This window comes from Vanessa atalanta, chromosome 3 (genome assembly GCF_905147765.1).
Source record: "Vanessa atalanta chromosome 3, ilVanAtal1.2, whole genome shotgun sequence".
Taxonomy (NCBI): Eukaryota; Metazoa; Arthropoda; class Insecta; order Lepidoptera; family Nymphalidae; genus Vanessa; species Vanessa atalanta.
Genome location: NC_061873.1, coordinates 8,018,907 through 8,163,085, shown reverse-complemented (window position 1 = coordinate 8,163,085; position 144,179 = coordinate 8,018,907). Strand labels below are relative to the sequence as shown.

At 30.6% G+C, this 144,179-nt stretch overlaps 5 protein-coding genes across 17 annotated transcripts; 3 read left to right on the top strand and 2 right to left on the bottom strand.

Annotated features, from left to right (window-relative positions):
• The first annotated feature begins 22,254 nt into the window (after positions 1-22,254).
• LOC125077025 (sodium/hydrogen exchanger 9B2-like) lies at positions 22,255-37,481 on the top strand. Of its 5 annotated transcripts, XM_047688799.1 has the most exons (12): positions 22,255-22,329; positions 22,493-22,755; positions 22,866-22,923; positions 24,294-24,400; positions 24,826-25,063; positions 27,093-27,262; positions 27,586-27,800; positions 29,107-29,278; positions 32,181-32,335; positions 33,988-34,152; positions 36,884-37,073; positions 37,370-37,481. In XM_047688799.1, the coding sequence occupies exons 2-12, from the start codon at positions 22,731-22,733 to the stop codon at positions 37,465-37,467; spliced, it is 1,593 nt and encodes a 530-aa protein (XP_047544755.1). In that variant the 5' UTR covers positions 22,255-22,329; positions 22,493-22,730; the 3' UTR covers positions 37,468-37,481. The 5 variants fall into 5 exon arrangements, with proteins under 5 accessions (XP_047544755.1, XP_047544758.1, XP_047544754.1 ...); XM_047688798.1 differs by having other exon boundaries at positions 22,280-22,755; XM_047688802.1 differs by lacking the exon at positions 33,988-34,152 and having other exon boundaries at positions 22,279-22,755.
• A 4,169-nt stretch (positions 37,482-41,650) lies between these two features.
• On the top strand, positions 41,651-60,042 carry LOC125077026 (sodium/hydrogen exchanger 9B1-like). 2 transcript variants are annotated; one of them, XM_047688803.1, is made up of 11 exons: positions 41,651-41,837; positions 50,469-50,532; positions 50,797-50,924; positions 51,897-52,125; positions 52,411-52,580; positions 55,416-55,627; positions 56,538-56,709; positions 57,110-57,264; positions 57,805-57,963; positions 58,449-58,641; positions 58,947-60,042. In XM_047688803.1, exons 1-11 carry the CDS (start codon positions 41,828-41,830, stop codon positions 58,997-58,999), a joined length of 1,545 nt encoding a protein of 514 aa, XP_047544759.1. In that variant the 5' UTR covers positions 41,651-41,827; the 3' UTR covers positions 59,000-60,042. The 2 variants fall into 2 exon arrangements, with proteins under 2 accessions (XP_047544759.1, XP_047544760.1); XM_047688804.1 differs by lacking the exons at positions 41,651-41,837; positions 50,469-50,532 and adding an exon at positions 50,661-50,714.
• Positions 60,043-69,487: 9,445 nt separating this feature from the next.
• On the top strand, positions 69,488-113,318 carry LOC125076316 (sodium/hydrogen exchanger 9B2-like). Of its 6 annotated transcripts, none has more exons than XM_047688422.1 (13): positions 69,488-69,721; positions 92,115-92,341; positions 102,093-102,184; positions 102,702-102,801; positions 102,946-103,094; positions 103,709-103,940; positions 104,672-104,841; positions 104,923-105,137; positions 105,228-105,399; positions 107,275-107,429; positions 108,364-108,528; positions 109,327-109,531; positions 111,489-113,318. In XM_047688422.1, the coding sequence occupies exons 1-13, from the start codon at positions 69,503-69,505 to the stop codon at positions 111,677-111,679; spliced, it is 2,292 nt and encodes a 763-aa protein (XP_047544378.1). In that variant the 5' UTR covers positions 69,488-69,502; the 3' UTR covers positions 111,680-113,318. The 6 variants fall into 6 exon arrangements, with proteins under 6 accessions (XP_047544378.1, XP_047544409.1, XP_047544398.1 ...); XM_047688453.1 differs by lacking the exon at positions 69,488-69,721 and adding an exon at positions 76,608-76,730; XM_047688442.1 differs by lacking the exon at positions 69,488-69,721 and adding an exon at positions 80,842-80,859.
• Positions 113,319-113,830: 512 nt separating this feature from the next.
• LOC125076843 (probable G-protein coupled receptor Mth-like 3) lies at positions 113,831-131,512 on the bottom strand. 2 transcript variants are annotated; one of them, XM_047688557.1, is made up of 9 exons: positions 130,145-131,512; positions 128,818-129,065; positions 127,411-127,594; positions 124,029-124,107; positions 119,021-119,205; positions 118,191-118,383; positions 116,098-116,288; positions 115,651-115,683; positions 113,831-115,104 (listed from the first exon to the last, which is right to left on the bottom strand). In XM_047688557.1, exons 1-9 carry the CDS (start codon positions 131,118-131,120, stop codon positions 114,968-114,970), a joined length of 2,226 nt encoding a protein of 741 aa, XP_047544513.1. In that variant the 5' UTR covers positions 131,121-131,512; the 3' UTR covers positions 113,831-114,967. The 2 variants fall into 2 exon arrangements, with proteins under 2 accessions (XP_047544513.1, XP_047544514.1); XM_047688558.1 differs by lacking the exon at positions 115,651-115,683.
• A 1,435-nt stretch (positions 131,513-132,947) lies between these two features.
• LOC125076844 (protein 60A) lies at positions 132,948-143,040 on the bottom strand. 2 transcript variants are annotated; one of them, XM_047688559.1, is made up of 7 exons: positions 142,518-143,038; positions 138,129-138,318; positions 137,684-137,838; positions 137,257-137,457; positions 136,561-136,634; positions 135,175-135,309; positions 132,948-134,251 (listed from the first exon to the last, which is right to left on the bottom strand). In XM_047688559.1, the coding sequence occupies exons 1-7, from the start codon at positions 142,891-142,893 to the stop codon at positions 134,126-134,128; spliced, it is 1,257 nt and encodes a 418-aa protein (XP_047544515.1). In that variant the 5' UTR covers positions 142,894-143,038; the 3' UTR covers positions 132,948-134,125. The 2 variants fall into 2 exon arrangements, with proteins under 2 accessions (XP_047544515.1, XP_047544516.1); XM_047688560.1 differs by lacking the exon at positions 132,948-134,251 and having other exon boundaries at positions 135,235-135,309; positions 136,561-136,669; positions 142,518-143,040.
• Between the last annotated feature and the right edge of the window lie 1,139 nt (positions 143,041-144,179).

Sequence of the window (144,179 nt, the reverse complement as noted above, 5' to 3'; positions counted from 1 at the left end):
GCCAAGCTCTTAATTATAATCAACACCAATTAAAGGAGATCATACTTTTTGTTCAAAACGGCATCCAGTCTATTGATGAAGCTCTATTGAGATGGCTATTATAACATCCTAACTAAAATGCGAAACTGAATTTGTTTATTTGTTTGTCTTAACTACTAACGAACCGTCGTGGACACACGTTGCCAGGAGTACGTGTAGTAATGGATATAGAGTAGTTAGCAACAAATTTGTTATACAATAATATCTTACATATCAATTGGAATTCCAAATTGAATAATATATAGTGTATTTTATTACAAGCAAAACCATCAGTAAAACATACTGAAACCCGCGAAAGGTGTTGCCTTCTCTGGTATAAATTATGCGTCTATTGGTTTAGTAGATTAGGTAAAGCAATAAAACGTAACCTCATTTTATTTTATACTATTTTGGAATTAATACTATATTCAAATAAACTAAAAATATACATGCTTGAGGAGTAACCATTTAAAGTCTGCAAATTAACCTATTTTTTCTACATCGAATGTTGCTCGCAGAAGAGCTCTTCCAATATTTTTTTCAATTTTAATTACTTTAGTTAAGGGCTGTCATTTTGCACATTTCGTGTAAATTGAAATGAAGCAGTATCATTGCGGGATTAAATATTATAAGCAAATTATTTATCATTATTGATATTGTAGAAAAAGATTTTAAAATATCTTTATTTTTCTATGCTTTTATATATAAACATGTTTTTTGAATGAATTTAATCGGTTTGCTAATACTAAACATATTAGTTTATTTTTGACGTGATTTGAAGACAAAGAACATTTTAACATTTGAGGAATTAGGTACTTAGTTTAAAACAAAAACTGCCTGCGCCTGAAAATTAACTTGTTTTAAAACGATAAGCAAATTCATTGCTAAGATTTTTTTTACTGAAATAAATCAATTTGTCAAATGGACATTAACGCTGATAGATTTACCGCTTCTAGCGAGACTAACATATCTAACAATAGCGAACTTACTTTTGAAATTCCAAATGTTGCCCCTAGTGAAATTACATTTGTGTGCGTAATAAATATATATATATATATATATTTATGGGTGACAAAACTCAGAAATTACTACGATGTATAATCAGATAAAGTTTTAAATCTGTTCATTATATGTATGTATGTATTATATTCAATGTTTAAAAAGAAGCTTGCTGGAAATATGTTATAAAATAATAAATATAAATATAAATATTAAAAATACAAATTTCTAATATTGATAAGATTCAATGTGTGTCAAATTTTTACTAAATGTTATTTATTTCTCCACAGATTATAACTCCGTTAAATTCCTATTATATATGTTCATGTCATGTCATGTATCGTTTATATCTTTTTGATTTTACTTCTTGTTCGATTGTTATCGTTTTATGTTCTTTTGTAAAAACAATATATAATCGCATTTTATCTTGTGTTTAGCGTTGAATTGAAACATCTTAAGGAAAACTCATGCAGGTTTAGCTTCATATATGTCCACTCAACTGGATCACCGCGGTAGAAATAACTCCAAGATTTTTTCCTTAACAATGAGACCTCAGTCTAGTATAGAGATAAGCAGTAATCAATTTAATTACACATTTAACCAAATATGATACAACACAACAACGTATAATGCAAAGCATTATATTAAAAAAAAATTATACTGATGACCATAAATTAAAATCTATTTCTTGTAAATTAAACTTCTTCACTTTATATATTTATCGATTCTCAGAAACAGCCCGGAGCCTGGAAGTTGGAAGTGTTTACACTACAATGAGTCGGAGAGCACGTAATTGCCTGAACTCTTTCCAGACGCAAGTGCACCTGTCTTTGCGCACACACCTGTGCACGATAATAAGTCCTGCGCAGTTGGCTGGTCTTCCTTCAGATTGGCAGCTGTGGCCGTAATTAGTCAGGACGACATCATATATCAATGTCATGAGAAGCGATATAATCATAGCTCATCTCTCATCATTCTCATATAACGATTTATCGGCGAAAATTTAACTACGAACGAACGTACTAAGTCTAGGAATAGCGAAGGTGTTTAATGTGTATATTATGCGAGTTCAATGAACCGAGGATTAATTTATACACAATCCGATGAGACGGCAAATCTGATAAGACTGGAAAGTTTTGGTGCAGTACCAACAGCTTTAGGTGCTTTCCGAGGCATGGGAGTGCGCATACTTCCAACTTCCAGTCCCGTCAACCTTGTTATTATTTATTTTTAATAGAAAAAACTTTTTTTTATTACGACCAGCGACTTGATCCCAGGGTTCCGCAACCTTATAGCCACTGGACCAACGAAGCAGTCATATATATTCTCAATGGAAATGCTATAATCATGCTTTATTATTATTGAATAATCTTCAGAAATGTAATTGCAAATATTTGAGGAATTCAACAAAGTTGTGTCAGTTTCGTTATAGAAATATCAAAGAACTTAAAATATACGCTATCCTCAATATAAATAATATTAACAATACAACTAATTACTTAAAACTTATAATAATATGTGAATAATTCAACATACATATTGAATTAAATTATTATAAACAGACTATAATGAAATTATTAAGAATAATTAAATAAAATAAATTTCATTAATCACAGATGATTTTATATTTATTAGCTTTTAATTAATAATGGTCGTATAATTGTTATTTATGATGGTTTCGATATTTAACACGAGTATGAAATCTCTTAATTTCACGTCAAACATTTCAACAACTGTTGATTAGTTCATAAAGTTTAATTAAACTAGTGTTAGTGTTTATTTGTAGACTAAGGCATAAAAAAACATCATAAATCCTTGTCGGTGGACGACTTTTTATAGCGACAATCTACTCTTTATAATTAATGAATTTTGATATTTTGAGAGGGATATCCATGTGAGTCGAGAGACTATCTATCTAATATCTTAGATGCCATGGTTAGAATGCTAAAATATCGTGTGCCTAATTATTGTTCACAATTCATTTCATGCTCCGGGATGAAGGAAGATATCATTAAAGTAAGGCGATAAAAATCTACCACATTCAAGCGAAGCAGCACCGAAGCCCAGCTGTAGGACATAAACGGGCTGATACAAAACTTTTTTTAAGATTCTGTACCTTGACCTTGGAAAAAGGAACCCTTATAAGACCACTTCTTTGTCTGTATGTCTGTTGTAAGACTTTTCTCTCAGGAACGCTTCTCTACGCGTATGAAGTTGACTGGATAACAAATAATAATACTCAATGTCGCAATCCCTATATATTCGCAAAGGGAATCAAAACCTATAGGTGACTTCCCGTTGAACTAGAATCATGAAATTTGGCATGTAGCACAAAAATAGGGAAAAATCCAAAAACAATAAATCTTTGGTTACATCACTGTCTCTTTGTGTATCTGTCTAATGATACGGAACCCACAGTGCACGAATCCGAATCTCACTTGCTCTGATTTTTTTATTAATAAGTTAAATATATAAAATGGCTGTGGCAATTAAAAATATATTTTCTTTTTTAAACAGAGAAAATTTAGCTTTCCTCATTCATATCGATAATGAAACCCTATTATTCTCAATACAAATACAAAAATCATTTGATGGATTTAAATAGCACTCGGCAAAATGATAGCTTTTAACCTGAATAAACATATAACGATAGTTTTATACCGGAAATAAAGAGTACTCAGAAAATTGTAGAAAGATAAAACGAAGTCGAGTTTTACCTCGGTGGTCTTAAACAGGAAACATTTTACTCTTTGTACCGACACTCGCTCTATTTTTCTTTAAATATTGAGTTAGAAGTAAATATATAGAACAATCAGCATCGCGTCAAACGATCTCTCCGCTCTTATCCAGCCAGCCGACTCTCTGCGCCAATATTATTGTATCAACGTCTGTCCGTTTTTTCCGCGAGATAACCGTTTTTTTTAGAGCTTAATAGAACTCGAGGATTTAGCCAGATATCTTAAAATTAAATATGTGTAATGAATGATGTGTGTTGTGATTTGCTTAATTTAAGTTTATAATTTTACAATGTGCATCCAAACTGAACTGGACTGCTCCATGGTAGTATCCAAAAGGCTTATCCTGATTCCTGCAGTAGAATTCTCACTGGGATCGAAAATTTTAGGATAGTTTAATTAAAAAGAAAAGTTTATAAAGCTACTATTAAATGTTTTATTCAAGCACTAATATTCTTATAGAGAGTAATTTACTTATAAAGCTTCACCTCTTTATGATTTCGTACATTCATCTATGAAGTGCGTTCAATACCTAGCTATTATTTAAATATCCGAATAAACGTATAACACCTCGCCATATTACCTCCAATGATCACAAGAGGGCTGGTTAATTTTTCCCCCTTAGGATTGGAATTACGATTCAACGGGAAAATGCTGCAAGTATTCTTGCCACCTTTCTACGGTCATGATCTATACAGTAATTATTTTTAAGTCTTATTTGTATATTGTTAAGTTATGTTAATAATTCTTATGTAAATAAAATAAAATTAAAAGCTCAGAGTAAAATTTCTACCGCTAAACAGCTAACACAGCAATAATTAGTATTGTTGTGTTCTGGCTTAAAGAGTGACTAAGCCAGCGCAACATTTACATCTTAGTTTTATGGTTTGAGGCATTGAAGGTGTACGGAATGGGTAATATTTCTTACAACACCAATGTCTACGGGCGGCGATGACCACTAGCCAACAGGTGGCACATTGGCCCGTCCGCCTATACCGTATATATATTTATCTAGTTATGCATTCGTATCAAACTGTTTTTATTTTAAACTAAAAATATTTACTTGTAGAAATGCCATATTTTTTATATCTAATGCTCTACTTACAAATTGTCTGGAAGAGATCGCTTTATTGATAAAGCGGCCTGTTGCCTCTATTACAACTTTGTCCTTTTCTTATATACGTATAGTTTATATATTATTGGAGTGCATTAGGGATTATAAATATAGTACTTGTTTATCCAGCTTAAGTGGTCTTCGAAGAAATTTATTTTAAAATAGTCGACTATTTCAAGAGTTAAGCTGGAAACAAAAAATGTAAATACATTTTTCAATTGCGATATAATATCAGTTACAATAAATCTTTCGCATATACATACGTGTGAAACCAAAAACCATTTTTAAAAGGCATTATTCGGATGGACTCTGTGATATTATTTAAAAGCAAAGGTTGTCTTACATATAGTTTTTTATTACAATTATGACTTTTTTCCAATATTTCACACCAAAACAAGATCTTATAAATTTTTAATCAGGAAAAAGGCGATTGACTAATTTGTTAGTCAAATGAGCCATCGGGTGATTAATGATCGCCATCCCTCGGGCACTGGCTCAGTATTTATGAAAACTATTCCTAAGTCAGACGTCATCAACATTGGGTTTTAACGACTTATTTATAATAGGAATTTAATATAGACTGAAACTATTCTAAAGTCACAGTGATATCTTCTAAACTTTAGAAGATATCACTGTTTTCAAATAATATGCAACGATAAATATTTTTCGCTGTGAAATGGGTTAGACAAATGTCCAAATTTGAACCTGTAAGCCATTGGAAAAGATATATTTTTCACAATAAAATTATTATTTCCCCATCATGACACACTTATATACACTAATAAATATATAAACATTTTCTCACTAAGCGTACTCTATAGTTTCATTATAATAATAAACTGCACCCGTGTGAAGTCGGGGCAGGTCGCGAGTAAATTTACGTAAGATGAAAAGTATATATATGTCTAGTATTTTATGATTCATAAAAATGTCATAAGCAGTTGGTTCAATATCATAAGTTTATATATATATGTATATATATTTGTGTTGCATCATGCATTTAGCGTCACAGCAAACTTGAACGCGCTGATATTGAAGTAGTGTTAATTTCCCTGTCGACGTGCATGTTGCTCGGAAACTGTAATTTTCCCCCATGTCTCTCGCTTTTCCTTTGAGCGATTTGTAAAGTTGTGTCATTTGCGCTAAGTTTCTGCCATAGGTTCAACTAATTAACAAGAGTACTATTAGTTTGGCTTATTAACCATTTGATAACGGAATCATTTGTCATTTATTTATCGAGTTGACTGTGATATTTTAAGTTAGTAAGTTTTATTAATATAACACATAAAACACTTATAATAAATTACTCTGGAGATAAAATCTCTCGCTGAGTTCTGTTTTTTATTTCTAAACTTTTAATTTTACACTTTCATTAGCGAGTTATCTCGGAAAGCTTTTCATCCTTTTTGACGTTTGCCGTTTCCTCTTCTGACGCTTAATCTCCATATTTTTATTCTGACTAATAGTTCAAATACTAGTTTTGTTTCGTTGTATTTTTTCGTTCAATTTGTATATATTTTTTAAACGCTGTTTAAATTCTACGTTCAGTTTTATTCATTGAATCATAAGAACAAATTATACTATTTTATTGTGTAATTAATAATAACATTTATTATCTATTATTTCTATATATATCTCAATTTAAAATATTAAAAAATTTAAAACTTACTACTAAATTTAGAGAAAAAGAAGTTGGTCTTATTTGCGTCAAACAGTGTGTGCCTTAGACTCACTCGGAATTAGCAAATGTAGCACATTTACACATAATAACGAAATACCTATTAGTTGTAATAAATATTTCGGACTAATTTCAGTTCCAAATATCAATCAAAACACCAAGTTATCTGTCCAAAAATAACTACCAAAAATTGTCCAACAAATGTTAAAAGCTATTTTCAGAGAGAAAAATTTAAATGTACGATCTTAAAATCCGATGACATCGAAAATTTATTTCCACGAGCCTGTGAGAGAAACATAATAATTAAATAGAAAATAGTTTGAATTTTAGGTATGCTGTCAATACTTAATTCAAGGAATTAATGTTCAAATTTGGCTGGCTCGATAACTATAACTGGTAAACTATTGAGCGATTGGTGTTAATATTTCCACAAATGGAATGTTCAGCATAACTTGTGTTTATTAAATTCCGAGCACTGTTCGATTTTTATCCTAATTTTGAATTGATTAAATGTGAAAGACTGACATTGGAAATTTTAAAATTCACTAAAAAAATATAACGTACAAATGAAAACCACGTAAAACGGCGACAAGAATGCTAGCAGCATTAACCCGTTGAAGTGCAATTTCGGTTCTCTGTGCGAAAAATGGACTAGTTCTTCTGTCACTAGTAAAGGCAATAGGACAGAGATTTTTAACATTGCACTATTGCGGCAGGGTTCAAGTATTTCAATTGCCAATAAATCAAAGATATAATTTGGAAAAGTTTAATTAAATATCTTATTCGAATCAAAACAAGCAGAGCAAAAATTTACGTCAGTAACGCGTGATTATTGAGTATACGGCCCAATTCTAGAAGAAAGGTAGGATTGAACGACGATTTCGTTAAGTAGAATTGCTGACCTTTATACCGACTTGCGGATGACTGACAATTTAATTAAATCGAGGGCTCTTTTAATGTTCACTTAAACGTAAAAGATACAATAAAATATATAAAACATCCTTTTAAGTTTGTATAACCTTTACATGCGTTCGATACATCCCTATAAACTGAGCTTCTTAAATATATTTTAATATTCAAAATTCACCTTTTAAAGTTGTCTTTTGATATTCAAAAGACTTGAATAAAGGCTACATACTATTCGAAAAGAGTCTTAAGTTGCTATTAACACGTCTGTTTTGTTGAGATAACTTAGTACTTGAAAAGCTTAGTAGAAGTATAGTATAAGTTATTCTTCAGACTTAAAGAAAAGGAAAAACATTAATTTTAATTATAATTGTACTTTAATTTATATATAGAGTAAGCCCAGATCGGCGGATACATACATAGATCTAAGCCGACGATTTTGGGTTCAAATTCGAACCAGCACCAGTTCTCGTTAATATTATCTGTAAGATCAGATTAAGTTTTTGTCCAGAAGTGAAAGTTGTTACATTCAAAATCACAATGTACTTTATTCAAGTAGGCTTTTACAAAGCACTTTTGAATCGCCATTTAACAAAATATTTTAAGAAAACCTCCCACGGGTCGGAATGTACATTCTACCGAGAAGAACCGTCAAGAAACTCAGTAGTTACTCTTTTTCAACATATAAAAATACAGTCATGTTAGTTAAATACAATTATATATGTATGTAATATATTAATTAACCCTTTTTAACATCTATGTAGTCTTGTATCGAATAATATGCCTTCTTTACCAATGCATTTTTTACAAACGATTTTAATTTATGAAACGCCAAAGTTAAATAAATATTTTTGACTTGGGACTAACAGAATTGATTTTTTATACCTAGGATTATGATATCTTCAATACCATTCAATATTAAACATAAATTCCAGGCTCTTTCGTAAAATTTAATAAATGGCTCTCTTTTAATTAATTTCTTAGTCCAATAGACATAATTTGTTACGCTAAGAGTGTCAAAGTACAAATGACTCCTTCCTTAATTATTGTTGTACTTATTTTAACTTGTCTCCCCCATCTGACAGAGAGCGCGAGGTGGAAGAACAATTACATCGTTGAGTCTTCGGTGTGCGAAATTATAAAACTTTGTATCAATACAAGGAGCGATAAAATATATCTATAATTTACTTAAGATTATTTTAACATTGATACAGTTATAATTGTTGCTATTAGTTATCATTGCTATGAGTTTTAGTGGGAAATCAACAACAAAGTCCGTCAAAAATAAAGAAGCATCCGTTCTATATTTTTTGTATCCATTCTGGTCACCATTATCTTCAGGTTATCGGTCTATCTAGGTGGAGGACGTTCTACGCTATGTTACTTGCGGTTTTCATCCGAAGAACTGTGGACGGAAACGATTGCTTCGACGGCCTTTATTCTTTCCAAAACCATGATAAATCACGTTAGTCTGCTAAATTTACGAAATACGTCATTAGATCAGGTTTCTCTCTAGATAATATAATTTCTTACTTTATCGTCAAAGATACTCCAAACATTGCTCGTTTCATATCAAGTTGTTTGAAGGAGCAACTGAGCTGAAAAAAAAAATCTAATGTAAATATATATTTTTTTTATTTTTCGGCAAATACGTGACACTGTTATATATAACTATAGATCAGATATTGAAATTCAAGTAGTAATAGAATCGATTATGTCTACAATTGAATTAATTTGTATTTGATTGTTGCATCTGTTACTGTGATACTAACAACCGTGACAGTTTCTCCAGGAACATTCCCAGACTCAATCAATATGCAAACTTAATGTATGAACAAATGTATTTGGCTTTACGTATGTATTTCTCAAATTTAGTAATAATTTATGCATTTATAACATATTTAGTTAAATAAGTCACGACAAATAGTATTATTGCATAATGGATTAACCAAAGTTCACATTAAATTCTTCGAAAACTCACCGGTGATTTATGTGTAGAGTAAAGTTAGGGAGTTTTTGAATAAGTGGTAGATCGCGCCGAAGCAAACAAAACTGTATTTAATTCTAAATTTTTTTAGGAATAATTTTCAGTTTATTCCACCAACCCGTATTGGAGAAGCGTAGTAGAATAAGCTCTAACATTTCCTGGATTGGATTGGATTCCTGGAAAAAAAGAATGGAGCCCAATTATTGCGAAAACTCAAAATCTGAATTACTCTATGTACTTTTGTATTATTGTCATTTATTTTTTATGAGATTAAAACAATCGTTCGATTTGAATTTCAAAAGCAAAGAAATAATTTTAATATAAAACATAGTCTTCGTTTTCTTATTTTTATAACATATAAATTATACGTAAAACACATTTAATTAATATACGTATAACACGTGTTATTAAGAAAGCTATTTTGCTCAATACGTAATGTTTTTATAAATTCTTTTGACCGTTGCCATTCTAATTAAAGCTGCATAATACGTGTCTTCATAATTATCATAAGATAAGATATAAAATATACACTGTAAAATTAGTTTTTAATAACATTTCTATTTATAAATATTCTTTTCATATTAATATGTGTGTGTGTGTCCTCCTAAATAGTTGGTCCGATTTCAATGTCTGTGTTGCCCTCAGATTAGAACCGGGAGGTGGCGCTGCGGTCGGAAAGTTAATGGAATTCTTATTTCAGCCTGAAAAAGTAGACCAGGACCAACGCCTACTAAAAATTGAAATGCTTGAATAAATAGTTCATTGTATAGCCCGTTAATAAACATCGACATGTAATATTTTTGTTATTCCAATTTAAATTTAGAACATTGCTTTTATAATGCAATCGTAAAATGATACAATTTGTGGGCACCAGCTGTTTAAGACAATATTCTAAGTGGATGCCTATGATCGCCTGAGAACCCCAATACAATTTACACTGAGCAATATGCGATGATTGTCCTCCGACATAGCAATTCTCTCGATTCATTTAATCGTATCTTTAATTGTCACAATGCTGCCCAATGTCATATTTTATAAAAAAAATTAATATATAATGGAATTAGTTGTGCTTATCACGAAATATATTAGAATTCATTAGATTTTTGCAATCTATAAAACACAACAGATTTTGTCTGGAAATGCGATTGGAACTAATGTTATATTGGGATATTCCACTATAGGTCACTATACCTAATTAAAAATACGCCCTCTTATCGGGTCAATGACATACAAATCTATTTCAACCCTCTGGTGAAATAAAAATAACGTTTTTAATCTATATACGGCAAGATTATATTAAAACCGTAATGTTACATTTTGACTCGTGACATTACAGTTTCGCGGAATTATGTAAATTGTCTCCACATCGTACAATATCTCGAATGAATTTGAGTTAAGTACGTGGTATGGTATTGGACACATTCAGTAGTAGTAACGTTCGCTCGGGGGTCGAAATTCGAGCATTATATTTATTGTTGAAAATTCGCGGAAAACTTTTGTATTTTAATTTTACTCTGCTCTTAATTCTTAATTATTGAAGGTCGGATTTTTCTCATAGACTTGAAACTAACAAACAAAACTAACTCCTTAAAATGTGATAGAATACATATTTTTATTTAAGTATCCAAATTATTTTCAAAAAAAAACACTTTTATGTTAATCAACATAAATTCCATACACTTTTATGTAACTTTTTTTTTTAAAAATTATTCAGGAAGGACTATTGGGATCGCATGGGTTTACTTTAACAAATGAAGCGTGCTTGTGTTATGGGTAGTAAAAGCTGGCTATCGCTATGTTCAATTTGTTACAAATGACAGATAATAGAAAAGATAATAAACCATAATACTTTAATACTGCTAGACATTTTTTTGATCTATTAAAGCTCATTATTTATGAGTAGCATCTATTGGCGCACCTTGGGGGTGAGACCGCGACTCCTATAACGAGATGACAAACGGCGTTACGCTCTCTGATGCCGTTTTGCGCCCTCTCCACCGCCTCTACTCCCTTATATAATCCACGTACGCAATACACTTCGTTGCTTATATTAAATATAATTAACGGCCACATTTTTTTAAATAATAGTCACTAAGAATAAACAAAAATTAAATTTTTAATAAAATTTCTGGATAACGACTCTCAAAATTTATTAAGCATCTCGGCGTCTCTTAATTGAAGACTTTTGTTAAATTTTCTTTGTGTAGAAATAAACTAATCTCTCATAAAGAAAGATAAGCCAGTGATAAAAAGTTTTAAGAAGATAACGTATGAGGCTTAAAACAAATCCATACGGCTCTCTTTGTTATTTAACAATAGAATAGAAATTCAAAAAAAATACAGTACAATTCATTTTGCGTACTGTAGAGCGTATTAAAATACTATACTTATGACGAACCTATACGTATAGATCTGTCTATTTTTAAAAGAAAATATTGTCAAAAAGCCGAAATAAACCAGTAGTACTACGTAAATAATGCACTGAATTTTCATGTTCTTCATTTGTATTTATAATTCATCTCGTGTTCGGTGGTGAAGGAAAATATTCTAAGGAAATCTACATGTGTCGGATAAAAATTTACCTCGTGTGTACCAAACCGCCTTTTTTATCTCGCTGGAAATACGTAATTACGCGTTTCCTCCATGAAGTACGAGACCCGCTGGCACTGAATGCACCCACTAAAAACCTAACCGTCCCCACTTCACCTCTTTGATCAGGATCCCTTCATACTACTATACTGCCCTGATGGTTATGCCTCCAAGCTAAAGAGGTGCCCGGAGTACGACATAACTTCCACCTTCACCCTCTACCACCCGGTGAACCTTTATGAAGGTGAGCAAATCCCTGAAGTCCTCCCCATTCAACTTCGTCGAAGCGAGTCAGCGGTGACAAATCCGACACGATCCCGATCCGCGGCCTCCTTCCATGACATGACAAGGTGGAGAGCTCCACCACCTATTGCACCCAAGAAATGCACCCAACAACAGTCATGGAAGGAGTGTGATGCCTCCCACCTTAGTATCCCATGCAGGTACATACTTACCGAAACAGCCATTTCCAGTAAGCCTAAGTCAACCTAAGTTAGCTTGTATGTGAATGTACAACCACTTCACGCTTCCTAGCGAGTCAAATGTGATATTTATTTATAGATTTCAAAAGAACGATTAATTCCCTTTATAAATTTTAATGATCCATTCCAATCTAAAGATACTAACTACATCATACACCCACTACATTTTAGACATAGCAACTTGTATTGAATAATAATATGTAACTTTTATTTTAGTATCTTAAATTTAAAATTCTGTTATTTTTAATTATACTAGCTGGTCTGCGTGGTTTTACCCGCATTAAACGTAGTAACGTTTAATAATTAGTAGTAACGGAGCAGTAGCTGCGCCACGGTCGGTTATAGTGTGTGTTTTCTTATAATTCTTGCTCAATAAATAGGCTATCCAATGCAAAAATATTTTACAAGTCAAACTGTAGATCCTAAGACTAACTCGATCAAATAGCTAAACAAATTCTTTAGCTCTGATCTCAATCGGAAGACTTGCATTGTCGTTCAAAGGATCTCCACAATGGCTGGTCTTGCACTACCCGCATCGAGCGGCTTACCGCAACCTTCACAAGCAGAATAAATACATTAAGTCGAAATGATCCAGATAACTAATTATAATAATAATTAATCTATACATATATTAAATCCTTACATATGAAATTAGCGTTATGTCGTACTGACCACTTTGATCTGAAATATCTCCTCTTTGGTTAAGAATTTATAAATTTATTTAACTGGTACGTTTGAGTTTTAAAATCAGACATTATTTTTTTCCTATTATTTTTTCATTGGCTTCGCTTATTACTATGGAAAAACATGAAATATCGGTATATTTCTACCGTGGCACCAGCGCTGCCGAAACAACTCCAAAGATTAATATGTACCGCACTGGTGCAGTAAAAGAAAGCACGGTACGTTTTTGATTTTAAAGTTTTCTTTCTGGAAATTTCGACCTTCAGAACCAACCTGGCTGGAGACCAAAGTGGAAAATGACGAAAAGGCTATTGTGGAAGCGGATCCATCACAAAGCACTTCAGAGATAGCTTCGGGGTAAGTGATAAAACTGTATTAATCCACTTAAAAGTAAAAAAACTTGAATGATGAACTTGGTACCTCATGAATTGAGTGAATTGAACTTGCAAACACGCGTCAACTACTGTGTTACTTTGCTCAACCGACACAATAATGAAGGGATTTTAAATCGAATCATTACTTGTGATGTAAAGTAGTTACTGTCCGATAATCGAACGAGAAGCGCTCGTCGCAATGGTTGAACCATACCAAATCCTACCCTAAACTGAATTGACTCAGCGCCGCCACTAAGTAAGATGAGCTACAATTGGAATATGTGCGACCTCCGCTATACTCCCCGGACCTTTCTCCAATAGATTACCATTTTTTCCGGAATTTGGACAACTTCTTGCAAGGAAAAAAATTAAACTCCTATGCGGCAGTTCAAACCGCCTTCAAAGAGTTTATTGATTCTCACATTGTTTTTTTTTTGTAAAAGAATCAATGAACTAACTATGAGATGGCAAAAGTGCATAGACAGCAACAGTACTTTCATTAATTAGATACATTTTCCAAAAAAAAAAATGACTAAGGACCTAATAATATAACTACATCGCATGTCCTAACTGACTATGACTAATTTTACGAATTTTACCCTCACCTAATATAACATAAACAACCGTAACCGATCTATCTGGTTCATTTTCAAAGATTTTAGCTGTGCGGATTTCATGATTTCTAGTATTCAATTATAGTATTGCAAGCATACAAAGCAATATTATATAAGCAAGGAAAGAGGCAGGCAAAGAGACAGACTGCATTGGTAAGAAGTGACCACCTTAGGACATTGTACGAATTGTTAACCGAAGACTTGTCCACTTGTGCTAATAATAAGAATGAGCCATTGTTGGCTCACTCATACTTCAAACCGAATCGCAATATAAAATATTGATGTCTAGCGGAAGAATAACTGAGTGGGTGTATTTATTCAGTGGGTATTCTATAAATCTCTTAAAATGTCTTTCATAAAACTATGTCAAGAACCAATAAAGTCGTCATGACCTTGTGTAGAGGCCACTGAATAAGTCGTTACTGTCGACGGCAATATGAAAATATCGACCTCATCTTAAACGGAGCTTTTGACTTATGTACAAACGTAAAAATAATACATGCAATATATATATATATATATATATATATATATATACTTCCGACAAGTAAAAAAAATGCTGCAACCGGAACGCCCGCGGATGTGTAACATTAAATCGATGAAATTGATGGTTATTGAAAGAAACCAATAAATAAATAAATACAGAGTAAAACAAATAAAAACAAAGAGTTTCGTTACTAAAATACACAATACCAAGGTCACGCGAGGCAGTGGATAGTGGTGGCGGCAAAGATGCATAACGGCAAGATCGTCATATCGTTCGCCGTCACGGCATACGAATCGTTTCACACCCAAAACACGCCCATAGATTGTTCACTTCCTGTTTCACGGAAAGCAGTATCATTAATATTAGTTAAAATAATTACATTTAAGCGAATATAAAATTTCGTACCTCTATATTTGCTACGATAAGCTTTACACGATAAAGACATTCAAGATGTACGATAAAGATTTTTTTTTATTCAACGGATCAGTTTTACGACTAGAGGTCACAGCAAAAACCCGTACCGAGGAATCACGTGATCTTAAATATTAGTTACCTAGATATGTCCGTTTTACGACATACACGACAGGTTGGACAAAACCGTAAATTATTCGGCACGAAATCGAAATGTGAAACGTGTTTCATGTTTCGACATCAACTGTAACTAAACAATTTGGATTATTTAATACTCTTTTTACAAGCCTTTATTTTCCGTCGCTACGCCTGTTAGTATATACCTATGTGGGTCATATCTCGCAATTGATTTTGAACCTGTTACACACAAATGACTGATCTGTAATTTAGCACATATCGAATCTCGTATAAATTATAAAAACATGTTATTCGTCAATGAAAGAGTGTCATTTATAATTGCTTTTTAAAAATGTTAAAAGTTCCCGTTTTTTATATATTTTTATGTATTCCCAATGATCGTGTTATATTAAATAATTTTGAATTATATTAATGTGTAATAATTATTTCACAATATTGACTTGGTTGTATTTAAAGGTTTGATACGTCGTAATGTTTATTAAACTTTTTATAACGAATATAGTAGATTTGTATTAAGCTTCGTCTTCCGAACCAGTAAATTTTCTCTTTTGCTCTCCAATATTAAAAATTTCAAAGGTAATAAATTCGACGATAAATATTGCCGTAACACAGGATAATAATATTTACGCCTTCATTTTAATAACTTCAAACTAAAATTAAACTCAAACTGTAGTAAAAAGATATGACCAATAGATTGACTTCCGAGTAAGTATGTATATATCTTTCTCTCTATTTTTAAACAATTTTTATTCTGATGGTCGGATTAAAAATTAAATGATAATCAATTAAGTTCAATTCGAGATTCAATAAAACGAACTCGATGTTTTAAGTGTAAGTTATTGATATTTTCAAACCAATTCGTAATATATTCATGTAAACTAGCAAGAAATAGTACACCGCTACTTGTCGAAATTTGTTAGTAATTAATTCGTCGATGCATATAATTCCGGAAACATACATCTAGCCGTCCGTGTGTTTTCCGGCAGAGTAAAACCCACCGCACCGAACCTAAACAACCTAATTATAACAGAATGATTATGGTTATAACAAATCTATAAAATGTCAAGTGTATGTTCTAAAAAAATGTTATTTTACTGGATTAAAATGATTGCAAAGCTACTAATGGCTCCAAAGGTAGACTCGACCGAGACGAATGATATTTATCCTAAATATTTACACTTTTTATCATATCAATTAATCATATATGAGTCGAGATGGCCCAGTGGTTAGAAAGCGTGCATCTTAACCGATGATTTCGGGTTCAAACCCAGGCAGGCACCACTGAAATTTCATGTGCTTAATTTGTGTTTATAATTCATCTCGTGCTCGGCGGTGAAGGAAAACATCGTGAGGAAACCTGCATGTGTCTAATTTCAACGAAATTCTGCCACATGTGTATTCCGCCAACCCGCATTGGAGCAGCGTGGTGGAATATGCTCCAAAAAACCTTCTCCTCAAAGGAGAGGAGGCCTTTATCCCAGCAGTGGGACATTTACGGGCTGCTAATGCTAATGCTAATGATTAATTATAATTATATTTTTAATTATTATATATATATAATAATTAAAAATATATATATAAATATATATAAGTTACGCTTTTAACTATATTACACAAGAGAATACTTTAACTCATTGGGAAGGCTGAAAACATTTTTCAGAAACAGCACTGAACAGTCACGACTACCTAGATCATCTTCGTCGTGATTGTCTTTGAATTTAAATTATATTTATTTAAAATTATGTGTTATATTTCGATAATATCCTTACTTAAAAAAAAAATTTTACTCGACCCAAGAAAATGAATTCCTGGCTACGGCTATAAAACCTATAAGACGACAGATCCCAATGTTCTAAGTTCAAGCCACATGTCGGGCTGATAAAAACTCATTTGGTTTTTCAGTCGAGAAATTCTCAGTAGCAGCTTGGAATCTACAAGTTGATATTGTATAAAATCCTGAGCCTCGGAAAACACGTAAAGCTGTTGGCACCTGCACTCTTACCGATCGTATCGGATTTGCCGTCCCATCAGATTATAACAGTGAGGAAATAGAGAGTGCGCCTGTGTTTGTGTGCAAACTTGTACTCTACAATATGTCCTGCGCAGTTCTCCTCTGAGATTAATCAGGGCGACATCAGCATCTAGTTAATATTTGCTTCTCGTATTCATACTTAATAGTAAACATAAATAGTAAATAGTAATATGTGTAGTGGAAGTCTACAGTTACGATACATTAGCCATCATTGATATTGACAATCATAATACCATAACAACTAACAACATAGTAGATGATTTAACTACTATTTTTTACAATTTAAGACTTTTTTTTACAAATAAAGCAGTATATACATTAATAAACATACATATAGAATTGGCAAAGACTTCTCGTTTGAACGACAATACTCAAAAAAATGAATAATAATATTATACGGCTTATGAGTGACATAGTATTATATTTGATCGTAATACGTCTCAATACGTCATAATAAATAAATATGTCTATTATACACAAAATTTATTGTATTTAAGTAAGATTAAGATAACATATCTATCAATCCTTTAATTTTTTCCTACGATTATGTCTGGATTATTGAAGCAGTAATTCATTTTTCATAACAACTGCTAAAAATATTCATCGTTGCTGTAGGTGGAGTATATTGATATGATATTAGGTTATCAAATATGCTAAATATAAATTAGATAATAAAATTTATGATTGTTTATGTCATTCATTTAATATTTAGGTACTATATTAGTCTGATGATAGCAACCGATAGGCACTTTTGTTATTTGACTGGAAGGAAGCCTTTTAATTTTATTTAGGGCTTTGGACTAAACATCTTACACAACGCTTAAAAATATTTATATATATATTTTCATTACATCCATATAGCTTTCGCGTGAAATGGTTTATAATTACGTTGATGATTTAACTCTTTAAACGTCAATATTTTTATAATAACAATAATTTTATGTAAAAAAGTAAAATACATATAATTAATTTAATGTCGAAATAATATTTTACATCCGGTTAAACAAATGAATCTGAAACTAATGAAATTACAATAGTAATACAAGCGACCAAACGGACGGAGAAGCGGGTTGAAATTAACTATATTAATTACTCGACTAGGTATATATTATAGTCAAGGCTGAAGCTCCGCTCTTTGCTTTGGCTAGTCAATCCTCAGGTCTGACAAGTCTTAGTCAAAGACCAAACTAATTATTGTAAACTTGTGTTGTCTAAGTTGGACAGTCAGGCGCCTAAACTTAATTATATGAAATCGGGGTTTGACTAGTCAGAACTAAATTAGATATAGGGATATATTTGCACTAAAACCTTAATGGCGATTTATCTTTTATCCATTCAACATTTGATTGACTATTTTGCTTGTAAAATCTTTGATTTACATAACAATTTTTATTTACATTAAGTCCTTAAATATATACATATATGAATTAAAAATAGTTACTGTATAAATCTTGACCGCGAGAAATGGTAGCAAGAATACTAGCAGCATTTCCCCGTTGAAACGCAATTCCGATCCTAAAGAACAAACCAGCCTCCTGTCACCAGCCGAGACAAAGTAGGCGAGGGGTTTTATGAGGTATTTTAAAATGATTCTAAGAAAAAAAATTATTATAATTATCGCAACTATCAAATCTATAGTAATAAATCAGTAATTTTCTTAGTAATAACTAACGGAAAAAATTGTTAAACCAAATTATATAAAACTCATACCAGGAATAGCGTGAATTTCATGTTCTTACGTGCAACACGTGAAAAACTGTCGCAAATACTTTCTCCGTTTACATTGGTATATTATATAAATAATATATCAATTAAAATCGATCATAAGCTTAGAAAAAAAAAAAACACTAGAGAAAAAAGACGTGGGGCGTGAGTTAAGATGTATGAACACAATACAGGCGGATACATCGTATGACACGATACTGTCAGTATTGTAATATTTATTTATATCACATAACTTGAAAAAATGGGGTAAGCAATGTCGGGACGCAGCTACCCGTCCTGTGCTAAATAAGTACATAAAATAATTCGAATCGTATTTAGTCATAGTTCAAACGCGAAATAACATCGGAGAAATATTAAATTGTTATAAATATTTAAATAAGCAACTTTTTAGCGTCACGAAAAATGAATTTGCAAAAAAATATATATCATAATGAAATCGAATGATTTGTGCAAATAGTTTACGCAAATCGGTGCTAATATTTTTAATATAAACACTACACATGTATCGATATTTATTTAAATTCATTATTAGTATCATTAAAATAAATTTTGATGTTGATTCTTTGCTTTTTCCTATTTAGGACCAGGATATTTAATTCAAGAGTTCCGTGAACGAATAACGGTGAATGGTAACACCATTCAAGAAATTATTTTTGACATATATGTCTATAGTTCCAAGTATTAGTGATAACTCGAGATATGCCTCTGTTTAAATCTTTCTTATATATTTCGAATTCTTAAAATTATGAAAATATAAATACTAATAGTATTATTACTATAAAACCCTGTTACGATATTCAAAACACGCTAGATAATAAAATTGTTAAGCTGTAATTTACAATTTTATCATTAATATACATAAATAGTCCGTTATCCGTAAGTAACAAACCAATGGTTTCTCAATTACTCCTCGTCGACAATTTAATTATCTGTAAGCAAAACGAATATTATTAAATATAGTAACCGAACGTACATGTACTTAAGATTAAAATATCAAAGAAAATATAAATTACTAATATTCACTATGTACATAACATAGTTTAAATAAAGTTAGTATTAGTACAATGAACATGTTGGTGGAATTAGAGATATTGGCTACGAATATTATTATTATTCGATGCAAAGGCACATTAAATGCTTAAAATAAATTCCCATAACTTTTCTGTCGCGAGACCTATTTCATATTGGTCGACAAATTGATTCTTAATTATCGTTTACATTGAGAGAGTTTACTAGCTGCTAGCTGAATCAGGCAGTAGTGATGACGACACACCAATTTTCTACTCGTTTTTTTATGTTATAGGTGGCAAACGAGCAGGAGGCTCATCTGATGGAAAGTGACTACTACCGGGGGGCTTGCAGGTGCGTTGCCGTTGTGCATCGTTCTAGCTTTATATCAAAACGACGTCACATTCTAGAAGATTCTAGAATAGGAACTATCTGCTTACTTGTCCCAAACCCTATGATTATACGCGTAGTTGGCAGCGTATTGTCTAGCGCCTAATTATATCAAACACCCCCAAACCGCGTTTAAAGTATCGGGGTATTAAGCTTCATTTAAAATTATTAACAATCTGAAATTTATATAATGCACAGATCGAGCTAACTTGCTAGTAAGTTAATCGGCTTGTAGCTAGTAAACTTGCTCAGTGTAATCGAAGCTTAAACAAGCGAATGAAAAAGGTAAATATTAATTTATAAGATGATTTATTTCTTAGAATACAAATAAGGCAACATGCATGAGGGCTTATATTAAATTATTAACACGTTGTGAATTTGACAAGCCTCACTCCCAACTTTGTTCCCTATCCATCAAAAAATAAATATAATATTATATTTTGAATTCAAAATAATAAGTAATGTAAGTATTCTGGAATAAGTACAAATACAAGTATAAGTACTATACAAACAAGTATAAGTAAAATAAAATGCATATCATGTATCTCTTTTTACTTTATAAAAACTGATAAAGACGGCACCAGTGAAATATAAAAAAATAACGATGCGTAAATTGAATAGTCACGGATATAATTTATCATACCTACAACTTTACAAGTTACCGAAATCACATGATTTACTTTTATAATAATAATAATCTAACGTGGATACATTATAATGTTTGGTAAATATTACACATTAACACTTCGTCAAGACGTCAATAAGGTTTTATTGAAGCTTAACAAGAATTTCAACAGAAATTCATGAAATATTTAAAAAAAATGCTTAACAAACATACAAGCATTCTATGCGCTCATCCGTTGAGATTGAACTTAGCTTGTAGATGGCACTCATGTCGAGCATCGCACCATCAATGTACGTATACCGGGTTCTATCGTTTTTAATGAGAAAGTTAATGCAATACATTTAATTTTATAACATTTTAATTTTCTTATGTTTGTTTATTTAAATATAAGCTACGCCTTGAACATATTTGAATCTATGGAAATATGGTATCTATTAAGCATTACACGTTGCAGCTAAAACCCATTTAAATTTCTGTAGAATGTCTTGCATAGAAATCGTAACTGGTAATAGAAATCTTTTGAACAATAATGCGTTCCCGTTTTCAAGTACACCTTTTTCTGAGCTCTTTCATAGAGCCCGTGGATTTCAACGCGGGTTGCCCTCAGCTTGTCATTCAAAAGTGTACTATAGAGTTCCTTTTATATCTTCCGCTTCAATTTCGCAGCGCAATTTATATGCACTTTGTAGCCGTGTCCGCTCAAAAGCACCTCGCTAGAGCATTTATTCGTGGAGAGTGCTTCTGTTAAATGTGGTTTTTTCTACTGAAGAAGCGTCTTGATGACGGCGTTCATAGTTAATGAGCAGCCAGTATCCGGTAACTGTTATACAGAAAATTGCCCACGCTTTAAAGACCTACAGTTTGCCAACTTAGCTAGAGCCGGTCTCGCGTGCAAAACGCTTCCGACCGTACGTTATTGTTTACTAGCAGAATGACTTTCTTTTAAGAGAACACACAATGTCCACGATTGCACGTTACTCAGCATAAGGCTACGTGTCTTTTTAATAGGATGCAAAGAAGTACCCATCAATGTGGAACGTTGTCGGTTAATAGCTTGTTTTGTGTAGAAAATAGCTTTCAGGCCCTCATGACGCTATTTATTTTTCGTTTGATACACGCGCTTGTAATAAATTTGCTTACGCTTCGCAACGCATCAATTACGTATCCGATTGCATAATACCTTGCTCGACACGAGACATTATTTCAAACAATAATTACAAGGTTTAGCGACACGAAAAACTAAAAATAAAAATCCTATTGAATTTGCGCCAAGTCGGTTGCACAAACATGGACCAGTAATCTACTCGTGTACAATCGCTCTTCACACGTGCTCGTAATTATTAAATATTTTCATTTTACTAATATTATACCGTTTAATAAAAGTGTTTTAATTTAAACAAACGCACAGACGCAACAGTGGTTATGTAGCATTTATTATATGTTTCACATTTAACGATTTTGTTGAATAATACTCAGTAATTATTTTCAAACATCAGGTTATGGATGTATACATTCTTATTCATTATTCGACGTCCAGTGATTAATGTGTTTTCTATTACATCAATTGAGAGCAATGCGCATGCGTGAACTTGTATTATGAAAGATACTGTAACTGAGAACACACGGGTGTATAGTGAAGACTAAATTGCTGATTGTTTACAAAATATGTCGTACTCCCGATAAACGACGCGATCTTTGCGTCGATATAACAAAAAAAAATCATAAGGGCATAAAATGGCTCCTGAATTATCTGAAATTGGTAAGTTCTAATTTAATTACAATTGTACTTTTATTTTTTCAAATGTGTAATTTAATTGATCAGACACATAATTAAAACATTTATAAATGTGTTACGTGTTTTATTTTTAGATATAAACAAAACAAAAAAAAATAGATTAACTGTCACATTCGAAATGAACTCCAAAACGTGAGTAAGTACAAATTCTTTTTTAATGACAATATTTGGAATATCTGTCAGTAGAAGTAAGTTTTGTTTATTAAATTTCATTAAGAAGCTTAACATTGGAACCCAAATAAATTTATTATTTGTAATATTCGGTATGATAATGTATTTATTGAAAAAGTTACACCATCAACTTATCACTAAGCACTTAAAATTAATATCCGATGTGGGTAACATTTAAACTGATACGTCTTTAAATATGTAAACAACATTGAAAATGTATATTATGATTTATGATAAAACGCGATTATGCATTAAAGTTATTGTTAAGGTTGCGACTTGTCTGTAAGGTTGGTACTTATTATTAATAAAATATCGTTAATCGTAAAATACATCGAGCAAATTCATCCAAGTTATTCAATTTTAATAAGACGTTATTAAAGTTTTAAAAAGTAAAAAACCCTATTTGACTATGAACGCCGTCGAACATAATATAACATTTAATTCACATATGCACTTTATAAGTTTGTATCAATTTATTTACAACCTTTTCCTTCAATCAAAGAAATTATAATTATATTTTTCATTACCATGAATAAATAGGAAATTTAACATGAAATTACTCGTATTAAATGGATTATATTTAAAAAAAAAAACAATTTAATTGTTTAAAACTTAATATTAATTTAATGACATATTAATACAATATGATTGATTGAATCCCATTTCTTTATACATCATTATATAAATTTATATTGAAAAATAACGCCTAAATCGCCTATTTTTTCTCTGATCACGCTGAAATCATGTTCCCTTAAATTCAATCGCAACAAAATTTCTGTCTTTCATATTACATTGTAAACGACCACCCTGTAAAGTTTCCACGTCTCTTGGCTACTCCAATTAAAGAAGAAAACAAACAAACCCTACCTCGTTATTAGTATGATTAATTTTATATTTTTAATATCCACATACTACTTTCTCTTAGGAAGCTTCTTCTTTGGTGAGCTAATAAGCCTTGAATTATTATGCCAGGCTTATTTAAAACATTTTTAATATCGTAACGGCTAATTCTGCTCTTTTTAAATGACGCGATAAAGAAACCGGTTACAGGTGTTCAAACTGCTGGCGCTACACTCGCTACCATTACAAACAATAGAATTAATGTGTAACAATTCGCGAATTACAACAAATTTAATTTTATTCGCGCTTATTTCATCTTAACCACGTTTATAATAAAGACAATACATATACAACAAGTAATATATTAGTACTTTATCATTTAATATATTTTATTACACGAATGTCTGGCGCTACCATAAGCATATTGAATTTGTAGGACATGTTGATTCCACGCCAAAAGTGGGTCGATTGAAAATTTAATTTTTTTTCAGAAAACGATTACATAAAAATGAATGGAAAAATACTTGTCTACAAAAAATGTCCTCAACGTTACCTTCAGTTTCTGAAGTTAAGCAATACATATCAGTATTTATATGTGGTAAGTTAATTGTATATATTTATTTATAGAATATATGTCAATGTGAATTTTGGGCTTTCAGCTCTTGGATTTTCTATCTGATGGTCCATTAAAAAAAGTCCACGGCAGAAATGCGGGTAAAATAAAAAAAATGCAATTGTAATTTCAATAAATAATATTTTATGGATTTATATCAGATGTTTAAGCATTATTTAATTAAAAAAAAAAAAGTATTAAGTAATAGAAACTCACAATAATAGTATTGATGTGATTTTTTTAAAAGATTAGTCAGGGTGAATTATGGTAAGGCACTGTTATTAATATTGGACAAAGATAGCGCAGCCAGTATTAATTACGTAATGGACATAAAAATATAATTTAAACTTCATGAATACGTTTATTTATTTTTATTATGTAACGTGTAATTGTCGCTTCGTTTGTTTCAGCGACATTACTATGGGCAACTTCTTGGTTTGTATTCAAAGAAACCGTATTACCCGGATCAGACATTTTTACCATGATAGCTCTTATTGTAATTGGATATGTCTTCGGTCATACCTTAGAAAGATATACAACAATTAACCCTGTTGTTGGAATGACTCTAGTAGGTGCTCTGGGTCGGATCTTCAGTCCCAAAAATTTTTTAGATAATCCTTCAGCAAATGGTATTGATTTTCATCTAAGGTAAAATATTTAAATACGCCACTTATGATATTTATAAAAAAGTTTTTGACTAACCAACTAACCTTCACCGATATGATAAAAACCTCATAAATATACTGCAATGTAACATTCACCTATATGACTTTTAATCAATTACAATTTAGGCTGATAGGCTTCTAATACCGCTCGTATACTAAATTCTTTTTTTTTTTGTTCATCGATAATACAATATCGTTCGAACGTCTACGACAATTTTCCACGCTGAATTACGCCTACTCGAATCCAAACCTAACAATCATATACAAGTTCCTATAAATCAATTTGTTCGTATAAATTATCCGCCTATCAAACAGCGATTGTACAACAACGTATATTGACAGTGAACACACGTTAATGTTGCTACAAGATAGTATTATATCATATACAATGTCTTCCAGACCGAATCTCGATCTCGACCACCAGTCACAATTAATAGTAAGAACTAGGAATATGTACCAGATTGCATTAAATTCTTGCCGAAAAAATCTCGGTGGTACCCTGATGTTAGAAAATAGGTAGTATTGTAGTGGAAAATCACATGTAGCCATTGATTCGGCGGCTATTCTCATTTCATTAATGTCCGTGTCCTTCCTTGAGAGTGAGAAATAATTTGTAAGCAGTCTTTGTGCACATGCTTGTGCACTATTCAACGAGTATCTCCTGCGCGGTTGATAACATTATATTACTACAACTAAGTCGTTCTGACATTAGCATTATTTTATATAAACAAAATCTTTTGAAGTAGAAACTTGAGAATAGTGATATAATATTATAATGTGACACCATAAAACACTGTTTAATTTTAATATGTAGTATGATTCGATATAGTCTGATAAGCAAACGAGTGAGGTAGCGAGTCTCTCTAAAACATTATTGCAAATCACATAAGAGATAGATTGTTATTTATTTTACTTAATAACATTTATAGAAGAATCTATCTATGACTAGATCACACACCTTGCCGATCACGATAGGGACTAAAGTCAAGGTGTGTCAAAGCAAGGTGATGGGCGGCATTAGTGACGTAGTAACTGCCTCTTTGATGTAGTGGCAAGCTTATAAGGTTACAGATCTCGAAAATCACAAGTCTGGGTTAATAAAACTTATCGGATTTTTCTGTTAAAAATCTCTCAGGTGCAGTCGGGTAGTGTTTACACTCCCGTGCATAAAATACGTTCAGCCATTGGTCATTTCCTTTAGAGACAGCATCTGTGTTTGCACACTTGCGAACTACAATATCTTCAACTCAGCTAGCTATTTTCTGTGGGAACGTCTACCGTAAGCGTAATCGATCACATTCAACAGTAACGTCGCAATGCCAGCTTGTCGATAACTTGATACGTAACATTATTTTCCATCAGATTGCTTACGATGTTGAATGATTTATTATTCTAAGTCGGACTTGTTATGGTTATTTTTAATAATTCTTAATGTAGGATAATAATTTAGTTTAATAAAATACTTTATAATCTGTAGAATGCTGCATTTATTAGAAGTAAAAAAATACCAACTTATTTTTGTCTATGAATTGTCATAAACAAAAAAACATGCGGTGGTTACATATGGTATTTTTTTACAACACTTTTAGATTTATAGACAAAAGTTTTCTTTTATAGATGTTTAAATAGCATCACGATCTCTTTGATCATAACATTGGTGCGCTATCGTTAATCCCATTAAAGTTTTGTAGCTTGATCCAAATAAAAGTCATATTAAATAATTATTTCCGTGCTGCGTTTGGGGCTTCCAAACAATCAAAAGAAATAATTTTATGTACCAGCAAGAAATTGTTGCTTTTCTAGGACTTTTTGAAATAAAAGCTCATTCAAATTTCAAAGCTGAGCTTGTACATAACGTGTTTGTAACGTTCATAATTTGCCTTTTCTGATGTTTCGCTTCTGTCTTGCAGTATTACGTCGCCATGAAGTATTTACATCGATAAATATAAAAAATTAAATATAATTAAAAATATTTATAGGTGAATTATCAACAATTACTGGTTTTCTTTCAGGCGAATTTATCCAGTTATAATTTTAACAAAGGGTCCACTTTCATGGAACTGGAAATATATAAAAAACAATTCGGTAAAAGTTTTCACATTGGCAACACTACCCTGGATAATCGAGTGTTTGACGACGGCGTTTCTCACGCACGTATTTTTCGCGTTTCCTTGGTATTGGGGTAAGTTGATGTATACATATAAAGAATATTTATGTTAACCTTGTAATTGTATCAGGAATTAATATGCTTAAAATTTGATTGAATAAGTATTATAGTAATAAATAACGTAAAAAGGCTGTATGAAGATTTTCCTTCAATAAATGCAGATTTCCTTGACATGTTTTCCTTCACTTCCGAACACGGTAAGGTTTGTATTGGTTTGAAGTTTGTATGATTTGGATTTGGTTGAATCACGTATAATCACATAAAACCCACAAAAATTCACGTATTCTATGCATTTCGATTTTTTTAATATCTACCCATAAATATTTATTTATAATTAGGTATACACCTTGGAGCCATATTATCGTCAGTATCACCAGCAGTAGTAGTGCCAACAACCATAGCGCTCGGTTCAAAGGGATTTGGTGTGAAGAACCAAATATCACTATTGGTTGCGAACGCCGGTGGTTTAGATACAGCCTTTACCGAGGGCATGTTTGGAGTTATCAACAGCGCTATATTCTCTCAATCGCCGCCCATATACCGCATAGTTAAGGTAATATTCAATATCGCTCTTAGTTTTAATACTCTTAAGTACTTTGGACGTTGGCCTGGCTTTATGGGCTAAGTAGTAATAGGATGTTATCAGTAGCCAGATAGTCTTTAATGCGTTAAATACAATCTCGTGAAACCAACCTCGATTAAAATTCTCGTCATCCTCGTCTGACGTCGTAAATTAAAATAAATCGAAAAGCTATTTTTCCTATATTTTATTCTCTTATCTACAATACAGTCAGCCTTTAAAAGTTGAAATATTTAGTAAACGGTACCGAAACATATCAAGCAAACAGCTAGTCAATCATGAGTCAAGTAAAACATTATTTAAAATAAAATATCAAGCATTAGCAGCCTGTAAATTTCCCACTGCTTGGCTAAGGCCTCCTCTCCCTTTGAGGAGAAGGTTTGGAGCATATTTCACCGCGCTGCTCCAATGTGGGTTGGTGGAATACACATGTGGCAGAATTTCGTTGAAATTAGACACATGCAGGTTTCCTCACGATGTTTCCCTTCACCGCCGAGCACGAGATGAATTATAAACACAAATGAAAATTCAGTGGTGCATGCCTGGGTTTGAACCCGAAATCATCGGTTAAGGTGCACGTATTCTAACCACTGGGCCATCTCCCTAATATCAAACGAATTATAAAAATATTCTGTAAAAATAAAAAATCATTGTTAATCTTCAACTATACCGACGACGAACGCGAGCATTTCAATGTGATATAATGTATGTCAATCATTGCGCCATCACGTCTCGATATGCATTGTAAAAGCATTTACCTAATAGTCCTGTAAATCACGACATAATGTTACAATTATCGTGTTCTGTATGGTAATCATTAAAGCGAATAGAAAAGATAAATATTTACTTAAAGACTTATGATTGTACGTCACATTTACTAACAGTTTTATTTACTTTTATAAATCACGTTTACGGAAGCTATTCATTTTATCTTTATCTATCTTTTTTTTTAACTATTTAAACAAATTTAAAGACATGGACACATTCATTAGGATTCGGCGTTTTTGATTAATTTTATTATTACCTAATTTTACAAATATAAACCAGTTAAACTATTTACCTATCTATTTTTCAAATTTTTATTTAAATTAAAAGAAACGGAGCCAATTATATTAAATATAACCTAAAACAGAATAAAATATTACAAACTATTTCACGCGAAAATAAGTAATATAAAGTTTCCCAACTTTCCTACAGATATTTTTTTAAAATAAATAATTCCATAAAATACTACGCTGTGTTCGTTAAAATGTTAAATTATGCTACATTATTGTGACAGGCGCTGCTCGCAATTTTCATCGGCATCGGCTTGGGTGTCACGTGGGGAGTGTTGGCAGATTTTCTGCCCGACCACAGTGATTTTTATGCACCAGCAATTCGAAGTCTTCATATTTTTGCTGGAGGTACCTTTATCATGTACGCGGGAGGATACCTCAGTTGGGGCGGTATATGTAAGTTAAAAGGACAAAGTGATAACCGTTGAACAATGAAAGTATTGCAAATGGTATAAATGACATATTAAAAAAATTACTACAGCTAACACTTTTTAATGAACTTAAAGAATTTTATTGAAATAATATCCATAGTACTTTATAGCTTAAAGCTATAAACACTGTCTCATGCAGTAACGCTTCATTGTGGTTATAAGCACTAAAGTCCATATTTATAGCTTGCATTTTGAGCTAAAACAAACAAGCTAAAATACTGAGCTAAATTGCTAGATAATATAATATCCACAATTTTATGGACGAGCTAATGACCAATTTCAAAATTTAATTTAATTTTATTTATAATATTTTTCCTTTAATACTATTCTCAGTTTCGGTATTCTTAACAAGCAATGAATATAGATCGACAAAAACATAGACTTAGAAATGAGTGAAGGTACTTTAACTACGTATAACTCTTATTGTTTTAAGTACACTCAATTGTTTAGGAATACGTACGACACAGTAAAGCAACAGCTTTGTAAGACTACAACGATAATAATATAAATTATTGTGAATCCAACGAATTTTCTCATAAATCATATTAGTCATTTAAACATCGACATATATAATTGTATATAATCTTAGATTTATTTAATTCGATCAAAAATTACTAAAATTGATGATTTGTTGTTTATAAGATTTAATTTTTTTTTAAATCTTTTAACAGACTTAACCATAGAGATAAAAATATAAAACAATTTTTTCTCTGACATTTTCTTACAGATATAAAATAAATAGTTAATTTCGCTTAAGTATATATTGAAAAAATTATTCGTTACATTTTATGCTAACCATACTCCATAAGAGTAAACAACACGTTACATTTGCAAAACGCAGACTATATCAGACAAAAACCTAATTTTCCCTCCTTGGTGAATCCAGGTGTCCGTAGAACAGTCTACGTGTCTAGTTTCTAAACGACCACCTTCTGAACAGAATAGTTTGTGAGAAATAGTTTTACCTTTTCACCAGTCCCAAAAATGAACAGATTATTAAAATTTTAAAACAAATTATATTTTACGTATCAAATTTCCTAGTACGCTCAATAATATTTTCAAATCAATAATATTAAATAACATAAAATGTTAATCCTAGTGCATAAAACTCACCTCGTACAATGTGGATTCAATTTCGCTTATACGTAGTAAATTTACACATTTTACGACATCATTTTAATTTTTAAGTCATCGGTTTTTTCTTTATGTAACTTTTATAATGTTGAATTTAATATAAAAAGTATTTCTGAAACGTGCAATTTTAATTAAAGTATGTCATTAACCTTTGGATATTTCGAGAATTTGCCAGATTTTTGAATAAGCCAGTTGCTTATAATACTACACCATATACTTACCCTATCATTATCATTATCTATAACATTGCATTCATATACATTATATTTTGGATGTAGCTGTATAATATTTTTGTATATTTGTATACTGAAAATTTATTAATTCGCTTACGTTTTATATCCCAAGCAAATTTCGACTTTTACATTTCAGTTTAGGTTAAGTTATTATAATTAGGAGTGTCAGACTGTAACAGTTCTGGTAATATTTGTGAGGTCGTTGCTCGGCTCTACCTTAAGTTATACATTTCGTTACAAATGTACAACGCTGGCGTTTCATTTGTGACACCTCGGAGATGTTCTTTACCCACTCACATTTCAAAATAATATAATTCATCCAATAATTGGCAAGAAGTATGCTAAACATACTGTTATACAACTGTTATACAAAATAACCGAAATAATGAAAAGCTACCTAATTTATTAAAGAAAAAAATAATAATTGTCGTTTATAATCTAACTAGTTTTTGCCAGCGCCTCGGCCCGTAAACTGGGGGCGGTCGTAGCTTTTGGTATAAATAAACAAGGCTATCTTGCTTGTTGTTCAAGCTTGTTTCACACCAAATTCAGCTCATTAGTTTAGTCGTTGAAGCGTAACAGACAGACACAATTACTTTCTCATTTATATAATTAATTCGTGTAATCTAATTAATATGTACGTCATTTTGTAATATTATCTAAATATTATAACAATTAGGACAAGTGTGCTACTTCTTAACACTAATTGTAATATTCCTTAATCGGCCTTCATTTCAATTACACCCAATCAACTGTATTATTTTATGCGCGCGAGTTTCATGCGATTTAATTCCTGAAGTTCCTTTAATTAAACTCGAAATAACTGCTTTGTTCTGAAAACAGCCGTGAACGTTGAGAGGATTAACATTTATTCGATGGAACAATATAACAATTATAATATCCAGTAAATACGTATGAAAAATATATGACGTAGGTATTAAATAGTTTGTAAAATGCAATGCAGACCAAAAGCTTATTTTATGGACAGGGATTCGGATATAATCCACCACAAAACTCCATTCTAGATAATCAGATAAACTCGTTAATACTTAGAATAGTAATCTGTAATACAGACATGCATTTTTTATTTCGTATTTATTAACCGCCAGCTCGAAATAAACCTGAAATAATCCGAGCCTTCTTCCTAAGGAATCCTTTGCAAAGCTGTGGCATATTTACGGACTCCGCAGTTTTATAGTGTCTTTTAAATTTTATAAAATAATTCAATAAAAATAACACACATTTGTCATTATTATTATTAGCTTTGATTGTTCAAGAGGATAAGTAACTCAAATTTCATATTCCCTCATCGAAATATACAAATCGATTCGATAAAATAATTATACAACGATTTTTTGTAAATAATTCCAATAATAAGTCTCCAGCTCAACACTCTTATTCAGTATATTAGTGTTAAGTGTTTAAGGGCTTCCTTTTCAAGATTTGATTCATTGTTATGTATTTCATAATGTTTTCAATATCAAATATTTTTATGTGAAGCTGGCGTTGCAATTATGGTCTGCGCGGGGGCAGCAGCTACACGATGGGCGCGACGCGACTGGCCAATTAACAACAATCCCGTCTCTGAAGTCTACAAATTACTGTGGAGAATTTTTGAACCGATGCTGTTCACACTTAGTGGCTACTTCTTAGAGGTATTTATTTAAATTAATTCTTACACATTAAAATTTAAAACAAATAAAGATTTACGAAACAATAGTGACGCAATTAAAAAGCTGTTATAAAACAAATCACAGAGTCTAAACTAAGCCATAATAAAACAAAAAGGTATAACTCTTCTATGAAAAGTTTTCAGTGTGAGATTATTGAATATATGAATATAGTCTATTATAATTATGTTACGAACGCGTAGATACATAATTGGTTTATGTTACGTTGATGCACTGCGCCGCTTACGGCTATTTCACACGGGCGATTTTATGATTGGCAGATTGGCGCCATCGTATCGAACGTGCAACGAACGATGTGCCATTTGCAAAGCACATAGTTATAAAGATTTTGTCAAGAATTAGCGCTCTTATAGACCCTTACAATAACAGTAACGCTTTAATACCAAAAATTCCGTTCATTTTTATAGGGTTTTCGGTTTTTCAATTATAAACGCCCGTAGCAGTTTCGATGAAGTAAAATGTATATCGAATTATATATCGAATATTATTATTTTGATTACAGAAGAATATTAAAAAGAGAAGAAAGGTTATCTTATTTTATTTCAATAATAATTAATCGATATATTAACTTATTGAAGTTTGTAAATAAAAAACTCATTAAAAATGAATGAAATGATTAAGAGGCTAAAAAGAAAACACACCTTTAATGAATGTTTGTCTTTATTAAAAAAAAAATACTGAAATAGTTTTTTGTGATTTTACGATTTACCTCACACACCCACCAAGAACGAGGTGTTATTTTATTCACTAAATACTCGCTCACATTTCGCTAGTGTGAAACGAACATTATACTAAAATTGATTTACGTAGTGCTTTAAATAAACACTGTGTCAGAGATAGCACAAAGACTAATTTGTCGCAGACGTTGTGTCGGTAACCCGTTTATATACATAATATATAATTTACCGACAGAAACAAATGATGTAACTGAAGTTTAATTACACTAAAACCAACCATTAGATTAATATATTTTAAAAAATAAAGTAATTTGCCCGCTGTTGGTCTATGCCTTCCTATTGATTTGAGCATACATTTATATTATTATTATTATATGCTTATTCTTCTCTGCTGTTTTAAGTGTGCATGTGGCAGATTGAAGCACAAAATAATTCAGTAGTGCATGCCCACGTTTGAACCAGCAATCTTTATTTACGATTCACGTTTCTAACGTCTCAGATTCTCTATTAATTGTAAAAAAAAACGCTTATTGTCTAATAGAAGATAGAATGGAAATATTTAGTACGTACATAGTATAGTATCGTACATTTTATATAGTGTATATCATTTTTTGGAACAAAGTTCTCACGGCTTACAGTAAACTGACAGAACTTCAACAGAATCACTTAAAGAAAAAGCGTTATGCTTCCTCCAGATGACCTTTGCATCTATTTCTATTGTATATGGTTTTATATTGAATAATTTGAAAAATTGTTTTAATTCAGACATGATTCTTAATATCATTTTAATAATTCCCAAGCGTTGTTACTTTATTGTATTGTATCGTTATTGAATTCGTAGTAAATAACAAAAACGACTTCATTCCAATCTCTAATAAACCTCTTTTTTATATCTATATTTATTTATACATATATATAATAAAACTTTTAATTCCGCAGGTATCAGAAATAACACTGAAGGATTTCGGGTTGATAGTGGCCTGCATTTTTTCAGCTCTTATCATAAGAATGCTAACCGCTTTCTTAGTCGCAGTCGTTAATGGATTATCTGTAAAAGAAAGTATTTTTATCGCTATAACTTGGATACCTAAAGCCATTGTCGAGGTACATACATATAAAAAAATTAATAACACAAGCCTTTTGTTTGTATATTCATTTATCATTTATAGTTTATAAACACATATTATAAATGTATTAACTTTATTACTATAAATAGATAGTTTGACGCCCAAGGTTTCCTTAGAAAAATATGATGCATTTTAACTGCGTCTATACGTTTTAGTATTTGTTGCACGCGATGGTAATTAATCATTAAACTAAAGTAACATTTGATAAATATGCCCGCTCGTTTCAAAGAAATATAAATTGTTTACATCACCGATACTAATACAACACTCCAACGGCCTTTTCGTTAACGACTTATAAGTAGTTCGGACTCGCCAGTGGTCTCCAATTTAATTTACTTACGAGCCGCATGCCAGTAATTTGGGAAAGAGCTGCCTCTCAAACATCTGCAGATGCTTAATAATATAAACTCTGTATAAATATACATACATGTTATTAAGTGATCTTATCTTTTACTAAATATCACTATGATTTATTCAGTGATTTTATCAATTCGTTAAATAAATATTTTTAATTTTAGGCCGTATTTAATGAAAACGATTACGATCATTATCATATTTTATCTGTGAGACTCGAACAATCAGTAATACACTCGATTAAATCGATCCACAACTATCAAATCGATTTATTTATAGAATGCTATAATTAAATGTCATTAAGTTGATTATTTTAAAAAGTTACATATATGTTGCTAATTATGATAAGGAACAATGCTATCTACATACGATTTCTTAAAAACACATTTGCTAACAATAAAAACAAAAATACATGGTTTAGAGTGAATCAAAAAGAAATTAGGTAGACTAAAAAATAAGCGATCTATGTTATATAAGAAATATTCACCATTCCTACTTAGCCGATGTGCCACAAACCGCTGGAACTAAGATATTACTTCCAATTTGACTGTAGTTCACTCATCCTTCAAATTAGAACATAACAATAAGTAGTATTATTAAGTGACCAGTACCCAGACGAGCTGCACAAAGCCCTACCACCAATTATATATAAAATATTTCAAGATATATTATCGTATAAAATACAATGACATGCAACGTAATAATTTTATTATCAATATAGATTTATACGGATGAATTTTAACACGAGTTCTAATAAAAAAATCCAGAAAGCAAAATTCAAGAACTAATTAATAACAATTGGTATTAAATTTAATTGCAATCGCGATTATCTAATAAACCCAGCAATTCTTTACAATTTTTATCTAATCATAATCAAAGTTCATTGTATAGAAAAGTTTTTATTAAACCTAATTACTGTTGTTGTATTCATTTAAAAACTCGGCTACATTTAGCTTGTTATCAATTACAGATATGGGGAAGTGACGCGAAGTTACTGCATAGATTTTTATCGCCTGCGATATCACAACAGTGTTTCCATAAATGGCGCACATTTTATCTTAATGTGACGTCACAAATACGAACAATTTATAAACATTGCTCTTTCTTTTGTTTTTAATCACAATTTATGATTGTAGATTTAATATCCAGTAAACACGGGCTTGAGTTTGTAAATTCAGATAATATGTTGCATTGTGTGGATACTTTGAGAACATCTGCTCCCTCAATAAGGCATACACTACAATATAAAGTTTCCAAACTTATATACTAACATTTTGGAATTATTATTATTTTCATTAACAAAGATTTCTTTGAATAAATGTGTATTTTTATGATATTTAAATTTATTCTAGGTATGCATTGCAATGAAAGAAATTGATAATTTATATTAATATTTATATGTCTAATTTATTTCAATATTGTCTTAATAGTTGTACTGTGCTCGTGTATTTCCGATATAAAAAAAGGTTTTAAGTATTAATTACGTCATTTTTACAAACACTACTATATTGATCTATATTTGTTTATATAAGTGAATAAAAGTCGGATACGATTAGTGCTCCATATATTTAACGCTAATAATCCAGAAACCCCTAGTACAAGTGCCAATAAAAACTTTACAAAGTTTCTACTCAATTGGATCCGCATCGCAAGGTTTCCAATACAAAGAAAAACTTACATGTTGGTACCACCCACTCATCAAACATTCTACTGGCAAACATCAATATGAAGAAATTCTAAGTGTATTGTGTTGCTTTCCGATTCGAAGGATAAGTGAACCATTTAAACTGCAGTTTCAATAAACATCTTGTTTGTTGGTGCATTGACGATGATGGATTGTTAATATTTATACAGTGGCAATATCTAAAGGCCCATTTTGCCAGTGAAAACCAACCACTATTTTTATACATATGTATACTTTATAACGTTTGCCTAAGCACTAGTACTACCTGTGTTACAAAATTAAGGCAAGGCTTATTGCTCATAAAACTGTTATCTTTATTCTTGCGTTTGAATCCTTGGAGCTAAAGAGGTTAAATACTAAGAACAAAGTCAGAACGAAGAATATAATGCCCGAATAAACACAAACAGTGCAAAGTAAAAGACAATATTTAAAAGAACTTTTGTTAATAGTACTGCATAATCACTGTTATGGCTTCGCTGGATTTAAGCATATATGTATTACATTGATTAGTTGAACGCGTTCATATTTCATAAACATCTGTTGAATGTTATATTTAATATAAATATATTTATTTTAGTAAAAGTACATAAAGTTTACTTTTCGCCATTTTAAAATAAAATGTAAAGAAAATAAATGAAAGTCACAAATAAAATTATTGTTACATTTACAGGCTGTGTTAGTCCGAGTGGCCGCAGATTCATTGTGGACAGAAGGCACCACAGCTCAAGATAGGTGGATCGCCAGACACCATGCGAATATGATTGTTATTGCCATCCTATTAACGTCGACATTAGGGTCTATATTAACGACCGTTTTGGGACCCATTTTACTTTCGAATGATGCGAAAGTTGTTCCAGAAGGTGAGTTTTATACCAATATAACGCGTATTGGACAATATTAAAAGGGTTTTAATTACAACTTAAGCTTCCGTTAAGAAATTTAACCGGGTTTTTTTTTTAAATATTATAATTTTACAGTCGATTTAAATGTAGATTTCACATAACATCATTATAGTTAAAATGTTTTTGCCCTCAATATATTTAAATTAAAATAAATATTAAACAGTATTTTCTGAAATTATTTTATTTAAAAATACTCTGTATGTAAATTGTAGTTTGTAGTTTAACTAAATAAATATCCTATTTCCTTGTTACAGATCTCTTTCAGCCGCAAACATGCTCTGTGCCGCCACACTCCGATTTTGTTAGAGAAAATAATACCCTAGATACCTTGCAATACATAGACGCGCAATAAAATGTTAAAAATGAGAGACATTTTTATTTTTCTCAGAATAAATTTCATATTTTTTAACAAACAATGTAATACAAAATATATATTTTAAAATATTTCAAAGAATAATATTCTCTCGTAAACTGGAACACTTAATAAACGAGTCAAGTGAGAGGTGCATTCGTATTTTGTTTCTAAGTAGTGAGTAATAAAGATTTTGAAAGGAAATTATTGCCCGATTCATTATTATTGAGTACATTTTTCATTAAATTAAATATGCAGTATTCAATACTTTATAGAATGGTGAAGTAAATACGTAAAACATGAATTAAATCTCTGACTATTGTAATTTAAAAATATATCTACTATGTATAGACCAACGGAGTAAGTTTAGTAGTCATCGGCTGTCAGCATCTTATTTTGCTGATCGACTGGACACAACAACCTTTTGCTTATTAGATGGTATCCATATAATGCGCAAATATCAAAAATTGCAGATTATTCTCAGTGATAACGACGAATAAATTGAAAAAATTAAAAATCTTAGGAGAGGAGTATTTACTGCCATCCGATCGCTTACAATATTAAACAAGTTTCTGCCTACTCCTACTATTATATATGCTGACAAGAGTTAATTGATTGGAGAGCAATTTAATTGCCCTTTTTTTAAATTAAGCATAACTCTTTATTAAATCAAGAATTTATACTTGACAGGTTACAAAATGATATATTCAATGAATATTTTAAAAAATGAACATATTCCTTGATTTCTCAAAATCTGAAAAGAAAATTTGCTCCATATTCGCTTTAAAGAGACAGAACGTGTGTACGACACACACATTCTGCCTTTTCTTTTCTCCGTTTTGTTAAATTCAACAAATAGGTAAAGTATATCTATGATTAAATAATTGATATATTTCGTACATTTATACACTATATAACTACACAGTTATATTATTTATAGTGGCCCATCCTATATATTTACCAATTGGTCCTCTGCCCTAAGGTTGCCTGGAAGAGATCACTACTGTAGCGATAAGACCGCCTACTGCACCTCCTACAACTTTGCACATTCCGACCATTCATTGTTTAAATATCTGTATGTATATAATACGCTTTGTTAATTGGAGTTAAATAAAGAACAAATAAATAATTACGTATTTTCTATTTTAAACGTTACAGCATGAATGACATTTACGGCTCTCTGAATAAATGAATGAATGAATGATATAATATTTCTGTTACAGTATTATTGTTAACTACATACATACATTATATTGCAAAGAAGCTAAATAGATCTCATCAATTTGATGAAATAGCTCTGTAGAAACCAAACTGAAAGACATAGCCGACAAAACAATAACCACGTCCTCTACATATGCATTGTTATTTAAATTTTATTAAAATTCTCATCCTAAATAGTCTTCACGATTTAGCTCAAATAATTACAGTACAAAAGCATTTCTTCCTTACTAATTTACATAAAATATAATGTTATTCATTTAAAAAAATATATCGATCGACGCTATAATTATAAACCCATAACGGTAAAATTTAACCAATTTTAACGTAAAGCGAGGTAAAAATAAGCTAAACCCAGTATGAAATAATGGGTAGAGCCTCACCGTGACATTAAATTAACATATGTTTTTTAATTCATCTCGTGTTCTCTAATATTGAAGGAAAAGTGTATAAGGAAACATGCACATTTCGGAAGTAAGAGTGAGACATGCATTGTATACACAACAAGCAGGATTGTTGATGTGTTACGATTGTCCTTCTTCTTTAAATTTTCATATATAATAAGGATATAGATATATATATATATATCTATATCATTATATATAAATATATAGTTTGTTTACACGTAAAAAGATTAAAAATGATAAAGAACCGTATTTACATTCATTTAAAAAAAGTTTAGTATGTTAGTACTTTTAGCCAAGGATATCATCATACTATGGTAATCTCGACATCGAAACAACGTTAACAGATTAACGAAAATAATTACAAAACCTTATACAAATCGATGTCAAAATATTATATAACAGTTCATGTTTATTCTATACACACTTCTAAAAATACTTTGTATGTCTACGACTAAATATATTAAATAAAACTCGAATGGTTTCAAAAGCTCAATTTAGGTTAATTTTACTGCAGGATAATTTTATTCCAATAAAAATATCATTGATTCAAATAGACCTATAGCACTCGTATAAATCTATACTAATAAATTTGGAGCTGTTTTTTTTTAAAAGTCTAACTGAAAATCTATTACATCGATGCGCATTAAGCATGCAACGCGTTTTGAAAATGTATTAGTACAGGTACAGCTTCCCTGGAGGCGTAAATTTGATGAAACAAAATATCAAACCAGATGTAGACACTGCTATAATATTGTACTTAATAGATCTTAGTATATTATTCGAATAGAATATACCGTTTCTCACATAGTAAAATGGCGCTTATTCAAGTAAACTCAATATAAGATATAAAGAATCAAGGCCAAGGATCGCACTTAATTTTCATTTATTTGACCTTTGACCTTTGTTTCTTGACAGTTTGCAAATTGTCCTTTAGTGTCAATAGCCGTAATCCATATCTTGGACATTTTTTCCTTAAATTTCATTGTGCAGAGTACGAAGGTAAGGTTATCAACAATATCATTTTGATAAAAAACAAACGGTTAATAAAAACGAATTAAAAACTCTACTATTTTTAATCTACATATTATGTACTATCGAAATCCTAACTCTATTTATATCAATGAGCTCTTTGAAGAATAAATATAAGATAAAGCCTAATAAAAGAATAATCATATCTTAATACTTTTAAGAATTAATACAAAAAATTCTATTTTAGTGCAATCGATAAAGATTATAAATAGCTCCCCACCCAATTATGAATCATTAAAATTCTAGTATATTTTACCAATTATAAAGAAATGTTATTATTTATGAATTTAAAAATAATATATTAATTTATTACAATTTTTTTTTTTTTTATGGCATTGGTTGGTGGACCGGCATATGGGCCACCTGATAGTAAGTGGTCACCACCGAACATAGACAAAGGCGCTGTAAGAAGAATTAACCATTCCTTACATCACCTATGCGGAACTAAGATGTTATCTCCTTTGTGCCTGTCATTACACTGGCTCACTCACCCTTCTAACCGGAACACAACAATACAGAGTACTGTTATTTGGCGGTAGAATATCTGATTAATATTAAACATGTAAAATGTTTTTCATCAGGACGATAATTATAGGTTGACTAAAATTTACATGTATTAATATTTATTAATATTTATAATATTATTAATATTTAAGTTTTGTATACTAGACTAATTAATTGGTGATTAATTAGATATATTCTACTACTATTTTAGTATATACTATTTCCTATATTATTATACACCTTCGTTATGTAAACATTCATACCAATTTTAAAAATTTAGTATAATATTATGAAACCACCAAGCACCTACAATATATCTTACATAAAAAAATCTTAATTGCTTGCAAAAGTACAGTTAGCGTATTTATTTTTATTTTGTTCATGAAGATTGAGCCTTTTTTTCTAGGATATTTTAAGCCTTTTTTATGATATAGGTAGCCGATCGGCAAATGGGTCACGTGATGGTAAGTGGTCACCACCATAGACTTTGAAGCTGAAAGAATTATTAACGATTCTTTACATCGTCAATGCAATGCGACTAAGATATTACGTCTTTTAGGCTACATAAATAATATATTTAACATATTTTTATGAATGTAATATTCTTCAAAGAGCTCGATGTATTATTATTATTATAAAATTGCTACTAATATGGTTATCATTTATGCGCAAAACATCATCAACAAACATCTTCAATAAATATTTTTACATTAACAAACATCATTGTAACATTATTTTAACCACTAATAATTTTTTTCTTTAAATGCAGTAATATTTTTAATCATCATATTCTATTTCACTTAATTAAATACTAAATAATTAAAAATATTGTATTTATGCAATATAATTATTGAATTAAGCGAATACATTAAGAGACGTAGTAGCTCTCAGAGGCACAATGATAGTATGCAAAAACTGGTGTATTCAAGCGACAACTACAAAATCTTTCTTCAAGGCAGTTAAGAACCTTAGCGGCAAACGACAATTATTTATTGATTCGGCTCATGACGTGTCCACGGTTGACAGTTCGCTGCGCGGCATCATCTACCCTGCGCACGAGTAGCCGGTAGTCATTTAAATGATTTTTCTCATTTCCTGTGGTCAACTTTTTGTGTCGCTCAAATAATTTACCACTTAAAAATTAATTATTTAATTCAGTGGAAATTTTTGAAAGCTGTTTCCTAAGGATTTAGCATAAGGCGATGCAAGAAAGTGAGTATTTAATTTAAAAATTTAATTTTTTTTCTTTTGATAAAACGAATATAAATAACTAAATTAACTTAAAAAATATGTTAAATTATATCTATGGAATAGTATTACCGCATTTATGATTACCGTATAATATAATTATTTATGGCATTAAAAAATTATTTATTTATAAAATTTATTTTATTTATCAATTAAATATAAATTATTAACCAGTTACATCTAGACTTATACATTGAAGCTCTTTAAAGCAGAAAATGACTATTTAAGTTAACACATCGATAGACTTAAACCGTTAACAGACTCTACTAGTTTCCATGACCTGTTGCAATCCTTTGACCATGTAATAAACTATCATTTTTAATTTTAATATTTAATACATAAAAAATATTAATTACATATATTCAAAGGCATATACATTGTTTGTAAAAATATTTTAACGGAAAATACGTCAACACATAACATTCGAGACAATAAAACATACTTATGGGTAACTTTTAAAATTTTGGTAATGATTTTGACTTATTAAGGCAACTCCGACTGCATGTTTGTTAAGTTCTCCGTCTAAAAATATAAGAGTCAATCTTAGCGTGGCATCTTAATAAATTGAAGACGTTTCTCAGCCTACTTAGACTCTATTGTCTCAATTAAAAATAGCAATCATTGATTGTATTTTTAGTACGTAAATAAACAACGACTTCGACATTACTTAATATAAAAGATTTTTATATACATAAGAAAAAGTACGTTGTATTTTTGCGACTGGGCATAACTTTTGAGTTAGGATTAAGCACTAAAACGAATATCGCATTATATATTACTCTTATCTTAAATGTTACACTTAATAAAAACATAAAAATTACTGATATACGTAAGCTATCTACAGTTTACACATTAATAATGATTTTTAACAAGACTATACAATAAAATTTTAGTACATTATTGTTAGTTACATTGCAAAACAAGTAGACAAACGAATCTCGAGTCACGACTTACTGATATTTTAACGTAAAATGTATTACATTAATATCTTCCATTGCTTATCTAAACCCGTCTTTCCTTACACTACTGGCCTTCATGTCAACCATAATACAATTATAATTATGATTAAATTCATAATATAGATATTATATAATCTAACATTTTGATTATATGAAACGGTTCAAAATTAAACTGATATTAACATATGAATTTTCTAATATTTAAATATATTTCTAGTGTACAAGTTGATACAAATGAAATATATTGTATCAGAGATAATGTTACTCTTTAAAAATTTACAATAAGTATGTAAATTATTTTACAAGGGCTATAATTTGAAAGACATAAGTGTTTTCATTTAGCTTTAAGGTCTACCCAAATGGGTCTACATATATCGGTTCCACACGCTTGCCGACTGTAAGAGAGTAATTCAAAGAGATGAAGCAGCTATCCCACAAGACATGACAGGTTGGATGCTGCTAGACTTCAGATATTATCTAACAATGTGTATTGCTCGCAGTGAATATCAACTACCAGGAGTATTTTAAAACAAACAGTTGATACAAACAATACAAATGATAAAATTTAATTAAACAGACTTAAAAAAATTAAGTCAATACATGTTTATGTTCTACAAATCTATTGACAAATATATAATTATAACGTAACCGTCAAAATCAGTTGCGTTATTGAGGAATTAAAAAAAAACATTTGAAGTTACAATGAAGGCACATTACACGTGTATTTAATTAAATATGGACAATGTCCGAATATCCAGTCGACATCGGCGTATTCGTAGTCGAGTAATCATTAAAGATAAATAAAAAAATAACGTCGAATAACTACAATATATTCAGAGTAGACTAACAAGATTATTTCTAAAATATTTTTATTTTGGGAGCCAGGGTAATCCTGTATATGTATTCAAATTGCGTCACTTAATATTCCCTAATCTATTTGTTATACACGACGAGACGGCCTCGGCTTCTTTTGTTATAATATCTATGATTAAATGATACCTCTGAATACGTCATCCCATTTACATGGGTCGTTTAGTAAACATAGTTTCTTTATTATTTTTAGAAATAACTAGAACGAAGCTAATTTTAATAAAATATAGAAATATGTTTGTTGCTACGATTACTTGAATTGTAAAACAACCATTAACAAAGGAGTCGTGTAGATCATTTAAAGACTTTCTTTTCTTCTCCTATCTACATATATAAATAATAATAATACATACTTCATGTACTCAATATTATTTATTATATATAAGACAGTACCATTATCAGTCTGTTCCGTTCGAAACGCTAAGTAGACAACTTGAATTTTTGATTAAACTTTTCAACATGGCTACCCTAGGGAAAGGAATCTTACTTTTTAAAAACACACCCCTAGAGAGTCGAAATGGAGTGGAAGAGACATACATACAAAACATACAAAAAAATATCATAATATTCAAATTACTAAAAAAGTATTTATACTTGTCAATAAATAATAAAACATACCTATTCATTACATTGCAATAACTTTACCAAAAAATACTACTTATCTAAACATACTATAATAAACAGACCGTATGTAATGTCTGTATATATGTATAATACATTTACAAAAAAAATGTTAGGACGTAATAAATAACAAAAGAGAACGCGTTCAGTTACTTTAAAAAAATCTGTGTGTTTGTAAGTTCGCGCGTCGCATAATACTACAAAATATGCCAATAAAGTTAGCAATCACGTATTCCTTTATATTTACGTAACATTTTTTTCATTCATGGCAATATAATGTATTATGTCATGTCATGTCTTGGTCGTGTTGATATCATCTCTCTTACAATAAGACACAAATATATTTGTTAGGTCGCATAATGTGTGAATAGACGGATGACTCGACGAGGGGATGGTATACGTGGGACGAGGTATAATTAGAAGGGTGGATAGGCGAATGGATGACCGGATGAATGGGTAAATGGGGAAGAAATGTGTACAAAATTACACTCAACTGTCAAACAGCGTCTGTTGCTAATTTATTTATTCCCTAGCTGTGCCCGCAACTTCGTGCGCGTTTGAATTTAACAAAAAAGTTATTGTTTAGGTCAGCTTCACCAGTTCATTAGCCAGCTTTTTAAACGACTTAAAAAAAGGAGGTTATCGGTTCGACGTGTATGTCTGTAACATTGTAAAAATTGAATTATATTTGAGTATGATGATCCATTTAGGCTTTCAAGCGCGTATGCTTAATTTCGTAAGTGTATTATTGTCCATGAATTTCTCGAAAACTAAAAGTCGTATCGAGATGATAATTTTATTGGACCTCAATAAAATTTTCGGCGTATGTACTGAATTAGTCATATCTTAAACGTGACGGCGGCGCGAGGGCTGCGCGCGATATTGGACACTATTTGCACATTGCAGCGTGACTTGATTATGATTTATTATATAATTCTAAAATAAAAGTAGCCTAAGTTATTCCTTATCGCATGAGCTATCTGCCAAAGTCCCGTCAAAATCGGTCCAACCGTTCCAGAGACCAAACAGACAGTGAGATAAAAATTGTAAAAAAAAAATTTCGGTACATGTACCGTTTATTACAAACAGACACTCCATTTTTATTATATGTGTAGAAGTTTGAAGACATTACATTAACTTATACCGTTTCGTATAACAAAACATCCGGACCTGACGAGAAATCACGAAAGTTCGATTTCTTTTGCCAATTTAGGTAATCGCTTAATTTATTCAATAAATTTATTACGATGTTTAAACTTTCGCGACGTATTATATCCATTTCATACATAACATTCGGGCTTTAAACGTGATTATACGTTTTTTATTATTTTGCCCGACGTTTCGTCATAGCTACACCTGCGGTTACGAGCTGACTGGGTGCTGAGGGCGCGTACCTCTGACGTCGAATACACGAGTTTTCTTCTTATATCAATTACACTTTTAATGTCTCTATTTCAGCTATACTACTGCGAATACACTATACTAACTCATACGGATCGCGCGAGGCTCTTTAATTTAATAAAATTTATCTAGATGTATGTATTTACCGGATTCCATAGTATTGACAAATTAAATCTATCGACGTGATATTTTTTTTTATGTTTCTTAAATTTAAATAGTAGTACTAAAGGCAATACTAATTTTAGTCCGCAAAGCAAATCTTTGGACCAAAAACTCGGTCCAGCTTATTCCCGAGTTATGTGTTCTTTGACCCATATTGCTGCGGTACGCTCAGTTCGGTCAATATACGAACTGCTACAGTTACATTTGCTCTTATATATGTAATTAATATCTAAGCATAATTTTTTTATCATAATCATAGCAACAACAATATATTTTTACAGTCAGTGCAAAAAAAGGTGTTATTCTGAAAATGATATGACAATTTTACTCTTGAATATTGAATTTAAATAATCAGTTGGTAATATGTAAACCACTTAACCCAATATGATGGCATTGATTTGGAAAATCACAAAGATAGATACACTATCTCGTTTGTTATTCATTAGATTCCGCAGCGACTTTGCTCACATGTGAGGAAGCATACGTTAATTAAAAAAATACTATGTTCGGTTGAGTATTTAAGACGTAGAGGTTAAAAACAAACAAATAAACCAACACTGACGCGTTAATAATATAAGTTAAATTATCCTTTTTATTCACCACATAGAAACAATCCTAAAATCGCTCAAGACTAATACGTTGTATGACGAGCGGTCTCATACTGATGCCTGTCTTCCATTGTTTATTTATTGTATATTATTAGAAAAATTTATAGAAAATAATACGACTTGGGAAAATCTATCGAATATACACAGATAAATTAAGCAAAATTATACTAAGTGATTCACATGATTTAAAACTTCATTCACTGAATGAGTACAACTTACAACTTTAATCCCTATTTATATTAAAGATATTGTTTAAATGAAGACTTCAACTATCTATATATTATAACGTGAATTATATACTTAATACCTACAGGTGTATTTATAACCATACCTATTATATACAGTAGGGATATTTAAGTAGATATCCCTACTAATATTATAAATGGTACATTTTTAAGCCTCCTTAAGGTGTGAAAGAACACCGCAACTGATAGCACCATTTAATTTAATTTTAAATGAATTATTTTTATATACTTATTGGATCATTGAAATGTATAAGAAGTTAATGAAGTTATTAATATCAATTAAGAAATTGCGACGAGATTCAAATAAAATAATAGACTTATCGAAACTAACTATACTTGTGGTAGGGCTTTGTGCAAGCCCGTCTGGGTAGGTACTACCCACTCATCAGATATTCTACCGCCAAATAACAGTATGCTGTATTGTTGTGTTCCGGCTAGAAGGGTGAGTGAGCCAGTGTAATTACAGGCACAAGGGACATTACATCTTAGTTTCCAAGGTTGGTGGCGCATAGGTGATGTAAGGAATGGTTAATATTTCTTACAGCACCTTTGTCTATGGGCGGTGGTGACCACTTACCATCAGGTGGCCCATAAGCTCGTCTGCCAATCAATGCCATGAAAAAAAAATCAAATAATAAATTTATACAAATAGCGCATAAGTCAATAGTTAACAAGGCTTTCTTTTATCAATATTTGGAAAATATAAGTCAATGACGCTGTTGTACGTTATACTGTATGCACAAAACACATGATAGTAGCCAAATTTAACTCGCAAAGTTTACCTTAATCTCGTGAGTAGAAGGAAGTAAATATTTGAGTTCTATGCGCTATCGTATTCCTCATTAAAACAACTGACACCACGAGTACTTAGTTAAGGACCATACTTGAACTGAATTGATTATTCTTGTTATGAATGCCCTTGCAATTTTGTGTCATAAAAACGTATATTAAATGTATATATAAAACATTTCATACTCCAAGGTTTTACATCAAGGTTCCTTATATCTGTTCACATAATCTGCAATTGTTATAGTAGAGCTGAGAATGACGTATGAGGAACGTGTAAGGTCTTGAAATCGAAGCCTGGCCAGTAAAAAGTTGCTGAGTTCATCTGTCAAAGAAATTTTTCATAGCCCTGGTATAGAGCCATTGCCATTGCACTATGTTGCGCTATTGTGTCTCGTAAAGCACATAAAATCGTAATACTTGTGCCTGATCTTCGTTTATTGTTGATGTCAGATAGCCGTCCCAATACCAAATGACAGTAAGAAAATAGAATACCGTATCTCCTGCACAGTCTCCTTTGCGATTAAATGGCTGTATTGGCTATAATGGCTATAATGGCTTGGTGGTAGGGCTTTGTGCAAGCCCGTCTGGGTAGGTACCACCCACTCATCAGATATTCTACCGCCAAATAACAGTACTCTGTATTGTTGTGTTCCGGTTGGAAGGGTGAGTGAGCCAGTGTAATCACAGGCACAAGGGACATAACATCTTAGTTCCCAAGGTTGGTGGCGCATAAGTGATGTAAGGAATGGTTAATATTTCTTACAGCGCCTTTGTCTATGGGCAGTGGTGATCACTTACCATCAGGTGGTCCATATACTCGTCCACCAACCATTGCCACAAAAAAATATTTATATAAAAAAAAATAACCATGTTAATTTAAAATCTTAAATATTTATATAGTTCAGGAAAACAACATCTAAATTAAATAGATAGAGCATACCGCATCATAAAAGTTAATGTTTAGGATTTCAACAAATTATTAATGAAATTGATATGTGCATATTATTTTTAAATTGAATAACATATAAACGCTTATTTTAGCCTAATTGTCATTGCATATTAAAATTATATTTCGGAAATGGTACAAAGTAGCTGTTATTTATGTTATGACTGTTAAGCCCAGTTAGATTGTTGTTCAATTGCAGTTTACAGTGAAATGATGATCATATTATAGTATCAACATCTCGTAATAATTTTAATAATAGAACTAGATGGACATTGACTAATTTTGATCCTGGGTATAATTCTACTAACAAATTGACACTTTTCGCAACTAAATCGAATCGATTTTTTACAAAAAAAAAAAAAAACGATCCAGTTACGATCGATCGAATTTAGATCGTTATTAATCGATCCCCAGATCGATATTGCAATACAAGTGTATATATCTTCAAACAAAATCAATATGAAAATCTTTTACAACCAGAGTCATACTGTAATGGCATTAAACATTAAACTCTAATTGAATTTATATTGCAGTAATAGAACTGTAAGCCAAGTTATCGATGTTAACAACATGATAAATATATTTTTATTGTTTTAATAGCTATATCATAATTACAAGGTACATCTAGGTCCTGTGGAGGATAATAAATGTGGTTGTAGGTCTCACTTAGTCGGTTCTCGGACATCACGTATTATCTATTACGTATAAAATCGAACGTTGAACGATAACAAGTAATCTTAATAACTACGTAGGTATGTTATGTTATTTTATGACGAACACGAAAAATAATTAATTTATCAGATATCTGTACTATATATATTAAATGCGACGCCAAGCAACAATGCAATAATACTTAATAAATGAAATAAAGCGATTCAAATCACTTTTTTATCTAAAATTATTGTACTGAAAAATTTAAAATAAACGATGAATATTTATTTTTACTCTGACCTTGAATTATTTATTTATCTAACATTCGTAGTATTCATTCAAATATTCGTCTAAATTGCCAAGCATTATATTTATTTATTTTTCAATTACAAATTCACTCAACGCTTATCTGACGTGTTACAAAAACCCAATTTAGCGAACCTTTACTCTTTGCGCTAGGTATTTATTTTAAGATTAATTATATCTACCTAAAATATTATACAAAAATGTCTAGTTTGATGGTTAGGTAGCCCACAAAATTATCCCTTCACACAAAATCCCTTTTTTATTTATATTCAGTGTCACGGAAAAATATCGAAATAATAGATCTTCTTTTCCACACATTTCTTATCGACTGTAACAGCGCTTGTATTACCGCCAAATAATGATGCAATAAAAGGCTAAAAAGTGAAAAATCGAAAAATGTGCTAACAAACCCTGATAACAGTTGTCTTAAATTTTTTATCGTTTGCTTTTCATACCGACCAAGTCATGAAAATGTCGAAGTAGAGCAAAAGGCACCCCTCGCTTTTTTATGGCGAATAAATTTATATCTAAAGATTATTACTTTTTAGCACAATTCAAGCGTAGTATTCTTGTTTTTTATCAACTTTAATTATTATTTTAATGTCTTCCAAATTGTTAATTAAGTACATTTAATTATTGTATGACTACCAAACTTTGAAAACGTTGATTTTTTATTGTATATTCGACTGAATATTCGTACTGTAAAACCAATATTCGGCATTAATAATTTTATGTCAAATGGTTGGACTAAATAGACACAAAAGGTATACCTATCTATAATTCGTTAAAAGGCGATCTTTTTTTAGCTTCGAAATGAATGATCAACCAACATTTAATGATAAATAATGACCAATACCAAGCGTATTGAATGCAATATTAATATAGTGAATATAAACCTGCTCGATATTACGTCGTCGCGTCGCGTCGTGACCGTGAATGATGCCCTCTGAATTGCTATCAATTAAAGCGCGCATCTAAATGTACGCTGAATATTATTTACAAAGCCTTTCTGTTATATCCGACCTGATTTATTTCAGATAAGCAGACCGTGACAGTTATCGATAAAGGTGTCTATCTCGTACACCAGGAGGAAGAGAAAATGTAAGTAGGCGTTTCTATTTAAACGAATAAAATTAGAATCTCATTGCTCTTCATATCTTTATAAGAGCGGTAATTACTGGAGTTTGTTTTATAATAATAAATCAAATTCTCATGAACGAAGACGACAGTTTGCTAGTCAGAATCGCGTGTGTAGGAGGCGAGGGTGACACTATAATGAGTTTGTGAGAATTTTTATACACGTATCAGGATATGTGTAAAGAAAAAAAAATATTAACTTTAAATCGATAATAATTAAAATTGCAGATCGGCACAATCAACGCCTGTAATTAATATCGATAAACTTACCAAAGAAGATGGATTCCCTAAAAAGAAATCATGGATCTCATCAAAAACTCCAACAATTTTTCATTATATCACATTAATTATATTAGGTGAGTAAAGTGCATATTTATTAACTAATACTTATATTTATTATATATTTATTCATACTTTATAAAGTACTTATTAAAATATTATAATTAAAGCGTTACGCTCTTATTTTATAAAAACACAAGCCCTAAATAACTGTTTCACCCTTTATTTAAATATTGGGATTTTGTAATTAGAAGCCATTTCAATAAGATGGTTTCGTATAAATTTGCATAGTATTAAGTATAAATGAACAATATTTGAAGCAACAAATCAGTTTTTAAAATACAAATGCATGATTTATAAGTAACGTCAAACGAAATGTATTCAGAAAAATTTAAAACAAAAATCATCAAATCGATGAATGTCTTACGACATTGTTCACGATGTTTCCTTTTTAGTAATTTATTGATATTTTTTTGAATATATCGGAAACATTTGACTGTTTAAAATTGTTGTTCCCAAACTCTCCCAATTTCATTTCTTTTTTGTTTGACGTTGTAAAACAATCTGATAATTTAATAAATGGTCACCACCATCACCACCATCGCCCATAGACATTGCCACTATAAGAAAAATAATCCATTCCTTACATTACCAATACGCCACCATCTTAAGAAGATGTAACGTCTTTAGTGCCGATAATTATACTGGCTCACTCACCCTTCCGACCGGAACTTAGCAAAACTAAGTATTGCTGCTTCGCATTAAAATATATGATAAGTGGCCATAAGTGACCCAGACAGGCATCAGATACCCAAAGAAGTTAGCTGTATTTAAAAAATACGACTTTGGTTGTAAATATCTATCTGTGTAAGGTGTCTTGAGAAAACAGATAATTATGATACTCAAAACTAATTTAATACTATTATTAATGGAAGCCTGATCAATATGATATCCAATTTAAATGGATATTGTTGCTAGTGTGAGCAACAGTATCAATTTCAGACCAAATCACAACCATACAATTTTGTTAAGTGTTACATCTATTTTAGGAGCGTTAACATGGGGTTATCTTTGGTACACGTGGGGCGACAGCTGGGGAGTAAAGGGACAATGGTTCCGACTGGCAATCGTGGCAATAATAGCATGGGTGAGCGGTCTTATCCTACAAGAGATGACCACACTGCCGCCGGCTCTCGCTGCTTTACTCACGGGTATACTCGCCCGACATCTTGGATTTGTTGATATGCGAGCGTTCCCTCATGTTGATACGTTTTTAAGGTAAGGAAATAATTATAAACTAACTAATTATTTTATATTTAAAAGTTTATAACTAAAGCTCCTAAAATAATCAATCATCTAAAAACGCTATAAAATATTTTTTATTGATTTTGTTTATGCAAAAGGCGAAAAAAAGTGCGCATGCGATCACGTAACATGAACTCATTTATTTCTTTTATATTTTGAAATAAAATTACTGCACAACAATAACATCATTAAGATTTCCTCGGCATTCAATGTCAAGTAAATTCGACCTTTTAATAACAGAATCATTCTTTGTATTAGGAGAATATATCCAGTTATCATTCTGGGCAAAGGTTCTCTGGCTTGGGACGTTAGTTTCATGAAACAAAATTGGAAACAAATATTAGCCTTGGGTGCTTTACCTTGGAGCACAGAAGTTGTGCTGGTGGCAGTGTGCACACATTTCCTTCTTGATTTACCTTGGATTTGGGGTATGTATATAATTAATAACGTAGTAGGTACGAGTAGGTACATAAATACACGAAGACTATTTTTCAAAAATATTATGCATGTTTTAGATCCTTCTTAGTAAGATTTTTTAATGTTCATGACTGCATTGGCATACAAAAATATAGCAACTATATATTATTTTACATTTTACATATATATATGTAAAACACGTCGTTGTACAAGTGATAAAAATGTAAGTCGATTTATATAAGAAAGAATATATTTTATTATATATATAATATATTACAATGTGTTGATAACGTTTACGTTAAAGCGGCATTTTCACAAAAGAAAAAAAATGTTTGTATTGTCTACACGCATTGACAATCATCAACTGTCGAGAAACCCAATTTGCCAACTATCTCTGGTAACCCTATCAAACTCTTTTGTTGTAAATAAAAGTCTATGGAAATTATACATAAAATCGCTGGCATTTCAAAGTAATACTAGCAATTCTGTATTTTCTAGGAATCACTCTAACTTGTGTTTACATATAATATAATAGCGAGAATAGTTCACATTCCTGAAGACTTTAGCATAAGCTCAAGTACTCCTCACTGCAAGCAGCAATCATATATCGTCGAACTATTGATACTTAATATATAATTAAATACCATATGTATTAAACGATGTACTAGATGCTTCGTTCGATTACACGCGCGCTGATACGTTACGGTTTTCGTGTCTCGTACCCTGATGTCACATAATCTAATTCAAACAAACATAAACACAAACTTTCCAATTTCACCTAAAGGTATATAAAAAAATTAGTAAATATACAAACATATTTGCTTAATAACAGATTTAAAACGGGGTGAGAGTCTTAATTCGTCAGTATATACTTTCAAAATAGCTTTAGGGTTAAAGTCGTCATATACTCGTACATTATAATTATGTTAACAGCGTTTAAATTATTCTACATTCTGTAACTCGGAACCCGTTCGCGCTCATAACTTGTCTAATGTACCAAATGTCGCCAGCCAGTATTAATTTCGCTATTGTTTACAGTCCTCTTCTCGACACTTGTTCCGCGTACATTTATGTCTTATTAGACTTTTATGAGGACTAAGTATCAACATTTATTATCACATTCGTAAATAATTAATGAAAAAGATTAAAAAATGTATTGAATATTTTTTTATAATATTTCGAAGTGAATGTTTATGAATGGGATTACTTAATTTAAATATTGAATAAAGGTTTTCTCTACGTGATATTTCTTATCATTAAAACGAATAAATAGAAGTCTTGCCACCATTCGACGCGGTCATGTTTTCTAATGTAACTATTTTTATTTGTATATAATTAAGGCCTTCGTGAAAATATTTCTTATGTAAATTTAAAAAAAAAGAACATAACGTAGTAAATTTTGTATTTATTCTCACTGATAGTATAAAGGCGTATGTTATATTGTATACACGAAATTACAATTAAAATGATTACTGTAAAACTAAATTGTAGTGTAACGCATTAAAAAGATTATTGATTTCTTATATTATGAGATTTTTAATTGAGCCACACATAGAAGTGTTAAGTAAGGAAACGTGTGAAAATTATCAAAGTAAGTGGCTTGTTAGTTACGACAATAACACATTGTCTTCATTGTTTGTCACAACAGAGCTATTCTACTCACTACTAACAGATTTTCCAATACTTTTACCTCAAAAAATATTTTATCCCGGAAATTACTAATACATTTAAGGAGATAATATATTTATATCCTAGGACATATTACCAACATTGAACACATAAAAAATCAAGTCATAATTACTAAGCGCAAAATTACTTAGGTGGCTTCATTGTCAAGAAATTATCTGCTTAAAATAATATATTTCAAATGAGACGGAAAAATCATAAAATAGCTTGTTCAAAAATGTAGTTGATGTCTACCACGTCGATGCGCCGCTGACCGATTTTCATCAACTGTAAAATTTAAATAAAAATAATTTATCACTATTTGTTGATAACATTTTTGAACTATATTAGTTAACCATTTTAATCATTAGTGGTAGCTTTAAAAACTGCAACATGATTCAAAACTGCAACATGACCATTCAAAACGTGCTATTATGAGCCTACTCGAATAAAACATATTTGGAATTTGATTTTGTATGTAGTTGTAAAAAAAAGGTTAGTCTATCAAATTTCCAAACTGCACGCTTAGTAATTAGTTATAGTAATATAACAGGACAGCGACTATTCATAGAATAAAATAAAAACGAAGTTCAATTCGTTTCTCATAATAAACATAGACTTGTCACGATGCAAAACAGAATAGCCGCAATGTGAGGTAGAACCAAATCAATAAATTCTTCTATAGAAATGGTTTTGTAAAAGATTTGAATGGTTTTTCAATACATGGTGTACCTTTATATATCTTCGATACCGCGTTATCGGTATGCGGAAAGCTCCATGCTCCCTTACTTCAAACACGACTCTCGAATTAAAACTAGGTATGATGTGAGAAAATCAATAAATATATTTAAGTCTAGGGAAAAATAACTTTTTTTTTATACTTATTTTAATAAAAAGTTATATTTTAAACAAAAGCAATGTAATAATTTCGAAATATTTTAAATAAAAAATGTAAATTTCCTTGCTAACGTTTAACGTACATTGAATGCTCGTTGAAAAACAAAAAAAGGATTCGTTTATACGTTACATTCATACGCGCAGATATTATGTACATATAGTACATATATTCAGTATAGTTACAAGCTTGAGCGTTTGCCTTTAGAATATTAAAATTTATAAAACTGACATTCACACATTTTTTTACAAGAGAATACCATTTGAACCAGACTTTCTTTTTTCAGGATTTCTTTTGGGTACCATCTATGCATCTGTATCATGTCCTGTGGTGATGCCTCCTGTGTTGAAACATGGAAAGAATGCAGGTGGAAAAGTGAACTGGCCTCAGCTCATATGCACGGCAGGCGGCATAGACACAGCCTTGAGCGTTGGCACGTTTGGCTTGATTTTTAGTTATATGTTTTATGAAACTCACGAAGGCTATCGCTTAGCGAAAGTAAGTAACAAAAACTTTAAATACATTATTTATGATTTATATATTTACTTTATATTCAGAAAGCGAGGCTGGCAGATTTACCTTTAAAGTAGTCTTAAATGGATTTCGTTGAAATTTAACAATATTTCAATACTGTTAATACAATACCACTTTTTTTGTATGTACATAAAAATACTTTGAAATAAATAAAAAGCAATAAAGTGCTATCAATGCTATAGTTTGCTTAAATTATTTCTGGTTTACCAGTAATTTAACCTGAATCAGTTTTTAAGAGACATTACCATGAGAAACAATAAAAGACTGGCATTAAAATACGTTCTTATTGTACATAAAGGATTATTGTGTGAATATCAATCCAGATATATTTTAAATTATCCTAAGACTAAGTTGATATAGCAACTAACGAACCCAAAGCAATGTTATTTTAACGGATAAACTAAACCGTTAAGGTATCTATTCACTCACGAAGGCGCACCGGCCCCCATTATAGTATAGGTGTACATTAGTATGAGTAGAATAGTAAGTGTTCATACTTACAAGATCTGAGAAGTTTTATTGTGCGTGAAATGACTAAGAGCAAGTACACCAAAAAATACGAAATAGATAAATATATTTATCTATATATATTTATATATTTGAGTTTGTTTTATTAAAACGCCGGCAATTTAACGCACCTTCATGAATGAGTAGATCTATAACTGGGTTTGTTAGTCCATATGAAATATTACTAAAGGTAGAGTAGGGTATCTTCTGTAATTGGAGGAAGACCAGTTTTATTTTTTAATTAACGTACTCTTTTTTTAATTAACCTCACTGTAATTCCTTTTAAATACGTAAGAGACAAAAGTTAAAAATAAGAAAGAAATTAATTAAAACTATACTAAATATTTCTATACTAAATCCGTTTTAGGCAATATTAGCACTACCTGTAGGGGTAGCCTTAGGCGTTGCGTTTGGGAGCCTAGCGAAGTACGTGCCAAATTCAAAGGATACCTATGTCACCGAGCTGAGGGTTTTATTCGTTCTCGCCGGAGGACTTTTTGGCAACGTTTTCACCGCTTCTATTGGATGGGGTGGCACTGGTAAGCTGAAGATTTCTATTAACACATGTTTACTTATCATTTCGAAAATTAAACAGAAATACATACATATAATTACCTTAAATCTAACAAGAACAAGTATAAAGTAACAAGATTGTATTTGATTATTAATATTTTATTTTAACTTAATCAACATATAAATACCACAATTTAACGTGACCAGACGACTTCAGATTTATCTAAAGCTCAATAATACAGATAACGTTTCTTTTGAAAGCATTTGGTGTTTTGTTGAATTCATTCCTATTTACCGATCTTTTCAATGAAATGGATAAAATACGCTTACAACTTACAATATATCCGATATAAAAGATGTCGATCACTTTCAATATATTTTATTCCCTATTGTGATACGATATAGCAATTCTTTTATTTTTCATAGGCGGTGTAGCCGTGTTGGCGTGTAATGCAACGGCAGCGACACACTGGTCGAAGAAAGGATGGAAACTGAACCAGAACCCAGCCGCTACTGTGTACCGCGTGCTGTGGTCAGCTTGCGAGCCTGCACTATTCGCGTACACCGGAACATTCTTCGTGGTTAGTATTATTAAAATAAAAGGCAAAGCATGTGTTTATCATTATGACAAGACTTTAAAAAGAAAAATCTTTTTTTATATTTATACTGTTGAATCTCAAATTTTCGCTAGCACTCTTACAATATTTATCCTTCGTTTAAGATCAACTCCTTATATCAACTGAGACTATTCGTACTCGTTGTGTGAACATGGAATTTAACGTCTAGTTATGTTTACGTTGTTGACTTCTTAATAATTATTCTAAGTTTATATTCTAAGATTGTTTATATGATAGGTTATGATATCCGTTATACTGGTGGATTTAAAATATATTTATATTTTTTTATTGAAATACTTAATCTAATTTGAGATTATATTTAGAGATCCGATACAGTTATAACGACTTATGTATTGAAGTATTTTTTTCATAAACTAATATATATTCAAATAATCAGTATACTGTCATAATAATTGAGTTAATATTTAATTAATTAATAATGGAGGTTGCCTTATTTGAGTGCTCTCGACAAATATTAAGCTGGAGTAATTAAATTGATTACAGGTACACAGTTCGATATCCGACACAATGCTAATCGGACTAGGCATCCTACTTATATGTTTGACGGTTAGACTGACAGTTGCGTCGTTAGCGTGTTGGAATCTCACTCTCAAACAGAAGATCTTTGTTTGTTGCGCATGGACACCTAAGACCATTGTCGAGGTATTAAAAATATTCATATACTAACCATATAATAAGACAAACCTTTTAAATGCGAAACTTGTCTGTCTGTTTGTTACTCGAACGAATGAACTGACAATTTCATTGGCTTGGGTATCAAAATGAATTTAACAAAAATATACGTAAATTAAAAAATATATATGTCGAAGGAGTCGCTGGAAACAGCCTGTCATATTACATTTTATCATGGCTGCCCGTGCGGCTTTGCTTGAATGAAAATTACATACATCAGTTCGATGGGTATAAAACTCTTTAGCCGTTTCCATTTCTCATACTATTCGTGTGCCAAATTTCAGTACGATCGTTTGAGGCATTTAGAACATATAAATCAAATGTATCGAATTTTAAAAACAATTTATATCTAGTTTAAATTTCGAATATTAATTAAATTTTCATCATTATGGAACATGAATTTAACTTCTAATATTATTAAAATAAAAATATTCAATTTATAAAGTATTTTTCAGGCTGTATTATGTCCAACAGCCATCAGCGCTGTATTATTGTCTGGTGGACACGAAAGCCCAGACTTGGTTTACGCTGAAGAGCTGATGCGATTGATAGTACAAGCTATACTCGTCACAACGCCTATCGGTTTTCTCCTCACGAATAATTTAGGCCCAATGCTTCTAAATAATACTCAAAGTGACTGTGAGAATAGTAAGTAATAACAATATATTAATAATCGAATAAAGTTATCGCTTCGTTTGAAAAATACACTTTTACTAACACTAGTTTCATTACATGTATCAATGTGTAACACCTGCTTTATTATAGTTCTTTATTTAAAAAATTGCAGTTAATTTAAATACCACTAATCGACTTACTAATAAATACAAAATGTCAGTCTACATTTTTTAGTTATTTTTTATCAGGACATTTCATTATTACGTGTCTATTTTTATTAAGAGATAAATATATCAAATAAGATACAACTGTTAAACTGTAATTTATTTTTTTTGCAGATACATTTACACCGAGAAAATCTAGCGCGTCACCTGAAAACAGCAGGTTATGAGAAAATTCATGTCAATTGTCTATAAATATCAATATTTAAATTTCATAAGATTACGGAAAAGGGAGCATTTGGATCTTCCGAATAGGAAGAACGATTGTTTTCGACTCGTGGCGTGACTTTGGTTAAATAATTTATAACTAATGAGAATTAGATATTGTTAATTAAATCTGACCAAATATATTACAACTACGCCAGGAGTTATGAAAGGAGTGGACGAGTGGATTTTAAAATGATTATTTATACAAATTATTAGTAACAAATTAATCAACATGCTTCAACAACAGCTATGTATAGGTATATATGTATCTATATATCAAGGTTATAATTTGACACAATTTTGTGTTGTGGTTAGTACTCTAATCTATCTAGTATATGATTTCTATTGAAAGAACAAAGTATCTTGTGATTTTACAAAGTGAAATCTTCATTCCGTGTAATTTTATTTATCCCATTAGGCACTGGCTCATGAGGGTCTGTTTATGTATAATGTCCTTGAGAATAGGAATAAGAATCAAGAACAGTGTTGTTAGAATTAAATTAAGCAATAAATCGTGTCACAGACCAAAATGGTTTAGTGAATCAGATGAGTTTTATAAGTACTTAATTACATTTTAAACGAAAACACTAACGAGATTTTGAAATCAGTATTAATATTCCTAAAGGGATTGAGTTTAAATGGATCTTTTATTTTGTTTTTTTTTTTTTAATTACTGGACTAATCTTTCCAGCCTTTGGACAACTTAATTAAAAATACAAAACAATCTTTTACTGACTGTTGTAGAATGCATTTGCTAATCAGATTAATATTGAAAGTCATTTTAGTAATATAATATCTTTCCGCTGGTCGGATGTTAATTATTTAATATTACAAATGGAGGAGACAATCAAAATTAATTTTAAAAAAAAGTTTAATTAGTATGTTCTATTTTAAATAAGATATTTAAATAACCGTTCAGTACACTCAAGCCTAGTCTAGTCGTAATGAGGTTTCCTGTAACAATACCAAAAAACAAAGCTAAAAGTACATAAAAAAATATTTTTGTATTCGATACATTTCTGTTTTTTTTTAAATATTATAGTAAAATAATAAAATAATATTATAATTGTATATTTATTTTCGAAGTTTTCATTTCTTAAATTAACAAACATATTGTTTTAGTTTTGTTAATATTGTATTTGCAATAATTGTATGCTTCTATAAATAATACGAACTGAGGAAAAATGTTATTTTGTAATATATGATAATGGTTACGAATAAAATATAAAAAAAAATGAAACAGTGATATACTAAGATCTTTGAATAAACAAGTTCGAAAATATTTATATTTTAATGAAATCTTTTATGTATATTAATAACATAATTATAAAACTAACATTATATGTACATATTTACCTATCTTAATACTAAGCATTTTATTTGTAGATAAGAGGTTCCTTAACGTGATACGAGAGTCTCTTTTGACAAACAAATATAAATGTTGATACCTTTTGAATTTTCGTTATAAGGTTAATTAAAATTTAAAGACCGGTTACCGGTCCAAAACGCAGATTACATCGGCAAGAAATTACATAGTTAATAAAATTTTTGATTTTCATATATATAAAGTATTATACTTTATATATATGAAAATTATGCCTTAGTTTTATAAAATAGTATTATAAAAGGTTGTTGTTTTGCCAAAAATATATAAAAATAACATGTCATCTTATTTATGCGTTAAAAATACCTATTGTATTATATGATTTGGAAGCTGATTTCGTATTTTGTAAGTAATAAATATGTAATATTAAATATAAACAAATGAACATCTATTCAATTTCATTGTTACAAAGGATCTATTAACCTTTATTAATATAAAATAAATAATTATATCATTTCTTACATTCGGATGGCGAGCTGCTTAATATAATTTCTATTTGAGTATGATACTTAAAAATGTATATTTATGTTAAGTTAGTTTTATTTCTTAAAGAAATTATTTGTTTAAAATCGTTGACAGAATCATGTTACATTATGATTTTTAGAATGATTAGATTTATATTATGAAGATTTTATTATACGTATTTTTAAACTTTAAAAATAACAATTATTTCTAAAAAATGTAAATAATTTGTACTAAAGTATATACTCTAGAACTGTGATGTACAATGATTAGATCTATAAAATGTGTTGCCATATAGATTCTTTTAATACTTTTTTTACTAAAATGTTGATGACGAAATATGCTCGATTTATTGTAATATTTCATGCTCAATTACAATAAACTATTAAATTATATATAAAAAAAAAAACATATCAAATTATAAAAAAGTAAAGAAATTGTATAAAACTTTTAAAGGACAGTATATCAAAAAATCGACTAAGTACCACACTTTTGTCCCTTTTGTAATTACTTAAAATAGAGAGAATCCAAATTGAATTACGATTTTAAATAATAAGAATAAAAATGTTCTTCGTATCTATTAATTGTTGATGTTTATTAAACTTATTGTATCTCTTAATTTTGTTTTTTTTATTTCCTATTTGCAAAGACTTTCTAACAACCGCTACACATTTAAAAAAAGAAATATATTGCATCGTTTATAAAAATATACATATATATGACAAAAATATGTTTTTATTTCAACTTTAAAGGCATAATAACAATATTTTATGGAGGTAAATAAAAAATATTTTAATCTGTTAATTCAACTTCACAAATAACCTAAAATAACAAAAAATATTTATTATCCATTATTATTCTTTCGCCTTTTTCTGTACGCAATTTTGAAATAAGATATCTAATACAATTTTTGGTCAAATTATTGCCGGCCTTGGCGAGAATACGTCCAGACGGTAAAAAACGATTTTTATGTCATCCACATTAACAATTCAGATTATATGTAATAAAATCGTTGATATTAAATATAAATTGTGTTCATCTCGAAACACTAATCTATTATATAAACGTTTATGCGAAATTTCCATATCAATTGGCTTTACAGTTTTTACCTAAACCCGAAAATAAAATTGAAAAATATTTATTTTTTTTCAAAACTTTCATAAAATAAAATCAAAAACAACTTCAACAATTTGTCTGCACTACACTGCAACTAAAAACCGAAAAATATTTTTATTACCTGGATGAAAATTTTGTAAGGGCATTAGGTATGTTCACGTAATAAAATATCATGGGACATTCGTTCACTGGCAACAGTCTTCTATTTCACAACTCAGTTTCAGGGCACAATAAATACTGGCACTACTTTATAAACCTTAAGCGTACTTTAATTAGAACACTATTTAAATGAAATACGATCCAGTATACTCCGAAGTTTCCTTGGTAAAACAAATACTAATTATAACTTTGCACTTTAATCAATAACCGCTAAGGTATATAATAGAGTTTAAATATACGTGTAATTTTAAGTATTTAACATAACTTTTACGCCTTAAAGTATAACATTGCTTATAGTACTTATTATATAAGATGTATCCAAGCGCAACATTTATAATAAAATCGCCAATAGATAGTCGAATCGAATACTTTGGTTTATGGCCCAGGTGTATGAAGGTGTAAGAAAACCTAATTAACCCAGCCTATTAATCAGTAAGCGAAGAAATTCCGTTCATAAACAATAGACTATAAAATTTTGTTTGTTCGCAGATAAACAGCGTCTTGTTCAATGGTGCAGTATGGATAAAAACGTGCTAAAGAAACAGGGCTTGATGAGCTCAAATTTCTATATTTTGGTAACTATTCAGAATAAAAATAAAAAAAGACATCAAATCGGTTCACAATCAGCGAAGATATCACATACGAACGACAGTCGCAGCAGTTTATTGAACTCAGCTAAAACAGTAGCATGATAAATGTTAAATAATGTCTTTTAAAATTAGTAAAAATTAAAAAACTAAAAGCCGTTACGATGTTTAAATAATTGGCTAGACTACACATATATAAGGTTTCAAATCAATGCAATACCTAATGTTAACCTATATTTTTAATTCGTTAGACACTGACATCTATTGGTATCAAGTATAACTAAATTTGTAAACTACTTCAATAAAACGCCAGTAGTTCATTAAATTGTAAATAGTTGAATACTTTTATCAAAGATGTCGCTAGCATTTTATAAATAACTATGTTAACATTCTTAAAAGTACTACTAGCGACCTCTTATGCCACAGACATTAAGCATGTTAGTCGCACAAATAAGTCAGTACATCATTTTATGTTCTTTAAGGCAGTGCCTACTAGATGGCGTTGTTAAACTGAAATATATATACTTTCAAAGTGATATATACTAAAAGATAGATACATTTCAAACATATTACAAATAAATCCATTAGATTAAAATGAGTGGATAAAATAAAAAAGGAAAAAAAACAATTTAGGTTTTTAATTAAATATTTTTATTTACTTACTACAAAACTGTCAGAAGTCGGCACCGAGAGCAAATAATATATTTATATATTTTTCACATTTACATAATATTGTTTTTAAATCGTGGTGCTGCATAACAACATAACAGCAGCAACACTAAAATAAAAAATATATACCAAGGGCAAAGAAGAATATTAAAAAAATGGATGATAAATGTCAACAACGCACACCTCACACTAGTGGATCTAACAGGTTAAAATTTTACATCGGAGTCAATGATATTCTATTGATCGGAATTCTTTACGGAATGTAGATGATCACCAAGGAAACATTTTTCAAAATTCATCTCCTGAGAGGATGAAATTTTTGTGAAAATTCGTTATTTTTGATGAATGTGTTTTTCTAATATAGAAATCGGTATTCAGATTTATGTTAAAAATAGTTGTCAAAGTCTTTAAAAATCTATTGACAGCGCAGAGTACCAAAAAACCCTTTTGTATAATGTTTCCGATGCGACATCCCACACATTTCCGATCGAAAGCCCGCGATTTTTTTAAAAAAATAAAAAGTAAAAACTTTGAAGTATTTCAAACTCATTGTTTGAATATTATCAAGGATTTGCGCCTAAAACATAAGTTTAAAGAAAACATATAATATTAACTTTTTGGTTTGTAAAAGAAGTTACAAGTTAATAATTTTTCCTTTTTGCCAACGCAACAGTATGGACGTTGCGAAAAATATTTTCTTTTGCGTACAGACATACTTTTACCAAAGCGGTATCGGCGACAGCCAATATTTTTAGTTTCTTTAAATTTACGTCTCATGAAACCCTCTGCTGCACAACAGAAATCGTATTAATATCGACAACTTCACGCCAGAGTAGAATGCCATAGGAAATAATTAAAATACAAAAGAAATACGATGAAATAAGAGTTGTACTGACATCGGCCAACAGTCACTTTTTCACGCCGAAGGTTGCAGAGCTAAGTCTTCTCGCAATCTATTAATATGAGGTCGCCATTGAAGCTTAGAATCTATGGTCGTACCACAGCTTAAAATAGGTTAGATACCGTATGTTAGTTAGACAGACAGTAAGCCGACCGTGTCATGCTTTTTATACCTACAATGACGTCATCCCATACTTGAACATCATCACTATAGACATAGTATAAAACAAAGTCGTTTCCCGCTGTCTGTCTGTCCCTGTGTATGCTTAGATCTTTAAAACAATGCAACCAATTTTGATGCGGGTTTCGTAATCGTAAATAGATAGAGTGATTCGAGAGGAAGGTTTATATGTATAACACATGCATAATATAGGAGAGAAACACTGATACGGTGATGTCGTAAATAAATAAAGAAAACGCTGTCTTAACGCTTAACAGTATTGTACATCTTAAAGAGGTCTACAAAAAAATCCGCGATGATATATGTCTATATCTTTGGAATTACCCATAATAACCATTTCTATCCTTTTCATTTTACGAGAAATGATGGCTTATTTAAGAAGTGATTTTAAGCAATACAGCATTAATCCTTATCCAATAAAGTAGCTTAAATACATTGTGTATTTAATACAGATCAATACGGCCCTTTACAGCATGTTATTTAAATGGACATTTTTGAAGATATTACAGATTTAAAATGAAAAAAAAGCTGTGAACGCTCTATATAAAACCATTATGTAGTATATTTAGTATCATCATCGCACCCGTGGGAAGGCGGGTCGATAGTTATAAATGTTTTAAAATTAGTAAGTACTATTTGAGCTATAACGTACTTACCGATTGTAGATGATACCTTCATTGAGTCGATTTACTAGAAGAGATACAGTTTATAACGGCACCATTACACAAACACAAACTAAATTAGTAGCGCGTCAAGTTTAGCATGGCACAAACTTCAGGCACGCTTGGTCGGACAGCTTGCGGAATCTAGATTCTCCAAATCTGTGGATGATACCAAGAAATTCGGTTGTTTCTAAAACGTGTAATCATTTGAAATGTCATTTAAAATTACTTTTGTATAACGAATAAAGAGTGATCTTACTCGTAAGTTAGGAGGAGTAGTGAATTTAATAGAGTTTGTCATTTAACTGTGACAATATGTTAACGAAACTCAACCAGTGAACTATTTCAGAGAGAGCATTGTTCACATCGTTATATATTGATAGACGTGTTATTTTAAAAACTAAAGAAGTGATATCATTGTCAAATAAAGCTATCTCGGGTTTATTAATAAAATATGTTAAATGATTTGCAATACTTGAGAGAAGAAACCCTGTCATTAATTGGAACCCGGTTTGATATCTCTCTATTTACATCGACTCTCTAAATCTAACTGTTCAAACAAATTCGGTGCAATATCTCTAATGCCGTAGTGACCGTATATACCTACGAAAACAAACAGGAGACCAGTGTTTTATATTACACATAATCAATCTTAGATAAATCACAAAATAACATATATATGTACACTAGATATTTCTTTCAGCTTATTAAAGTTACTTAAGTTAATTTTTTGGTACACATGCCGTTCTTAGCATTGTGAAATGTTATTATGTATGTATTGCATTATTTCACCTAGAACGAAGTAAATTACTTAGATAATATTTAATCATAATTATCTTTCCGCCTGTACCAACTGCGCTGTATCTTCTCACTAAAAAATCGTAATATATGTATAAGAGGTGGTTATTTGTATATTTATACTAACAGCATTAACAAAATTAGCAATCCGATCCGCTTCGCGTATTCTTTTCTTGGTCTTTTTTTTATATTTTAGTACAAGCTATAAAGTGTTAACGGTTTTCTCTTTAACTTAAAACGTTTAAAATTAATATATTATATTTTTTCTATATATACTTTTTTATATTAAATAGATAGGCGGACGAGCAAATGGGCAACTCCATGGTCACCTCCGTCCATAGATATTGGCGTCGTAAGCGTCACACCTGTGATGCGCTGACTAGAAGACCGAGTTTCCTCCAGGTTATCCGCTATAAAATATTATAATTTCATATATATATATATATATATATCGGAGCGTGGTTACTTTAGTTGTTAATTTGGATAATTAATGAATCGAGTAGTTGGCAATAATGTTTGATGGCTGATTTACTTATAAGAGCGGGTCACCCCGAATGGAGTTGTAAGCGTCATGGCAACGCGAGTCGTTATGTTTTGACAAGCTTCTCGAATGCGATGGTTGCTTGCAAACCCATTTGCTCTTAATCGAGATGAATTATTGTAATCCTTTGATATTATTGCGGTGTACGATTATTGTATCAATTAATACAGTGATTAGACGATATTAAATACGTTTTATTTTATGAATATCTCCATTGCACGCCCACATAGTCTTACAAATGTCGGATCAATCCCCGAACCCAACTGTTCGGCATCCTGCTTCTCCGACATCAGAAGTGGGATCAGAACACATATCAGACCACGCAGGCGCACGCAGCAGGTTAACAACGCCAAAGCTCAAGCAAGCAAGAAATACAATGGACGTCTCGAAGAAAACATCCCCGCTGACGTGTTTTTCCTGCGGCGGTGAAGCCACATATCGACGCGTTGTCCGAAGAAGGAAATACAAAACAAGCGAGTCGGTTGTGGAACGTCGAGTGGATGTCTGCACGATGAAGCCAACTGTAGGCTTATTCTTTATTGATAACGGTGGGCAGTTTTCATTTTGTTTTGATTTCGGTGTTAACAAATTACTTGGTAAGAGAAAGCATAGCGTAGTGACCCTACTAGAGATTGACTTGGTGACAAAATTGGCCTTGGTGGCAAATGATGGCCTTGGTGGCAAGTGATTGACTTGGTGACAAAATTGGCCTTGGTGGCAAATGACAGCCTTGGTGGCAAGAGATTGACTAAGTGGCGTAAATAGACCTTAGTGGTCTTGCTGGTCGCTTACCTTGTAAAGTTATGCTGCTAGAGAATATTATGCTATTGAGATAGCATGGACGGTTATAATATTCATCGTGTGGTGGTCAGAATGGCCAAGCGTGTTATGATGTGTACATTTGTTGTTTCATTGTTTACAGACGAGGAGGTTTACAGCAACGAGACACACGAGGACGTGTGATAGTTCAGGATGGCCGTATCGGAGCGTGGTTACTTTAGTTGTTAATTTGGATAATTAATGAATCGAGTAGTTGGCAATAATGTTTGATGGCTGATTTACTTATAAGAGCGGGTCACCCCGAATGGAGTTGTAAGCGTCATGGCAACGCGAGTCGTTATGTTTTGACAAGCTTCTCGAATGCGATGGTTGCTTGCAAACCCATTTGCTCTTAATCGAGATGAATTATTGTAATCCTTTGATATTATTGCGGTGTACGATTATTGTATCAATTAATACAGTGATTAGACGATATTAAATACGTTTTATTTTATGAATATCTCCATTGCACGCCCACATAGTCTTACAAATGTCGGATCAATCCCCGAACCCAACTGTTCGGCATCCTGCTTCTCCGACATATATATATATAATTGGCCAACTAACTGCGGTATTTGTGAAACTAATAAATCTCATATTGCAATTTGAATTCATCTTCCTTAGCGCAAGTATCATTTGTTCGACGGCTTTCACGGTTGCATTAAAATAGATCGAAAGATAAGAAAAAATTATTTATACTTTGGATGATACGAAAACAATTTTCGATATTGAGGAGATTTTTTCTTCTTCTCATCCTAAATCCTAGTGCCTCGAGCTATTCTAGCACCGAATGCTAGAAAAGCTCGCTACTGTAAATCCAGCTCTAAGCATACTCATTAAATCATTCCTATAAAATAATCCATAAGATAATTTAATAATTTTATTTTATTTTATTAATAAGAAGTAACGGACTCAAAAAATATTTGATGTCAAAATATATTTATTAATTCAATCAAATATATAGTAGAAGAAGAAAACCTACATTGAAAACGTTTAGTATTACCCCGCGGATTTACTCGCGTAATTTTGTATTATAGCATAAAAATAATAAAACCTAACAATATTACTGAAAGCAAAAGAACACGTTTTATAAAGTATGTAAATTATATGTTTTGATTGTAATTTTAAAAACCTAAGGTTAATATTTAGGTATAGTTTAATATTTAGGTATAGTATTTACCTACCCAAACCTTAAATTGATATAGATATGATACATCCATCTGATTTTCTGATTACATAAGTGGTGCCTTATATTTCCATAATAAATAGATTTTTATATTTTTAACTTTTACCCCTTTCAAATATTACCTCGAACGAACAAACATATAGACAAAAATAAAAATAATAGTTTAGTTTTGTTTTGAGTTGACAGGACAATTAAGTTGAATTATTTATATTTTTGACACAAAAATCATATCATCTTTGGCTAATTTAATAAATTCATCTTTAGGATGTTTGCCTTTTTAAGTGCGATATCATATTATATTAGCATTGGTTTAATAAATGAATGCAAATAACATTTATTGATAAGATAGAGAGAAGAAATAATAGAAAAATTCCAAAAGTAATAAATTTGCGCTCGGTTACTTATATATATCAGAACGCTTTAAAAAACAATCAGAGTGAAATAGAATTTGTATCATTGTTAATAGTAATATGCATTAGCTTTAACGATCTTCAAATAGCGCTCGGTTAGTAGTGTCACAAGATCCCTTAATTAATTTGAGACAACATCAAGAGAGGCGTAGTGCGCGGCGCGCTCCGACCGGACTCTGGCGTCTGTGTATACACATTGTCCACGACAATTATTACGGCAATCGTTTGTGTGCAAACATACTAAGTGTTCGTGTAAATCCTGAAACTGACCAGACCACGGCATCGTCGCAGCTGCGGTTCAAGGCTTCACTGAGCTACGTGATCGCGTCGAGGTGCTAACACAAAAGACCTCCACGATCACGTAGTCGAGACAGCTGACTGCTGTATTATTTTTTATCAGTACTCTTTCCACTTCACCTTCGACAAATATCTTATCAATTCCTGTCAACAGTTAGTTCAAAATACTTCCGATCAAATTTGCTTTATCTATCAACGTTAGCGATTTGGCTGCTTTAAAACTTAAAGATACACACCTGATATCATTATGAGGTTTTATGTTCAATACGCCTGAGATATATGTTCTAGAAACAAAATGAAAACTCGAGACCCCAAAGAGCAGAAGCCTAAAATAAGACCAGATAAGGTTGTGAATAAACGAGACAAAAAAGGAGTAAAACAAGACAGTCGAAGTGGAAAACGTTCACCGGCATCGCCACCTCAGAATCGAACGAAGCGATCCGGCGTGGATGCTGTAAAGCTTCACCTAGAGACTACTGGTGGCACAGGCAGGACATCCAGATCAGCAACGGCGGTAACCATTATGTTTTTATATCAATAGTTTTATAGGTTAACCTACAGATTATATATTTAAAAATTGGTTAAATAAAAAAAACTTTAATATTTACCTTCTAACAATTTGATAACACGTCTTTATAGTATAAAAAATAACAAATAAAAACAGAAAAAATTACTATAATATAGGTCACATGTAAAGTATTTGTTTTTATTGCCTTTTATAGCATTTAAAGATCTTGTAAAGATATAAAAAGTCCTTAAAAACAAGTTTAAATTATTACGACAATACAATTTGAGAAGCCAAGAATGGTGTTGAATACTAAATAATAACGAATATTCTCCGCGACTGCGTCAATACCTACACTTCGGCCGTGAAGCGAAACCATGTGATTCGTTTATCACATTACCGAGATCGTGACAAACTAAGATTATCGACCTGTAAAAATATTATCACCTTGGGGATAACACCTTATAATCAGTGAAATAACTACAGTAATATTTTATTTAAATCGCACTGTATTTAACAAATGGCGTTTGCATTTCATTGTATTGGTCACAAGACCTATTAAAGCGATAAGTAGCAGTTCTCATATTTACATTCATCATTTATATTCAGGAGCCGAAAATATTTATGTAATTTTCTATTTATATTGTTACATATCTATTTTTAATACAAAATGTATGTAATTGTAACTCATATTATACACATTGAACGTACTATCGTTTATCGTTCATACCAGGGATACTATGGAGCTTCATAACTGTAAACAAAACCATAGAAAAATAAATATTTTTAAGATAAAAATTTATTTTTATAATTTTATTTTTGCATAGTGTTATACTTAAAAAGAGTAGCTAAGTGTTTTTAAGACTATTTTATTTCTATGATTATATAATAATTAATCAAATTTTTATCTAATTTTCCCTTTTATATTTTCTTAATATTCGTAACTGAAACGAATCCGAAGCAACCGAACAATTCAAAATAATTTCGTATTCGTATCTCCAACCGGTAAAATATTATTCATATATCCGTATCCAAATCCATAACATTCCTAGTTTATAATATATATAGCTATAATAGATTCCAATCGAAGAAAGTATATAACAAACCTTAGATTACAATTTGCTAATAGCTCAGCTATAGTGTAGACTATTTAACAGTTCTTATATATATTTATTCATGATACAACACTATTTCACTTAACTACCTAAATCCACTTTAGTTTTGCATATTTACCAAAGTTCCGATAGCAACTTGGTCGGCGCTCAAAACGCCATTTTTTCACAAATCCATAATTAATATCATAGATTATTTATTCAAGTTTACCAATGATATTGCGTCAATTCGATATTATATATAAATAAATACTCCTTACACATATTACTTAGTATAATTACACTGATGGTCTATTAATTAGCAGACGCTACTATTATTAAAAGTAAATATGTACATGTGATCAATATAACACACAATCTTGACTCAATATATTATACATCTCTTCATTAGACAGTTGAAGACAAACTGTAAGCTAATATTTAGTACTTAATTAATATGAAACACCTAACTAAGAGCATATACACTAAGACAAATATTTAACATTATTACTATTTATTAGTAGAAGATTATATTACTATATATATATATATATGGATATGGTAGCATTTTCTAAATTATATATTTGCAAAATGATAAAAAACTATTACAAACTTATATTAGTTCAATTTGTGCTTTAAATTAATCTTTAGCTTGTCCGAAAAAGGAGAGGAGGTCTTAGCCCGACAGTGGAATATTTTTATTTGTTTTTCATAAAATAAGGAAACAACAATCTATCAACACAATTATCATTATAAAGAATTCGTCTTTTGTCTTTTTATCTCCAATCATGTGACAACCTCTCGATTTTATTTCGTTTTTGTTTACAAAATATTCGTGTGATAATATTCATAAAATTTTCAACTTGTTTGTTTAAGGCTTAATACAAATAATTTTACAGCTTGTATAAACTAAGATTTCGTTTTTTCCCATTGATATGGGTATTATATTTTGTGACAAACAACATTTCAAGTAATGTTGTCTTAGATTTTCGCGATTATTACACATTGAAATAAAACTAGTTTTTTAACGGATTTAATCGCGTATATTAATTATTTTATTTTAACATCCCGACGTTTCGAGCACTTTGCAGTGTTCGTGGTCACGGGCAGACCCGTCTGCCTGTCTGCCCGTGACCACGAACACTGCAAAGTGCTCGAAACGTCGGGATGTTAAAATAAAATAATTAATATACGCGATTAAATCCGTTAAAAAACTAGTTTTATTTCAACATTTCAAGTACCTTACTAATAAATAATAGAGGTAGTCGGTGAATAGTTACTAAACAATAGGCTGTCTTTAATTGCATATAATATGTAAATTAAAATATAATTAATGTACATATGCAAATAATGACAGCACCTCTAAGTAACTATATCCGTTCTAATATTAAGATAGCAAAGTTACTCTATCTGTTACCTCTTCTCGCTTAAACAGCCGAACGGATTTAGATGAAATTTAGTTCCGAGGAATGACGTAGGCTACTTTTATTTTGCCCCTAGAGGAAAAATGTCGGTGAAGGTTTGTATAGTTTTTTAAAATTTTATAAGTTTCACGCGGGTAAAGCCTTAGATTCAGCTAGTACTTACATAATGTAGGTGTATATCTAACTATTCTTGTGCATATCTATGCTATTCTGCGTGCGTCGTCCAAGCTTGCACGCTTTTTTTTTAGTTCATTTAGGCAGACAGGCAAGTAGGCCACCTGTTGTTTGTTGTAAGTAATGTTGTTAGGCGGTAGAATACCTGATAAATGGGTGGTACACCCCAGGCGGGCTTGCTCAAAGCTAGGTAGACTTCCATGTAAATACTGAGTATTTTATTATTTTGTTATTACGGTATCCAAATATTATACTTTTTTAAATTTTATAAGCAGGAAAGTTTTGTTTGATAGGGGTTCCCGGTTTCACATAAAATTGATCCGATTAATATGCAACTAACATATTATTTTGGAATATATTATATTTAATATGTTGCATAATTTTTGTTACTTTTGATTTTCCAAAGATTTTTTAACTAATGAGATATTAAGATTCGCGTAATGTTGGTTTGCATAACAGAACACAGTAACAGCCTATAAATTTCCCACTGCTGATGTAAGGACTCCTCTCTCTTCGAGCAGAAGGTTTGGAGCATATTATACCCTACTTCTCGTTGGTGGATAAATATGTGACAAAATTTCATTGAAATTAGATACATGCAGGTTTCTCTTCACCATAAATGAATTATAACACAAATTAAGTACATGAAAATTCAATGGTGCTTGCCTGGGTCTTGACCCGCAATCATCGGTTAAGATCGCCATCTTGGCTCTTACCACAGACCCAACTCGGCTCTTGGCTCATTATTACTGCCCTGCATTACATTTCATCACGCGTTTATTTAAATACATCATAATAGTTCTAAAACTACCGATTCAAATTGCAAAGTGTAAGAGGCAACATTCATCAACATAAAGCGCTTAAAATTAATATGTTCTTTATTCTGAAAAGGATTAGCATAGAATTACTTTATGACAATTAAACTAAACTACATCCGTTATAATTATTTCCCCTTTTTTATAAAAATGCATAGTTCATGGTTAAAGACTAAAAGCAAAGATTTACTTACCCACGCAAAGTCGAGAAACTTAGTTATTACTTAGTAGAGAAACTTGTTATAAATACGTTATTTATTTTTAAAATAAATCTACACACATAATGTTACCGTTTAATTCATTATAATGTAAGAAAACTCTATGTTTCAATGACAAAAACATTTTTCATTGTGAGAGGCGCCGTGTTAAATTTTAGGAATTCGTTTGTATTATAAATACGTATATATATATAATTTGTGTCTTATAATAATTTAACTTGAAAGGGTTTTTTGTAAAACCCCCTTATCTAATATAACGTCAACGTAATTGTCAGAATTAAAGCGACCGCAGACTAAAGCCTATATCGACAGAGATTAAATCTCAAAAACAATTTAATAGATTGCTCGATTGCATGCATGTCAAGCATGCATGTCAAGCTAATTTCGACTGAATTTCAGGCATAATAACGCTTAGTCTGTTATAAGCCTGGCTACTTGATGTCTCTTAGTCTTTAGATTTTAATCACAATCACATATTCTTCTCCCACTTTTCAAATTCTGATTATTTAGAGTATATTATCTAAATATAAAATTTTGAAATTATATATTTTGAATTCGAGTGAACAAACGCCGTATACCAATACCGTATAAATAATGATGATTAATAATGCGGCGACATCCAAAAACTTCTCGTCTTTATAGATCTATAATATAAAATAAATAATTTTAAAACATTTCAATATCGAACAATCGCTTGCGAAATATTCGCATCTAAAATTGTTTGATGATTTTTGCAATTATCATATCAGATTTTGCTTCACAATAGTAATTCTGCAGTTTCTGCAAAATGCAATGCAAGCACAGCTTTCAAAATGATTATTATAAATAATATCATCGCTTAGTTATTATGATTAACACGAGTGCCTGTTGTAAAGTTCTTAACATGGTACTCCTCTATTGATAATCCATCTCACTTCATGTTAATCTCAGACAGATAACAAATATCGCGAGAGAAATCTAAATTTTATAAGATTAAACATGTTGTTTTTTTAGAATTCTTTATCAAGTACCTAATAAAGGGCCACGGCCACATCATCACCTAAATTGATATATGATCATATTCTCGTCTCTGAGGAAATTTAATTATTACACGAATTATAATATTGACATTTACAAGAACAGATTCCCAGACTGACTTCGTACGGTTAAAGGCTTAGTAAACGTGTTTATTTATTGTATAAACTTATGTTAGCAAACGTTACAAATCAATTAGTATCAGCCATTATCGAGCCAATCTTTCCATTCGTACAAGTCAGGTTAAATACATCATAATGCACGCCCTCAGCAATCTCGTCTATGTTTTTTTTTAAATTGCATTAGTGAATTTACAGAATCTTTGATAGTAATGACAAATATTTTAAGTGGCATGTACTTTATTTAAAAAAAAAAATGTTTTATATTATGGTAATATATTTTATTGTACATCAGAGAATAAAATTGCAGACGGTCTTATCACAACAAGAGCTATCTGTTCCAGACATACCTTTAGATAGAGATGAGGTGTAAATATGTTAAAATTATTTTTTATTGCGTAGTGGGCAAAACGAGCACATGGCTCTGCTGATGGAAAGTGATAGATTGTACAATTATGTACCTTTAAGACAATTTGGAAATCAACGAAAGCTCTTCTTCTCACCAATACGTTTATACGACTACGTTATTAGGGACCGCTTGGCTGTACCAAAGACAGCGTCGTCCTTTCTATTAGAAACTGGCTCCTAATACAAACAGTCCCAATATGTATTGTACACATTAATTTATCTGTGTATTAGACTATTATTTCCTAAACATATATTGAATATATTTTGTTTAAAATTAAAACGTAATTCTTTAAAAAAAAAAAAGAAATATCAATGTATTATTTTAAATCGTTTTATTACTTCGTTATTTATAATTGAAAGCAATTTTCAAGCTGTCTTCGCAAATCAAATTTCACCAATATATGTCGCAGCCAACTGGTTAAATTTGCCATCCAATTAAACGCCTAGCCACTTTACTATACATTGCTGTTCAACCAGCGGCCTGAATGACAATCAGCCAATTCATCTTCTCATCATCTGATCATTCATAGGGAATCTCGTGTAAATAAAAATATTTTTATTGATAGTTTAGGTTGGAACAAACTTATTTGGTTAAATGCTTAGTTTAATGCTTATTTTAATGGTTACATATCACCTGTAAAAGCGCAGGCCAATAATCGCGAAGTATGCGGGTCCACTCCATCCATCTCTAACATCCTCTTAGACCAACTTACCTTAAATAGCGGTTTACCTTTCTCGATATCCTCCTCTTTTACGATCTCAGAGAAATTTCAATTTCAAATGATTCATACTTGTGAGTCGTGCTCAAAAATATAGTAAATCTTTTACAATAAAATAAACAATACATAGACATATTTAAAAGTCGCTTGCATAAATTTTATTTATCAATAATATATTTCATAGGACATTTAATTTGTGCAAAATTGTTGCATTTTTATATTACTATTTGTCGGCCGCGGCTTCGTTCGCGATTTAAGGTACGTCTGATGTTAGCTATAAAAATTATTAACAGATTATTAAAATTAAGGTAGAAAAACAACCAATCGCATCTTTCTTTAACATGTTAGTTATAAAGGTTTAATTAAAGCCGTCCTTTTATTTTAAAAAAATCATAATCGTTGATTGTAATATAAAAGTATTTTTTTCAAAATCAAACCTACATTTAATACTTTATATCAAACTAACCGTAATTTAATCGGATCTCGCTTTATCTCATCAAAAGTGTGTCTCAAACTGTCAGGAACTATCAGTTAACCATCAGTCTTAAAACAATCCTTAGAAGAAATAAAGTTTCTATATCTGTCATATGATCTGAATCAATGATAGAAATCTTTCGACGGAATATCACAATACCTACTTATACACATTAGTTTACCGTTTAACGAATAACGTAGACCTTGTTTTCCATAAAAAAACACCGTAAAAAAGTGAAATACCTATGACGATATAGAATGTCTCGCTTATTGTTGCCACGTAGGTCACTCTGAGTTCTCTCGTTGCTGTCGCCGCTGACAGTACTTCGCTGGTCATTTCAGTGTCGTGCCTCATCTCGCCCTTATCCCTTATCTTAGGCACTTGAGCCTCGTGACTCGAGGACCGCACTTACACCTGTCTTTATTATTTGTTTCATACGTTATCGACATCAGCGACCGAATTAACGCATAAAGTGCAATATATTCTACATAGTTTACTAATGTTGACGAATTAAACCATTAGTATTACGTAGTGATCAGTGCCGCTGAATATTTATTTACGGTTCGTATCTTTAATGTTCATTATTAATAAGAATTCAACTAGCTAAAGTAAGTTTAACTAAATTCATTATTAACACTATAACTAGTTTTATAAATTTGAGGTTATATTTAAATAATTAAATCAGTTAATTGCTTAATAACCAATTTGATTAAAGGTTACTTTATTATAACTTAATTTACTAGTTTTTTTAATACTAAATATAAAGATATTAAACGTAACAACTATATTTTAAATTTTAATATTAAAAGTTTCATTACATCTAATATCCCGTTACCGATTCTCTGGAAGATAAATTTACAATCCCCTTGTCACCAGTGGAACGTTTCACGACGGGGTTTGAAATAATATATTCTTATATATATTTTATAAGTGTTTTAATTGCAAACGAAACATATTTTCATACTTTTTTTATCATTGACGACTATTTATGTCGTCAATACAAAATATTGGATATGAATATATACTTATTTTATTTTTTTAATTTATTTTTTAACCAACAAATAATCACATCATCGCATTAAATATGTATTCACTGATTTGCCAAGATTGCCAGTAAATAAAATGTACAACATTATAGAAAATGTATCCTGTTATAGATTATTTATTTGTCATTGTATTGTAAATTTTATATAATACGAATACATCCGAAGTTTCAATTTGTTATCAACTAAAACTTCATGTCATTATTATAAAAGTAATTGTAATAGATTTAGATCCTTAAAATATTGTATTCTTTGCCCAGCAGTGCAGCAATAAAATTTAATATTAAAAAAGTAAAAACCTTACTCGAATCAAAAAATAATATTTTTAATATAGTTGATATTCTTATGTCATAAAGTTGCTTCTAAATATATTTATTTTATATCTCCAAAGATATTTATGTGAAATAATATTTGTAACAGAAACCAGTAAAAAATGACTATCGTTAAATACAACAGTGTTATTAGCGGGGCAGATAGAGTACTTTATAGCGCACGCCGCGCCGTCGACTTTATGAGATACCGTTTTTGTTCTGACTAAACATTTTTTTTCGTTTAATTTTTACAAGATAAAGAAACATGAAATATTTAAAAACTGTATTCGGTATTCAGTTATTTCGAAATACCTGTATGGAAGATGAAGTATTTACAATAACGATTTTGCGAGTTGGTTCCTCGCCTCTATACGGTGGGATACGGTTACGTATTCTCTGAAGCTCTTAACATATTCCCTAGTCAATTCTAACGATACCAACGCGAGGCGATGGGGGGTAGCTCTATCTATATAAAGTATATGATAAAAATAAATTTTTAACATAAAACTCTTTATTTTGCGGTTATCCTGTAATTTTTTTTCGAAACACAGTACTTATATATTACCGACGTTGGGTAAAAAAATTACAGTTAAAAAAATAAAAAGTCGAATAAATAGCGATTTTTATTTTTTGACAATAATAGGGTACTAAAACGCCGCTTCGCATTCGAGCTGTATGTTCATCCGTAACGCAGTAAAAAGTATAAAATAATATCATTTAAACATTATTATCTTCATTGCATATTAAACGCAAAAGATATATCTTTGTATTCAATACCTCATAAACTTGTCGCTCGTTTATGTTCAATAACTAACTCAAATACCATGGAACGGTTGGTTTAGATTTATTAAAAATAACAGATTTTTAAAGAATCGTAAACACAAAGCAAAAGCTGATTTGTTTTATGTCTTTCCATGTTATTAATTTTAATATATAGCATTCATCAAAACAAAACAAGTGAACCCTTCATTATGAGATCGATCGGATTATACCACGCTATTATACTGACATACTTGCATAGTTCAATCTGTAATTATATTTATACAATGGAAATAGATTCATTGGACCTGTAGTAGGACTTTTCTCTTAATTATTAGTGGTGATGACTTAATATAAGCCTTGGGTAGCCAGTGTATTAAATCTGATCCCTTTATTTAAGTATTGAATTGTTTGAGTGTGAAAGCAATTGTAAATTAATAAAGAAATTTTTAAAAATAAAATAATGTTTGAAGGTACTTTTGTAAATATCAGAAATCCTTTTAAACATTTAATGAAATCTTATAAAAATATTATATATTATCTTACAAAATTTCTTATATATCTTATATATAATCTTAAAAAAAATATATTGCAAATATAACACAGAGCATTCAAAAAGTAACAATACTTTAGGGCTTGAACTGCAATCTTGAGTTCGATGGCAAACTTCTATAGATAACCTACCTATACTTACCTAGAGACAAGTTTATTTACTTGTTGTCGAAACTTAAACTATATCTTTACACTATTTTGATCAGTGTTGCACTATTTTTACTTACGTGTTGTAATATTTAAAATATTTACCAAAATTAAAAGAAAATAAATAACACAATTATTATAATGACGTGTAATTTTCTAAAATAGCCAATAATAATAATACCTCATTCCATGTTTTTTGTTTTATCAGATTTTTCTAATGGCTAAAGATTAAGACTAAAGAGTTTAATAGCGTTATTGAAAGCAATTATCGGTTCACATTTTTTCTTTTTACGAATCCGACTCAATTTATTTATAACCTTAATTCTTGCGGGATGATGGTAAAGTGGAGATAACATATTAGTTTCAAGCAGTATTGGTCCACAGATGATATTTTGACACGCGGCCCTCAAATGTATACGCTAACATCATAACTATTAAACAAACATCATCGTTTGTAAAAAAACGGCACCTAAATATTAATTTTACTGTTATATATATGTAGTATTGATAATTTATATTTATTAGTAATATAATACTAGTTATCTTCCGCGGCTTCGCTCACGTCTTAGGGGTTGGTCGTCAAGTGTTAGGCTTAGAGTTAAAACTTACTTCATACCAAATTTTATCAAATTTTGGGTGTGTGGTTTGGCCTTGAAAGAGTAACAGACGGAAAGATACACTTACATATAAATAACAACAACAACATTTACTTAGATACAAGTTACTTTAGCATTTATAATACATATTAATATAGATAAGTAATTATATAAAAATAATTGAAAACTCACGGGAAATCTCCCACGCAAGGAATTTTTCAAATCGTTTCATATATGATGGAGTTCTGAATTAACTCCTCGATGGCGCTGTCAACTTCCATACCGATCCGAATAGCCGATAGCAATGACAATTGCTATCACAACAGACACATACCAAAGCAGGACAACTGCCGGGTTTATGTTAGTTATAATATAAAAATATTTAACAGACCGTTCTTAGTCAACATTAACTATTTCTCAATACATTACCTTCAAATACTATTTGTCACGCAAAGATGTAACTCGGAACAAGTTCTGAATGCTAATTACCAAGGAAATTAATAGTAATGATAAACTGATACCATTTTCCTATGTATATTTCATATTCGATGTATTCAATCAACTATTCATGAATTACTTTAAAAATTAAATCAGATAATTGATTAAAAAATCTTTATCAATATACTTTTTGGTTCTTAAACCTTTGCCTAAATCATTTGTTATTGACGCGGTTTCATTAACTCACGCTATGACTTGACGGTCCTTAAAGATGCATTTTACAATATTCATGAGTTTTTATAGTTTATTTGACAAATAAAAGAAAGTAATTGAGGAAAAAAAATGTGTAGTTACGCCTAGGATGAAATAAATTTGGATAAGTATTATCATTTGCTTTCAAAATATTTAAGGTGAAAGACACACACAAACAATCATCCTTATAAGCACATAAACTTTGTGATAACCCGAGTCGAAAGACCTTCTTAAAAAATCTATTGTATTGCATTACATTTAAACGCGAAACTGTATGTGAAAAACTGCTCTTTTTTAAAATTATGTTTTACAAATTTAGAAAATATCAAGTGTTAATATTGTAAAAGATAGCGCTTACCTTTGAAACTCGATTATTTTCAATAACATATCAATTGGGATAATTGACAGGGACAAGGCAAGCGTCATAACAATGAGCATCAGTGTGAAGCGCACATAACATTGTCATGTATTGAAAGCGCTGGACGGGATCTTCCGTGCGTTCCCTTAATAAAAATTTAATAAAAAAATTATTTCGGAGTGCATTGCAAACGGAACAGTGTAAAGTGTTACTGACTCAGAAGCATATAAGATGGTTTGTTTTTAAACGTTTAACTATTACTGACCCGCATGCTGTATTATAGCCCTGTATTTGTACTTAAGCTTTAAAATTTACATTAAAATATTCTAACAAGTAAAGTGACTGCATCAAATATTGTGGTATTTTGACATAATACAATAATTGTGTATTCAATTAGAACTTTTTTGACGAATGAAATTTTTCCTTATAATGTTAAAATTTGTTAACTTGTGTTAATATTTTGATCGTGACCACGCGGTAAAGCTGTGCATACGGATTGAGGTGCGAAGCGATAGATAAACAAAATAGGCATAAACTTTATTTACGATTTTAGTAACGTCTGGATCAGATCAACCTCGCTATTGATTGACGATCCTCGTGTTCACACATCACTTGCTTGAACCATGCCATATTTAATTACTGGAACGGGTTACGAGACAAAGGCGTCGGTATACAATTGCTAATTTAATCGTAGCTCTGCATGCCCCATCTTCATATGATTGAATGAACCAAAGATTCATCGTCAATTTACGTTTTACGAATGTGTATTACATCATTACAACAAAACCTACAGGAACATTTATATTTACATTTATTGAAAAAAATACTGTTGCTATTGCAGTAAATATAATTTAGTCTTCTAGTATCTTAGTCTTAGAACTTAGATTCAAAACAAACTACATTTAGTTTGTTTTGAATCTAAGTTCTACGAGCCCTTTGATTTTTGGCTCATTAGCCAAAAATCAAAGGGCTCGTTTATAGCTATTAGAGTATTCCTTGTGTCACCTGAAGAGTACCAACATTTTTCGTAAAATTTCAGCTGAATAGGTTTGTGAGGAAATGGAATTAAAATATTTTTCTCTCGACATTCGATAATAACAAACCCGTCTAAAAATATTACAATACAAACTCTATATATATTCGCGTTTTGATCATTTTTTTTTATTATTAAGAAGTATATAAAGTTGTAATGATACCCTATTTTCTAATATATATTTTAAAAGCAGTGTTTTTCTAAGCAAATTACCCTATTTGGTATCGAAGAATAAAATGTACCTACGTTACTTTGAAGTCTGATATTTTATTTAAGGGTCGTTTACGTTTTTTGTAATTTGTATTTTACATGCGATTTCCGCTGGGTTTTTTATCCCACGTGGATAAAAACCTAACATTTATTCCTTAACAATGAAATCGTTTCAAAGTCATTTAATGCGTTTGGGTTTTTTTTATGTAAAACACTATTAACGATTCTTTTGTCTTAGAAAACAACGTGTTTTTTTTTTACTGTTTTCGCTTTAACTTTGTAAATGACAAAACATTCTTTATTATTCAGAAACGTGTATTAAATTTAACATGTACATCACAAATCCTATGTGAGCCTATCAATTAATGCGTCAGCTTACGTTAATTATTGGACCTAATAAGATATCAATTATTTACCATCAAATAAAAAGACAACTCCTACATTTTAGTTTAATATAAATATATTCACTTTATTCAATATATTCAATTACTCGGGGTATAGCTGTGGTCGCATACTTGCTCTAATAAAATCCTTATAAATAGCAGACGATCAAGACGCATCCAATAATTGTATCATTGTTTAGTTATTTGTCGAATTATGATAGATAGTTAAGAAGATACGCTCGAATGAATGAATAGCCTAATGAAATCATATACCCTCCGTAGTCGCATAATAAATTCGATATGATCGTATTCTTACAAATGAATAGATTTGACTTTGAACAAAAAAAATCTGGCCTGTTATTTATACATTCATGCATAATTAAATACTATAAAAAATAAAGGATACATACAGTTACTCAATAGTATAGTTATATATATGTTTTGTTTACCTTGCGAAAATCAAAATTATTTTTTAAACAAAGATTAATTAAACAAAAAAAGAAATTCTTAAAACGACCTCGTTACAGTTATTTTATATTTATTATAATTTAAAATAAAATTGTAGAAGCTTAATTTTTATCAGCTATTCTATTTGGTTACACTTAACATTGAAATATTGTTCAAGAATAATAATAATAAACTGAAGGACTTACTTGTGTCAAGTGCACAAGTACACAAGAACTCGTTCAGGTAATATTTTATATAATTTATTATATACCTAGAGGAAAAAATAGTATACGTGTCTTTTTAAAGAATTTTAAATAATAAAATGAGTATGCAATGCATACTTTTTACATTATAATTAGTGATCTGTATAGTAAACTTAGTAGTTTTTTTTATATTTATTTAGTGCCAACCGTAGGCGTTATTAAAAATTAGTACATGTTATTTGGTGGCCTTATTTATATAGCTATTTAATAAAAGGACTCCAAGCGGTTTAAAAATATCATCAAAATCCACAGATTTTCATTCACCGTTTTTTGTCAATTTAGAAGATTTTTTCGAACGGGTATCCCTTTTTATTTTCTTTACCATGTGTCTTTATTAATTATAGAAGACATTCTTTAAATATTTCAACTTTTATTTTGGCAATACATCTTATATATAATGCCACTCTTAACGTCACTAGTCACCACGTCATCTATAAGATGAACAAAAGCATTAGCTTTTGTATAGTATAGTAATAGTAGGTTCTTGCTTAGCCTTCAGTATGCGCAAAATTAGATCATCTTCGATTAATTTATTACTGACATCACTTCTTACATAAGAGGTATCTATTAATATAATTTTCCATAATAATCATATTAAAAATCAAAACAATTGTTATCAAGAGTAACAAGTTATAATTCTACAATTAATATTGTTTCAATTACATAACATTATGACAATCGGTTTTTGTAAGCACAATAATACTTCATTATGAAAACCACGTTATATTACACTTGTTAAAACAACTGTGTATATAATGCTAGAAAGTGTTTTATAAAAACACCATCCGTCACTGAAACTTTGGCTGTAAAATTCTTACATTGAGATTTTCCCAGGCACTTAAGATTTGTAATTTCAATTACTTATACGCGTATAATAAACAAACTAATTATGTTTAATTATTTTGTTATACAAGTTTATTTATTATACATAAATATTCATATGATTTATTGAGAGATACCTCACACGAGTTTAGATTTTTTTTCATTAACTTGTAGAATCCGTATGTCGCAGTTTTATACATCACACCATACTGACGGTGTTAGTTTCGAATACTATGCCGATAATAAGCTGGTGTTCCCATCGAGGGAGAACTTTGAAAGGACGATAGAGCTCGCCGAGATGTGGTAGATAATAAAATTTTCACTACGTTCTGCAAGCTGACAATTTTCATTGTACCCTCAAAAACCAAAGCAAGGGTTCACAAACTGCTGAGCAGGAAACCGATAATCTCGCACGTTCGTAATGAGTGCAACGCCTAGAGTTTCGTGTACCTGAGTACATTTCATGTAACTGAAACTCTTGGGGAAACAAAAAGAAAAAGACATCCTTCAAAAAAAAAGATATGAAGCGGCCCTAGGATGACCTAACATGTTTTCTGCCTTAGGAAATTCTGTCAGACAAAAGCCAAAGTATTGGCGCGGTGGGAACACTGGAGGACTATAACGACGCGACCGTCTCCGCGAAAAAGGATACACGCATAAACTCTTCTTTGATGTTGTCCTGCCCGCCGTCGATAAAATTAAAGAAACGAGACAAGTATTTCTTGTTCCACGGTTGTTTTGACGAGTTACGAGACTGGTGTTAGATCGGAAGTTGAAATTTACGATAATTCCGACACCACGACTCACAGAATCTGAGAATCTGTGCTCAGTTCACGCTACGAACTGAGAACAGATTCTCAGTATAGTTCATACTCTGAAAATATGCCTCAGACAGAACGTGGAGATGTAAGTCCTGGTCCGAGAAGGCGAATAAAGCATTTCCTGCGTATAGTTGTCGGCAAAATTAGCTCGAAGTCTCTCTGGTCATTATTGTCGTTCTATTATAAAGTTGCACCGTTCCTTGAACACATACTTGAGTGTTAATATTTTTTAGTAAGCAATATTATGAAACTGTTTTTTACACACAATAATACATTTTAAAATATCTTATAATTCCGTTACCTTGGCTACGTACGAGACTTACGACACTAGCAATGAGTTGAGTAAAGAGATTACTTTATTTGAACATCCTTTATTCGCCGAAAATATTTAAGGTTCTTTTTTCAAATTTGAAAAGTTCAAGGATGTATAAATTAACTGGATTGATTTATTTTAATAAATTTAAGGAAAATATTGTTACTTTATATTTTTGATAAATTATTTGGCAATGCGACTCTTTAAACGTCTCTGTTATATAATAGTAGATTCCTTCCCGATTTCGTACCCCGTAGGATTCCCTTTTTCACCCCATGTCATTTAATTTTATGATAAACCTATTTTAGTGAGCGTCTTCATCGATAAGGAAGAACTTTGCTAAATTTAAAGTCAATCGAGACTATAGGCAGTTTTGGGGAACTCATGATAGTGGTATTTCGCTTATGTATATACACAAGCGTGATCGAATCTATATATTTAATTAAATTTACCAACAGGAAAAATCTTACAACGTTAAGATTTCCCAATTTAACAATTGCCCTATACATTTATATATATATATATATATTTAAAAATAAATCTCCTATACGTCGTAAATTGATGTAAATTGTTTGCCAATTAATTTAAATCACACTGAAATTATAGTCCTATATTTTTTGTCTTCCAATTTAATTCAAAAAAATCGAATTCGTTTGATAAGAACCTTTAACGTTATATAATAGTTCGCCTCATTCGTTCTAGTTTCATTCAAACTGTCTACAGAACAGTCGGACAACGACATAGGCTTTCATAAAAATACAACAGAGTAACAATTTTTATGTTTAAAACATAAGAAAATAAATGATAACCTAAGTTTAAGAAAATTGTCTCACTCAGTTATAAAATTTTCACTTTTACCGTTTTTAGAATAATAATAAAAATACGTTAAACAAGTTGGAATATTTATTAGCACAGTCAAATTGATAGGTCACTTAGATATTTAATATTTGTTATTATTTAAGAAGTAATAAAGTATATAAGTATTATTATTAACTTTATTCGTCAAGTGAGCTAGTGACATTATGCCCTGACTGACCAGCAACGCACAGCGTTAACTTTATTGCTACCAGTATATATTATATATTTCCTTATCGCTTATGTTATTTAATAATATATATATATATATATAATATATATATTAACAATTTTTAACATGAAAGTTTTACTTATATACAAATAAAAATAAAAACAGTTACTGTAAACTGTACAAAACACTGGACGAACATAGAACACCTCTCCTATCGTAATTTTTTATAATTAAAAATAAAATGAAATGTATTTTTAATACATATTTTGGGAATAGACACACGCGTCCCGTTCAAAAGGAATAGACCAATAGAGAAATATAATTTTTATTTTTATACATATAAATTCTTGTGGGCGAATCAAGGCCAGGTAGTGGTCATAACATGGTACGAGTCCTTGATCTCTACCCAAATTATAGAGCGCTAAGTATTATCAGTAAAGTCGTATGTTTTTACTTTGCTATTAAGTTAGACCCTTTTTTTTAGGCTATATTGCCTACTAGTACGAGAACTTAGTACGAATATCAGGGTTTTTTTCGCAAGAAACCAACGAACAGATAAAGAATCACCTACAAACCATGCTTTCAACCGCTTATGGTGAGTGGCAATTATTTAAGCGCGTAAATAATTGCCGTTTGCGACGAATATTTTTCTCGTCTTCTTATACATATCTGCATTTGTCTCAATTGTATTTATACGGAACATTAATTTTCTTTACGCTTATTATCAATATGTAAAGCAACACCCATTTACATTTACAGACAATAATCGCATAGATCTATTCACTCACTAAGATGCGCCCCTCTACGTTTAATTTAGGCCGTTATCATATAGATCTTTATAGCGATCAAAATTCAAAACTATTCATTATTTTTACTTCTTCACAATTATTGTTATCCAAATATCACCTTTATAAGACCAATACCATGCAGTACATGCTTGAGCTGATTATTTCTTATTCTTAACTGTACTTTAATTATTCCTCCAACAAAACGCTCGGATCGAAATGTGGATTTAAAAAAAACACCTGGTTCCTCATCTAGCGTGAGCTCCTGTTATTATATTTTTTTACTGACCAATACTATACACATACATTTATTCGTTTCTAATAATAATATACATATGACTAACGATTTTCTGCATGAGATGCATAAACTCATTCAGTTTTATCAGATAATATTGGTTGCTCGCGGATTTGCGATAAATTTGAATTTTACATGCAGTTATATAATATGTTTATTATACAAACACATGACGAATACGTGTCCTTAATATGCCAAAATAGTACACGTTTATGGCTAATGAAGTCATATAATCTTCCTTAATATATAAAATAAAGCAAAAAATAAATCATTCAAATCCTCCGTTTTGATTATGACTACTCCGATTAGCAGTTTTCGAGATTAATGCGTTCAACAATACGTAACTATCTTTACTATATTCTAACTATAACAGGAAAAAAGTCAAATAAACAACTTTTGACAACATATTGACGCGATATCATTGGCGAGAGCTTGGTTATTCTATGATATTAACTATGGATTTGCGACAAAATACGTCGACGAAACTGTTATTAGAATTTTGGAAGTAAAATTAAAGTGGAAATAAGTAGTTAAGTGTAATAATGTTGTGTTATAAATAAAGATATATTAATCATACAGTCTTAGTAGTGCTCAATATAGCCGAGTTATTAGCAAAATAAGTAAATCTAAGGTTTGTTTATCTTTTTTCCAACTTCCATTGGAATAGGCTATAAATATAATCTTATACAGGGTAATAAAATTCAAAAAAGGAACAATATGGAATTAGTTTATGGAGATTAAAGTATAGATGCATTACGGAATTTTATTTGCCAGAAAAGAATTACAACCAAAAAATTTGATAACTTAAATAATATGTATAATTAAAGCATCAAATCGTGCCTAGAAAATATAATACTCCTTACTGAATACTATACTTACTTAATTTGTAAGTAAAACTGCGAAAGAGCTAATTTCAATAAATATTGTATTGCAACATGCAGTTAAGAAATAGTTTCTTTGTAAACTTTCCTTTGAATACAATATTAACAATCGTTGAAAAGACATTGTTACATCGCGTTTATCCTTTCTTGCGCAATTTTCCATTGATGCTAACTCAATAACGCTGTTTTCAATTATAATTATCTATGCAGTCACTAAATAATGGTAAATATTACATAATTATATTTACAATAAAATTTGTAAGTAGACACATTTAGGTATGAATGCGGAAAAATGAAGAGAAATAGAGAATATATACCCTATGTAATATAGCTGACGAGGTATCTATTAAGTAGGTAGTCGACGAGTGCATCTGAAAACCAGCATTTATAAAGTATATTATAATGAATATAGTCTTTAAACTGACATTTACTGGTTACTAGCGATCCGCCCCGGCTTCGCACGGTTGCAATGCTGATACCAATATCTTCGAAAATATCAATTAAATGACATGTTGTAAAGGGTCATATTGATCTTTACTAAATGCATAATGTATTTAAGGTAAGTACCTTAAATTGGATAAGGATTAATGCTGTATTGGTTAAAATCGCTTCGAAAGTAAGCCATTATTTCTCATAAAAAGTAAAGGATAAAAAATGGATATTGTGGGTTATCCATAAGAGATAGACACATACCATCTCGGAATTTTTTAAAGACCTTTTTACGGTGTAAGATACTGTAGTATATTATTTTAAACTATCTCGGAGGTTTCAACCAGCGTTCGCAATGTAAGCGCAAAATGTATTTATTTACGACAATAACTTTATCTTTATCGATTATGATACGATTCCCATTATATTCCGATCCAGCTTCGACCCAACCATAGCTGGATCGTTGTGTTAGTAGAATTGGAAAACGGCTAAACAGCAACGAAAACATTTCGATTCGATGGCGATAATGTGAAAATTTGTTAATGTAAATATTACTTTATCGGAGCAGTCACGGTGTATTTTTTTATTTATTCATACTTTATTTCACTCAAATTAACAAAATATTAATAAACAAACAGTTACACAATAAATTATGTATGAATGCAGGGCCGGACCGTAAGTTTAGAGGGCCCTGGGCTAACACTACTTAGGGGCTCACCTAAGACATATCTGAAGGTAGAATTGAAACCATACGACTTGTTTAATATAATAAAGTTATGGATTCTTTCGCATTATCGTCTATTTTTGACTTTGACTTGACTTAGCTGGAGACCCCTTAAATCCACGGGGACTGTCTTTCTGGGCTGAAGCCCAAAAAGCCATATGCTACATCCGGCCCTGTATGAATGTATAAAGTTGCATTAGAAATTGTTTCATAGGCATAAAGTTACATGCAGCCTTATCGCTACAACAGCGATCTCTTCTAGGTAGCCTTTGGGCAGAGGACCAATTGTAAAAAATATATAAGTATGTATGTAGTGTTTTTTAGTGTGCCCTTTCCCGTATATGTATATGGGAAAGGGCACACTAAAAACGTTACTTATAAATTAAAATACCTCTAAATGCTATATTTATACATGTGTGTAGGCACCTAATACACGTATTATGTAAAATTATAAATACATATATAATATATAGGTACATGTTTATTTTTTTTTTAAATATAATATAATACTTATTTGAATTAAATAGGTAGGCATAAGAAATTTATAGAGATACTTACTAAATTCAAATCGATTTTAGATTTTAATCAATTCCAACTCATTATGTCCTTTTCGACGAGTATAATTTGTAAGGACATCGTCCTTTATCTATTAAAATTATATTTCACAATAATCTAACATTGAACAATTGAATTAATTGTGTTGGGAAGCGATAAGCGCATAGCGTCAGTGCGGCGGCGTCGCGGACGCACGGCGCGGTATGGTGTACGCTGTACGGTCTCTGTAAACTACCACGAATTACGTTCTCGCTTCATTATTGGGAACTCGTGGCCGGCTCCTCGTGAGTGATCATGTGATTGTGATGAGACCACTTAAGCAAATAAATAGCCGGCTGCTACCCGCAAACAACTATTGTCAACATTTGGTTTGTTATTACTTACAATTTATTGGAGCGTTATAGTTATGTGAAGTGAAGAATCGAGTGTTTATTCTGTTATATAGGTGCGAAAACAATTTAGATATCATTACTAAAACGTCTCAATAAATTGAATAATGTCAATTTATTGCCATTAATTTACAAGTGCAAAAAATATGTACCTGAGTAATTTATTCCTTTGTGACAATTTCCTTTTATCTATTTATTTTTTGTCGTATATGATTTATTGTACACTTTTATTTTTTATATAAAAAAAATAATCATGCAATATTTATATATATAAGCTAGAAAATTTTGCACATTTACTGTTGATTTATCTTAGGTTACTCCTTATATAAATAATTACGCTGTCAAGAATAAATTACATACTGACAAAAGGCAGATTATCCACCCGTACACTACAAAAGATAAAGCTTTGTTAAAAAAAGTGTTGTCTATATCTTCTTAGCAATAAAGTATGAATCGTTGAAAATTATTGTACTTTAAGCTTAATCTTAAGAAAATAATTTCGACTTTTATAAATAAACAAAATCAATAAGTATACTATTTATAAAATATTTTGAAACGCCACAACGCATAAACTTAGCGAAAATAAGCAATTAAGCATAACACAAAACTGTACTAAAAATGACCTAGGCGCTAGAACAAACAATAATTTGATATTCGTTTTATTCATTCATATTTAATTTCTAATTATATTTGAATTACAAATTTATATCGCTAATACTTTAAAGTAACCGATAATAACGGATACATTTTAAAACAATTATAGCTTTTAAACAATAGCAACAAAATGACGCCATCAAGTCATGACTAAATAATTCACATTTACATATATATTTGTGCGAATTTGAAATCATATAGTGTATATCTTCACAAGTTATTAACGAATTGACGTTTCATTGTTTTTCATTATCGTTACGAACGGACACCTTAACTTAGTATATAGTATCCGAGACACTAGAGGCTCTGCGGTGGAAATAACGAACCTGAAACAGATAGACATTATTTCAGTATTCAGTCTGCAATAGAGAAGTGCGCGCGCGAATTGTACATTAAAAAAACTTAGCTTAAAAATACAAAACAAAATATCTCGTGTTCGATTAAAATGTGCAAAGCTAAAACCCTAAGGTGCGTTAAATTATTTTTTTTAATTTCCTTTATAAAAACAAATTTTAAGGATAAAATTTCAAAAAAAATGTAGTCCTTTAAGTTTTTAGTTGCTTAATCAATGTTATTAAAGATAAATACATATTTTTCTAAAATATTTTTAATATTTTACTTTTTATTTTAATATTTTTATTTTGTTTTATTTATTCCAGCCTGACTTGTTTTATCTATCTTATCATAAGTTTAATCTGTAATATTTTTTAGTAATTTTATTTTTAGAATTATTTTAATCTAACATTTTAAAGGAATTTTAATAAGTAACCTATAATAATATAAATGCGTACCGGTTAATAATTGCATTATTATTGTTTAAAGATGAAATTATCTTTATAGGAACATCTTATTCTTATTTAAATCTAAACCCAAATATATAAAAAATATAAAAACCTCTTAGGCACAACATCATATAAATAGATATAAATAATAAAATAAAACGCCTTATAAAATATAATAGCTTTGATTGTTTAAGCACATGCCGTTTTAATTGCTAATGCTTTAAATTACCATCAAATTTTAAACTTTTTATTCAAATACATTATGTATGAAGTACAACTAATCACTACAAAAAAACAATAAAATAAATACATTAGTAATACAGTATATTTTTTTACTCATCAATTTTGTTAACTTCATGGCACGGATCAATTTAAATTTGTCTTATAATCACTACACAATCATTGCACATGATATTTCATAAACACATCTTGGCGTCCGTCCAATTTGTAAAAAGTGATATGTGTTCTCTTAATTCGACTTATAAAAACTTAAGTCATATTATTGTTTTTTTAAAAAGTCTATGGTATAAATTAAATGACAAAATGTTTGTGCGGTTTTATTATTTTAATAAAACTTAGTGGACAAATTTTTAAATAATATCACAATTTCAATTTCACAATTACGAATACCGAATATACATTAATTATCATAAAAGTTTCTATGTTGCAATTTCAGGTTCGCAAAACAAGCGTCCGAATGACTGCGATAAAGGAATACCCTTTCGACCTGAGTGATTTAAAAAATCAAAACAGCGATACACGCATATCGAGACCAACCGACCAACTATCATCTAATCAAGTATTTACAATCACCCCGAGTACTCCCTCTAACGACGGTAAAAGAAAAGTTTCCATAATGGCCGACGAAGGAAGCAAAGATCGAGAAAACCTGCCTTCGGAACGGTAAGATTTGTAACATATACATTGACTTATTACTTGACATAATTATAAATATATATAAGACCATGTATTGACAGCAACCCTTAAATAACATTTAGGAAATTCCGATAATCAATAAATATTCAATTTAAAATTATAATATCAAATATCAACTATGAATCTATTAAATCTTTTATGCCTATGCAGGACATTACACAACGTTTTTTCTAGAAATATCAATATCATTTTATTGCGTAAAATTAGGACGTTTATTAACATTTTAATAAAACGTATATCAAATATTATTTTTAGTTACTTAACAAATTATATTATGAAAAAACTGAAAATAATTTTATATTATTGCTGTGTGAAATCATTTGATTTCAACATATACTTGAAATAAAGACATATTATTTTAGTTTTATCCGATTTTTTTACGATTTATTATAATTATGGTATTTGTTTATCAAACCTTATTATGGATCAAAATATATTCTTTTAAAGTATTTCATAGTCATTTTACAAGATTGAACTGTAATTAGCTTTATAAGCGTTTTGAATTGTAGATTCCACCGACTCAGAAATATAGAGGAAATTTTATTAACATTTATTCCATATTCTATTACATATTCTAACACATACGTGTTTAATGTCCTGATTCTTATGGGCTTGGAAAATATCTATACGTCTTTACTTAATTAAAATAAAACGTTTGCAATTGCCCGATATATTGTTAGTTAATCATCACTACTCAAAAAATTACTTATTCAGGCGCGGCAAAAAATGACAAATTGTACCGAAATTATATTTAATATTCACAATATTGTATAAATATTACAATTAGTGTAGTATGAATACGAGAAGGCTTAATTACACTTATAATCTACTGAAATATATGTATTTTTCTTATCTATATAAACGTTATCTATATAAATATGTGTATATTAGTATATTGCGTTTATTTCATAAAATTAGATTCTAAGCAATATAGTTTTTTTATATACAATTTGTTATAAATAAAATTTGACGGTAAGTTATTTCGTGTACTATATTATTATTATCTCAGAGTAAAAGATTTCAACGCTCATACTGATATATTAACCTAAATAATGCATTAAATTATATGGAATTTTTTTAAATGAACGATTTTATGGCGAATATAAATCATTGAAATTTAACATATGCAAGAACATTTTAAGTGAAAAATGTAAATAATGAGCTTAGATAATTTTAGAGATCATCATCATTAAACTCTACGTTAGTATAGAACTATTAACTCCCTTTTATTATTAAAATTATATTTGTTTTTAAATCTTCTACGTCTCATTTCTTAAGCGACTTGTACGATGTTGTTCTTTTACCAGACTGATCGATTTGTATGCTCAACGTACTTTATATTAACTTGAATGCGTACCCACTCATTGCTATAACACAATAACGTTTAACTTATATAATTTACATCCTTCTCTTACAACCATCACGTGACTGTATTTTATGAAAGGCAGTATTTATGTCCAATATAGTATGACCCGCACAGACAAACCGCACCTTTAAGGTTCTGCTTGAGTTATTACTTTAGCAAGCTGGGAGAGGAGGTCTATTTATTTGGACGTTCCAATATTCGTTCACGTTCGAAACAAAACGTCATGACTCACCGAACAAGGCTGTCGTAATGTATATACATGCTTAAGTCACGTGCTTGTTCGGCTCGTTATATATCATTAAAATTATTCTATGAATTATGACTGTCTATGTTTTGAAAGCCTCAATCCGATTTGTTTCAATCATGATCCAAACACATTTCAAATTAAAAAGTCTAATTAGTAGGATAATTAATAGTTTCCAATTAAAAGAGCACAGATAAATAATTATATTTTTTAACATTATGTAATTATTATTATTTTTGTATTTTTTCTTTAATTGTTATTTAAAAATTGAGAGTAAAGACATTTAAATCGCAATTTATTTTTTCATATATATAGCAAATTATTTTAAGTAGGCGCTTTTTTATATGTTTACTGATACTTTTATTTTTAGAAAAAAACTTAATATTTGTTCACCTTTCCTTATTATAAAAGTTTTGTTTTTTGTTTTGCTTGTGACCGTTAATCATATTGCTACTAACTGTTCCCTACGGCTTCAGCCGAATCAAATTTATTTACCCTCTTATTGTTCAGTCCAGGTGCTATGTTACCTTTATGCCAAATTTAATTACGTCGCCTCAGTTCGGTACGAATCCAAATGACAAAAAGACAGGGAATTAATTATTTAGCGTTTATTATATATTTTTCTTAATTTGTATGGGTATATAATGTCTTTAAAATAAGCAAAGGTCAATTGTGTACAAATTCAAAAACAATTGAAATACGTTATAATTCCATACATCTCTTTTATCCTATTTATTTACTTTGCGTATCTCGGCAAGAAAAACTATGATAATAAACATTGATAAGTTGATTCACTTCAATAGTATTATATTTCTATATTCGTATATGTAAAAGGCGCTGTTCCGACTAACTGTCAGCACAGTGCTTTAAATAAGTATATGTCATAGAGACTTGAATTAAAAAAAATTTTTTGGAAGCGCCGTACACTGTCTTGTCATCATCGCCATGTTCAATTTGATCCAATTGTAAAGATAAATATCTGTCACACAAAGTTAAATATTAAGACACAAAAAAACTACAATCGTATTATGCGTTTTTAAGAAAGATAAAAATTAAAGATAAATGTATCGTAATATAAACGTACTAATATTTAGTTTTAATTTTTCGCGTGCGAATTCACAATGTTTGGTGGTAGTCGTTTATAAATTTTCTAACTGTATATTACTTTTCGCACACAAACATACATTTAGTTTTTTTTTTTTTAATTAAAACAAGCGTATAATTTCTGTAACAAAAAAAAAGTTACTATATGTAGTCAAGTAACAGGCATAACGAGTTTTATAACTCATGTTGCTATTTATTGTATTACAAGTCCTAGCAATATAATCAATGTTACGTTACATGCTCCTATATGTTTAAAGCGACAGTTTATTTCTCCTTGTTAGCATGTGGCTACGGTATCAATTTTGCTATTATAAATAGACATACTGTCACTATCACATACCCATAACAATCCTATTTCTTAACACATATTTTTCCTTTCCTCATTTAAACATATTTTCTAATATTTATTAGTTATTTTACAAATTGAAACGAGCTTCAGACAATTAAATTATCTAATTAGACCTATTAAGTATAATATTCAAAAGTTTTTTTTTCTGCAATAGTTATTATTACTTCTTATTAATATAAGTAACTATCTAACTGGTTCGAGGTTCTGGGTCCGATCTGTGAGTGGAGTCAATAATAAATAGTCTTTAGTGATAAGGAATTTAGGGAAGCAGCTACGAGTTAGGAAGTTAGTAGTGTTACACTCCCTTGCCTCGTAAAGCACGTCTGCAGAGTTTTTATGATCGATAGCAATGACTGAAATTCAGTGAGGAAAACATTATTGTCAATAGTGGAGGATATGCTCAATCTTCATTATTATTATTCTATCGGCCGTGTAGGACAGGGCCGATAGAATAATTAAATTCTGCGATGAATCAGAATATTTTTCGATGACGAGAATATGTCTAGATAAAACTATATTACAATATTCACTCGAAGATAGGTTATTGTTTCGTTTCTTTTTCATTTTTGCTATCAAAATAAGTAGTGTAGCTGATGATGTTGATGATGACGGGTTGGCTATCTAATAACGACTGTGCCATGATACCATACTTGCCAAAAATTTACGGCCTCATAAAGGTTACTTAACGGGTGTTTAGTTAGACACTGATTTGATATTCGAAACAATATTTCTACGTGAATCCGATATATTATAATCAAGTTTTAATATTCGAAACTCACTTTACAATAAAAAATGACAAAAATCGCGTCTATTAAAATCTACATTTAAATTTTTTTATAAAAAAAAAAACGAAAAAACGCCTCGCAACAAGACATATGTTGACCTCCCACCATATTGGATTTCTGATGACGTCACATGACATAATGATGTAACATAGAACCTATGACAGTCCAGACATTTTCGACAATGACAATTACAACTACTCCTTCATCGTTTATATACTATAATATAAATGTTATATTTATTTTTATATACAATACCTAGGTATATACGGTGAAGTAGCTCAAAATAAGCCTTTTGATCAAATGGCGACGAAGCCTTCGTCCAGAAATTACTTTTAGAAAAAAAAAAACCGGGAATAATATTTCCACAAACTCCACCACGCGTTAAGATGATAAACAAGTATAGCTTCGGGGGACAAGAATTAAATTTTATAATAATAAATAGTAATTTTAAAGATCGAGAGATTGAAGACAAAATTAGAAATTAAATTCGAAAAAAAAACTCAATAGATCTAAATAACATATTTGAATATTGTTATGTTTCAACCGTAATAGGTGGTAACCTAACAATATTTTCGTATTGTTTCAAATCTAAAAAGAAAATAACTTCGATTTGTGATACATTTTTTATAAACGTTTTTTATTACTATAAACTACAAACCTTGTTCGTGTTTTCTTGTTTTCCAATTTAATATTGTTGAAAATAACTGTTTCTGCTGCTCTTTTTAATTTAATTATTTATATATTATAATAAATATTTAAAAGGCGAAATTCATAAATTATACTGAGTTATTGTGAACGTTAAATAATAATTCAAAGTTACTTCCAAATAATATTTTTACAAATAAGCAATACATATGTATACGTTTCCGTACATTAAAATTAAAGTGATTATTTAAATCAGAATACAGAATACATTTATTTTTACATACTTTGTAAATAAATTATTATGTTCATACTTTAATTATTACATGAATTCGTAATAGTAATACTATATACATATGTATTTTCATAATACTATGCTACAAAAGTCTATAATATTATTTAGAGAATCCAAAAATCTATAAAATAGGTTTTTTTTAAAAAAGATAGATGTTAGCACAAAGCCCTACCACCAGGCAGCAACACGTAACCAAGTGATTATAAGTTTGTGTATGTACATATGTGAAAAATCGTCCGTCTACTTTTATAATTATATACATGCGTGTATATAAAATGTATGTAAAATACAATGAGAAGATGATAACGTCATGGCTTGCCACAGACTGATTTTATAATTTTTATTATACAGTCGGCAAAAACACTTATTAACCCTGTTTTAAGCTGATCCTATGAATATGTTTTGTAAACTTAGATCTCATTGATAAACAACACTCTATTCCATATTATTTATTTGAAAATCGGACGTGACCAATCGTGTCGTTTATTAGCATGGAATTCTTATAAACCGAGAATAAATATATTTTCTTTACACATACTTTCAGGTAATTTGTATGGTAATGTTTTTTGTCTTTTCAAAGTTGTCAATTCAAATGATCTATCCAAGCAATTCCGAGTATTTGCGCCAGTGTATTGAATTGGTGCTCCAGGATTGATTTCTGGGTTCATTATAATTAAAATAATGTTTTAATTTTTATTTAGTTGATATTTTTGCTTTATCTTAAAGTAAAAAGTTATTGACAGTTCGTAAATGGCTAGCGTTTTTTTTAAAAGAGAAAATTTAGAGCTTATTCTTCACATTAATACTTACGTGGAACTATTTCCCCTGATTGCTTCCTGCCTGTACTTACCTTCATCACCGAACAGAAAAAGTACGTTTACAATTCACGTATTCACTTCGACACACCTTACCAATTTAATGGGAAATTAAAGGAAAAATATTTAACGTGCCATCAATCGTGCGCATTAATAAATGAATTATTATCAAAAGATGAAAATCAAACAAACACTGAAAGTCTACCAGTACAAATGCGTGCTAGCATTGTTATCGGTATATGTACCAGACGGTAAATAATACTGCTATTTAAATACCTACCTTGCTCACCTACCAACTATGTCCTATTACTCCTATCGCAAAATACCACATTACGCATGCATCTAAACAATATAAAGTATCTGAATTTTATATGAATTATAATTATAAATGAGAAACATGACTGAAATGAATGAAACATGAATTTATTATTTATTTTAACATTACTGGATATAACTATAATTAAAATAAAATGAAAATGATGACAGTGTTTTCATTGTAATTAATTGAAGAATCAACTTTATAAGTAGAGGAAACATCTTATTTATAAATACGATGCCAATTAAGCCCTACCTCAATCTTACCTCGACTGCGGTAGACATGTTTCGTGCTATAAATAAATAATGGTTATGAGTTCCAATTCATAGTAGTATTCTAATCTGAATACAACTGTAATAATGATTACTCATATTTTCTAAGTATGCATATGAAAGCTTTTAAAGCGTTATTTTTTATTTTATTAAATTAAATTTTGTATGAAAGTGAACTGAGTGTGAGAGTGAGATTGAGTAGGTACCTACATAACTGAACCCTATAGGTATTTGTTATCATAATATACTTACACGGTGTCTCTGTTATATTTCAGTTTCAAGGCCATTCGACATGGAAAGGTTCCTATTTGTTCTATGGCTTACGCAGCTACGTACACATGCTAAAATCAATGAGTGTTTCAGTCGGCTCTTCCTTATAAAATTTAAACATTCTCAATAACAATTTTCAGTTGAAATTAATATAACGTATTAATACAACGTAACGCTTAGCGTGTTTGAATAAATAAAGTTTTACATTTACAATAGACTCTTACCAAAATGGCGAATGATATAAAATAAGCGAATAGTCCAAACTTCGAAGTTTTTAAACGTGTGTTAGTGTGTGTAGATAAGCAAAGTGGCGGTGGTTGCGCGTATAGTGTCACACGAGTCGTATTACAAATGTTTAAAGAGGAATTTTAAACAGTGAGCTCGTAGTCAGTGCGTTCATTCAGTCTGTGTTCACTGTTCAGTAGCTCGACACTTCAGCAAGATAGAGGCGCCTTCATGGCGGTGCTTAAGTATGGCTTCCTATATCTGAGGGTTTACATTTGTGGTTAAGCCATTTTTTTGCACGGCCAATGACCGAGGAGCCGGCCGGCGAAACTGAGCGCACCGAAGCAGTCACGTGTCCGGGGTGAGGCGCGGCGGGCGGCTTGACTCGCAGCCGAACCTTCTCTTATAAGATGCACACTCGCCGCGGCATAGGTGTGGAGCGTGCTGACTCGTACGGCATGCCCCCGCGCAAGCTTCTTGTAACACACGCACGTTAATATCCTAGTTTATTAAATAAGACTCACTGAGTGCCATGTAGGATGTCTCACAGCAGCTTAAGTTGTCACTATGACAGCTATCTTCCATCAGACTCATCGCTCGAAACAGACGCACTAACTAACCGACATTGGTAAGTTTTAAATATAACGTTTATCCTGTTGCAATTATCCACAAAAGAAGCATAAAAAATAAAATTTATTTTTTTTGGTATTATAAATACATATTTTAGCTAAGTTGTGACCAACAGCAATTATTAAATGAAGATCATTTTTGTGAATAAGTAATATCATATTGAACTAAAGTGTAAAAAAAAAACAAAGTAAAATTTTTATTCCACTGGAGACAAGGTAACGACCATAGATTTTTTTTTCAAATAACAAAAAATGTAACTATAAAAGCGAGTGAAAACATGACAAAACAATCGCTTCACAATAGATTTGGGCCAGTACCTCATTTAACCTTTACATCATTGAATAACCCTACGTTTAATTTCCATTGATATAAATTTAATAAAGCGATCGCAACCGTGACATTTAGAATCGTTCACATGTCGGCACGTATTGCTGTACCGGCCACATAACGTACGTACTGGAACGCATAATATCTCCAATGTGACCCACATATGATTAGTAGGTACCTATTTCTTTCCATTGACATGACGGTGTGGTGACTCGACATGTTGCCAGCCTATCGCTTATCAACAATCCTTCCGTCACACAGACAGTAGCCGATAAACTTCAGTAAACCGCATTCGCCATGACATTCGCCACATAAAACAATTATTATTATCAACATTGACCCATAATAGCGCACAGTTTTTAGCGATAAAACTTTTAGTCATGCATCACCTTGTATTACAGGTTGGCCAATAACATTTACAGTTATAACATTGACCATGTAATAATAAACTACAAATAGTTTTTATATTAATAGTAAATAATGATAATTTTAATTATCAAAGAAACTTTAATTATTATTCCTTATTTTTAACCTCTAAATGATAATTTTAACGTGTTTTCCTATTGATTTATACTTAATAAAATGCTAATATAATTAACATTGCGACTATATATTCTTCGATAAAAAAGTTATTATTACACAAAATAATTATAAACTTGCAGAATGTGATTTAAAAAATCCGCACTAAACTGCAGGATTTAAGTTTCTAACCTAAAACCCATTAACTTATTCGCCATGTGTGAAGGTACAAACTTACAATAAGACGCTCTTCAACCTGTAACAATTATAATAGCATATATGTTTATAATTAATAATATATGTTTTCTAACAATTATAATAGCATGCTGTTTTCTCCTAAATAAAATCAACCAGACAGAACGCTCGGAGCACACAAACTTCACCTGTGGTCAGATCAGCTCGCACGAATTATAATCAAGCATAACCAAACAGATTTTTAAAAATTCTCTAAAAAGAGGTGCTTATTACGTTCAATCATTTAAAATAGCCTAAGTAACCATGACAACAAGCGTCTGTGATAATAATGAGCATGAGAAGACATTTGAAATTATAAAAACAAAATTCAAACCAACATATTGTCACTTTTAAAAATTCGCGCATGAGTGCTCGTTTTGTCAAACTGTAGCTAACTTAAAAATTTACCAAGCAATTCTCGTGACTAACTTAAATGTTTAAGCATATACTTCATCTAATAATGGTTAAAAGGGCGATTAGTTTTTATAATTGTAATTCCTAATATTATTGAAACTATGATTAAGGTTATTATTCAAGTAAAACAAAAAACTAAATGTTAATACCATAACATATCTGAAAGATTAAAAAAAACTACACATTGATTAATTGACAACTAAAAGTGATCTAAATTAGACTTATTTATAGAATAAATAGAAGGTCAAGAAATACAGGTACCTACAGTCTTATTAGCTTGAACCTTCGTAATCACATGCTACTTGCTTTTATGGGCAACGCTGTTTGGCCTTATGCAAGTGCATGGCCTAGGAACTTGGAACTTGATAGAAATTCTTTATCTACCCTTGAATACATAATCATCTTAAATTTTATCAACACTGCAAAATTATAACATTTTTTCTGAAATAATTCTACTACTTCTATAATTATCATTATTTTTAAGATTTCTTAAATTTTAAGATATTTTTATTTTTTTTATACCTATGTAAAAAACTAAACGAATGATTTGTAATTTTCTTTCGAACACCATAACAAATGCTAAAGGTTACAGCGTTTTCTATTTTTAAGGTATTCGTGCATGAAATTATGAAATCGATTCAATCAAGCAGATTATTAAAGTATTCGCATACCTCGTGATATTAGACTGATCCCCCGACGTACGACAAATAAAATTGTGACCCCAATTTGAATCTTGTTATTTTTAATTAAAACTGGTTTCGGTGTTCGTTTAAGTAAATTTGTTTTAAAAAAGTTGTATCGTAATTGGGCGTTGCCAATGTCTTGAAAGTTGAGTTGAGTACAGCGTATTGCATCATTTTCTAACGAAATTGTAAATTATTCCATTTACTAAGTACGAAATATGTTTACAGGAATGGCCGAGTATCAGCTCAAGCAGAAGGGCCATCGCGCCGCAAAAGTAACCTTCACAATGCCATGGCGGCAGAAATCGACACCTCATGGGGTAACATTAATTTAAAGTATTTAATACAATTAAAAAGACTTGAGAAAAGAGAAAAAATTAACTTAATAAATTACTTTGAAACTCTTAACGTTGTCTGCACCAAACTTTTTAATAATTCATTATTATAGTATATTTAAGTATAGAAATAAAGTCGATATAAATATATTGAATTTGTACACTTTAAAATGTTCTCATTTTCGCAAAATCGTTATTTTCATTATGACCTTTCGGTGTATTAAAATATCTGATTTATAAATTAAGAAATGTATTAATTATCAAGGATGAATTGCATAAATGTCATCGAAGAATGATGTAGGTTTAAGAATACCCAATCTCTTATAAAATCTATATATTTAGAACCGAAATCGAATATTATAGAGAACATTGTATACGATAAAAATGCTTGTGAAACAGACATATGTTTTAAAGGAACACCTGTAATATCACACGGTTACATCCATCATAGACGGCACTTTATTGACATTCGACGCGAGTTAACTACATCTTTGTTCTTCAGATCGACCAGCACACATCGAAGGAAGATATAAGAAATACTCAACAACATCTTCTATTTATTCGAAGAAAGCTTTATCACATCAAAGTGAACATATCGAAAGGTAACAAAACAATAATCCATTCGTTTCACACGAGTACGCAATGTGTTCGTTATATAAGCAGTATTAATTGACTGTCCGAATTAAATCAATAAACTTAAAAAATGCTTTATTATTCAATTTAATTCATATAAATACTATTCATAGATCGTGGTGGTACGCGTGCTGTCAGAAGTGTCACACAGAAGAATCCGGGATTCCATCGTGGGAACCTCCTCACTGGCAGAAAATATGCCCTTATCCTTTGTGTCCTTCGTACAGGCGGTTTGCTCAAAACGTTTCCATATTGCTTATTGGTGAGTACCTAGTATTATAATTCTATTACATTGATTTCTTTACTTATGTACGTGTAAATCGCATACGGTATACTTTTATACTAATTGTTGTTGATTTCTTACTGCGCGTTACTTTGAATTATCAAATCGAAGTAAAAACGTAATTATATTAACACGTATGTCGCAACTGAATTATAATATGCCATGATACTTTCGTTTTGTATAACAAAGATTTTTTTAATAAGATATAATATACTTATAATTTTTGTTAAATCGCGTTACGGGCATTTTAAACTAGCGGGATTAATGATATATGCATATTTACTGTAAAGTTAAACCGTATCGATGGTTTCTTTGCTAGCTTATAAGGGTAAAGATTCTGAGATCCTGGGTAAATTTTAGTTTCTCGGAACTAACTAAGAATAGGACTACCAAATTTTTAAGAAGTTTGCCGTGGTACTAATGAATCTGGTGGCTACTATTAAACACGTTAAAGCTGCTGGTCCTGCAGCTGATTTCATATTTGTGCGCATACCTGTACGCTATAATAAATAAATCTACGCAGTTACTCTGCGTTACTGCGATCGTATTGAAGATATTATGAATTAAACACTTAACAATGTGATCTCTTTCAGGTATAATGGTATGGGTATTAGTATGGATAATATTGGGGGATACAGCGGCGCCGGGTGGCCAACTATTCATGCTGGCTGTCCTAACCATTGCCGCGCACTTCGGAGGCTGGCTTATAATGAAAGTCACCACGCTGCCGCCGCTTATAGGAATGCTAATTGTAGGGATAATTATGAAGAACATCGGCTTTGTCAACTTTGATGCGGATTATCAGCACGTCGCATCGTACATAAGGTATGTATAATTAAACCAGTAATCAATACAGTAGGTACGTGTCATTTCCATCACTGTTGATGAATGATCCTGATGAATGATATACACCTGCACAAATCGAGGAGTTTAGGACTACACTTATAGTTTGTACAAAAATACATTACAATTACTATTTTCAGTTACTAAACTTTGTTTACTATTACGATATCATTACAAATATCTTGACTAATTTATTGCTTATCGATCCCCTTTAATGAGTACATACAGTTTATTTACATAAGCTTTAACTATTATAATAAAAATCGTATATTCATTAGCAGCCCGTAAATGTCCCACTGCTGGGATAAAGGCCTCCTCTCCCTTTGAGGAGAAGGTTATGAGCATATTCCACCACGCTGCTCCAATGCGGGTTGGCGGAATACACATGTGGCAGAATTTCGTTGAAATTAGACACATGCAGGTTTCCTCACGATGTTTTCCTTCACCGCCGAGCACGAGATGAATTATAAACACAAATTAGGCATATGAAATTTCAGTGGTGCATGCCTGGGCCATCTCGGCTCTCAAAATCGTATATTATTAACGATATATTATATTACACGGATGTCTAAATGTATGTTTTATATAACTTTCGTACACAAAATATGAGTTATCTTTTATCTTGCAATGAAAAACACTATTTAAATCTATTACATTTCTCTTAAGGAAGTATGTATTGAAAATTAATTAATTTTATAAATTCTAAATTTCAGAAAAATTGCCTTAACCATTATTTTAACACGAGCGGGTCTCGATCTGGATCCAACTGCAATGAAAAAATTCTTCTTCACTGTTATTAAACTTGCATTACTGCCTTGGGCAATTGAGTGCGGCCTGTGTGCCGTTATGTGTAACCTTTTACTTGGATTGCCTTGGGACTGGGGTGAGTTGATATAACATCATTAATGGTGTCAAGATAAAGTGTCGTGTGCTGACCTTATTTCTAACAGAACAATTGTTTCAGCTTTTCTCCTGGGATCGATTTTCGCCGCAGTGTCGCCGGCGGTAATCGTGCCTTGCTTGTTCCGTCTTCGAGAAAAAGGTTACGGTGTCTCTAAGGGAATACCGACATTAGTACTCGCAGTATCGGGTATCGATGACGCTGCCAGTGTTGCTATTTTCGGCATCGTTTCGTCTATCATGTTTTCCAGTGCTTCTCTTACTACGAATATTATTCAGGTATATTGGATAATGAATTAGACTACATTAATTTTCTGACATTAAATACCGTATTTACACTATGATATCGTTAAATCTATGTAATTTCAGGGTCCACTTAGTGTTATAGGAGGTGTTGCTTTTGGCGTGTTCTGTGGATATCTTGTTAAATACATTCCAGAAAGAAATGATGCTTTCTTAGTACCGATAAGAGTGCTGTTACTACTAACTGGTGGTCTTATGTCAGTGCTCGGTTCGGAAGAAATTGGCTGGGGCGGAGGTGGTGAGTAAATTTAAATTATTATTTATTATATAAATAAAATATATTCATTATTGTACTAAACTAATACATATTTTACATAATAACAATATACCAAAAAAAATATTTAATTAATTTAAATGTGAATTGTTGATTACCACTGCACGGTAATATTACAATTTCAGTGTTTTTTTGCGGAATAATATTGTTTTATAACTGGAATATAGTTTCGAAAAGCGAAACATTAGTAACACACGCGTATAGCGTGATTGATTCATGATTGTATGCACACTTTTAGATTACCTCCTATGTACTTTCACTCGAACAATACCATGTTATAAGTACAAACGCAGACATGCCATATAACAGTTTGTAACAAAACCCTCTCATTTTTGTACTAATTATTGTCTTTTCAAGTTGCTACAGTATATACGTTTTTGTTATATAAGTATAATTTTAATTTGAAAAAAATATGACGACCACATCGCATCTACAAATAGTATAAAACAAAATCGCTAAGTTTGTTTTTTTTTATTTATTTATTTTCTTAAAACTTATATGTAACATTACGGTAAGCCAATGCCCTAGCTAAGTCGACTACCAAAACATTATTGTAATAATTCCTCAGTTTACATTTAAATTTAACAATATAAATCAATTTATAAAACAAATTAAAAATAATCAATAACTTAAAGTCAAAATAAGCCACTTATTTCGCACCATTCAATGAATTTAAATAGATTTAATTATATATCTTATAATTATATGGTTTTCATTAATAGAAAGAGCGATAAAAGTGGGAGATATGTACATATAAATTATTAAAACATTATTAACGCTGGCTTTACCTTAGGAGATACATTAAAAATTGTATTAGAAAATTGTAGATCTTAAATCTACAAAAATATTCTAATGTACACTCATAATAACTATTTTTACCTATTACAGAGTAATAAAAAACATTATTTTATATGCGAAGCTATTTGCTTCAATTCATTATTAATCCATATTCAGATAAATATATTAGTTGCATTGCCATTTAATTTAGAATAAAATTGTCTTTTACACTGTATCATTCGAATGGAAACTTTAGATAAGATCACTTATTCCAAATTATGTGCAACCAAAAAAATCTTTCGGCGCGAAACGGTTGGTCGGATAACCGGCTGTAATAATAAAATGTTGACCTTGGCTGTTTAAATTCCCAATGAATATATAATCCGTGGACAAATTTTTATCTATGTTTCACACGATTTACAACTTAAAACAATATTTATATTAATAATATTTCTCAATTATGCCATATTATTATACAAACTAATAAATAATTTAACTTTTCTTGCTACGCGATCTTCTTTTAATAATAAATTGCACGTCAGTTAGATCGCTACTAAAATTACACGCATGCTGTTCCACGGATTGGTGGATACATGACTACACGTGTTATAGATTTTCATCCGATATACCCTTGGGATTTACTTTTCCTTCTCTGATGAGCACGGGAAAATTATTAAAATTAATTAATGTCTTATCGTAGATTATCGTGTCCCTCAAAGAGGGTTTAGCCCCGTTTGACCTGATTGTTTAAGTGTTACTGGACACTAATAATATCCTCGGTGCTAATAATAATATATAGGTACTGTAATAATTGTTGTCTGTCTGTCTGTTCCGCTTTCACGGCTAAACTAAAGAACCGAATTTAATAAAATTTTGTATGAAGCAAGCTAGATACTTCTTTTATACTTAAAGGCTTCGTAGCCTTCAGGTCGTAAAAAAAGTGGACGAAGCCAGCGAAAACTAGTTAATAATATAAGATAAAGGAATCGAAATACTAATAAGCTTTTTTTAATAATTATAAAAATATTATATATCAAATTAATTTATATTTCATTATTTCAGGACCGCTAGCTGTGATAGCTTTTGCCTTTGTGGCCTGCAAGGAGTGGGTAGAGCAAGGATGGGAACTTGATGATAATCCCGTTGCCACTGCATTCGAAATATTCTGGATGTTTTTCGAACCTATGTTATTCGCCATCACTGGCGCTCAAGTTGTTGTAAGTTGATTTTAAATCTTTAATTTCTACTTTAATTTCTTAAATTTGATTTAAGAAATTAAAGTAATTTAAAATCGGTAATCATAAAATACCGTAAAATTAATACCGAACAGATAAAACTAAACAATTCTTCTTTCTAGATATCTTAAATTCAGTAATTACACAACGTTTATAAGGAGAATTTTATATTTGTACTGATGAACAGACGTTATAATTGAATAAATTTTCCTCTCGTACAGTCTAGACTTCGCATAAATAATATTTTTTGAAATAAAATCAAAAATATAAGATTTAAATAATTTATTTTATACAAGATTTGACCTTCAGTCCCGCTACTGATAAATGAAAGTCTAGTAACAATACAACTTACGAATCAACTAATTAATTTGTGATTAAATGTATAATTAATTATATATTTTAGCGCTTATTCCTCAAGAACACGTATGTATAATATGTGTCTATTTGATTAGTTCGTATATATAATTTTGCCAGTAAGCACCAAGGTCATGCAAAGGGAGGGGCTGTGCCAAAAAACACCGACATAATAATTATGTATGTAGGGAATTACAGATAATCAAGACTTATTTTTGCATAAATATAACAGATACCAGTATATCGGATGCTTTTCGCCAAAATTTTATTCCGTATAACTATCCGATGATTGGTGACAGTTGCTGTCCTAAAATCATTTTTGTATGTAATAAATCAGATTGCATCCTGAATTCTCTATTTATACCTAGGATCAATAAATTATTTTAGTTTTATTATTTTTTTACATAGTTCGATATTCGAAGTAAACTCAAATCCCGGATTTGAACCGGCTTTCCTTGGTCCTATAATAAACCCCTTACTCCCTATCTCCCTTATGGTTTAAATAAGATAATATATATATTAGCACCTTATATTTCACCTTTACCTGTCTCTATTTTTACAGATTGCAGACCTACCTCCACATTTAGTGTTAGTGGGTGGTGGGATCATCATCACGTGTATTGTCGTCCGTGCTCTTCTCACCAGTGTCTCTGCGGTCCGTAGTAATCTTAACATGAAGGAAAAGATTTTCGTAGGGTTAGCTTGGATGGCTAAAGCCACTGTTCAGGTACGTTTTATAAAAACAAAAATGAGCTTGACAATACCAATCATTTTGTTCTGAAATTGAATATCGAGAGAAATATTGACTGGCTTACATAGAAATTTAACTTAAACAATAATTTGGTACCCAGGTTAGTTATTGAGGCTTATTACATAAGGCAATTATTTATAGTAAAATTTTATCTGTTGGATAATTATTAAAGATTTTTTTTTTAAATCTTCATAGACATTATATTCAGTTACGTACCATTATCCATTATCAGTTATCTATCCTTATTCCAATGAACCAGATGAACTTTACTATTGCAAAATACTATAAGGTTTCCTCTTCCTTATGACAGTTTTACCAAATTTATGTGGTTAAAAAAAAGCATATGTATATTTCTTTCCTAAGATGTTCAAATGAATAGAATAAGTCTCAACAATATAACTATTGTTTAAATCGGAGAGCAGTTAGTCCCTGCATTTATAAAAAAATCGCTGATGTTAAAAAATAATACGAGCATTAAAATAAAACTAGTTTTTTAACGGATTTAATCGCGTATTTGCAGTGTTCGTGGTCACGAACACTGCAAAGTGCTCGGAACGTCGGGATGTTAAAAATAATTAATATACGCGATTAAATCCGTTAAAAAACTAGTTTTATTTCAATGTGTAATAATCGCGAAAATCTAAGACAACATAATACGAGCATTAGCCAGAGCATTCAGATGTAGACTACGATGCATAGATTTTATACACTGTAGCTACACTACAACTTATATATTAATCATAATATATATATGTAACTAATTTTTATTTTTAGGCTGCTCTAGCACCGGTTGCATTGGATGAGGTGCGCAAAATGTCACTGGATGATGAAACGATGACTGAACTTACGAACTACGCAGAAATCATCATCACAGTGTGTATTATGTCTATTGTCATCACAGCTCCACTTGGAGCCATTGTCATCACAATCACTGGACCAAGATTGCTTTCGAAGACTACTAAGCCACCTGTACTAGAAGGTAAATCTACGTGTACTATTTTGTTCTTTTTTAAAACTATCATTTATTGTTTTAACAAAAATAAAAACACATTAATTTAATGCGTGATTATTAAATAAAAATACAATTATTTACTTATGATATATATTACATTTTTCATCTTAATTGTAAAACCATGATACGACTGTGTGAACTAAGTATATGAGAACTTTTGAGCCGAATCCTTGCGGTGATCATAACTTGATAGGTTATATCCTGGAGTATAGAAGAAATGATTTGGTTCCATGTAGTTGACTTGATTGGGAATATTGTTATATCTCGTACTATTTTCTAAATCTGTTTTTATAGGATAATTAGATGGTACATACGGCAATTGATGTGAATAACTGGAATTATTTACAGGAGAGTTTGGCATTCTTGATTGAGGACCATTATTATAAAATGGATTTCTATTCATATTACCCAGGTTGCCAAGTGACTGATTATAAGGCCATTGATTTTGATTAAATCTGTTGAATGAATTACTTTGATTATAAATCGGATTTCTTGGCATTGAACTGTTTGACCAAGATCCCATCTGAGGGATGTTTGGAATGTTGAAACGTGTAGTATTTTGCGAAGTAGTTGATGTCCATTGATATGAACCAATATTTGTATTGTTACGTGCTGTATTCGTTGTATTATAAGAGGGATAGTTTAGACTTGAGCCATTATGTTGATATTGGTTTATTGTATTGTTTATTCGTTGATTAAAATGATTGTTAAAAGGATAATTTCTATCATTAACTGGAATTCTGGAAGAGGTCTTGTTTAACCATGGTGCCGTGGGTGTCGTAATTTGCGAATAATAAGATGCACGTCCGGTAGCTGGATTTGAATTATGGTTTGTATAATTCGAGCCATATCCATTTAAAATTAAATTACCAAGTGGGTTGTAGTTAGGATTTGTCATTGTTTGATTTGTAATTTGATTATTATAATTAAAATAATTAGGCTTAGAAGACCAGTTATTTTGTGGAGCACCTGATGTATTCGGATACTGAGGTTTAGATTGATTGTATGGCCTTTGAGCTATATTTGTAGATGCATTTCCATAAAATAAATTTTGTCCCGGTGGATGTGCTGGTCTAAAACTTACGGAATTATATGGTGGATAATTAAAAGTAGCATTTTGATATGTTTGTCGATTATAAATAGTGCTATTGTTACCATAACTTTGGTGAGCAGGATAGCTATTAAAATTACTAGTATATTGTGTGGCTCCATAAGGCTGACTTGCCGGTTGTCTATACGGATTAGGATTGAATTGCACGCTCGGATAAGGTGTAGTCAAGACAGGATAAATTGACGAATATCCATTGTTTGCGTGTCTGGAGAATCTTTTATTATTTTGTACACTATTCGCTGCTTTGTTTTCATCGTCGAGTGTTCTACTTTTTTCAGGTAGATTAGTCTCCTTATTTTTCATTACATGTTCCCATTCGTCAATAAATGTCGGAGGATCTATGTCTTGCTGTTCTTCCTGTTCATATGGTTGGATTAAAGTTTTAACAAACTTCACATTTTCTTTGGCATCTACGGTTGAACATTTTTTACAAAATATCAAAAATGTTAGAATTAATATAGACGCACAGTTCACCATTTTAAACACGATCATTGTTGTAATTAAACTAACATACATAAATGTTACTAAAAAGCAACTCACAGATACACTTTGACCTTGTTATCTTTTGTTATAAACAATTTATTTACTTTGCGTACTTTATTACATCTATAAAAAATGCTGTTATACCTATTAACATTTTACTTTATTATACGGTTTAAAAGTATTAGGTTAGGAAAAAATATAAAACAAAAAGAAAATACTTGTTCCAATAGAAGAGTGGTCTTTATGATTAAAAGTGAGAAAGTTATAAAAACAATGTTATATGTTACTGTGAAACCAACTATACATAACACAATTATTATATTTTTCCAGGTTGGCGTCGATCACATAGGCCGTCTATCCGTGATATTTCTATCATCGACGAAGAAGAAATAGCAGAACGAGATGCAGAAGCGGAGGCTGAAGTACAAAACTCACCTCCTGTCTCACCCGTACCGACCGCAACACCCAACGCATACAGCACACCTAATCCTGTCACAGTACAACCTAATCATCGCACATGAGACTAATATCGTTTGTTAATACTTGAGTTCCCGTCCACATATTTAAATAAATTTTATAATAGTAGACTCTTTAATATTTCAAACAAGCTGTTTTATAGGTACGTGTTGCGATGATGGAATGCGCCATATTAATCATATTAAATTTTACAAAAATGCTGCTAACACAATCTTGCAATTCCTTACCCGTTCATACTTTAAATATTTGTTCTGGGGATGTTTTTTTGGTTATATTCCTTATTTCATCTGTAAATTTTATATTGCAATAGTTTTTCCTCAATATATATAAAGATTTAAAAAATATATATAACATCTTGCCCTGAATGAATAAAACATAAGGCGTTTATAATGGGTTTGTAGACAGTTAAGGAAAAATGTCTGTATCGATACAAAGTAGAGATTGTCTACAAATCGTCGAAAAGTTTATCCGCCTTTAAACAAATTGTCGGAAGAAAATGACTTTATGAGCTATGAAATAGTTATTATTAAATTGTAAAATTAATAAGGCACTAGTGATGAAAAGTGACAGAAACAGAAGGCTTATCTTGTAATTATGTGATAGTAAGAATACTTCATAAAGCAGTTGCCTGTTAGCAAAACCTCGCTAATAAACTTTCCATCATATTAAAACTTAGGTTATTAAAGGCATTATTTAATTTAAACTATTAATGTGAATAAATGAATTGTATCTTATTGTTATAGTGAATAGAATTCAAAGTGCAAATAAATAAAACACCTCTCATATTACCCATTGAAATTATACTAAAAAAATATCGACAGTGTAAATAAATACTCATGTTTTTATAATATCGGAAAAATATAAAATTAAATTAAAAGGACTCTAGTCCACGGTTTAACATTACATTTTGAATATAAATTAATTGAAGTTTTAAAATAATAAGCAGATTTTTGCGAGCAAATAGACAACTGCAGACGATTTGCCTATTTGCTCGCAAAAATAACCCAGTTAAGTCAGAATATGTTACCAATCTTGGTTAAATGCACTTTGAAACTAGCGGTAGAATAAAAATAGCATGTAAGTCTAAACAGTATTGTGATTATCTACAAACTATTATTTAAATTAATTACTTTTAGAATAAAGTGAAAAAAAATGTACAAATAGATAAATATGTATTTTATATAAAAAATGCTATTCAAGAAATTATTATATAACAAATATTTGAGGTTATCAATATGTTTTTTAAAATTACCAGTGTTTATATAAGAATTTTATTTGAACATGACATTAGAACAATATGGAATTAAATTTTACAAAACTTTACGTATATCACAGACATAAAGGTTTACATACAAAACCTAATATATTTTGTCACACGAACACCATAATATATTATATTGATTCCATACAATATATATATATATATATATAAAGGTAACATATAAATATCCTCTTCTCCGAGATAAAATCATGTGGTACTTATACAATGTGATATAAATAATATATTAAATGTATATGCGCCTTTTTAGAAATAAAGAACTTATTTTGTACCAAACACATTCCTAATTGGGACCACTTAAACATAGACTACTGTAATAAATGTGTCATATTCTTAATTGTTGGAATGGTGCTAAGTAGCCCGCGATGTGTTAAAATACTATTAAAATAATTACATATGCATAATATCTTTTTTTATTTCAATTATTATAGTAGAATTGATTACAAAACATCTAGGTACAGGTAATAAGTATAATCACGATATCAGTGAAAATCCAGTGGCAGCATGAGGAAACATCGAGATAATCTTGTTTTAAAAAATAATATTTAAGCTTCCCTCTTTAAAGTAACATATTCAAAATCTCTGACTTATTTTAATTAATTTTAAATATATATTAACAGAGTAGTACGTAGTAAACAAAACTATTTTTTGATGTAATAAAATGTAAAAAAATACATCTTAGACATTTTTTAATTAACAAGGAAAATTCAAACACTACGGCTTGTGGACATTTCTGTCATTGCTAATGATACTATTAGTCAACTCCGAAGGCCAATAGACTGCCAGTAGCCTGGCTGGATGTTGCTTCATAGTATTAAAAACACATTTATTCAAATGATAATAACATAGAAATAGAGAGGTAAAAAAAAATCTAGAATTTTTCTGATAAACTTTATTATAGTTTTTTATAATCATTGCAATACTAAAAAGCATAACTCCTTCATTTGCATTAAATTGTTCTGTGCAAGATCAATATCGTTAATTCATTTCATATCTTATCCTATGACTAGATAGTCTACAAGTATGTAAATCTTCCTAATTGAATCACTGAACGGCATAGACGGTAATCCAGCAATTTTGTATAAGAATACTATAATATGTATTTATATTTATAATACTCAATCATACATCTACACTATAATTACAACGGAAACTTATCCTAATGCTTAATAACAAAAAAATGATCAATACTGCGAAAAAGATAAAAAAAAAATCTGGTAAATTTAATTACAAAACAGTATTAAAGTGTATTTTATGAGGCTTTATGTATTCGTATAAATATACTTTGTAACAAATTTATATTTAATAACTGTTAACGGAACTTGGATATCTATCATAAACTTATGACATGCTTTCGCACTTCCATATTAATCAACTCGAACACGCAATACAACGAGCTAAAATGAGTTATGTATCTAATGATACATATATGATGAAGGGATATATATGATTATATATAAAGTAAAATTTGGAAAGCTTCACTGTTTAATCGATCGACCTCGATCGGCTTCGATCATGTATCGTACGACAGCATTGTCGAGGCAAATCTATTTATATACGATAAAATACGTATCAAACGAGTGTGACCAGCAACAAAAAAATAAAATTGATATGATTTAATGTGAAGGCCCGACCGAAACCGACCAGTCAGTTGTGGATCCGAACTTCGAACAGTTTTAAACCACAGTATCCCTTAACCTGTCTTTACTGTTCTTTTACTAAAGCTATACTTTTACAATATGTATATAAAAATAAACGAGAACGAATACAGGGAATTAACATATATGATATTAAACACATATTGACATTGTTTTAATGTAATAATATTCGTTTTAAAATTACAATTACACATACTTCCAGACACCTCACGCAGAGGCAAATATACAGCTCACCTGCTGTTACTAAATTAGGTGATCAATAAAACGTGCAACAGGAGCCAGAGAGTGTCAATGCTTGTTAAAAACATACTTGCTTAAATATATCATGTCCTTATTAATTAAAAACTATATGCAAATGTCATGTGGTAAGCGCTCTACGAAGAATACAAATGTTTTTAAGGTTGCTTAATGTTATTTGGTAACGATATTCGCAAATTTGTTCGCTCGTCTGAACTGATAGTTCTTGAGAGTAAGGTGGATGATGTCCGACCTGATGAAGTCGCGTTGTTCCGCGCATCCGGCTTCTCCATCCCTGTGTATTAGTACAAGTTAATTATGTTATATGTTTACATAGTCCAGTCATATATATACATTTAAAAATACAGTTAAACCAAAAGTCTGTTTTTTGTTTTTGGTCCTCATGCAATATGCTATTTATTCCGACATAATGACTGAACTAATATAATATTAAATATTACATATCCATGCACATTAATCACTACGAATTAAATGCGTAGGTGTGAAGTATCAGTAAGGGCGCGAATATCAGTAAATTGTAATCGTAGTCGCGGTTATTGTAATATGATTGCAAAGCCAGATAAATCAAAGTATGATTAACGCATTACTTTCGTGATAGCGTTACAAATATAGTTATCATGTTCAGTGTTTAGCAAGTTTTTTTTACCAACAATGAGATCGCCCACATTAAGAACTTAATTTTTTATGTTGTTAAATTATTAGATGAATACGAAACGAAAACTAAAATAACTAAAAAAATATTACGCATACATTGCTTTTAGCACATATTATTAGCTATTAATAACGAAAAATAACAACAGCGATTAATATTAATATATACTTGTGTCAATCGGAGCCCGGGAATAACCAGGAACTGTAAAAAATATATCCTTAATAAACAATCTATATACTTAAAATATAATATAGATGTAACATAAGAGTCTTCCAATTCTAAGCCCAAGTCAAAATATATGTAAAAATTTAAAACTAAATAAATTTCAAATTCTTAACAACATTCTGCGATACTAAATACGTGTAAGAATCCCCATTAATCATAATGATGAATTATTCATACATTGTTGCTGTACGTTAGAGCTATGCAAAGACTTTAATTTATCACCTCTACAAATAAACCCTACTTTAGTAATGAAGACATTAGACAAAAAAAAAACAAAGACAATAACAGACATTGATCGTTATTTATGACCATTGTCTTTGTTTCATGTAATCCACATTACAATCCAATACTATATTATAATAATTGAATATTCACAAGAATAATACTCACCCAGTCGTTTTCTTATAAGATAATATAGCTTCGGCTTCACTATGAGAATAAGGAATATAAAAACGCCTTGTAACTCATTGAAGAGATCCACGATATTCCAAAGCCATTGTGGCTCGGTGACTAGAGTGGAGAGGAGCTCCGACACCCAGCCAGCTCCCATTACCACCCATAATTTTCCAGTAAGTATATATCTATAAAAAAAAAATCATGTAAATAAAAAATAAAGTCGAATTACAGCATGTAAACGTGTCGGTACTGGACTCCTCCCCTTTGAGTAAAACCTTTGGAGCTAATGAAACCCCGTTGCTGCTGTTGGTATTGCTGCTGCATGTGGCAGAATTTCATTGAAATTAGACCCTTGCGGGTTTCCTCACGATGATTTTCATTTTTATAATAGTATCACATATTTTATTATTGTCACTATATTCTCACACAATTTACAATTTATTTAGGTAAGTACCACCCACTCATCAGATATTCTGCCGCTAAGCAGTAATACTTGGCATTGTTGTATTCCGGTTTGAAGAGTGAGTAAGCCAGTGTAACTACAAGCACAAGAGACATAACATCTTAGTTCCCAAGGTTGGTGGCGCATTGGCGAAGTAAGGGATGGTTAATATTTCTAACAGCGGCAATGACTATGGGCGGTAGTGACCACTTCACATCAGATGGCCTATGGGCCGGTCCGCCTATCGGTATATAAAAAACACACACACACACACACACATTACATAAAAAAAACACACACACAAAATCAATCAATAACATATAAGTAGACATTATACTTAGGTAATTGAAGCAAAGGCAATTCTTTTCATTTTGTACTATATTTTATACTCTATTTGGTGTACTAGAGTTTGTTGATATATAGAACATGACTACCTGACTACCTGCGCCACATGACTCGCCTACGCTCATATTATTGTCCTCATTAACACCCTAATTTATATATGGGTGTAAACAGCGAGGCTACGTCTACATCCAATTTCATTGTGAGCGGCTAAGTGGTTTATGAGTCGGTCCATCAGTCATAATGAGGTAAGAAATAGAGTCCTATATACTAGTATAGATTTAATAATTAACACACTTTCAAATCAGGTAAAATATTTGTTGTTCGTTAAGGAAACTTATACATTAGCCTGCAAATTTCCCACTACTGGGCTAAGGCCGCCACTCCCTTTGAGGAGAAGGTTTGGAGCATATTCCACCACGCTGCTCCAATGCGGGTTGGTGGATAAACATGTGGCAGAATTTCGTTGAAATTAGAAACATATAAGTTTTCCTTCAACACCGAGCACAAGATGAATTATAAACACAAAATAAACATATGAAAAATCAGTGGTGCTTGCCTGGGCTTAAACCCGCATTCATAAGTTAAAATGCACGCGTTCTAACCACTGGGTAGTCTCGGCTAGGAAATTTAAGAAGTATTGTTTTTGTGTATTTTTTAAAGGTCTTTCCAATAGTTTAAGCATTCATTTAATAGCAACGTCACATCTGCGACGGCTAAATCAATTTAACGAGCAAAGAGACCATTAATAATGATCGAGACGGTTAAATTGTTTTAGTGCCAATTTTGTCTTGTTGCGTCTTTATAGTTGTATATGAATTATTTATGTTAGAATATAAAATTAACTTGAATTATACATGATGGGAATTTCTAATGTTAAATCTTCTCTTAGTTTGTTATCAATATAGATACTGCGTTCACCTAATATCAGAAATAATAGCCTTAAATCTATGACTGATAAAAATAAGATAAAACATTAATATTTCGTATATTAACGAAAATGTATATATTATAAACAGATATACATATCTCTAAAGGAGATAGTCTATGCGTACGGTATGTACATTCTACGTATGCGTGATCATTGCGTGATAAATAATTAATTAAACTTACGAGTACATGACTTATAAACCTCGATTTAAAAATATGCTATCCTTCTGGTTTTCGAAAGGATAGTTCAAATTTGAATTTAAAAAGTACAGAATGAATAGCTATTTTAATAAGTACAATTTCATACGGATAACTCTTACGATCTAATGTGTTTAAGCTTATTTTCTATTTAAAATATATATAATAAACATACTTGGCTCTGTCAATTCTAAATCTTCTCTTTGCACGGTCACCCACAGAACCAGCTTGGAGACGATGGACTTCAGATTTCACTTGGGCGCAGTGTCGTGCCGTAAGGAGCCACAATACGAAATTAGTACACGTCACCAAGCCCATAGGTACAACGAAAAATATATAATGCGGCCAGTCGGACTGCGTATTTTGAACTAGAAACGAAGAAAATAAATAAGTTACGAATTTACATATTGTAAAATAAAAGTAACAGTCAATCATGTAAATCCCAATGCTGGGTCAGGGCCTCCTTTCCATTTTGAGGAAAAGGTGCATGTTGGTGGCATAATCTCCTATTATGCCACCAACATGCTTCAATTCACTTTTGACAAATTATCATCCAACACGTGCAGGTTTCCTTACGATGTTTTCTTCGCCGCCGGGCACGAGACTGATTATAAAAACAAATTAAACATTTACATACTGGATTCTTGATAAAATTGATATGTTAATTTTACAATTGCATATTTTAATATTTTCTTTATTGATTATGTATGATATTTTATTTTATCAAAACTGTAACGTGTCTATTGGTCTGAATTTTTAGCGAAACATCTAACAATCATCTGGATAATCCAATATGTTATCGTACAAAATTGTATCGATAAAAAAAAAATATATATTTTCAAACGAAGACAGATAAAATTTATATTATCGTACATAAAATTCTGGTACTACTGGTATTGTTCGAATAAACTTACATTCATAACGCTAACATCTAAGGTTTGGTAAGTAAATATTTGGTTTTTATTATATTATTTAACTACTAACATACGCATAATATAAACTTACTTGCTCCGAACCAGCAGGCCCCGGTGCCAATATTAGCGTCCAAAACAGGAGAGATGGGGTATCGATCCAAGAGGAACATCGTCAACGTAAGCAGAATCGTGATGCTCCACGCGTACATAGAATACCAGATGAATCTGCGTCGATCTGAGCCGGATTTTCGCAAAGGTTTTACCGTACGGACACTCCTAAGATATAAATTCATAGTTTAAATTATAATAATTCAATATAATTTTATTATAGTTATTTACAATTTCTACGATTTAACATTGCTAACGTATGACGCATACTCTGTTTACACGATGTAGTAACGGGAAAAGATATAGATTTTTTTCTGAATTTAATTCGCCCAAAGCGGTCAATCTCAATATCTGATCAGCATAGATTAGCTTTAGGCGTTATAAGTTAAAAATAATATTCTTTTAAAAACCGTTTATTCGGACATTCGTTAGTAATTAGAAAATTCAACCATACCCATAATAAACATAACCATATTTAAGTAGATATCTGGCAAATCAATTTCAGTTTGTAACTACATATTTATAATTTTTATAAAAAAATATTCTTATTTTAAAAAATATTCTTATTCCTTGTTATAAAATGTCTGAAAAGTATAAACAATGTATTCATATAAAATACGCAGAAACACACAAGCAGAAGAAACCATCAGTTTGCGTAAGCGTAAGATGGATATTCTTTTCGTAATTTATGGACTAGCAACGTGTGTGACGTAACCTCGGGATCGCAGGCGCAAAGCTTAATATAACTTTTTTAGATTTTGCCAAACTCTTATAATTGATAAATATGATATTGATAAGTATTTAAATTGTTCTTTGAAATATTAAAAAAATGTTAAATGAATGTCAAAGTACTAACAAATTGAATACACGAACTTCATCTAAAAAGTCTAAAAACCTATAACATCCTTGTAATTAATTTGGCAAATGGCAGTATGCGGTTAACATTTAACTAAAAAAATATTGATTGAAGCACCAGGCCATCAAATAACAAACATTATATATACAGTAATAATATTTATATTGAACTCGAAAACATTTTTTTTGTTAAAATAAAAATACTGTTTAACAGGATCTCGTTTTTTTTTTTTAATATAACTATTAATAATTTTTAAATTGTAACGATTGAACTGATTTCGATAATTTTGAGGAAAAACATTAAAGGCGTTATAATCATAGCTAATGGGTACGTTTTGTATTACATCAATATAATTTTACTACCCTCCCACTCTCTCCCCTCTTCATGAGTCACGGATATTAACCGCTCAACGATACGAAAAGCTTTGCGATAATTATCTGATAGTGGGCAAATAAGTGATAACGAAAAAGTGGCGATAAGTTAACGTTGTTATTGGATAATTATTACCCTCGATCAGTAAGCACAAACCTATAAAACCGTAAATCAATACTACTCATAATATATACTCATAAAATTAACGCCTTACCGTTCTCATACTATTAAGCGCTTTTAAGTAATATCATAAGGTGACTGTTATACGATTTACGAGCTCTTAGCCAGTAATATATCTATTTATAAATGAGACGCGTTTTTTTATGCCCAACTGAAAAAATATATATATAATGCTTATGCGAGAATATTTCGCGTATGTTGGAGGTGATAAGTATATATAATACAATTTGTACAACTAGCTGGTTGTTCGCAGATTCATTATTTTGCACTTTTCACGTGATAATTTCATGTTCTTATATGAGACCGGCAAGACCATATAGTGTCAGATTTAAAAGAGTCGGTCAATGTTGCAAATCAAATGTGTAAGAAAAATGTTTTCACCATCGTCTAATCAAATGTGTTTTCGCGGAAATTCGAATTATCAAATCATCCTACGACATATTAAATAAGTCGATTACAATTAAAATATTACATATAATTAGTCGAGTGTACATTGTAAATATTTCACTGTATCTTTCGACATGCGGTATTTTTGTTTTGGTTATGAACGAATACCCTACAATAGTACACGCAAGATTCTTCACCTGAATATTCACGCTGATAGGTATCGGTACTGTAAACAATTGTGCTCGCACGTTAACATATACCAAATGTTTTAGCATTTATTAATTTTATGATACGTACTTCCTCACGTCACACATGATTTAATTTTAGCTCAGTGTTTTTATTTGACCTATACAAATTGATGTGTAATACCCGAAAATTCCCAACTGACAGTGATGTTTGTTAATTAGAGCCGTACCTATTTTATGGCTAATAAGTAAAGAGAATGTCGGTTTTCATTAACTTAAACTGAGATATTTCGTTTTTTTTTTGTTTAATTGAAATATGACGTTGACTGACATTAACAACACACACAAACAGATTCATTATTTATATACGTGACAAAATGAGTCACGTTTTTACATTCGTACCATAGAACATAATATGGAAATTCATAAAACTCTTAAATGTAACTTTAATAGTTAATTAATGTCTGTATAATTCATTGTATTGTAATTCAACTATATACAGTGATATAATAATAGATTTATTGCATATTAAAAGAGGATGCACAAAATATGCGATAAAAAAATGTATTGTACTAGCCTTATTACTAACTCGGGATCGGATGTATCATCGGAAACATTAGGCTGAATCCCATTGAATTTTGTGAGAAATTAATTTAACGATTACGTTTTGAGCACCTGCGTCGCCTATAGAAATACAAATATGATAATTTTCTAATGGCTGTACATATAACAATGTGACTTTTTTCTAAAAAAAAGAAAAAAAAATCTTTAACATGTATATTTAACTCATATGAGTTTGAATTTTATAACAACAGAATTTTATTAAAGATCGCTGGAATTATTAATGTTATTATCAAAGACAATGAGATTTAGACATAGACAAATATAATACTTTTATCATTACTTTTTTAAGATTCTCCCTATGGAGTACATATTCCTAACATAATGATGCATAGGTGAACTGCGCTGGCCAATTTTTTAGCATATGAATTGATTTTTGGACGAAAACATCATCCACATCCAAAAACAGCAACAAACAGGCTTCGAAGGAAATTGTGACATGATCTGGATTTACATAATCCAGGTCATGACTAGCAGTAACAGAGAGTTAAAAATCTTTTATCCCACTGAAAAACAACAGGGTAAAATAACTATTATGTGTTATAGTTATTGCCAGATTACGTTAAATATTGTAACGCTTTCTAACGCTACCCAACAAAAATAAAAATACTATTGTCGTTGACCCCGTTAGATGAAACAATATTATAAAATCCTGATAGAAATTATTGTTAAAGTGGAATTTAAAGCACTTGATTAATTTCATACATTATATCTACGCTTTAGGTAATAACAAAGATTAAATATATTCATAAAAATATTATCATTGTGAAAACAGCACTATTAAAATAATAGTAACTTACTCAGTGACACTATTATAATTTCTTATCATAAATAAATCAATTTAAAGATTAAATATTTTATAATTAAATTAAATGAGAAATTAATTGTATTTATATATAAAAGCTTTACTCAGTAACAACATAAATAGCTTAAAGATATTAGGTACTTCAGTATCTAATTTTCTCTGCAAATAGTGAGACGTTGTAAAATGATTCATTCACTAACAGTTAAACAATTCTAAAAACACTTACAAATAATGATACACGTTTATTTTTAAATTATTCGCTGCAGTTAATAAAATTAAATTACGAAAATATAAATCCTCAATAAAAATTAAGATCAATAGATTAATTAAACTATAAGGATACCTGATTGGGTGAAGGCCCAAATACGCAAAATGTCTTATGGCGGTTGGAACACAAGAGCCGAACGTGCTTTTGGAGATGACTATGTCCATTGTCCAGCAGGAGACATTCATAGACAGATAATCAAACATACCTTGATAGTGTATGTACGATTATTATTAATCGATATTTTCAATATAAATATAGTCATTCATTCTTCATTCTCGAGAAGTACTTTTCATTTCATCAAACATAATACAAACAAAAAAATTATTGACATCATTTCATTTGATTAATTTTCCAAGTAATATTTGTAACATAGATTATGTTTATCAATAACATTGTTTACAAGAAATATATATCACAATGTAGACCATGGTCAAACAAACTTATTAATTTGTAGAGAACACTCACTTGTCTAGTTTAGAATTAGGCGTTGGTCTAACATTGAGGCACAAGGGTGTAAAAAGATAAAACAGATTATCGTGAACCTCCCACTCCCTGCCAAGAATTTACGACACAATTACTTAAGTAATCTTGTTATAGTTGATTTAACATCGCTTTTGCTATTAATTCGGATGGCATTTGGTTTTTAATAATAATGATAAACAACCGCTATTTTCTATAGTATCCTATTTTTCAAATTACTATAATTGATGTAAAATTTTTTTTTTCCAAATTTTTATATCAAACATTGACACAATTGAATGATGATTTCATCATCTCATAATTCTATAATTACATCGTATACATTAAGCGCAATCGTTTGAAGAAGTTCTGTAGATTTACTAAGAAACTCTACGGACAAATGTAAACACATAACTAACGATATTGCCAACAATTTCTTAAAAGTCTCGATGAAACAAGCGCCATTGATTTCTACAAGCTACGATGCAATACATGTAAATATTCAATGAAAGCCACAAAACATTACTAGCGAGCTAGTTTACTATCTTTTTATTTATTTATTAACGCGAAAGCATTTAATTTTGTTTAAACTATACAAATATTTTATACCGTAAAACTTCATTAAAACTTTCAAAATTTAAACTTTGTATGTATTAATTACACAGTACTTTGAAGATTTTTTTTTTATTGTTATTTTGAATCTACAAAATATGCAAATAAACTATTGTTTACAAATGTTTATTATTTATACCGATTATATTAAGCGGTATTAGTTAGGTTAATTCCTTTAAAAATATTACTTCAATAAATATTATTCAGATATTTACATTATAATTTTAACACACACAGTAATCTTACCCAAATGTCCACCAGATGTCGAAGCACATGACGTTGAGCCAAGCAAACGCCGCCACAAAACCGAAGTATATGCCGTACCCTGTACAAACAATGAACAAATCATCGGCAAACGGTAAAATAACATACATTTGGTCTCAAACACTTCATCCTATGGATTATTTTCATTTTAAGTGTTTATAACATGTTTACAATGTGTAGAAAATGTTGTCTGTATAAGAAAAGTCTGTTACGTATCAATCTCTTAAAACTTACAACTATAATTGAATTTTATAAAATATTTATCAAAATTGTAAAAACCTTTTATATCTCATAATTTTTTTTATCAAAATAAAGAAATGACTTAATTATTCATACCGATTTGAATTAAATTGATAACTCAAATAATACTCAAATTTGATTTTCATTTTATTTATGCAATTTTATTACAAAGAAAAACACTCTTCTATCAAAGTAGTAGTCATTAATAATTATAATTAATCACCTCTATCAGTAACTCGAACTGTTCTGTTATCAGAACAATTCGAGTTACTTTACGTTACGTTACTAAAGATAATGTTTTAATAACAATGAATTATTAGAGTATTGACGACTTTTTATCTTTTGAAAATATTTTACAGTCATAAAACCCTTTGTACATGTATTAATAGGAAAGTTTAACATTAAATGCCATCTCAAAAACAACACAAGATATAAAAAAATATCGATGGCATTGATAATTTGCTCTAAACGTTCTTTAATTTGATATAATTTTGTTTCATCAATTGAAAATGATGATCATTGTGCGCCACTTCTAATTTCATAACGTGTAATTATTTTTGTTTCTTATAAAATCAGACCTCCTGAAGCTAAGCCACTTCAGCAACGCAAACTTGTATTCTTTAAATCCTCTTATATATTATTGTTATTTCTAACACACCTGTACTATTAAAACGAACGGTTGAATTGCTCAGATTACTCTTTAGTAAAATTAAATCTTAGTCCTTCTAATCACACAAATTTTCATCTCGATTTCTTGTAGTTTTTTGGCCGTGCAGTACTATTGTGGATCTTTTCACCAATAAACATAACACTTTCACATCATAGTTTTTTTGTAATACCGTCTATTTATTTGCGCACTCTGTATATTAATTGTAACTAATTTGTTAAGTTTATTTATTTCTCCTCGAAGTGATTGTAATCTTGAGAAATAAAGTGATTTTAAACCGTATATTTTCCTCTCAAAAATATACCTTTCAAAAATAAATTAAAATCTGAAAATTTATCTTTATAATGCCATTGCTTAATTGATTTATTGGTTATTTATTATTATTATTAATTATTATACATTTATTTTTATTTCTTTATACTTTTATTTTGCCACATTTAGTTTACCTTATAAAAATGATCATTAACTTTATTATCTCAACGCTACGAAAAAGATTAGCATTTTATACATACTTTTGTAACAATTATTTTATCCCTATAAGTTATTTTATTTACTATCATTGTTTACATGCAGCTTTAATCACACACCTTTTTGAACGACTTAAATATATAGTAATCGGGCTTTACTTTCAACGAATTTAAATAATAATAACTTAAGCGTTGTCTACAAATATTTAAAATATTTTCGAGTATATAACCCCCAAAAGGTTCCTTTGCGAAGTTGAGGTGGTCTAGCGAGTATACTCTAAAACAAGGTAGGTGCTATTGAAAATTGCGTCATAGTAAATATGACACAACCATTAAAAGTTCAATATTTAAACTATGTTGTATATTAATATAACTTTGTATGTTAAATATTAATACAAATAGTATTTACATTTTTAATTGTTATTTAAATTTGAGAATATACGTATGTCTATATATAGATTACTTCAAATGTATCTGTACTGTTCCAAAACATTTTTACGATATAATAGTAGTGTCAGTAGATTTTTTTATATGTCAAACAAGCTAAGTAACTTACTTGAATATAAAGTATTCATTATCCTTCCCTGTAATACGAGCTATGCTAATTTTATGAAGATTGTTTGAATAAATAAAACGTGAAAGCAAACCAATGACATTAAATTAAGAAACGTATCAAACCAAAATACTTCTTGTAGAGTTCCATTAGTAAAATTTGTATTTGACTTTGATTTTGTTATGTCGTTATTCTTTGTCAAATCAGAACTAACATTAAAATAAATCTTACGTACTAGTCTGTACAGTGTAAGTAAATGTAAGACGCCTGGGCAAATGCCCCTTTGTTATGGAAAGAGTTAAGAGCGTACATAATAACGCACTACACTGTAGGTTGGTGGTTATACCTGTACGTGGTCAAATCTGATCCGAAGCAGTTAGTTGAAGGAACCACTTCGTTTTCGTCCGCAGTCATAAATAAAGTGAATTAAGAGCACAAAATGTAATAATTAATACAAACATTAATCTGCTAGTTTTAGCGATCCGTGTGTTATGGCTACTGGCTCACTACACTTAAGAGATAGAAACTATCTTTCTAGAATAGATTACATCAATTCACTGTTCCTATTGTAATAAAAAAATGTAATCTCACATGAGTATTACTTATTCAAATAGGCTCAAAAGGTTTTAAGTCGCAGTTACAGTATTAAAATAATTATAAAACTACTGATAGCTGTCATATCATAGGCATGTCAGTCATAATCAGTACTAATACATATGTTAATTGCCAATAAATTAAGTAATACTTAACCTGCAGGCTGAAAATTAAATTTTTTACTGTCTAAATAGTTTTTTATCAAGTATTCTTCCTAATTTATCAAAATTTGTTTTCAATAAATGTTCGTACCATTGTTCTTACAGTAACTAGATGAACCCGGGACTCACAAAATAAATATTTATATAAATAATGAATAGTTGTATGGTATACGAATATTATCCCCTCGATGGGCAAATAATAAAAATCGCCTTAGATATCCTTTATCGAGGCTGAAGCGAGAGCTTAGACTGAGTACGAAATATTATAATTATAGTAATGTTGTCTCGAAAATTTGTCATTTCAAAGAGAAAAAATCTTTATATACACATAACTGTATTTTTTACATTCAGTTAAAGGTTCTTATAAAAAAGACCACGTCCATTATTCCGCGGCGAATACGATTTTGGGTTCCTAGACGTCGCCCGACGCTCGTGCGATCCGGTTCGTACATTTCCATACATTTGTTTCAGACGCAAGATGCGACGCCGTTCGCATTGCGCGAATATTCGCTGCAGCGAATATCTCGTGTATGTTAGTTCGTACCATTTGGTATTTAGTAAACAAAATGTGGTTATTAAATAAAATTACAAATATAAATAAAGGTCAATTAAAAAATAGTACGGTACTCTACTTAACATAGACATTACCATAATTATTATACATATATAAAACTGAGCTTACCAAGCGTTGTGCAGAGTCTGTAGTCTGTAACGGTACTATGTTGCACCCTGGCGAGACACGAGCACGCTAGCAACATCATGCTCACGTGACAGATCAGGGTACGTCCATGTAAGTTCTTCAACTCCGGCAAAACACAGTACACGACCAAAGTCAGTGCAAGGCATATACTCGAAATTGTTATTATCTACAAAATAAAATAAGTATTAACATTTTTCGAGTTGCTGTACCCAGGATGGGCAATAAGGGATTATTTCGAAACTTGATTTATTATTTAGAACCGCTTTAATAACGGTCGAATGATAAGGCATATAATTCATTTGCCGTCATAGTTCTTTTATATCATAAACACAATAAGTAACTAAAAAAAACGTAATTTAACCGCTACAAAAGAGAGAGATTCATTAGAAGTCGAATGGATTTGTCTCAAAAACATTATAATTTGCAAACCGATATTTACATTTTCCTGAATATAATTTGAAAGAAATATAAGAAACTTCTTGTATTATCTTTTAACGTGTTTATATAAATGAAATATCCCAAATTATGCATAATATTATCATGCAAGCTTAGGATTAATATTATATTTTATCTATAAAATGTTTTTGATTAATTGTTACTATAAATACACAACCTTGATTATAAATAAAAGATTACTGAAACAAACATACTACATTGAATGTACCTAGTATATCTATGTCCGCTCGCAGCTGAAACTGATTCATTATTAAATAAGCAATATTATACACAACCCAATTCATCTTCAACCCATTGATCATCTACACATGAAAATTTAAATTTAATAGAATTATAATCTCAAAGCAATCTTTCATCATCTCATTATTGGAACAAGTTTAAGATATTAATTGTACTAATATAGTATTCTCTTCGGTTTTTGAATTTTTACCACATAGTCTCGTTTCAAAGAAAATTATAAAAAATCATATCGATAACATTTAATATACAAAAAATTTAAAATAAAGAAGATAAGATTCAGATAAGAACAATTAATTTAACTAAACAAAGATAAATGATTTTATTTATAATAATAACATAAGCGATGTCATTGCCGAATTAACATTATGATCTTATTATTCTTATTAAAATTAGATATTTTTCTTTTTATGTATGCATTTATTTTCTTTAAAATACAATATTCTGTTATTATGTCTACTTAGCTTTATTATTAAAGCAATTCAAATGACAATAGATTGAAGTAACTGCTTATTAACTTTAAGTGATGATAATAATTATAATGATTAAAGTTATAGCTCCGAGATTATCAGAAGTAAACTTACTGTGCAATTTTTTATTTAAATAACGATATCCAAGGAGTTTGTTCTTCTTGTTTACAAATGCAAAATGATAGATAGGTATTTAGAATTCCCCGTTTCATAGCATATTACTTACTATAAAAGTAACGCGAAAATCCTTGATTTGGGCAGCTGGTAAAAAACAAAGCACGCCGCTGACGATGACATCATTATTGCCAGGGCATTCCCGCCGATCAAACACCTCTAGACAATAGTTATCCGTAAGAATGGTGGGCGTCTCCAGGTAGGACTCTCGAGTCAGACGATGCTGATCTCCGGGAATTGATAAATTGAGTCCATATCGTCCAGAGGGACATTGCAACCCTATTCTCATTCCTACCACGTCTAAAACGAAATGATAGTAAATATTTAGTACAAAATAAATATATTTTATTTTATTACGAGCTTATATTGATTTTTTTAGTAAATCATATGTTAGTATAGATCTTGCAGCTGAATTTCAAAACAGTTATAGACAATTGGTAGATCTGTAACAGTTCATACATAATCTATTTACCTAGATTTATAATGTTATTAGTTTTTATTTCAAAAGTTAAATTTTTTGTAATATTTAATTAATATATACATAATTATAAAGTATATAGTTTTTAGTCAAAAAGCGCTTCTCCCTTTTTCGGTTTACTGAATAAAATATTTACTTTTATTATTTAATTAGTGAAGAAAACTTAGAAACATAAACTTATTAAAATTTTAATATTTACGCGACATACATATGTCGCAAAGACGAAGGAAAAACTATGATGATTTTCCTTCGTCATTATGTAATAATTTTTTTCTACCGCATATTATAACTTTGTTATAATTTTCCTTAAAAAATGCACTTTGTTATTTTTAAAATTTAATGGAAAATTTAAACAGGTAATACTCGTACTCGAACAAGTATGGCAATAGATATCACAACGAAAAATCAAATTATTTACCATTCAATATTGTAGTAGCGTAAAACGACAAAGCTCTTTCGGGCATTTCGCTTATTTTTAGTACCTATCTACACTTTTCTTGAGGATATTTACTTTTTAAATATATAACTACAGTTTTACTAGTGAGTAGTGACTATAATATTTAATTGTATAATATGGATATAAGATAAGGAGTTTGTAAAGTTATGCCATTCCCGACTGTAATATTTTGGGACGAAGCTTTTGTCATAATCGCGGGTATACGTACGACTCTATCACATATTTTATTTATTAGCGTTAATGTTTTGAAATATAAAATATTTGCTGACATTAAAACAGATCGTCAAAATTTATTACCTATAATATATGTACATATTATACTACCTATACCTATACCTTAAATCACATTTAAAGTTTAAGAGTTCAAGGAAATATTAGGCTATTTTTTTGTTTGATTAAAACGGTACTTATATGTTTACATTAATTTGTTGCATCGACACTTACCAAACAAATCTTCATAATCTTTTTGTAATGGTTCCGTGTATGTGGAAATATTAAACAATACTTCTTGATCTTCGTTAGGAACACAAGTACTAATATAACTACCACACCGGCGGAGTTTATAGTGTTGTCCTAGAGGACAACATTTTCGTATACAATAAGCACTGAAAGTATCACAATTTCGTGTACAGACTTGGGCTATTAAACTATCAGTCCCGTATTCTTGATCCATACACCATTCACCTGGCATGAATCTGCCATCTTTTTCTCCACTTCTACTTAAAGCAAATAAAGTACTTCCTTCGACTGATAATAAGTAAGCACTATCACGTAACTCCACAGCGTATTCGTCAAGTTTACAACGAAGGCCATTTTCTATTTCAAATATTTGACCGGAGCTTACATTGAGTTGTTGTACTAACCAATCTTTATCACTATTTGGAAAATTAGGTATATCTCGACATTCGTGGTAAACTGTATCAAAACGCTGTCCCCGAGGACAACATTTGCGAAATTCATATATTTTTAATTTTGTATCAGTTAAAATTTCTACCTCACTCCGATTACAAGTAACAGCTACTGTTTTAGGTACATTTTGTTTCAAAGTTCCATTAACGATTTCAGCTACGAGTCTGTCATAGCAATCATTTTCCCAGGGTAGAATTTCAGTTTCAGATATATTAATTTGTACCGCTTGCAATTCATCACAATCTACTGGAAGACCATTTTTGATAACGACTCGATTGCTAACATAAAGAGGTTCACTAAAAATGCCATAACTTTTCTTTAAGCTTTCACGATCAACACATTCATAGCGTTCACTTAATGTTTCATTAGCTTGAGACACTTTAATTAAGCTTTGGCTTCTAGGACAACACTTACGAAAAATTAGTTTCTCCTGATCATCACTTATTTTAAGTGCACCGATGGTGCCCGCCACTGCAAATACAATTATAGATACTAAAATCAAAGACCACATCGTTTAAGCGTAACTCAAGTCGGTGATTTTCACAAATAAATAAACTTTATAACAGGTGGAGAATGTCTGTCGTAACGGAATGCATTGTTTATTTGAAAGAAAAATATGAAACGTGCGATGTAGCTGAACGGCGGCGGGTGAATGAAGCCGGCTGCGAAGCTCCTATGATCACTACTATTCGCGGGAGGCTGCAGCGCCCTTGAAGCTGTTGACTCGACTTTCCGCTCCTCCCCCACTAAAGTCGTATCCGCAAGTTTCACACACACACATACACACATACGCACTATATACTGTGATAAATCTAGTTATAGCTTTAACATCCTCATATCTATTCTAATATTTGCTTTTTGTTAAACACAACGATATTCTCTGTAAGGTATACTATTGCTTAATGTGTACACCAAACAATACTACGGCTAAACGCTTGGATTCTTATATGATACGTGGAATCATAAGTATTGCGACAAAGATGACGATTCAATCGTTATCAAATACTGATAATCTTTAGCCGACCGATTGGCTTAGAAAATAAATATACTTACTTTTCAACAAAAACATAAATATATTTATATCATATAACTTACTTTGCATTGTAGATTGTTAAACAAAAATTTTGCTTAACTATTTCAATGTTTTCCATAAAAGAATTTGAGTCTCGTAACGATGATATTGAATATATTTAACTATTTATCATATCTTACGAGAAAAAATTACCAGATTGTAAATTGATAAGAAATGTTATCATTGAAAAATCATGACCATGTACCCATCCTACATATGATTTAAAAGTTTTAAAAAATTTGTTTCATCATTTCTCAATTCTTGATTTATAACGCCATACGATTATATTTCTAATAATCCAAAGGACCGACTGAGATTAGGTTACTGGAATTATCGATTTAAATAACTACTTTACCGTTACATCAAAAAATATTTTAATACATATACCGTATTACCTACAATTGTAGCTACAAATGTAATAATTACGCTTCTTAATTATTAGCCGCATTTATGTAAATAATTTTTTAAATGACTGACTAACTCGCATCGCACAGTATAAGTGGGTCTAAAAGGATGATATTTTGCACGGAAACTCTGTAGGTTGATTAAAAAGTACTAAAAAGGGATTTCGTATGGAAATTCATCATTTATTATATTTGAATTTTGGATATCCTTATTTAGCTACAGTTAATGAGTTAACGGTAGTTGTAATATATATACAGTTAACCAACCACATATTACTTAACAGTGTATATTGTACACAGCTCTCAAATTCGATTAAAGGTTTTTTTTATTTATAAATGATATAGCTTTTTTTGAGACTTTCGGACGACTCTTTGCGTTACATTTTTTCTTTTTAAAATTGACTTGATATCTCTCCTTCGTCTTATTATTTTATAACTTTCTTTTATTTATTATCTGTTATCCTCTATATTTACATTATTTGTGAAAATTTTAATAATTTTGAGTATAAGGTAAGACAACACACTCGATCAATTAACAGTACATTACTAACAAGACCATTGTAATATAAAAATAGCTCGTTTATTGAATAGTAAATTTCTTCATACATCATTTTCTTTTGTTATTCATTCAGAATGAGGTCGATAACAAAAAAACATCACATTTCTCATTATGTATTTATTTTCCGTAATTCAGATCCTTTACATAAATATAACCTTATTCATATAAAACTTATTTATTAATCATTAATTAATTGTGATGCGAAAGTTGTTAATAAAATTCGGACAGTATTCAAATTAAGAATCATTAACAATAATTAAAAGTCATCATAATTGAATATTCAAAAGTTAGAAGATATTTTCAAATAATGGTTATTTATATAGATTTTCACATAATAATATTGATTATTGAGTTTTTATACAAATATTAAAGCATCATACATCATCAGTCATTATCTAGACCTACGTATTGATTTTTGTGAATGCAAATAAATACATTTTTAACAACATATATCATAGCATGTTTTGTAAATGTAACAGCATTATTGTTACACATAAAACATTCATGGAATTAAAATCATATTTATTTCTACTTTATATTTAAAATTTTAAATACAATATATAATTATGGTAATTATAAAAAGTAAATGATAGTTCTAGGATAATTCATAATTATGATACTTGCCTGAAAATGCATATTAATGTGAACTTGCCTTAACAAGTGTTCACGGCCAACATAAAGGTCAAATTTTTATATTGCAGTTAGTGGTCCTCAATCCATAGTTCGCAAAACAACGATACTCTGCAAAAAACACTATGTAACAAGTGTGCCGCGAGAGAATTAAGTACAAAACAGGGAAGGACATATTTGAATTTATCATGGGCCTTTTAGTGACACGAATATGTTAAAATTTCTTATATACATATTCGGGGATGCGTGGCCATATCTAGAGCGTGCGATACGATTTTAGTTTTGTTTTTATAATTCCATATCAGACTCATTTTTTATCTTTTTTTGATTCTAGAACTTACAAAGGTTTGTCCTGTTTGAATTTCAAATACAAAATACATTTAAAGTGTTCTGCACAACATAATATACTTCTAAGAATTAGATTAGCATTCCTCATAACAAAAAGATTGAGGACCACTGGTGTAAACGCATACAGCGTCAGACAGACAACGATTAGCTTATTGGTATTTCATATTTGAAACATTAAATACTCTATCAAATAAGCGGACGGAGCAATGATATCGTTGAGTATGTATTCAGAAAAACAATTTTATAGTTATTTTTTATCTTAAAACATTAAATACTAAAATGTAATGATAACATTTAAATCGCTGATTTATTATTGTAACTGTTACTATATCAAATTTAAAAGCTGTTTCACTTTATTAAAATTTTGTGACATTAAAATTATAATTAAAAAATACCTGTTTAATTAAAACCTGATAATCTATATTTAGCTACCTAATTCAGCTTATTAAAACATCACGACTAGTTTTGGCTGTCAATATATAAAATCACGACGTTTTATTTAATTAATGGCACCCACAACTCTTTACTACCATATTTTTGTATTTGCGCAATATCACATTTGAATCATCCGTGTAGTAAAGGACTGAAATGGGGGAAAGCTTGATTGGGGCACACGATGGCTTCGGAACCTGAAAATAAAAGCATATTATACTTTAATAAAACGTATGACTTAAAATGTTAATAAGTGATACGGTAAGTATTCTGTTACTGCAGGCCTAGAAGTAGTCACTTAGCGACTAATTTCGATGTATGATACAATCTATTATTGTAGGACAAAAACTGAGTGACGTGGTCAAGGAAGTGACGTCACCTTTCAGACGTAGTAATTAGTAAAAGAAAGGGGCATCCATCTTGGGTCGCCACGGTGATACAATATTTGACTTGTCAGTTGCGTACTTGATGAATTTTATAATTTCTTGTTGGTATATAACTATTCGGATGATTTCGGGTTCAAACCCAGGATAGCACCACTGAATTTTAATGTGCTTAGTTCGTGTTTATAATTCATCTCGTGCTCGGCGGTGAAGGAAAACATCTTGAGGAAACCTGCATGTGTCTATTTTTAACAAAATTCTACCACATGTGTATTCCACCAACCGGCATTGGAGCAGCTTGGTGGAATATGCTTCAAAACCTTCTCCTCAAAGGGAGAGGAGGCCTTAGACCAGCATTGGGAAATTTACAGGCTGCTAATGTAATGTATTATAACTAAAAGTTAGTTAATCAGTGTCCGTCGATATTTATTTTATTGGTTTTAGTAAATGGTCGATTATACGATATAATATGTATATGTATTCGATTTATTACATGATCAACAGTTGACTTATTAAGACAAAAGCAAAGTTCACTATCGCTTTGACAATTTATATTAATTAATAATACAATCTGGCTCTTAGAGTGTGCAACGTAAGAGGCGCTGTGGTAAGCGCCCTTCACAATGGTGGACAGCCACGAAAGTTTTTTGGTAATACTTTCTGTATACCAGGTAAAAGGTATTATCTTGAAAACTTTTAAATCTTATTTTAATAGGTATGCAATAGATTTTTCAAACCTGTGTGGGATTTAAAAGATGAACCAACGTTTGTACTATTGCATGATTCGTTGCATTTTTATGTGCGTTCAGTGGAAAATTGCACTCGCCGCTGCAATAAAAAGCTCCATAACCATCCGGCGCGATGATCCAATCCTGAATAAAAATAAAATAAAATGTAAAAAATATTAAAATACCGACTTAAAGTAACTCTGTCTGTCTATTAGTCTGATGCTGTTTCACGGCCAAATTACTGAACCGACTTTTATGAAATTTGGCTTGATTGCTTCAAGCCAAATTTCTTCAATCCCAAGGACGAACATAGGCCTTTTTATGCATAACTCCTGACTAGCGACTACCGACTACCGCCTACCCTTAAAAAAAGCGAGCGAAGCGCTGGCGGCTAGCAAATCTATAAATGTCATCATACAACGAATGATAGCGGAGATTTACTCTACATCTCATATCTCTAACTTGACTTCCAACTCGATACGGCGGACATTTAAGGCGAGCGTGATTTATTTATAATAAATACATTATTTATTTTCAATTACAACATTGATTAAATGGGCCAAGCTTGATCTTCACTTTACTCATTCGATTTATTTCAATAAATTTTAATAAATATTATACCTATGCAAAACTCTTTTAAGCAATCGCAACATCGCAACACTTTAATGATATACATAATTATATTTTGTCACCATTTTACACGTAACAGTGGTATGTAGAAAAAAAATCACTTGCGTAGATCATCATTAAAGTTTTTTTTATACAGAGTATAGATCTAGTGATTCGTAATTTAGTTTAAAGTCAATAGGTCAGTTAACTGTCAATTTTTGACCGCGTTTATTCCGACTGTAGACAGGCATCCGTTACTTCGTGGTATAAGAAAAACATCTACAGCCCATTCCAATCACAGAAAGAGTAAACCAAATAAACATTAAATTTACATGATCATTGCTCGAAATCTTAAATAAATTATATAATTTATTATTACATATGTTTATAATCAAATTAATTTATCATGAAAAAAAATAAAGTTACTATAAAAATTGATTTTGCTACTGTTGCCTTAACAATCGATATTTTCGACAAGGATAATTGTATATCAAACATACAGGAAAAAGTACCGTAAGGGATAGTGTAACGGCAGAGTATGGGTAGATTGTAAATGGCTTTCTTGAAGATAAGAGGATAGCACTTATGCCCATAGTAATATGTAGTAATAACTTTAGTGCATTCTTGGCTGTAGATGCACAGGATGTATAAAATTAAAAAATCGTTCATGTTTTAATTCTAAGATTTCATATCACATTCATGATCAGAGAAGAGATATCTTAATAATATTTCATATACTTGTTATTTTGCTATTTGTAAATATGAGCTAGCCATTTATTATCTTACCTGCCATTCTAAGTCCTTAAAGCTAACGTAAAGTGTTTGTATTTCGCAGCTTCTGGTCGTCCAATGCGACGTATCTGGAATTTCAATAAACGTCTTATTCGGTTTGTTTCTGAAAATAGAAAATATTGCTAATTGCAAGTAAAGACGTGCAAAACAGAGTATTTACTGAGTGAAAACATTTTTTATTGTTAAATACGATGCTTCAGCTTCGTACATAAGGCCTTTTATTCTTGGTAAGTGTTAAATATTAAGCAATAAATGAAATTAATATTGGAAATTCAAGAGGAGGCCAGTTTCCAAACTGTATTTCCTTGCAATTTTATATTATATATAAAACAACCCTTTTTTTTCTTAAAACAATGTGTGTTTTGAACATAAAACTTACTATGTTTACTTTATTCTATAAAACTATAAAATATATAAATAATATATAAATACCCTAGAAAATATATTTTTGTGACCAACATTAAAAAAAAAAAAAAATGAAAGAAATCTTTAGTGTCGATATTTTTTAACAATTGGTCAAAATTACGATGTTTTAATTGAGACGTTTTCTATTTCAAAAGTCAAATGCCCAGTGCTCCTAATAAATTCGTTCAAAGATAAAACTTCAAAGAATTTTAAGTCTTAGAACTGATTAACATTTAAAAAAGCTTATGAATTATAAAAAAAATCGGTTAAATTATCTTGACTAGCCTGTTAAAGGGTTCCTTAAATAGTTTTCAGAATATCCATTATTACGCCAACGTCTTGCCTCGCGTTTTCGTCGAGCACCAGTATCAGAGCTACCAAGCTTGGGTCCATGCTTGAAAAATGCTACCATAAAAGGTTGCTTTCCCTCAGCGTTTGCACCGTGGGTCTCATCCAATCCTATTTCTTCTGGTTTCACATGACGTTCTGAAACAACAATGATTTTTATTTTTAATAATTATACCTTTTCATATGCTACAGCAATCAGATAAAATAAATTTCATGAAAAATCTCAATTTTATCAATTTAGAAAGGTAGATGTGCACATCAACTTACTTTTGGTGCTTACCGACAGGTGGTGGTGACATGGGATAAGAGACTAAACAATTCTTACAAATTTATTTCCTAAAACAAATTAACGCTAAATATTGACCTGGTTGCGAATGCGGATGTAAGGTTATAAAGAAACCGCGGTTGTCAGCTGGTGCACCAAGCCATGTTGCCAACGCTCCCGTTACATTTAGCTCTAACCAGCCTTCAGCTCCTATACTAGTGTTCACTGCTGCAATACGTTCCATTTCAATGCCTCTGAAAATCAAAAGTTTGTTTCATTAGTCGACAGTTTACCTCACAGCTCTTTCTGTATCAATTTTTCTTTCTGGTAAATTCCATTATATATGTGCCTAAGTCTGTATGCAGGTCTCAAACTAAGTCAGTGTCAAATTTAATTACGATCAGTTGAGTGAACATTACGTTGTTACTATAGATAGATCCGAGTTTCATAATATACTACATATCTTAAAACAAGTCCGTGAATTAAAACTCTAAGTTATGTAAATACTTAGATTACTTTTAAAAAGATAATGTTTAATTTTTACCCTAGATTATCTACACTTATAACACGATGCGCGACCACAGTGTACAATGCAGTCGGGTCTTCTGAATGCACAGGTGCCTGGTGCAAGCGTAACTCTGCTGTGAGGAGAGATGAGGCGTCTCCCGGAGCACTCGCTACATCAAACCAGACGTGTCTTCCGTGTCCGTGGCGTAATGCACCCAGGTGATGTTCTAGAATTGTTTATAAGCATTAGTCAGACACTGTCAACAATACGATGCTACTAACATAGTAACTGCCCTTAAATGTCTTTCTTATGGCTTCTCTAAAGGAAAAGATTTAGAGCTTATTCTAACATGCTGCTATAATGTGGTCTTAGATTAGTATCTATAATAAAGAATATTTGTGCTACAACTGGCTTATCCTATTTTAGTTAACTTTGTTTTCTAAGTTCTAGCGTATGATTGAATTGAAAGTTTTGCTTTGCTTTTTTATCACTATAAATTAGTGTTTTACTTAACTACTAATTATTACACTATATACTAATTTAGGTTGTAGGGCTTTGTGCAAGCCCGTCTGGCTAGGTACCATCCATTCATCAGATATTCTGCCGCCAAACAACAGTACACACAAAACAGTATTGTTGTGTTCCGGATTGAAGGGCGAGTAAGCCAGTATATAACTACAGGCACAAGGGTCATAACATCTTGGTTCCCTATGTTGGTGGTACATTGGCGATGTAAGGAATGGTTAATATTTCTTACAACACCCCTGTGTATGGACGATGGTGACCACTTACCATCAGGTGACCCATATGCTCATCCACCAACTTATGCCATATAAAAAAGGGTTATAGTCATTCGCAGTTTTACTACATTTTACTAATTTGAGATATTCCAGACATAAGATAGGTTCTATGATAATTCTTTGATAACCAAAGATATCGATTTGTCAACATCACAACGAGAAAATACTAATAATATGCTAATTACTAAATACTTCGTCGCAGGTGGCGTGTCCTCTATCAAGCTTGATGTAACTTGACTCTATATGCACGTGTTCGTGTTTACGTTAAAGAATTTGGCATAAATTACTATAAAACATTGTCTATATAATTTTGATTGATTAAATAAATGGTTTAATCAATTATTTAAACAGGATATTTATATATATGATCATCGATATTTTTATAACAAAATGTTTTACTTAAATTTGACCATCATTCAATATTTGACCGCTTAAATATAAACATTATGAGTCGTTATCCATTAAAACAGACAGTTTATGAAGGTTTTATACGGTTCCCTCGTTTGTCATCCTGATTCCTTGTACCATACACGTATATTGTATGTCTGAATATAAAATTAATTTGTTTTTTTTTTCTCAATTTCTACGAGATGGCCCAGTGGTGATTATTAATTGTTGCGAGTTTAAGTCCCGAAAAGTGTCGTTCAATTTTAAAAACAAATAAGGTATAAACCTTATTTATTTTTAATTCAGATAAGGATGGATAAAATTCTGCCACTTCTCCAGCAATCTAAATCGGAGCAGAGTGTCCGTATAAGCATCAACCCTCTCCTCAAGATGAGAGAAAGTGTAGTTGCCTAGTTGCCGTTAAGAAAGACCTCCGTTGTCGGAATGGGTCAGAAGGTCTACATCATATTCAATAAGACGTAACTTTGAATGACTTTTTCCTCTTTTTCTAGTTATAATATAAGTGTAACCTGAAATCTGTTCTGTTTCTCTTTTTACTCAAACTGCGTTTTATCTTTCTTTCTTTGAGCGCTCTAATAGAATGTTTATGGTTATATTTATGTGTATTATGTACTTACATACAAATTGTTTTCATTTAATATTAATATATCATTAACCTCTATAAAATATGTATAACTAATGTATAAAATATAAATACTTTTTCTTGGTGCATGTTGTCTGGGTATTCACCCATTCATAACATATTTTTAATTATTATTTGGATAAATAGCAACACTTAGAATTATTGAGTTCCATTTTGTATGACCCGGTATTACTGCACCAGACAAGAGATATACAGCGTTGGGCGATCGGGGAGGCGAAATAGATGGCCCACCACGTGCCTATGGTCCCCAGGCCCCTAAACGTCTCCATGTTCGCTTGATCAAATTCAACCCAATGCTTTAAAAATATTCTTAGTGCCTATCTAAGAGGTAGTTTAGAGTAGCGAGATGCCATAAAAATATGTATACCAGAGACGGTACTACAACTGCTAATCTTTTTAATACCTATAGAATTTTAGGTCCAGTTTCACTTAGGTATGTATAGTTGTACTTCGATACTAAGTTGCATTTCGTATATATTTTAAACCTAAAGTACTTCGATATTTACCGATCAATTCGTATTTTATTTTTCTCGTCCATATTCATATTCTATATTTGTTTATTTTAGTCGCATTTAAATTTCACTTGCAACAAATTGACTATACAAACATTAAATGTGAACGTAATAAAAAGCTTGTATAAGTATGTCAACTTCTTAAACTACGAGCCCTATTCAGTTCATGCCTCTGACTGGCTTAGTCCACCACTGCGGATATGACATCTTAATTCCAAAGGTTATTGAAAATCCTCATTGATAGTTAATATTACTCAGTGCAACGTCAATGGGCAGTGCGGATAATTTACCATCAGTTGACTCATTTGTCAGTTTCCCTACCTTTATTAAATATATAAGAAAAAACTAGAAATAAAAAATATAATAACTAAAGTAAAATATTGTTCTAGATAAAGTCACCAAAAAAGAAGTATTAAAACAATGTACCTATTTCTTAAAAGTCCGTTTAACATGCTAATAGAACAATAAGGACCAATTAGGAGGACGGCAAATGTTTGAATCCAGTAGATAATATAAAATAATATACTGTCTTGCCAATGCCGGCCTCAATATTTAAGTATAGTAGGGCTACCAAATTAACGTTTTTATTTACATTTAGTTTGTTTATTTAGTTACCGTATAGGAACACATAAGAAAAATGTAGTCTGCACATTTGACTTTTCAAAAAAAAGTTCTGGTGAGATTGAGTAACAAACATCAATATATCCAAGCTTTCACATTTATGATATTAGTAAAATAAATACTCGTTATTTAAAAAAAATCATGTGAATCGTTAACCCTGCTCGTCGGAATGCGAAGCATTTCACGAATGACTCATTTTTACCTGCAGGGTCCAGTTTTAATGTGAGGATTACGCTCTCCTAAATAATATGATAATGGTCAAAAAGATCAAAAATAATAAATATTGACAGTGGACTAAATAAATGGTTGTTTTTTTTTCAACTGACTTTTACATTACCAATCTACATTCCTTAAATAAAAAAGAATTATAACTTATGGGTCCCCACCAACTACTGTCAACTTTACTGAAAACATAAAATTGTGATAATTCAAATGAAAAATATATGTAAAGGAATATAATTGTCATCTAAAATGTATTGATTAATATCGATGATTAGTCTTGACTGAAATCAAGATAACCAGTTGTTTAAATATCGATGAAATTTAGTTTTTTTTAGTTTATTATATGGATTTTTTATGAAATGCCACCTAAATAGATTTGCGCTGTGAGAACCATTCTTTACATCACCAATGCGCCACCAACTTTGGGAGATAAAATGTTATGTCCCTGTACCTGTAGTTACACTGGCTCAATCACTCCTCAAATCGAAAGTCAACAATACTAAGTATTGGTGTTAGGCGATAGACTATTTGGCTATAATTTTAAAGAATTTTAGTTATTATAATTACAAAGATATCCAACGTATATAACAAAAACCTTAAGTTCTATAAAAACAATACGACAACGAAAGAAATATTATTTATAGTTTGTATTACATACTAATTCTTACATCCTATAGCTACCTACACAGTATTAATAACAATTTATTTTAAATCGAAAACTTTGAACTGCAAATTTTACTTCAATCCTAAATAAAGAAATAATTTTAAATTTCATTTAGTTCTTAAGAAGAAGTCAAAGTATTATAGAAAAAAAAATCAAAAATGGCGTTTCACATTTCTGGACCTCCATCGAACCAAGGATCCTACGTCCGTGTCCTCAGGGTAAAGAGGATTCGACCATAAACGTCAAACTATAAGTGAATATTTTTAAAATATTTGACGGAAAAATTGCACATGTCATTTTGTAATAATTATGTATTAATTAGTAACACCTAATCTAATTAATTTTAACGAACAGACGATATAAACTCACTGAAGTTGTGTTTACTCACTGATAAAGCTAAACATAAATAACCTTCTGAGAAAACACTCATTACGCATAATATATACATACATATATTTACAATGTTGTTTAATAAAGTATATTAACAACACATGTTATAAACAAAGAATAAGTTTTTATTAATACTATTACTACTAAAATAGTCTTGATACTTACTTTTACTCTGGAATGTCATAATAAGATCACTTTCATCGATGGCATGTTGTTCCTCACCACTGAGAGCCATCTCAGAGCTGCGTGTTGGCCTAGCCTGCTCATGTTCCTCTGCTAGTTGCTTATATACATCAAGTAGGAAGCTCGGTGCCGAGCGATCTAAAGGAGGGGCTTGTGAGCGTCGAGGTCTCTCACCTAGACCCAAAAGCTCTAAGATTTCGTGTTCAACGGCTTGCCGTTCATGTCGCGTCATGGAATGATGTATAATAGTTTGATCTACACCATTATCGATATAAAGTCCAGACAGTGCAGCATCCGAACCGATTATTAAAAGTATAGTATAACTCGCGTACAACCACGCCGACTTCAATCTAGTCATATTCGCTGGCTTTAACTTCTACTGTACGCCGTGAACGCGCTTATTGAACTGACGAGTAAACCGGCACAAGGCGCAAATACACCCGAGACGGGACCTAACCGCAGCCACTGATGACTGAACCTGCCCACTCAAGGTGGGCCGCCGACCGCCGCGCTCGCCACAGACTCCCCTCCCTCACCTACTATACCATACAACGTATAAAATAATGTAAACATCACAGCGGCAGCCGAACAGCCGTACGCATTCCTGTATCTACAGTTGATCGGTTTGTGAATTCGATCACTCGATTACCGGTTAAACACAATCTACACAAATATTTTTTTTATTAAAAGACCGGCCAGTTCTTAGACAGATTCGCGGACCAATGATAGCTTATAATGGACCTCTTGAATATTGAGAATTATAAGAAAGGAGAAAAATACGTATTTTGTGAGTTCTTTGAACGTTTTAATCGTATATTTTAAATCAATCGTATAATTAATTAGAAGAGCAAATATGCCAGTCTAAATCACCAATCGGCAAATATGCCAATCATGTTCAACACAGTCAATTAAAGAAATTGTAACGGTAGTAAAATGCCCGAATTTATTGAATTTTCAATAAAACCTAAGAACATTAGAAATTTATTCATTAAGCCAAATTATACTTACAAAATGCAAACAAACAAGGTTTTGCATCGGCAAAGTTAGTGTCTTAAACTTTAACTTTGCCAATACAAGTAAATTTTTTTTAAGATTTAACAAATTTTCCGTCCGTATTCAGTGCTGATACATGTAATCGCTTACAGAACGTCATTTTTCTTATAGGCTTCTTTAATTTAAAGATCTTGTGACATCTTTGAAATTACTAAAATATTATTTCTGAGTTAATTATATAAAAATATTATAAAGCTTACTTAGCTTGAGATAAATCAAGTTAAATTATCGTTCGTATATATTTTATATTAAAAAATATGCAGTTAGGTATATAATTTACTTATAAGACTATTTTCCTTACAACAAGGCAAGTTCCATAATAAAACCATTTAGCATGTATATCCATGAAACTTCCCCATAAAACCGAATAATATTTTTTGTATAAATAAAAAAAAATCATATGTTATAATTTCTAAAAATTAATTAATTTAAAAAAAATATTAACGGACGAGAACATAGTAATACTAACTTAACTTACCCATTATACAAAAATATTGCTTTTAAATCCTACTATGAAGAATATCATGTTAGTTATGTGGTAAGAAATGTGTGTTTTACCTTCATTTTGTTTTAATTTGCTCGAAGCATTAC

Bases quoted from the DNA above. Each gene is read 5' to 3' on its own strand.
- LOC125077025 (XM_047688799.1), top strand. From the start codon at position 22,731: ATGGCTCCTGAATTATCTGAAATTG. The intron at 27,801-29,106 runs GTAATATTCAAT...TTATTGTGACAG, and splicing joins CCATATACCGCATAGTTAAG to GCGCTGCTCGCAATTTTCAT. The intron at 37,074-37,369 runs GTGAGTTTTATA...TCCTTGTTACAG, and splicing joins TGCGAAAGTTGTTCCAGAAG to ATCTCTTTCAGCCGCAAACA.
- LOC125077026 (XM_047688803.1), top strand. The intron at 55,628-56,537 runs GTAAGTAACAAA...AATCCGTTTTAG, and splicing joins AAGGCTATCGCTTAGCGAAA to GCAATATTAGCACTACCTGT. The intron at 57,265-57,804 runs GTTAGTATTATT...AATTGATTACAG, and splicing joins ACACCGGAACATTCTTCGTG to GTACACAGTTCGATATCCGA.
- LOC125076316 (XM_047688422.1), top strand. From the start codon at position 69,503: ATGAAAACTCGAGACCCCAAAGAGCAGAAGCCTAAAATAAGACCAGAT. The intron at 105,400-107,274 runs GTGAGTAAATTT...TCATTATTTCAG, and splicing joins AATTGGCTGGGGCGGAGGTG to GACCGCTAGCTGTGATAGCT. The intron at 108,529-109,326 runs GTACGTTTTATA...TTTTATTTTTAG, and splicing joins TGGCTAAAGCCACTGTTCAG to GCTGCTCTAGCACCGGTTGC.
- LOC125076843 (XM_047688557.1), bottom strand. From the start codon at position 131,120: ATGTGGTCTTTGATTTTAGTATCTATAATTGTATTTGCAGTGGCGGGC. The intron at 127,595-128,817 runs GTAAGTAATATG...TTTATTTTGTAG, and splicing joins ATTTTCGCGTTACTTTTATA to ATAATAACAATTTCGAGTAT. The intron at 124,108-127,410 runs GTAAGCTCAGTT...TTGTTTGTACAG, and splicing joins CAGACTCTGCACAACGCTTG to GGTACGGCATATACTTCGGT.
- LOC125076844 (XM_047688559.1), bottom strand. From the start codon at position 142,893: ATGACTAGATTGAAGTCGGCGTGGTTGTACGCGAGTTATACTATACTT. The intron at 137,458-137,683 runs GTCAATATTTAG...TTGTTGTTTCAG, and splicing joins ACATCCGCATTCGCAACCAG to AACGTCATGTGAAACCAGAA. The intron at 134,252-135,174 runs GTTTGAAAAATC...TTTTATTTTCAG, and splicing joins ATCTTTTAAATCCCACACAG to GTTCCGAAGCCATCGTGTGC.